We start from the raw sequence: 144,179 nt of genomic DNA on the forward strand, positions 1-144,179 counted from the left end.
TGACCCTGAGCAACCTGATCCGACTTTGAAGCATTTGGCTTTGAAGTTGGCTGTGCTCTGAGTGGGCGTGTGACCAGGTGACACTGAGAGGTCCCTGCCACTCTAAAACGTTCTGTGATTCTTTCTAAAGCTGTTGAAATTAGTTTCCTGTGCAGCCAGAGTGACACAAAGCAAGACAGTGATAATGCTTTAGCACAGAACCTGTAGCAGCAACAAGGGTAATATCTCTCTTTCCAAGGGTGAAGACAAGATGTGAGAGTTGCAAAAGTAATGATGATCTAACGACATAAACAAGGCAGTTGCTTGGAAGGTGAGATAGCATCTCTTTATTAAGCCAGCTGATAACGGTGGGAAAACAAAGATAAGGTTTGGGGAATGTAAGATTTATCAGGTCTGCTTTTTTTCATGTCAGGTCATCTTCAGTTGATCTTGTAAATAATCATAATTATTGTAGTGCTAAACCAAGGAGAGACGGTGACTCTATGCATATAATTACTTGAGAAAATGAAGAATGTGAGATTAGGCGTTAAAATGTGCATTAAGGAGATGTACAGACTGATGAAAAAAGAGATTTGAGCTTGTTTTGAAATAAAACATAATGTAAAGGGAAATTCTGCAAGTTGGATTTTTAATTTATTTTCAAAAGTGATTTTAATTTTCATTTCCTTGGGAGACTCCAGTTTGCATAGACTGCAAAACTACAGTTCAGTTCACTGGAAATGGTGGTGTCTGGTGAGGAGAATCTCTTGTCTGGGACAGCAGAGGACATTTCAGGTCAGAACTAAGAACTTTCCTAGCAGTGATGGCCTTCAAAGAGCTCCTGAGAGATGCACTTGCTTCATGTCAGCCCTGTGAGTCACTCTCTTACACAAATAATAAATGTATCCAGATTATATATACTTAATGCAAGAAGCCAGGCTTTATATATTGTTTTTTTAAAGGTGTCTGATTCCTCATCTGTTCGACCTGAAGACATCTGCCCAGTGCTATGTGGCAGCTGTGTGCATTCTGAATTCTCTGGGCTGTCTGACCCAGTCAGGGTGGGTTTGTAGTTCAGACAGATTCAAACCTCCCATAGTTTTGCCCTTAGATTACCCTCTAGATTATTTGTGAAAAAGTCCCTGCTGTTCAGCAGCAGAATAAATTACTTGTTTAGAGTTTGAGGAGAACCCCAAAGCTTCCTTCCCCCTCGTTCCATGCAGCTCAGCACCTCTCTTTTGCTGCCTCTCATTCTGTGTGGATCAGCTGAGGGTGAAGTTATCTCGACAGGCTCCTGGGGGGCCTCTTGGGCCTTGTTTCCAAGTGTTGATCTTTTTAAAGAATCCAAGGTTATACGAGGGGTGGGCTACACATGTCCAAAATAGGGCAGGCACTCTGAGAAAAGTGAAGATGTGCTGGTTGGAAAAGGCACAAAGGACCCACCTCCAAAGCCAGCGGATCCATGGGAGGATGTGCAACGCCCTGATCTGATGAAGCGCAATGAGATGCTCAGAAGCTGAACCCTTTGATACCTCAGCCCTGTAGCAAAGATTCCCTGGATGCCATGAAGGTGAATTGAGGTTAGCAGGGAGCAGATAAATACAGGAGGGTGCAGACTTCCATACACCTGATGAGGGAGCACAGTTTGCTTTCATCTAAGCGGGGCCCTGTGTTTTCTAAACACTTCAGATGCTGCGTTCTTGTTTTGATTTGGTTTTCATTATTAAAAACGCAGCAAATGAAACCCCCAGAGAAGAAGCTGGAGGGAGAGCTGCTCCCACATTTTCACCTCTAGGTGGATTGCTTGACCCTGCCCACAGTCCCACCTCGAGTGAGTAACAAAAACATAAATCCCTGTGGGACATGGGAAGATGCAGGTTTTACGTACCGGCAGAGTGTGCCTCGGGAAAAGGTATGAAATCATTGCCAAGGAATTTCAGCGTTTATGTGCACCTCCAAAGTAATCATCTTCTGTTTACTGCCTGGGTAAAACCCTTTATTTCTTGGGTGCTGCATATTTGAGTTCCTACCTATCACAGACAAAACAGGCATTTTGTTCTTGCAGCTGCACTCTGTGCACTCAGAAGTGCCCTGTGCTCCCTCACATTTTCCCTTATTTTCTCTTTATTGGCATAATTTCCTTCACTGAAGAACTATAGCAACACATTTTTTGCACAGGAAACAATGACATATACCAGGGCTACCATGAACATCCTGTTATCTGTGCTCCCTGTGCTTGTTTTTCACCAAGAATACTTCCAAATTTTCAGACCAGAATGGCTTGAAAACTCATTAGTTTACACAAATCTGTCCAGGCTTATCAGGCCTGATATTTCTCTGAGTATAAGCCTATGAAATTTATTTTCAGTGAATTATGTCTGCAGGCTATCAAAGGCCCTGTAGGGAGGGATGAAAGTTCCCTGTAACTCTCAGCTCATGATTTAGGCAGTGACACCGGTGCCAGGTGCTCTGCCTGAGGAGAGCAGAGTCAGCAGCACAAACCACCCTGTTCCCTGTGTACAGCTTCAGCACGTTTTCTGCAATGAAACAGCTGATGGAGAACACCTTTTTGACCCCTCCACAGACTCCAAATCTTTAGGAATATGGTGTCTTCAGAATGGGATGAGAAGCAGCATCTCAACTGATACATGATTTGTGCCTAGCTTGTGGCTATTGGTCCTTGGGTGCCAAGGCAAGGAACACTCAGGCTAGGAAGACTGTTCATGTCCTAGACACAGACCCCCTCAATCCTGGCAATGGCAAGCTAAAAAAGTTGAGGGCATTACAGACAGAGAATCTCTTCCTGGGTGCCAAAGCTGTCTTGAATGAGGCTCAACATAAAACACCATCAACTGGAGATATTTACTTGAGCAACAAACCCTGGCATTTCTTATCAGAAGCAAGCTGTGTCCCAGACAGTGCTTAAAAAATTCAGATCCATCTGTGTGTCCAGTGTCTCCTGCTCAGCCATGGTATAGCCCATCCCCACATGGGCTTGTGCCCACCATTGGCACGACTCAAGCTGTCCAAAAAGTTTGCTGATTGATCTCATCATGCCAGCTAATGAGACACCACTGGTTGGGTTCAGGTGGTGGATGCATTTGCTCAGACCACAGCACTCAGGATGACTTGGATCACCCAATGTGCTATGATGAAAACCCTGTAAAACACTTTGGCAAATACAAGTGTGCACTGTGTGAATGTTACAGCCACCAAATTTGTTGTGGGTCCCTGTGATTAAGCAGAGCTCTAAGATTTTAATAGGTATTTAATTTTGTAGTATCTCCCAGGGGCACGTGGGAAAGGCATCCTTCCTATAATTCCTTAGACTTTGGGGGGAACTGAGACCTGTGTAAGTATTAATCCCAGGTAGTTATTATATAGAATTTTGATAAAAAAAAGGGACAGAGATTTCATACTTGAGCACTCTAGAGGTAAGGAGAGCTGACCTAAATGTCCAATCTTCCACAGACCCTGACTCACTGGTTCTAAGATGTGCTGGGGTCTGCGGAATGGCATCATCTCTTCTCTGGTTATACCCCAGGAGTCTGGCAGAAATGACATGGCATCCCCCTGTCCCCCTGCCCTTCCCCTCATCCTTCTCCTCCATCCTCCACCTTCCCAGCCCAGTGCTTGCTGCCTGCAGCTGGCAGTCCCTGGAGCTGGGGCACAGCTTCCATGCTTTGTGGCTGCACTCCTGGACATGCTCCTGGTTTTAGGGGGCTGCAAAACGCTGCCATACTGAATTAATGTCTCTTGCAGTCTCACTCTCCAGCTGTGCCGCTTCCAAATCACAAAGAAAGGTTTGTTAACACAGCACCAGCTACTATGATTTTAAAAAATCACACCTTTTGCCTTTGCTGGGAAATCTGTGGGCGTTGGGGCAAGGTATATATACACATACACTCAGAGTGTGTGCATGCACATTATAGAGGTTCTGCATATCTACATATATATGGATCTGTATCAGCTTACACATATGTATGTATACATGCACAGGTTAAGCCTTATCTGTAGAACAGGCTAATATGCCCCCTTTTCTTTTTGAAAAATAAACATTTATTGCTGACTTGTCAGGCATTCCTTTTTGTTGTTTTTTTTTTTTTTTTTTTAACTTGGCCAGTTCTTAGAGTACAATAGTACATTGGCCATCTGTGCAGAGGAGAAGAGGGGTTTAATGAATAGACAAAGCAGGGAATGATTGACTGATTGGGACTGTTTCCCAGTCTCATTCATACCAGCCATACAATGGAATCACTCCCCATTTACACCGCCAGAAGTGAAAGGAGAATCACGTCTGTTTTGAGTTCATTCCTCAGAAGCTCAGATCATCCTCCTGGGCAAAAGACTTTAAAGCACGTGCTGCTGAAGCCAGGCTATCTGGTTTATTCAGAACATGCCCCAGCCTTTTATATGTGCTAGTAAAATTAGCTTCTCCTCAGCCCCTCTGATGGTGTCATGCAGCAGACGTGGCCTTTGTATAGGGCTAGGACAGTTTGTGTCCGGACAAACTTGTTTATGCAACCCAGTATGCCCCTTCCTTTTTTTGTCCCCATGTATAATGACAAAGTTCTAGGCATGTGGGCAGATCACTTACTTTCCCCTTTTGTCAGAGTACAAATTTACAACAGCCTGTTTGCATACCGTGCGCTGGATTTTAATCAAGTTCACTGTAAGGAGAGATAATAAAAATGAGAACCATGATTACTTCACAGTTGATTTCATTTGAATAAAGAACTGCTCAATGACAGATGGTTTCTAGAGCTGCTCTATATGTGAGCTGCCATGATGTTGAATAGTAAGGAGAACAAGAAAGTATGCTGCTGTGGTCTTTGGGTCCTTACTTTGTCTTATCTATATTCATGTTTTATTCAGAGAGGAAATTAGACTCCACACCATTTTTTATTCAGAAGAGAAGGTTGGAAAGGAATAATACACAGTATGCAAACCTGCCAGCTTCTCTCGGATCAGGTCCACATCCCTCTACTCTGCCAATACAGCTTTAACAGTATTCTCCACCAGCAAAATGCCTTATTGTGAATGTAGCTCATATCAGGGAAACTGCGCTTTTGGCAGTGTGACTTGTTTCACCTCCACCCGCAGCCCAGGGGCAAATGTGTTATCCCAGAACAGTAAAGCAAGGGGCTTTGTTTGTAAAGACCTGTGTGAGGAAGGGGTGTCTCTATTCTCTGCCTGATGTGGCTACACCAGGGGCACTGCAGCACCGACAAGCTGAGAGTCTGTTTCCGCTGGCTTTGAATTTGGCTACTTCTATGGGTTACTTTTGCCATATCTAGCACAGTATTACACAAAACTGCTGAAGACTTTGTTCTCAGAGTTTTACTCTGTGTCAGAAATGCTCCTCTGGCACATATTGAAGGAGTATATGTAACCTGTACAAACCAAAGATGCTTGGTGACATATCCTTGTATGAATGAGTCGTCTTTTATCAGCAACTTAGAGCAATTTTAATCTCTCCCTCACTGCATTTTTACCTGATCTCACCTGCATTATTCTGAGCTGCAATGGAAAATCATTGACTTGATGAATTAAAATGCTAAAGTTGCTTTGCATTTGGAAAAAGTTTTCCAGAAAAGGCAAAAAATCTACACCTTTCCAATGAATAGTGAGAAATGCCGAAATGGGTCAGGACTAGGAATAGCTTTTCTTAGACCACCTACTGTGCTTGGAAGGAGTAGACAAGTTTTTAAGGACACTACCGAATTTCAGAAAGTTCCAATCTTCAAAAACAGGCAGAGGTTGAAAAGTGTTGCTTTGAAATCTGTTAATACAGCGGGAAGAGATATCGCTTGAGATGAAAGGTAGCTGGTGCCTGTGGCTTGTTGGTGTCAGAAGGGACTGCTACTAAAAGTGGAGTCCCAAAGGGCATTAGCCTGTGTGGTTCAGAGGGAAAGAGACAAGTAATTTATCACCTCAGGAACACAGAGGTATTTGCTGAGAATAGTTACTGAGGGATTAGAACATGCCATAAAACCACTGTCTTTATTGCATCCACAAATTTTGCATCCAATAATGATTAAAGCCAAGAGGTAAATATTTCAGCTCCTCAGGCCTCATTAATGGGAGTCTTTCCAGTGCCTTTTAAATGCTTTGTATTGTGCTCACATAGAGCACATTCATCTTGTGAGCTTTTGGACTAAACTTTTTTGGCTGTTGAGTCATGGATTCAGCTAGTGACCACCTGTGACTCTTGAGATCACTGTGATTATTAGCTTAGGCAAATGCACTTGTCTTCCATTCCTCCTTCCTGTTTCCATTTATCCTACCGGGGTATTCACCTGTTGTGTACTGTCTAAATCCTTGATTAGGAGGTCTCTGGGTCAGAGTTTGTCTTTGTTTCCTTTGTTAGATCTCTTCTATATTAATCCCTTTCACATTGGCAGTATATGAAAGGTGGATTCCTCTCAAATTCTTATTAAGTACCCAATTAATAAGAGCAAGAGCATGTTAAGAGCGCAGCACAGAGACAATGCTCCATTCAGATGCTGCATGAAGTCTTGATGCTGATACTGTCACTTGAGTGAAATCTGTCTAGGGCTGGGAAGAATCCCATGATAAGCACTAGGAAAATATTATTAACAGAGCTGGACACATTTTATTTATTTAGTTGGAATTTGGTGTGTGTGTGTATAATAAATTAAAAATAACAACTGTTTTCTTTGTTTTTCACTATGCACCGTTTATATAGACTTTAGAAATTCAGACACAAATTGATCCTGGGTAAAAAAAAAGAAAAATTGGCCTAAGCATTAGCCCCTGAACCTGAGCATGATCTTCATTCTGCTTTACAACTTCTCTGGAAACACAGAACACACAACAGAGAATTTTATGGTCATTTGGAGAAATATTGGAGAGAAACAAGCATCCTCTCCTGGGATGTTTCTAGGGGACTCATCAGTTCCCATGTGCCTAAGGATTAGTGAAGCTCAGACATCAGACCCAAAACCCGAATAGAACAGAATATTTAAGAGCATCAGTGATCTAGTGAATAGCAACCTAGTAAACAACATTCCTGCCCATGGCAGTGGCGTTAGGACTAGATGATCCTCCAACTCAAACCATTCCATGACTCTGTGACCAGAGTGAACATTGTGGCAGATGATAGGCACTAAATAAGAGAGGGTTGTATTGGTCTAAGAGATGAGCTGGGAGCAAGATTGCACTTTGGGGCAGTGACAACAGGGAATTGGCAAGGGTGAGACTTGCTCAACTGACTGTGAGAGCAAGCAACATGAAGAAGGGAATCCTTCATCTGGTATTCCTGTTGAGAGAAAACTCTGGGTTTTACCTGAAACGCCAAAAGAAATAACTTGCCAAGCTACAAGATTTGCTTTCATAATAGATGGCTACAAATTTCCAGAAGGAGGCTCACATCTGAGGTGGGTCCAGTGAGAGGGCTGAGAAACCCAGCCCTGCTTCCAGGATCCTTCCCCCTGCAGGCCTCCAGGCTTCCTTCTTCCCTCTCTCCACATCTCCACACACACAGAGGTCAGAAAGCACAGCCACACATGGAGTGCCTTGAGCTGCTGACTCTGCCGTGGCAGTGCCTCCAGCAAACATTCCCACGGTGCACCTCCGGCTGTGGATGGGAGGTGATGAAGGCATGTCTCTGTGCGCTCCCAAAAGGGCTCCCAAAGACACTGGGTGCTCCTTTTGCCCTATTCATTGCCCTATAGAGCAGCCTTTAGGCCGCTCTGAATGGTAACAGGTGCTTCTGGCCCCATTGTGCCGTCCCAGCTGTCAGGGATTTCTGGGGACCAGTGAGTGAGATTGTGTAGGAGTTGCTTTAGTGGCTCTTTGCCATTCAGGAATTCTTTTGCGCCAAGGGAATCCTCCAACAGCTGTTTGGGCTGGCTTGGTGACAGCTTTGTGCTGCCGGAGCTGGGCAAAGCGGCCCCAGCTGGGCCAAGTATCTGGCTCCTTGCGTGTAACTTGCTTATTTAGGCCTGTGGCCCTGTTCTGTAGGTAATCACTGCTACTGGTGGTGAATGCAGCAAGCTGCTGAAGCCCGTAGCCTCTGCCAAGGAGCAAAACACCGACTGATGTAATTGGAATGTGAGATCTGCAACGCTTGAAAATTCTGCCAGAAAGTAGTTAAATGGAGATGGCATCTCATTAAAGGGAAGAATGGGGTCTCTGTGCGTGTGTTCTGTCCTTAGACTGGGCAATGGATCCCCAGCAAGTTTCCTCTGCAAAAGATAAGCATTTGAAAGAGGGGATGGGGAAGAGCTGGATCTGTGGGTGCAGTGGGTAGGTGCAGAGCTACTATAGTCAAGAATGTGACATCCAGGTGCAGCAAATGAAGGCCTGGCTGAAGGCTTACGAACAAAGATAAGCTTTGCCACGCCATGGTTTTGGTTGTGCATGTGACCTGAATGTCTGCCCTCATCCCTTTGTGCTGCTGCCTATTGAGGAGCCACGAGGAGCAAATCATAAGGCCAGCTAGCGACTGTCTCCATATCTACTGAGTCACGATTGGCAACGCATGCCCCGGGGATCAGCTGTTTGATTATCCAGAGAGCATGTGGCTTTACTCAGCTGCTCCAGGCAAAAAAAGCCAAGGAGGACAACTGACTGATTGTCAGGAAGTGTGGACAACGAGGCAGGAGCGGGAATCCATGTGACTGGTTTCTGAGTGCAGTCCTTCAGCGCCCAGTCAAAACAGAATGGGCCTGGGCTGGCTGATGACCTGCATATGTAAAAATATTTGTCTTTATTCAAAAGGGAGTGGGACAACATATACTGTGAATGGAACAATGCATGCAAGCATTTGGAAATCCAAGATGTGCCTTGCAGCTAAATCATATGAAACGACATTATCTCCCCCAGTGTACTGTTGGTTGGGTAATCAGGTTCCAACAAAGCTGCAAAGAAAATAAAAGTGGCACAAAACAAACTCTTGCTAATGAGCAAGCCCATTATTTGTCTGCTGCTAAATATGCAAATACTGTAGCAGTTTAAGCAACAGTAGTTTAAAGATAGGTATTTTTCTGTTCATTTATCTGTATTTTGTACCCTAATGGATTAAAGTGTAAAGCTGACAGGCTGCTTTAAAGAGATGTTCCTTGGGGGACATTAAAAAGTCTTTATGCATGACACTAGACAAAACACCCACAGCACTGTCTTTGCTCTGAGTGAAAAAGCGGTGCTTTTTTTGTCTGCTTTTTATAACCAGCTACTAAAGAATACTCTTTATTTTGGTAACTAGACAAAGGAAGGATGTGCAACAGAGTCAGACATCATCTAGAAATTACACGATTTTTTCCAGAATTTGAAATACCTTTCCCTCAGGACTGTTCACTTCCCTCACCTCTGCTGCAAACACAGTTACAGAATTATTTGACCTGGGTTCATCCAAAATAATGCCTCGAGGAGATCTTCCCAAGGGAGGTGCAGTAAATGTGATCCCACATTACTCAGCTATTTCCTTCTGGACCTTAGTGAAGACACTGTCTGCAGTTGGTTCTCCTGAGGGATGTCAGGCTGGATGGGCCAAGTGGGTCTGTCCCCAGACAGCCTTCCAAAGCTTACCTAGAAAAGGCTGGAGCCCCAGCACAGCTCCATGTCTGGTGGGGAGCAGAAGGGGACATGTGGTGTCCAGCCCATGTGGACTGTTCTGTCCAGCTTCCCACGGGATGGAAGAGAGGCTGGCTGGGTTTGGAGCCAGGGCTTGCAGCTATTCCAACACAAGGATAAACTTCATTTGCACCCAGAGCCAGCATGTGGGGGGGTTGGAAGAAGGGAGGATGGATTCTCCCTGAGGTGATATCCTCCCTGCAAGGGACTCTCCAGGGTTTTTAAGCGTAGGCTGCAGAAATACTTTTGATTCGTAGATACATGTTGCTCTTCCCTAAAAGAAAACAATTGCCTTTTTTTGTTTTACCCTCCCTCCCTGGGCTACTTTAAAATTTTCTTCGCTCATGAAGACTTTATCCAAAGATAAAAGATTCCTCATTTTATTAAAAAGAGCCCTTCTGGGTATAAGCCATTGCACCAAATTAAAAATAAACCTGGAAAATATTGGCAATAATAATAATAATAATAATATGGTGTGAGAAAACGCTCTGTAAGCAGATTAAAATAGGAAAGCAAGAGAGAGCTTTCCTGAAGTGGATCCACAAGAATTTCTTAGGGCAAAACCTGAGCATTGCTGGCCCAGCTCCTGCCCCTCCACTCCTACTCCCATGCTGTAGAGTCCTCCCACTTCTCCTGGCTCTTCCCCATCACTCAGGGACTCCTTTGCCACATGAACTGCTGTGCCAGATCCATCCCATTGCCCCCACACTAGGAAATGTGGTGGTTCTTTGTATAAATCTTGGTGCGGATTTACCCTGCTCCAAAGTTAGAGCATAGCACAGATTAGGAAGAACAGCTCCATACTCCTCTGAAAGTCTGTGTCATCACAAGCTGCTACTGAAGGGAGAGGGCCAGCTATTTAGTAACTTCTTTTGCAGTGCTTTTTGTCAGCTTGAGCATGAGTAATGTAAGATCACTGATATTTTTCATGCTTTAATAAAATGCATCCAACACTTTTGAAACAGTCTGCATCTACATTTTTTTCCTTCAGTCTCAGCCACCCTAAAAAGCAGCAGTACCAAATGCTAGGCAGTTACCATGACCGACCTACAGTCACTGGAGATGATGGACCAGATAGGAGAGAGAGAATACTGTTTTCTCAGCACCACTTTTATCTCACACTTTAAACCCCCATCAAAGAATTTCATACATATTTCTCTACGTATTGCAACTTGTTGTAGGGGCTGGACTTGGATTGCCTTTTTAGTTAATTGCTACTTCACTTTATATTTTATTTAAAACACTCCAGTTCTAAGAAGTTCTGCTAGGAGGTCATTGTCTCAGGCTCTGCATAGATGTCAGCTATGTTTTCATTTGCTCCTTTATTTCTATTTCTTTTTTTTTTTTTTTTTTTTTTTTTTTTTTTTGGTAGTATTTTTCTCCAGGCCATGCCTTCTTCAGGTTCAGAGTCCTCAAGCCTCTGTTCCAGCTTCTTTACTTTCCAGCTCGGCATCCTACTCTCATTCATGGTGTAGTTTGCAGATGCACACATTCCTTACAGCTGAGATACGAATCACTGGGGTTTTCTTTGAGGAGCTGGTCTACTTTTGGCCTCACATGAAAATGTTGCCCTTCATAGGAAATAAATTTGCACCACTTTGATTCACAAATTCATCTCTCCTGTCTTTGTGCACCTAATCCTGTAATTGGATCCCGACACAGAAGCTACATGTACACTGGTAAATTAAACATGGGCAGCAGCACTCCTAGGCACTGCAGCCAGTTGGAAAAGGCAGTGCCTGTGCTAGTGAACTGCCTGGTTAAAGCTGTTCACATGGCAACCACTTACTGCAAATGGACCCTGGACTGGTTTAAGTGCTGTGCCTGAGAACAGAGTTAGAACGGGCAAATGCCCTGAGAAGTTGTGGATGCTTCATCTCTGGCAATACTCAAAACCAGACTGGATGGAGTTTTGAGCAACCTGGTCTGGTGGAAGGTGTTCCTGCTCATGGCAAGGGGGTTGGAATGAGATGATCTTTGATCTTTAAGGTCCTTTTCAACCCAAACCACTCTAGGGTTCTAGGATTCTATGAAATTCATGTTGGGATGTTCTAAAAGTCTGCTAGTACAGGCACAGCCCAGCACCTGGGGATGCTACTGCCATACCTGAATTTACAAGTGCTGCTGCCTGAGTCTCTTGCTACAAAACCCATCCTGTGGGAGCAGCCCATGAGGAACAGCTCACTACTTTATCTGATGAGTGGTAGTACTGTGGTACAAACCACGTCTGCTGAGTGTTACAGCACACCACGGGGGTCTCAACTGCATGTGAAGGTGCATTTGTCTTAGGCTTTGTAAGATACACCATGAAGCTTTAGCCATTGGTAAGTGACACATATTATCTGGGTCCGTAGGCAGGCAGGTAGGTAGGTTTGTAGACAGCTAGATAGACTGATAGATTAGGATTCCTCATCCTCTGGCTTTTCCCCAAAGTCCAATTAGAGAAGATGATGTGGAAGGGACCTCAAAGGGATCTTGGTCCTCACTGCAGAGAATTGACATAAAACCCTTACACATGGCCAGCCATGGGTCCAGGCACCCCAGGACCTTCTCTCTGACAGTGACCTACAGCAGGTTTGTGGAGTCCAAAGCAGGGCACAATGCAGTAATCCTGTGGGCATGGCTTCCTCACAGCTTCTGGCAATCAACAACTCCCTCAACTTCTGCATTAGTAGACTCTAAAGGAATTTTTCATCATGAATGTTCCTGTTCTTTTCTGAAACCAGTTATATTCTTGGCCTCCGTAACACCCTGGGCAAGGAGTTCCACCAACCCATTAGATGTGGTATGAAGCAATATTTCTCCTTATTTGAATTTGCTGCTTGATCATTTCTTTGCATGTGTCTCAGTTATTCTATTGTAAGAACAGCTGTCTTTATTTACCTTTTCTGTGCCATTTGGGATGGAAAACGTTTTTTCTCAGATGTTGCCTTTCATCATCACTTTTTTTCCCCATAAGGTAGATTCCTTTCTACTTGTTCAGTCTGTGCATAGAAGTTATTTCTCCATAAATATCACACCATATTATGTCACAGTTACAGATGTAACATAGTTCTGCTCTGTGCTTTTCAGATGGGAGGACCAGAATGTACTTTGATTGGAGTTACGGCTTAATAATATCTTTTTTTTTTTTTTTTTCCCTGTGTTCTCTTTCCTGTAATTACCAACAACCTATTTGCCTTTCTGATTGCTACTGAGCATTCCCTGGTACTGTGATAATCTTGTAGTACTGTCTCCAGTGACTCAAGTTTCCCTTTCCTGATTGGTAATTGGTATATTAGAAGCCCTCATTACCTAGGTAATATTCAGATTGTTTTTCTCTGCAGTGCATTACTTTGCATTTTTCAACACTAAATTCCATTTCTGTTTTATCATCTGGCCACTCAGTAATGCCAACCCCTTCTGCAATTCTTTGCTGCCAGCAGTAATTTTGACAGGCAGGACCTACCATATTTGGTGGAAACAACCAAAGCTGACTCTTGACACCTTTAATTCCTCTCTTAAAAAAAAAAAAAATAAATAAAATCAATTCGCAGAGGAGATCATCCATTTCTTTGCATACTCTCTCCAACCTACACACTATTGCTGTTGTCCAAACAGAAATCTTGATGTGGACTTGCCATTCTTATTCAGTTGAGGTTGAACTAATTAATTAAATCTCTTAGTAAGTTTCTGGGAATGGGACTGGACTTCTCCTACTCCATAAATGATACACTGTGCTCCATTGGCTCCCTGCAGCAGTTTTCATCTCCAAACATCAAAGTATTTGCAAAGATGGGGGAGTATCAATGTCTCCAGGTGACAGCCAGGGAAACTGATACCCCTTTTAGCAGTAACAGTATGCAGTGTTCTAGAGTGGCCTCAATGCTATTTGTTGAATAAATTAGTTAATGAGTAACAGCAATAGTTGCTAATTAACATACTCAATGAATATTTATGCTGGCATCTTGCCAGTTGCACATCTTATACAATGTGTCTTTGACTCTCACTTTCCCCTTATTTATTTCATACCGTGTGCTCCCATCGGAAACGACCTATCCTGGCTCTGCCTCCCCAGCATCTGTCACAAGGAAAGCCAACTTCTTCTTCCCACCCTGCAACAGCCAATTATGATCAAATGTAAGCCTCAAAAATCATCTCCAGCCTCCCTCTTTCCCTGCTTCCCAAGGCAGCAGTCGATCAGTGGCTCTTCCAGAGCTTCCCTAGGATTTACAGAGTCAAACTGTACAGAAGAAAGAAGACCCCAGCTCATGGATTGGACAGAACCAGCAAGTGACCTGAGGGATTCAAGCCACACATTTTTTGCCACTGTCATAGACCAGATTCAGAAGAATTGTGCCTTCAAAATGTAAGCATCCTGGGATATTTAAATCTCCATAAAGACAATCAATAATTTAATTTCAAAGTGGAATCCAATCCACAGCCTGCATAGCTCCAGGCCCATTGCTGTACCCCACAGCATGGATTAACTCCAGTGCCTGGAATAGCCCCAAAGCATCTGCATTACACCCAGCTCACTAATCAGGCATTTCAACTCTCTGCTCCCTTGAGCAGGATGAAGCAAGAATTCATGTCTGTAATTCAAGAAATGAGCTGTTGGTTACATCTCTACTTCTGAGATGTCCAACACACCTTTGGTCCTGTGAAGAGCATCCTATGGGCAAAAATCCCAAAGCTTGGTGGTTTTTACCTTGTATTTCCCTAAGGATGAGACCCTAGGTATTACCCCTGCATTAATCTTGCCCATTTGCTAAAAAGTGAAGGCTGACTCTGAACACCCAAACAGCTGATGCTGGTTGTGAAGAGTCACAGAAAATCCCACTCAACCAGTGACTGCAATCTGACATTAGCAAAAGATGAAATGGCAAATAAAAGTTTCATGATAACAAATGCAAACTGACTCTTACAGAGCAAAAACACTCCCTAATAATGTCTATACAGTAATGGACATTACATTAGTTACTTCCTCTCAGGAAGGACACTGCCATCTCTGTGGATAGTGCTTGTAAGTACATAATTCAGGGTCTAGCAGCACTCAGAAAGCAAAACTGAGCATCAGAAACTAGGAAAGAAACAGAGAAAGAAAAAAGACACCTGTTCTCATCCCTGTGTTGCTGTGTACATTGATAGTGTGTACCCCTGCAGGCAGGGCTGCTATCTGTGCCCAGGAAAAACAGAGCAGTGGCAGAAATGTTCACAGGAGATCAACAGGGATGATCAAAGCTATGGAAAGGCTTCAAAATAAAGAAGCATCATATGGGCTGAGGCTGTTCAGCTGGAGAAGAGACCACTGGGACAGTAGATGAGAGAGGTGTGTGAAATCAGGAATGGCCTAGAGAATGTGATAAAAATATGTCTTCCATAGTGTGAAAACTGGGGAGACTTTACATGATTAAGTGCCAAGTTTAAAGCAAAGACAAGCGATGAATAAGCATTTTGTGACATCCATTGCCACAGGATGTCATGGAGGCCAAAGGTATAAATGGGTTCCAAATTAGAACAATTAGAAAATTCTTGAAAGAAAAGTTCATCAAAGGCCCCTAGACTTCAGAGATGAAGATACAGCTCTGGATCAGGAAGTCCCTAAACTCCAGACTGCCAGAAGCTGGAAGGATGAAGTAGAGGAAATATCTCTGTACTTGTCCTGCTCCTGTGCTTTCTTGCTGAGCCTTTGCTGCAGACTGGTCAGAGACAGGATGCAGTGGAGGTGACCCTCAGCCTGACTCAGCACTGCCCTTCCTGGCTCCTTTCCAGCTGGGCTAATTCACATGATGGCTGCTCAGAGCCTGTATTTCTTTGTGTCCTGCTGTCTTGTGTAATTTGGGTTATCCAGAACACAGGATTTTCTCTGCCAGCTGAGACAGACCCTCACTGGGATCAAGGCAAAGTGACACAAGTTTTCACACACAATGATCAGAGCTGAGAAACTTGGTACTATGAGGTCCTGATGGAGATGCAAAAGAAAAGCGATGACAAAGAGCAAAAGTGGGCCTGCTACAACCTGACCAGTACTCTGGGAGGACTCATCAGGGCGTAGGAAACTGTGCTCAGACTCATTTCTTCTGAGACAGTCCCCATCACAAACCAGTGCCATATGGAGTGGGAATATGGACATGTAAGGAATTTTGGATCCATGCCATGCCCAGCACTTAAACAGTTTCTGCCGACTTCACGTTCTACCAGGGTATAACAGCTCTGGGTTTTGCACTGGGGTTCTTCACTAAACAAAAGAGGAGGAGAGCATGGCTCCAGGCTCACACCAGGCTCTCTGAGACTACCCAGCCTTCCCATGGCAGATGCACAGAGCTGCAGGAGGTTCAGATAAGGCCTCACTCCAAAATTAAAAAAAAAAGGCCAAAAAACCAAAACACAAAAACCCACCAAAAACCCAAACCACTTGAGCACCCAGGTAATGAGCAGCACCTGTGCACCTCAAGGCACACAGTGCTTCCCAGCTGAGCCCACAGAGCTGCTCCACGTGCTGGAGATGATGTCTGCACTTCAGCATTTTGTAGTACTGGGGTGTAAAATGGTGCAGGAAATCCATCCTTTGCCTCACTTAGCAAAGCTACAGCATTTGCGAACACCGTGCTGCAGATAAGTAATTTAAGTGCATTGTAGCAGGGCGGCTGCTTTTGAATTACTAAAAATCCCAGTACAGAAGCTTTGTCTGTGATAAGCCTAATCTTCTCTTCTCATCATTATCAGGCTAGAAATCACGCTGGAGGCCTCTATAATCTGACTTCATTTTGCATTAACCATAATTGTGAGAACTCGCTTTCTGCATGCGTGTTTAGGCAAAGATTGTTTGCCAATGACTATACAATTATTTTACTCCCAGAAGTATGCAAGAATTAATTTTTTTCCTTGACTTTAAAAGTAAGAGAAAGAAAAAGAAAAAAAAAAGGAATGATCACAGAAGAAAAAAGAAAATGAGAAGAAAGTCCTTGTTTTACAGCACAACTCTGAAGTGTACAGCAGTGGCACAAACTTCTGACTTAGAGATACTGAATAACCAGGGTTCACCAGTCAGTTGGATGTGCACTGCTTCAGTGCACATTTCTGTGACAGGTGAGATCCCCACACACCAGCTCTCAGTGAGGGACACACGCAATGACTTCACCTTTATCATTCTCTTATTAATACAGGTACAATGTTGGGTTTGGACAGCTTTTTCATTTTCTTCCACTTCTACCAAAATCCACACTGTCTGTTCACTCGCAACTTTTTCCTCTACAGACTGTCAGGAGTTTGCCTTACCTCTAGGGACTGATCCTGTTCCTTTCAAACCAGCACAAGACCTTGCAGGAGGGATGGGCCAGGGCCAGGGCCTGGGCTGGGAGCTGCAGGAGAAGCTCTATAGAGTCACTCAGAAGCTACAGGGATCAAAGAGCAGAGCCAGTATCTGCAGCTGCAAAGCAGACCTGATGCTGATCCCAACCCTTTTAGATCCCAGTCTGATACAAGAAGAGAAATTTTCATAGTCTTTCCATTAAACACCTTATCAGCAATGTTAAAGCATGTGGAGTGACGGGTGCTGAGGGGGAGAGACTCGTCAGGGGGGGTCATAAAGAGGAACACCTAAGGACATGAAACCAAACGTAATATTATGGCTAATGAAACAAAGGCATTTGATTAATTACTGACATCGCAGAAGTACATTTTTAAAAGTGATTACTATAACTAGAGATGTTGAACATGATAAGATGCACTAAACAACATACAATAGGGCAGGAGGAGATTTATGAGATTCCCCTGCACCTTGGATGCAACAAAGTTCATCAAATCCCAGGAGTTCACAGGAAGAGACCTGAAGAGCTGTGAGTCTTCTGCAAGCTCCTGGAGAGCCACATGAACTAACCAGGACTGTCAGTGATCCAGATAAAACACTGGGAGTCTGCTAGGAGGGGTAGAAGGCAGCAATGCTGCTGGGCTGGTGGGCTGTTCCCAGTGCAGGGGTGTGGTAGTTTGACCATCAATGTCCAGAGAATTGTCTAACAAGTGGCACATGAAGAAATCGTGGTGCTCAGGCTTTGATGAGTGCTCAGGCCACTTCTTCCTGGCGGCCCTTATGGAGCAGTTTGGAGGTGGGAGGGTGTTCTGCCATGGACGGGTAAAACTGAATTTTCCTGAAGGGATTCACCATGAGGAGAATTTCAGCAGACACAAACTTAGTTGTCTGTTGGTGCTTACAACCATTCTGGCCATGCTGGAGTCATAAAGCTTCCCTCTCCTTTTACTTTGCCTTACAGCCCTGGGCAGTTTCCTCAGGGAACACAACTATTCTTGAGCCTCTTCCTCTGCAGGGGAGGGAATACATCCCACCTCCATTGACCACTGCAACCCCAAGGAGATGGAGACAGACTGGCCCAGGGAGGGGAAGCCCTCTGAAGATGAACTCTTGTAGCCTCCTACTTCTAGATCAGGGTGGTTCCAAGAGCTGGAGCTACTTGCATTATAGAAACAGGGGATGGGAAATGGGTAATTTTTCATCAACACCTTGTACATTACCAGTTGCAGCATCTGGGTCAGATTAGTCACTAGTGGCTGGCAGAGCAGGCTGGGGACTATTTGCTCTGTGCTGCCCTGCTGTTATCCTCTTCCTCAGACACTGGCCCCTGGCTGCTCTCTGAGAGCACCAGCACACAGCCAAAACTCAGGTTACACATTGCATGTTAATTTGTAAGCTAATTTTGCTCTCTTGGCTCTGCTCGTGCTCTGGCTCTGAGCTGGTGCTCACAGTCAGGACTAGCCCTGCATATTTAGACAGTGACGGTGAGGAGGGCAGAGCTCAGGACAGGCAGGCAGCCGGGACTTGAACATTTCCACCTGCATTGAGCTGAGAATATTACCTAGAATATTACTGCTCCTCTCTGCACTCTGCACGGAAATATGACTTTATTGCACACAGGGGTGGAAACATAGTGTGCCTGAAGTGGCAAAAAAATGGTGATCACAGAACGAAAAACAACTTGCATTAAAAAAAAAAAAAAAAGTCAGCTATAAGAAGACAAGTTGCAACACTGAACACTGGGAACTTGTCCAAGGGCCAGGAACTAACCCAGTGTTCATAGGTGCTCTTGGACAACTGTAATGTAAAGATTTGGAGCCAGATTCTCTCTCAGAGTAAGAAAGCAATGAAATAAATAGCACTAATGTGATTTACAGCAACAGAGACTCTGCCACTAAAAGCACAGATCCCTCCAGAAGAGCAAGGGGCATCGTTGATGAGTTGCTGCATGACAGCAACTCCTTACGCACTGGAAAAATATCTCAGTGATTTCACCGGCAGACACATGCCCAAAGGGAAGTTTCAAAAGGTGAAAAAAATAACAATATCCTTAAGCTACCTATAACAATTGCTAATTTCCAGCTACTTTCTCTTTTAATCATCGAGACTGGCGTATGTTGACACTCCTCTATCGTTGCTGTTAATCAGATTTCACTATCTCTGTTTAACTACCACCTTCATATGCCCCATGGCATTCTTTTGCCTTTGTATGACAGCTCCATTACCTTACCCTGCACTGACACGGAGGGAAATTGAACACCTCCAGATGAAGGTGCTAATAAAAACCCCGTTTGCAGAGGCAGAGTGGGAGGGAGGGAAGGAGGGAGATCCCGGGTCCTGCCCTGGCCAGCAGAGGTCACTGCAGAATGGGAGTGTGAACATTCACCCACTTCAAGCTAAATAGCTAAAAACGAGTTTCCCTGTTCTCAGGCATGCACATGATAACCCACACGCATTAGGTATTTTTTTAAAAATAAAATATAGTCTTGTGGGGATCTGAATGCAAACAGTGCCAAAGCCTCCAGGTAGGACAGTGGATTTCCCCAAGCTCAAGTGACCAGATGCATTTTTCCAACACTCCCTTCTCCTAGTTGGCCAGATCACACTGGTTTTAAGTGAGGGCACCCACTATAGCCAAAAATGGTACATTTTCTAACATAGCAATACATTTTAATATCACTGCTAGCAGATTGGCTACTGTTGATAGCAGATCTATTGTGTGAAAGAAAAAGGGGCCATTTTTTTTACTTGTTCTTTATCTCAGTTTTGGAGACGCTGATGTTGAATGCTGTAATCTCAGGGAGATTTAATCCTGATTACCCAGTATGGAAACACTTCTCCCATTCATCTCTCTGGGGTATATAAACACATTGTGACTATGGACCATATGGATTTCCCAGTGCCCTCAGGGTCACACAAAGGTTGTCAGAGTAAGGACTAAAGGCACTTGGCATGGAAGATCAACTCTGCTGTACATTCAGTTTTGCCATGGGAGCTTTCATGATGGTCATCTGAACTGCAGTACAACCATTATACGAAATCATCTACCACGACCTCTTCCCCATCTTCAGATATTGCAGAAGACATTTCAGGAAGTCATCCACTCTAGATTTAAAAGAAAAACTGAGAATCCAACTTTACTCTAGTAAGTAGTGGCTAATTACCTTCAATTTTTTTTCTTGCCTTCTTTTTTGGATGTATCTAGCATCAACAACCAACCACTAGATTTTATTATGGGTTTATTTTCTGCTTGGAACATCTGTTGTATTTTCCCCATGCTCATACTTGTAGACCACAAGCAAGTCACCCCTCAGCCTTCCTTCAAACAGAAGAATTCCACTGAGTTCTCAGTCTCCTACCATAACGTTTTTCTGGATCTCAGGTTGCTCATGTACCTTTCCGCGATGCCTTTCCAACCTGTCAACATCTCTTTTGAAGTATGGACTTGAAAATGGGACAGAGCGTTCCCATGGTTGCCCCGTGCTGTTGTGTACAGAAATAAATCCAGGTCGTGGCTCCCCCTGTGCATGTTCAGGACATTCTGCACAGCAGCATCACACAAGGAGATGACATTCACCTGGTTGCTCACTGTCACCCCTACCTCCTTCCAGCTCCCCTGTGGGGAAAGGGATGGAGTCCATTCCCAAGGGATCTTTGACCTCCCAGCACTGTAATAAATGGCCAGCCCTGAGCTCGGGGAAGAAAATGGCTCCCCTGATCCTTGGACCATTTGGCTTAGGACCAACCCAGGTTTATGTTAGAGCCTCAAGGGAGACTCCCCAGCTGCAGCAGCACAAAAAGGATGGAGCTGGGAGCAAGGGTGGAGCCTGCATTCCTCAATCTAAAAGGAGACTTTTAGTCTATTCCTCACCTCCCTTTCTTTGAAATGTCTCTCTAGAGATGGTTAGAGAACAAAGGCGAGGAATGAATAAAACACACATTATCAGTACTTTGTATGAGTCCTGCAGGGAAAGGTGGCAAGCTCCCTCCTCTTCTCCTCCCTTTCTTGTTCCTCCCTTGCCACAGTGACTCTCCCAGCTCTGGCTTGGAGTGACTCTCTGGCTTGGCATCCTCCTTGCCATTCTTTGCAGATCTCTCCTTGGAGACACTGGAGATGCTGGCTCCCTCCTCAGAGGGGCCTCACTGCTTTGCTGCTGCTTATTGACATCCCACTTAAAATTGCCTCCACTGGAATGACACAAATGGCAGTAGCATAGGAAAACACACAAGAATGGGGACAAAATGCTGCACAATGATAAATGAAAAGCCATAACTTATGGGGTGGTGCACACCATTGACTCACTGGGGAGCAAAGCAGAGCCCTATCACTCACTGCCATCAGGAAAACCTGGAAGAATTAATGTTATACTTTTGAACAATGATATTTTTTAAATGAATATATTCTTTTTTTTTTTTTTTTTCTGTCTCTTGCAGCATGTTTTTGAGAACTACATTGTCCAGTGCTGGACCACAGTCCTTTTTTTTCTTCATGGGATTTTAATGGAAATTACTTCCTTTCCAACCCATAGAGCTTTATACACAGTTTCTCCAAGTATTACACCATTACTGCCATGCAATGGAAAACCAAGCCCTACAGATTGTACAAATTCTTCAATTATTTGTATAGGCCAGAAAAATCTTTTGAATGCTTTCTTTTATTAGCTATTAGGGGGGTTGTGCCTTTTCCAAGAAAGTTCTGCAGAAGATGAGCATTTGCAAGTCTGCAATACATCAGCACATCTTCATGGATGATGTGAAACCAAATCTGAATAATGCCACTGGTGTTAATGTGTGTGGCTGCTTAACATCATCACAGAGAAGCTGGGTAGGGATGGACTGTCAGTTGTTTTTTGCTGTGCATGAACTAGGTTCCAAACAAGAAGTGGTAGTTTTGCACGCAATAGATAGCAGATCTATGGAATTGCTTGCCAAAGGATGTTGCGGATGATACAAGTTTTTAAGGGTTCAACCAGTGACTGGAAAAGTTCACAGTAGAGAAATGCACTGAGGTTACTAAACAGGCAAACCATACCTTGCTCAGGGAGCCCCTGACCTTGGTACAATGGTACAAGGCACATTGGTACAATGCAGCTCCCTATTTGAAAACAGCTGATGCTGGAAGGTGAATGTATCTTACAGGTTTTCCACTTCCTTCCTCTTCCCAAGACATCTGTTTATGATTTCAGTCCAAAGCTGGATGCCAGTCAAGATGGACCTTGATGTGACCTGGTATAGCTGCTCTCCTGGTTTTATGTTTGTGGTACAGACACTGGTGATAAGGAAGCTGTAGCTCATGGAATCAGAGAATGGTCTTGGCTTGGAAAGGACTTTAAGGATCATCTCATTCCAACCACCCTGCATTGGCAGGGACATCTCCACTAGACCACTCAAACCCATTTACTGAAGTGTTTAGTTTTTAAGGGAAAAATTACTTGGATATTTATATTTTCTTCTACCATTACAGTATGCTTTTAGTTTATGCATGGCTTTCAAGAAGTAATGTTGGTTAATGGCAATGTTTCTTATATTTTCTGTGGATAAGTTTTATCTTTTTTATTCACATTCTCACAAGAAAATCAGGGGAGAAAAAAAAGAAAAATTAAAAACAAAGAAATTGAGTACACGTGTTATTTTGACCCAAAACAAGTCCATGACAGCTTAGTACACACAGACATTTCAACAGGCATGTTGGCTTTATAATCCCTTTTTTTTGGCGTCAGCAAAAGTGATGAAAGGTAGCCATGTGTCCAGATAACTCCATATGAGTGATTAGAAAACCTGGTCATTTTTTCCCATGGCACAGGCTCCTACCTGCCTTTTTAAAGACAGCTTTCATCCCAGATGCTTGATGAATGCCAGCTTGTTTCAGTATTAGCAGTAATGTCATATACCTGTGAATGTGCAGTCCAGCCCTGCAAGAAGCAAGTGCCAGGGAAGAGGATGAAAAGCAGACCCTAAAAGCCTGAATACTCCAGATGGGCAGGCTGTCCCCAGGGAATAGCTCTCCCCTTGTTTCTATCATCAAGCAGAGGGAAACAGTTAAAAGAAACAGGCCTTGTTTGCATTAATATTTAGAGTGTTTTGCCCAAAATGTAGCTAAATAATGAATTTGAAGGTACTAAACACTGTTGTGTGAAGCTGGAGCTCACACGAAACAGAGGAAGAGAGGTGTCAGGAAGGCAACTGGAGGAAGCAGAGACTTTGCTTGGCTCTGTATGCCATCAAGATATTTCTGGAGGATTTCACAGAGACCAGACTGTGAGACCATGACAAAACCTGACAGCAACCCCAGGTGGAAACACTGATGCCAAATTAATAGCCACTGGAGAACTTCAAGTGAAGCAGATAAGGGCTGCAGCTCAGCTGACAAAATCTAGCAAGGACTTGTCTATCCAGCAAGCCAGAATCATGTGCTGAACCAACCACTGAAAGCAGGAAAAGCATCACTTCCCTGAGGGACGGACATCACCTGGACTTCCCTAACGCTGGTCGACAGAACAGTGGAAGAACGAGCTCTAAATTAACACCCCTGTATGGGATGTTCAAACTGCAGGTGGAGAACTGAGCTCCAGAACTACTGACAAGATGCTTCTGGGGGTGGGAAGCAGCAAATCTCACTTAGCAGCCACAGATTAGATCTAGATGCCGACACAGATATTGTTGGTTTATTAATACGCCTGCTCTCGAACTGGGTGGCAAGTCCCCCGAGGGGCTGGAGTGCAGAGGGTTGAATAGTTTATCTCTGAGAGGGAGAAAGCAAGTCTGAAGCAAATCCCCCACAGTGCTTCCCTCTGTGTTACTGCTTGGATCAACCAGAGTGGCTCTTCCAGGGTGCCAAGCCCCACAGGCCACATCCCATGTCCACCTGGAGCCCCTGGTCCTGCACTGCCTGTCCTTCCCCAGCCAGGAATGTGCCCAGCTGCTCCCACCATGGCCCTGGCATTGGCCTGGCTACATTCCCACCTCTGCACCAAACAATCTACAGATACTCTTCCTGCTCTCCCAAATTAGGATATTTTCCCTGAGGATTGCTGTCTGACTGTCAGTTTTTCCAAGCTGAGGCTATGCCAGCTTTGCATTTCCTCTTCTTTCCTCATACGCTAACTCAAGCTTTGTGGGAAGCTTTCTCTCCTAAAAGCACCTGGTGAATATCCTTGTTTTCCTAGGCTTCTGGGCTAGGGCTCAGGTTGCTGGTATTCATTATACCTGATGAAATCACTGGGCATGCCAGTGTCAGCCAACAGGTTGCAATATCAGAGTATGCAACAGCAATTTATAACAATGAATAATGTATAAAGACTGACCAAAGTTTGAGATTCCATGCCTGATGCAGAGGTGTTCCCACTGCAGAGAAAAGGGGTCTACACTGATCTGCAATCCTGATTCTCCCAATTCTCTCTCACCTGTTTTATTTCTATTCATGCAAATATTTTGTTCATGCAGCCTCTGGTGAAAGAACTTGGTCCTGGGTGTTGTACAGGTGCAGCCATAGCAGTGTCCTTGTCTGTGCCCAGGGCAGAGGCAGAGAGCCATTCTTTCCCACCTGGACAGTTCTGGAGGAGGAGCCACCACATTTGTCAGTGGTGTCCCAATCCTCCTTCAGTTTCTGGATCATCTGGAAGAGCATCAATGCAGAAGAGGTATGAGAGTGGGTCAGAATACAGGGGATTTTTTTTGTTTTCAGTGACTGGATGCTGGCTGAGATCCTGCCAGAGCCCATGCGTCTTCTATCACAGCCAAATGGTTGGGCAGGAGGTGCCATTGGGATTATATGATGGGAAACTGAGGCTGGAGGTGGGTTTAGAGACCAATGAACAGACCAGGGGCACAGCACTGGAAGTGCATAACTGTTATAATAAGATCACCTAGTGATTGGGGAAAAGGAGGAAAATATTCTGCCTTAGCCTCTCCTGAACATCACCACAAGTTGAAGTCCTGAGTGTAGGTTGGAAGAAGGCTCTTAATTTTGCAATGAGGAATGCAGAGACTGGATTTGATGCTGGAGAACTCACCACTGCAGAGCTGGTGACTTTCCATAAACAACCCCAATCAGCCGAGCCTGACGCCACTTCACAAAGAACTGAATTTCATTCTAGGCAGATATATTTGTTTTGGAAAGGTGTCTGTAAAGCTGAATGTGGTGCAAGTATGCTGCTGGCGGTGAATTTTCTGGCACAGTCCCTCTTGGCATGCAGCACAGTTACCAGTCCAGCCCCACCATTCATGCTGGGCCTGAATCACCAGCGTGTTGCTGCAGCTTTGTGCTGGTACCATTCCAGAAAAACGAGTAAGAGGCTCCAGAGAGTTCCTGAGCAATGCCATGTCCTGCCTGCATGGCAAAGTCCATGGCAAAGCTATCTGCCAGCGGCTGGCTCTTTGCAGGAATGCTGCTCCAGCCGTGTCAGCATCCTCTCAGTGTCATTCGCCATCTGCCTGCCTGTGCCTTGTTTTCTCTCCTGGTCCAACACCAGGCTGAGTGGGCAGGGAGTAGACAGTGAAAGGGATTAGTGGCTGCTGTGCCTCCTCTAAAAAGCAAGAACTGTGTCCTAGATGTGCTGCAGAGGGGTGATGACAGGGAGGCCACAGTGGAAACTGAGGAGAGGCACAGAACCCTGGTAAGGCTGGCATCTGTCCTGTGCTCAAGGTTAGCAGACCCCTGTCTTGCTGGAGGAAAGAGTCAAGTGGCTTCAAGTCAAAGGTGTGCGTTGTACATGCAGGCAAAAAATCATTTTGAAGCTAAAATCCTCAACAAAAGCTTGTATTAATGGGATTTAGCTCTCACCACTGTCACAACTCCCATGTGTCACCCAACATTGTTAATTCTCTGTGTTTCAGTTCCTTCCCCATGGAATAGGGAAATTTTCTGTCTCCAGCCCTTTGCTGCTCCTGCCTATTTAAACTGCAAGTTGTTCAGGCCAAGCAGAATTTCTCAAAAGGTGTACACACAACAACATATTCCAGTGCATATTCCTTACATCTAGGAATAAACACAAAGACTTAGGATTCCTGGGAAACTGACAAGTCTGGATAAGGGACATGCTCACCCTGCAGGCTGTGTCTACCAAGTGGCTGCATATGTGGCCAGTGCTTTGAAAGACATTAATGTGATGTTTCCTTATGCCCTCAGTCTCTTGGACTCTGTGTGCTGCCAGACATCCATGGCTACAGCGAGCCTCCCTAATCACTGGCTGCTGGCAAATACACAATCAGTCACCAGCCACTTTTGAAGTGTGCCAGACACATCGTGGAATATGTGCTCCTCTCAACCCATCTGCACAACAGGCTACAGATGCCAGCTGCTTTTCTTGGAGTGGCATGGATGGGAGAGAAAGAAGGGAAAAGGAGAAAACAGAGTAACTGAAAACCATGTTCTCCACACTTCTTTTAACCCATTTCCCTCTTGCCTGCATACTGCTTACAAATTGTTGCCCTAATTTTTTTCTTCCTTTCATTTTTCCATTGACTAATTAGACTGTCGTTAAGTCAATGAGATTTTAATCATATGACAATGAAATAGGAGATGTTCTTAAACTTGCACTGCCGTTTTCTTTGGGAATACTCCCAATTTAAAAAAGGATAAGATAGATAAGAGCACTGGGGATAATAAACTTTACCTTCTTGTCCCTTATACCTCCCCAACACTGCTCTGTCTTCACTGACCATGATGACAGTATTATTGTGTTGCAACACTGTTAACAGGGTGATGATTTCACCAGGATCCTTGTGCAGGATCACACATCTTTTGTGCCAAAATTTTAGGAAGGAAATGTACTGAAAAATTGTTATCACTCTGGTGCAAATCTACATGCAAATCCTCTTAAAAGAAACATAGCTGGGTATGAAGTCACATGAACATGGCCGAATCACCTGAATGAATCCCATTTCAATGGGATTGAACTAAAAACACCACACAAAGTGCATTGCAACACTTGGATATAGGTAAAAAGAGGAAAAAGATCTCACTGTGTGCAACTTTTCTTTTTGAGAACAAAATTAATGAAAGCAAGCAAAGGTTAATTATTCCCTGTGCCTTCAGATTAAAGGTGCTTGATGAGTACAATAAGCCATCCTGGGAATTCTGTATTTTTTAGAGCACAACTTTTAGTGGAATTCTCAACGAACTCTCATCCCCCACATCAAGCTACCCAGCTTATCTGGGGGCCCTGCAGACCTTCCCCTCATGTGTAATGAATAAATCAGGATTGAGAACAGCAGAAGCCACATTTCTTCTGAGTAAGGTCTGTCTGCACAGACACACCATATGAATGGAACCATTTTCAATTCACAACTCTTAATAATTTGGTGACAGAGGGGCAGAACACAAGTCTGCTGGGTACAATGAGCTAATTGGATAAAAGGCATGTGAAAACACCATACCTATAATGTACCTTGTTAGCATATGCAAATGACATAATTATACAGGCTGATAGCAGTTAGGCATAGTAATACATCATCCATGTGAACTGTCCACAAATACTTTTGAGATCAAGAAATAAAAGTAAATTCTTTAAACATCCTAATTGGTTGCCAAAAGGAAATTCATTCCAACTAGAACTTAATTCAGTGTAAAGTAACGTAGCTCATTTGATCTCAATGAAGATCAAAAAAAACACAACCATACCCAGACAATCTTGGATTACAACACATTGTTTGTATATGTTTACTACATAAAGTTATTATGCAAAAAACAATCTTAGTGAGATGAAGGTTCTGTGAAATCACTCAGTGCTATTTCTTATGTGTTATTTGTGAGTCAAACACAGTCCTGTTCGTGCAAGAAGACACCAGGTCTTACTGTAGTCTGGGTTTGCATGCAGGATTTCTGCAGGCCAAATGGAGAGTCAGATGTTTCTCATTCCCTCAATTGCACTCAGTGATTTTGCACTTCAAATTTAGGCCAGCCTCTCACCTCTCAAACTATTAAGGTACCTCAGAGACATTTTCTACGGAATTATTCAGGTAGACAACATTTTTTCTACTTGATTTGCTATGAAATGACAAGCACTGTTAAACCAAAGGTTAATCATTGATTGAGTTTAATGACACTAAAAGAAACAGGTCATGTGAGAAAGCAATTGCACTTTCATTTTTGCTGTCACAGGTCATTTATAGCTTTTGATTCAAATTCCACCCCACGCAACGAGTTGCTAACAACATCCTACTTCAAATTCTAATGTACTACAACTGCAGAGCAAGCATGTGAGCTGGCAGTAATCAGGTAATTTGTAAAGCATACACAGATTCTTTCATTCATCCTGGCCATTAAACTGTTTGAAAAGATTATTTTATTGTTCTGCATTAAGAGGCAGTGCTTTTGACAGCTTGTTTTACAGAGAAGTGCCCCTTTTTATTTGTGTTCAAGGCTGTTCTGCCATTTTCATCCATTTAAGAAACTTACAATTACCTGCAGTTCTTCCCAGTTTGGTATGGACACAAAACAAAACAAAGCAACAACAAAAAACAAAGCAACAACAAAAAACAAAGCAACAACAAAATAGGAAAATAGCTTGGAAACAGATAATTTATTTCCCTGTGACGAATAGCTCTTGTGCTCCAGAATACACGAGGACTTGAAAAGTCAACTGTAAGAGTTTATTATTCTTTCAAGGATGGCTACATCAGCAGGGAGCTGCCCAGACAGTAATAGAAACTCCTTCTGATCTCATCCTCCTTTGTACCCTTCCATATCCATTTGGTTCCAGGTCATGACTCTTCCTTTACACCACCACCAAGCAGATCAGAATCAAAACTTCCACCTGCTGAGGGAGAGTTAGTGCTCATTGTTAATCCAATATTCATCTATGCTTTGGCTCACTAGACAAAATAATTAGCCCTCTAATGAAGAAAGGACCCTTTAAAAACTTAGATATAGGCATAAAATAAGCAATAGAAGTAGATCATGAGGCTTTATAAATCCTCTGTCACCTTTCTTTTCTTTCTTTTCATCCGTATAATAAGACAAAGAAGGGCCTAGTCCTCGAAACTTTTGGGTGCTTACATCAGAACCCACATAACGGATGCACATACGTACAAGAATTTTCAAAACTGACCTTGTTTGAAAGAAGAAAACCATAAAGACAGTGATATAAGCTTGACTTAAAAAGTCAGGATTTTTGTTACAAATAGAACTTACAGGCAAAGAACTGTACTTTCAAAAAACTAATGGTAGGACAAAAGACATGAGATTGCCTTTATTTGTACATGAATCCAGGGGTGAGTCTGGCTCTTTGGAATTAGCCTGTTGCCAGGTGCAAAGCTGCAGGGAACAGTTTGTCTCTGAGGCAAGCACTGATCCTTCCTGCAATGGGCAAACGACTCCAGGTGTGACTTGATGAAAATGGGCTGTTGGTAGAGACCAACTCCAGAGTATCACCAGAGCTCATATCAAAAAAATGGCTTTAAAATGGTAGTAGAAGTGATACAACAAAAGGAATGCCTTGAAGCATTGTAGTATTTCTCTTTCCAAAGAATGCAGTGAGGATTGTTCAAATCTATAACACACGAGGAGAGTGCTTGTTCTGCAATAGTGACAAGATTTTTTTCTCTTTAAATCTGATTCAGGAATGACCATAAAAAGTCTGCATTAAACTTCTCATTTTCAGTGGGACAGATCTGGACCATTGCCATGGATTTTTTGAAGAGTCACTTCACATCCACCTCTATTTTCACCCTTTCAACCCAATTCTACATTGTTACTGCTGAGTGGTGGAGCTGCCTTTGAAAACATACAAAGCAGGTGATTTTCAATTGTGTAAAGCCATGTTTGACTTCAGGCATTTGAATTCATGGGAACAGCCTTTCAAAGTGCCTAGTCCAAACCATAGTGAAGTCAGTGGAAAATCTTCAGGTGACTTAACTGGACCTTGGATCTGGTCCAAACTGTGGAGCCTCAAAGTCTGGAAGTCTCAACTGGGCTTGAAGTTAACCCTGATTGTTCAAAAAAGGAATGAGAATTTTGCTAGGTCAACCTCCTGCACACATGCTGTGTCCTATTTTGCAATGGCTGGAGAGTCTTCTTGATGGCTGCAGGCATCCAGCACCTTACAAAATGATCCCCCATCCTAGGATGAACCTTCTCACATAAGCCACTGCAGAAGATATGCAGTAGTTTCATTACACCGTCTCGATCCATCTCTGCCAAAATTCATCCAGCTGAGCAGTTTAGTCACCTTTAGCCACAAGTTGTGGTTGCAACTCATTGCTAAATTTAGCAAGCTGCATGGAAATTCACTTCTAGGAGTGTATTCCTTCCAGGCATTGGCTACAAAAACTAAAGGAATAAACACAGAAATACAAAAATTTAAGTTAAAAATGTGATCTGGCTTCTGAAACAATTCTTTATCCATAAAGTTCCCACTCAAGGAACCAGTTACATGTTTCAAGGGACTATATTGTTTGAAGAAACTGTAAATGCCATGCAGTTAAAAGAGAGAGATGCAGCTAGATTTAGTTAAACAATTGACTAATAACTCAGTCAACATTATTCTTACCCTAGGTAGTAGTTATCAGCTTAGACAGCTGTTACAGTCTTTCACTGTAATACTTAAAAGGCAAACCACCAAATTCAATACCATATTGTTTGTGTAGTAGTGTTTGTTTAAAGGTAAATCACTCATAAAAGTGTAATTTCCTGCTGATACATAATGGTGGATAGTGGCAGGAAGTCGGTCAGAGCAGACAGACCCTGAGATATGCAGTGCTAAATTGCCAGCAGTAGCTACCCCAGCTTTGAAATGATTGTTTTTACACCCAGTCACACCTAAATCAGCATCAGCCTATTAGGCCTTCTTGCAGACGCCTCTTTTCTCTTTGCGCAACAGCACATGATAAGAAAAAGTGCTATAATTGACATAATAGAGTCATGTTGCTCCAAATAAAGATTCCCTTCCTGCTGGGGAGACCCTGCTGGGCAAAATTCCCTCCCTAGTCTGTTTTTATTACTGATTTTCAACAGAATCATGCTTATATTTTGGGAATCCTTCTGCTTGCCTTCGGCTGATGAACTACCTCACAGGATTCCATCATTTTTGGAACTGCTGATTGAAGCTCCCAAATTCACAACATTTTGGCTTCTGAGTGTCAGTGGCACAGACAGAGAGCAGCTGCTGCTGGCTTTGGGAGAGCTGCTCTAGATTCATGCCAGTATAACCAAATCCTCAATTAACTTGCCAGCATGTGCTGATCCTTCACCCACTGGCCCCTCAGCCTGTATAGGGCCTGGCAGTATGAAAGCCCTGGGGAAGCTCCCAGGGATTAAGCCTGAGACACCGACACAATTATCAATAATGGGATGAAACATGCCCTGAGAGAAGTAACTTTTTGTTTCCAGCTTGGTCCTTGGAGCTGAATGCTTTTTGTTCAAGTTCATCTGCCTAAATCTTAGGTTGCTGAGTCCAAGCCAGCTCACTACATGATTAAATTATAATCAATGAAAAGAGAAGCAGAAGGTAATTCATGCTGGGCATTCCATCTAACTTTTTTTTTTTTTTTTGGCAGAATGAATCAGCATCCATCTCTCAGATAGTCCCTAGTGCCCAGGGTGGGTGGATATGTATTTTACTTTCTTGCATTTCTCTAAAGAGATTTCCTGGGATGCCATCAGTATGTCTTGATGGCCTGCTGCCAGAGCACTCCCCAAGTGCCATAAGAATGCACTGGATAAAATCACACAGCCTGCAGCTCAAGCCCACGCAGAGTGGGGAGGAAAGGACTCTCACTGCATCTCTCACCCTTTCTCTGCCAAAGCCTAATTGCTCAGAGAGATTAAGAGAATACAAACAATGTGTGTCCTCTGCTTGCTCTTACCCATCTATACCTGAGAAGCTGGACCCAGACAAACCTGGATCTAAGCCACAGCATTCAGAGGAAGTTTTGACAGAATGAGGATGTTGAGCCTCATACGGTAGGAAGGGCAGTATTTGTACCGAGACTCTCTTGTTCCTCCTTTGGACAGGAGAGACTTCTGATATGTGTATATACAGATATTTTTACAGAATTCATTTTAGCAGTCCATAGAAAGGAAATAGGAGTTCTGCAAAGATTACAGAAGAGTGAATTATTATGCTAAATTTAAATTCATAAAACATTAATAGAAGAATAAATTGGAAATCAGTTCCATCTTCCTCCATCTGCCAAGCTCTACTTTCTCAGTAGCAAAGCACGTAGCTCAGGGAAATTCTCCCATCTCCCTCCATTAGGGTTTGATGTTATCAGCATTTTCCTGTCATATACAAAAAATTATCTTTAATTAGCTAGCTTACAGCTACACTACCGAGATTGGAAACTTGTTTTGGGATATGAGGAACTAGTTGTCTTCTCAAGTGTCTTATGAATCATTATCATCAGCAACAAATACATCAAAGTCCTGCAGCTCAGGAGTGTTGTCTGGCATAACCGAGGCCAATGCTTATCCACGGAGATGGGGCTCCAGTGCCCATGCCATGCCCACAGTTCTTCATCAAGTCTAGTTCAGCCATCATTTCCCACAGGCTATCAGCACTGAGAGGAACAAGAATCAAAAGTTACCTTCTGTTTGAGAGCCAGCAAGTTATCCCAAACTTGAAGAATTTTATTGCCTAAAAATGCTGCTTTTTTCACCAAATTTCAGTTTGGATTTTTCTTTGTTTTAATTTAAAATTCAAAATGCATTTAGGAACATGAATTTCCAATTTAGCATGAGCTGCTCACATTCCCTGAAGTTCAAGTCATTGGAAATGAAGGGAGAATCATTTCTGGGTAAGTTGGACAAAATCCTTTTGCAGGTTGCATTAGTTCACAACTAAATAAAGCACTTGTCAGTGCCTTCCTCATCCGGAGGAAGAGAAGGTTGTCTATTGGTTTCTTTTTCATTAAACAGAGGCTAAAATAAAAGGTCTTTGTTTAATTGAATGCTTCTGCAGACCTACTCAGGCTCAACTCCTGTTTCTTCAAATAAAAAGATAACAAAGGAAACATGGATCTGCCATATAACCTCATCATTTGCTTGGAGGGGAAGAAGAGCTACATGCCAGTCACTCAGTGCTTCAAGGACAGAAGGAGCAGCTGCCAGTCTGGGGGCAGCAGGATGGAGGAGGTTCACATACTCTATAAAAGCAGAATAGCATTTGGAGAGAAACTGCAATCAACAGGGGAATGGTTTGGAAAAGGCTGTGAGGGACACAATTTTGTCATGGCAATTCTCTTATCTTGGGCCATCAGGCTTCTGCTGTGATAGGTGGTTCATCACCCAAAAAGTAATCTTGAAGCTCAGAGAGAATTTACAATGATCCTGGTGTTTGTGAAGACACCATAATTTGGCTTGTGCAAAATGTAGGTATTTGGTATAAGGATTCAGCTACTGAACCGAGTCAAGGACTGGGTAAATATCTGTCCTTTCAAAAATAAATATTATGTTTGTACTGCAATCCTGAGTGAAAACAAAACCTCTTCACACTTACAGAGGCAGACCCTGCCCCTCAAAACTTGCATTTGAAATCAGTGAGTGGATGTTGTATGGCAAAGATAACAGAAATGAGAAGGGAAGGATTAAGCTATCATAAGTCACACAAGAGGACAGTGTCTGTGCCTGAATGCTGATTTTAGGATGCTAATGATAGAAGGTAGGAGTATGGGGAAATAGTTACAGAAGTCCCCCAGGTGTTCAGAGTTAGTGATGAAATTCTGGGTTTCTGAATAACACTCTCTAATTCATAATAACAGAATTCAGAATTACACATGAACAGTAATATACATAGAGCCACAGTTTTGCAGTCTGTACTCCAAAAAGCATAGGGATCTCAGACTTTCACTTTTCTTAATTGATCATGAATTTGTTCTCCTTTCAGTTACATTTGGGTTTACTTTGTGGGAAGCCACTGAGTTATACCAGAATGGAACTCAGAAGAGAACGGACCAACAGCAAGTCCTCTGCCATGCAGTGGCAGTGACACTCTGCCTGCTTTGCTGCCCTAAGACATTTGCCAGCCTGTAAATTATGGGAGCCTGAATCTCCTCATCCCTTTCTCCCCACCTTGAATAGGACAGCACAGGCAAAGCCCACGCTGATCTCAGGCTGTGGCAGTTCATGCACTCACAGCTCATGATCTCATGATCATTCAGTCTGACCTTTGGAGTAATTCAAGGTGAAGAAAGTCATGCAGAAGCTCCTGCTCAACCCTGTGGTCTCAATTTGTGGTTGCTGGTGGTTTAGAAAAATATGGCTTGCTCCAGTCTCCTGATGATGGAGAATCACCACATCTCTGGTCAGGTATTGCTGTGGTTTGCTACACGCAGTGAGTCAATTTAACACAAAACCCTTCAAGGCTCACGGGCCTCCTATCCACTTGCAAATCTGGAAATCAAGACAATTTGCAGATTCTGTTCCAGTACAATACAAATTAAAATCTCATGTTTGGTCTACAATTCTGCCTAAAGCATCCACCAGAATATGTGGATATTCTCTAAAGAGTGTCACTGAACGCAGGAAAACCTATTTTCTACCTCCATCGCAAACTTAGAAGTTGATGTATTGGCGAACTCAGACATTGTTTAAGCCAGTCTTGGCCTCAGAGAGACAGTCTAACTTTGCTAAGAGGCTCTTAAGGACATTGAAACTGAATTTCTTTTCCTATTTGAAAACATCTCTCACTGAAACACTCTTTGAGGGAAATCACAAACACAGGAAACAGCAACTACAGCGCTGCATGTTTGTCCGTATAGAAGGAATGTGATGATATCATTTTGGAATGTGCTTTCTTTCTCAGGTTTTTGTTTTGGTGGTAGGAATGTCACTTTCTTAAAAAGTAAAGCACATTCTTGGCTGTTGTCTCCCTCCCCCTCCCTCCAAATTTTGCCTACAAATCAATATTCCCATCTCCTGCCATGTGTTTTTCCCAACCTGTCAGATACCGTTCTCATGTTAGTAGTACAACCATCTGATCTCAGGCATCCCAACAGGCAATTAAAAATAGTCATTTGCTATTAGTTTGGAAGGTTTATTTCCACAGATATAAGCTTCAAGACGTTCTTTGCTGTTTTAACTTGAAAGTGTTATTTATTTGCATTTTGCATAGAGAATGTGATTGTTTAAAATATGTCCATTTCCACCATGCTGTAGTAGAACCCTGAGACAAACCTTTGTTGTCTGAAATGATCTGTAAACACCTCATTCTTTCAATTTTCAGAGGAGCCCGAAGGCACATGATGTGTGTAAGTCTGACTGGGTACTTCTCTTTGACAGCTCTGCCTGAGAGAGCCCATTGGATATTTCCTTATAGTCATATATAGTCATATATATATTATCCACTGGATAATTCCCAGTGGATATTTCCTTATAGTCAGTCAGTGCAGATGAAGCTGGCCAAACAAGGAGATCTGCTTTGCTATGATTTTCTGTGGAACTTTCTTTTTTTTCCCCATTTATACCTTATCCATATGCTATGTACTGCTACTCTATCCCCTAGTACATCATGATCTTAAAATTCTACTTCCAATTACTGTTAAGACAGACTAACTTAAGGATAAGCAAGATCCTAAACCAGTTTGTCAATGCCCCCAAGGGACTGAGATGCTGGAGAACACACCTGCACTTCCAAGAGGCAAACCCTGCATCATCATGCCAGGTTGTTGTCCTTCCATCCCATGGAGCAATGAAAATGCAAAATTAACCAGGAAACAAGCCTTCAGACAGAAAAATATGAGAATATAACACTATTTTTCTCACCTGAATAGACCTCACACTGAGGATTTCAGTGTGCTTTGCAGATGATCAGGAAAGGAATGATCCGTTCAGCAAACACCACACAGGAAAATGTACATGGTTGGAAGGTTCCCTTGTCCACACAGGCATGATGAGAATGGCTTTCTGAAGACAACTCTTGCGCCTCAGGAATTTGTCCTGCAGGAGCCCAGGACCTCTTCAAGTGGCAACTGGTTCCTTGGTGGTTGGAAGAACAAAATGAACCTCTTGTCCACCCCAGCAGCTGGACACACAGTATTTAAACTTTCACATTGAGAAGGGCAATGCATATCAAACCAGTGAGTTGCAGGAATCCTACTGATCCAAAAATCAATATGTTTTCTGAAGTGTGTGCTTCAGCAATGAACATCTGGTAAAGAATACAGTAGAAGAACAGCAGGGCATTGCCAACATGGCAAGCAATTCAAAAGCAAAAATGCTGCATCCTGTGTAAATGAAGCTGATTCCAGAAAGCTGTCTAGGCATCTTCTTGTCCTAGCATATCTCATGTCTCAGAGATGACATGGTGTGATTTCTGGGTCTTTATTCTCAGGGAACAGTAACATTAACCTCAGTCACACTGCAATTTCTGATCAGGATCTTCATGTTAATAGGAATGAAGCCGTTTTAGTGAAACCCAGCTCACTGATCTAACATTCTGTCTGATCTCCAGGGTCATTTCCAATGAGCATTAGTGTGGTTTTTTTATCACAGAAGTCCTTTTATTGAAGAATGTTTGACAAAATGCTAAGGGTCTGTAATTTGCCAGAGAATCAAAATTATCTATATTATCAAGGACACTGCAAGATCAAGTATTGACTTTGCATAAGCAAAGCTGTTGCTACAAAAGAATTAAGAAGCCTGGCTGGGCAGATGTAATCATGCAAGCATCAGCCAATACATTTTTGTGAGTCTCTGTACAGGCTACAAAATGCTTATGCAAAACCAGAGGCTTCCTACTGACTTAAATCAGGATTGTGTGTGGGTGTAAGGGTGTGCCTTTGCTGGAGCAGTTTAGATGTCAGAGGCTGAAAACCCAACTCTGTATTCTTTAACAATTAGATAAACCAGTAATAAGTTCATAATTGTAATTCCACAAGGTAATTTCATGTGCCTGGGAGATGACAATATGCATACAATTAAAAGAAGAAAGCTTTTCATCCCTGCAAACTGCATTACTGAATTCTGCAATCTTTTCTATTTGCAGCATGCAGGAGAAGGGAGGGCAGGGGTCACCCTGCACAGGGTGGAGGTACCAGGAGAGGAAGAGGGAATCCCTAAGGCTGTAAATTCACTGAGTTCAGTTCAACAGAAAATATGGAAATGTAGGTCTCTCCTATGCTACCTCTTTTAGCAATTTTCATCTTTTTGGTCATATGCAAGAGGAAATGTCCTGGGATAAGGTTCTTAGATCTAGTATAACAAATAGAGTATGAAAAATCCCCTTTACTCTGACCATCTTTGAAATAACAAAGCAGCTCAATTTCTGAATTATTATATTTAAGCTGTCTTTCAACTTTCCTTTTTCCCCCAACAGTTTTAAATCTCTCTGTGGGTGGAGGTCTAATGTCAGCACATGCAATTCTATACTTTAATAATTTTTTAACTACAAGATCAAAGGAAGTAGGTTTTTATTACTCCAGTGTCCGATACTTCAACTTAACTACTGAATATCAGGCAACAGCTCTTCTCAATGCACCACATTAAAATAAATCTTTCCAGCTACACTTCCACCAAAAATGTATTAAACAACAAAAAAATTACCTTATTAATCATGTGAAAATAACTAACTTGTTTCTACATTTACTCTGGGGGTGTGCAAGCAGCACACTGCCTAAGAAGAAATCCCATGGCAAGCATCATTAATATTCTCATCTTATTTTCATTTCTAACACTTTTCTTCACTTTTCCTGCTTCCACACAGGAACCCAGAGAAATTAATACCTGGCCCGTGGCCAGACTGTCTGGGAGAGCAGTCCCCTGGGCTATTATTCCTCTGGCCATGGCAGTGCAGAGCCAACTGCATGAGAAGAATGAAGGAATCTTTCACCCCCCGGTGTCAACCCCTCCCTAACTGTGTCCAAATCCCATCTATGGTCTCTCTCCACTACCCTGTCTGTGGGAATTCTTCCCATCCATTTGCTGCTGTCTCACTCACATGGCTGGGTTTCACAGGAATAGTTTTCTGAACTGGCTGCACTATTGTTTGTCCTTTCGTTGACACCGCCAGTTTTGCATTTGGGACAGTAACTTCAAGACAGGGCAGAAGGTTGATAATTCATTTGGCATTCAAGATAGGGCAGAAGGTTGATAATTCCTTCATACTTCTGGAGAAAAGGTGTCACTTACAGTTACACACGACATGTTAAAGTATTCCCTACTGCTCACAGGGGAGCCACATACTCCTGCTTAGCCCAGATGAATCTTAACAGTGTCCTAGTGTGATTACAGCATAAGCTCTGAGCCAACTCTCCTGCCCATGAACACCACTTTGGGCACGTGGGCAGTCCCACTGACCCTCACCATCCGTCTGCTCTGCATGGACAAGGATGTGCTGGGCAGTGTTTCCATCACAGCCATGGACACACAAAGTCTGCACTTTGTTATCCTCCCAAATACTTCTGTCACAAGCTGTTCTAATTAAGAAGGCATGCAATAATATCCTTAATTACGTTTTACTTTGATGAGAGATCTAGGCTTTTTTTTTTTTTTTTTTTTTGGAAAATGCATGTTGTAGAGGGTTAGGAGAATCTTCATTTCAATTCTTTGCATATTTTGGCACGAGCTGTGTCTCCGCCCTCGACGGGCTCCAGGCCCTGCAGGGCACGTGCATCCCTTCTGCTCCTGCAGCCCAGGCTCTGGAGGTCAGACACCAGCAGAGCAACATGGGGCTGGTTTTTGCTGACTAACCCCAATACTACATCTGTGAGCTCTGACAGCTCCAACACAAGAATCAAAGAAGACCCTGAGCAGTCTAGGGTCTAGATGGAAGGGTCCTGCTGTAAAATGCTCCCTCCGAGCTGTCAGGCTCAAGCAGGCACTTGGAAGGAGATTTATATTTTGTTGATTACAATGGTAATAAGCCACAAACACAAATTCAAAGAGTAAGACTGAACCAAACCCATGTTCCTTTTGAGTGAGATAACATCTCTACCTTTTACACGCCTATCTATTGATGTGTTCCTGGATAAAATGTGTAATTTTAATTAACTTAAAGCACCTGCCTTTTATATTGGACTTATTTGGTGCTAAAAAGAAAGAAAATCACACAGCAAAAATGCCATGCTGGCTGAGTGCATTTTTCTTTCATGCTGAGGAATTGATGTGTGCACTGTTTGCCTCTCAATCAATGCACATTAGTGTGTGATTGGTGACTATAAAAATATTCCCCCTCGAGGTGTTCAGTGTCAATTAGCATCACTTTGGTAATTCTCTTGCCAAACAGGCATGAGAATTTATATGTTAAGCTTCTCTGATGAAGGCTCCATAAGTAATTTTTTTTTCTATTAGTGAAGCAGCTACAGGGACTGTAATTATCCCCAAAATGAGGAAGGAAAAGAAGAAAACTTAAAAACAAATGTGCCAATACAGAACTAAAGTTAAGCACAAGGAAATGAGATTCTTTACGGTATATTGTTTTATACTATTCTAGTATGAAATATTTCTCTCTATTAATTCAACTATTATGTCAAAACCATGTCCATTTAAAACACATATTTTTAAGTATGGATGGAGATATGTATTATATTTATCTGTATATACTTCAAGAGTGCTGTGTTTTTGTTGGATCTCAGAAGTATTTGGTCAGCTCAGATTCCTTGATCATACTAAGGAAGAATGTTAGGTCAAGAATTTATATTTACAGTGAACCAAGTATCTGAGCAAATGGGTGTTTCATTAGAGCTAACTTTTAATCTCCATCCAGGCCCAAGTTTCAAACACTCCTTCCTGGATATCCTCTCTCTGCCCAAGGGTTTTGCCATCTCACTCTCTCTTTCAACACCACCCTGTTGTTTGGCTAGCAAGACACGTTGTTTCTCTATCTTGACCAAGGATTTTGCCAAGTCCTGTTGCTTCCACTTCTGTAGCATATTTAGAATTCCTCCAGCCCTCTCTATCTCAAAATTCTTGGCCCTGCACAACTGTTTTATTTTGGCTGCTAGAAGCCCAAACTAACCTCACCAGATTTTGGCTGGCAACACAGATCTTTTTAACCATGTCTGTTTTTCCCTGGGCACATCCTTGTTTACTGAGTCTGCTGGTGGTGGAACCAGTACAGTAAAACTCAGCACACAAAGATACCGAGGAAAATCCATGCTGAATCTTTAAAACAAATAGAAGTGCCACAAAACAGAGATGAGGACATGGCTTAGCCTAAGTCTCAAATTTTCTTTGTTGGGGTTTTTATTTTTGAGGATAGGCATGTATTTCTACTGACTACAGCTTCTTTTTAATGTTTCCAAAATGCAAGCATACAATGCACAGTTTTCATTTTTTCTGCCCAGTTTGCACACAGGTGAATGCCCAGAAGCAATTTTCCCTGGATAAGGGCAAACATGATGCAGAGGCTCTGTGATTCTCTCACTACATCTGACTGAACTGGGCTATTACAGCTAATAATGTCTGTTAATGTATTAATGGACTGCTGGTTAATGTACGCTGAGAGATAAATGCACGTGTTGGTATTGGTGATGGCAGTGATAAAATATAAGAGTACAAACATAGTCTTCTGCTGCAAATCACTTTTTCCTTTATTACCTTTCCCAAGTAAAAATCATCTTTGATTCTAGTAGCGAACTTTTAAGCAAAGCTCAGATAACACTTATCCCAGACCATTTTTATCACTATTATCTTCCTTCTCTGGTAGGTTAGATAGAGCACCAACTTCAACAGTTTTCCTGCATACGAGGTGTACAAGGTTGCCTTCATTGAAGAGCTGCTTCAGTGACTTACTAAAAGACAGAGTTCATTTTTTTATTATTATTTTTTAGAACTTTTTATAAAACCCATTTTCACTGCACTTGGAAAATGTGACTGTACAATGGGAAAGTGCAGACCCTCCTTTTTTTTTTTTTTTTTCTTGTCTGAACACAATGACAGGATAAGGGAGGCACCGCTCATTATAAGGAATACACTTTAATCAAGTTGCCCAGCACCAAGTGTTTGTCTTCCACCACTTTAGATGCCAATGTTTGTTTTCTCTCTGGAAGAAGAAACAGACAACATTTTTAATTTTAATAAAAATCTTTCAGAATTAAGCAAACAGATGACCTAATTTGGAGGATCCACTTCTTTGCTTGAGTTGCAAATAAAGGCAAAGATGACTGGCAGGCTCCCATACCGCATTGCTGGAGGAGATTTAACACTTTCCTGCTCAGTTTGTTGGCTGGGAAGTGTGAGATGGATTGCCATACTGTTTGATTCCACTTTCTCTGCTCCAGCAACAGTGTCCTTACTATCACATACTGCTTGGCTTGAGTGGGAACCGCAAAATACGCTGCTGTGACTAAAGCACCAGTTGAAAAGGTGGAAATCTGATTTTATTAAACACATGTGGACACTTGTTAAAATTACTTCTGCAGCTAAAGCCAAGACTTCATCTTCAGTTTCATAAGTCTCATTCTCTGGTATGAATCCATTGTTTCCAGGCTTAAGGATATCAAAGCAAATCTTCTGATATGTTTCTTTAACCTACAGTACTGGGTGTCTAAGTAGACAAAGAAAGAAATCATAATCATGAGAAAGAGCCATTTTTCACCTAAATAATTCATTTCAAGCCTCCATGTTTGTGAAGAAAAACTCAAAATTATTAAAGACTACTAGTGCAGGGAAATTGAAATGTTTATTTATTGTGAATCCTCATGGCCAATTCCCAGGATTTGGAACTTGAGTGCTACATTTTTTATGCTGTTGGCTGACCACAGATAACATTTGAGGGCTTAAAGCATCTTGTCCTGTCCAGATGTAGCATCCAGCAACAGCAGAAACTTACTCTCTGTGACCAGGTAGAAATAACTGTAGCCTGAAGACTCCTGTTGTGTTCTAGGATTCATCTCCTTCAAAGTCAGGTCTCCTGCCCTTTTCTTCCAGCAGCACAGAACTCCCAAATTCAAGGGAGGGAAGGACAAAAGGAAGGGTGAAGACGCAGAAACATGAAACCTAAGTCCTCTTTCACCTACATCACCTTGAATACCAAGGGAGCAGCCCTGCTGTCAGTGAGCTGCAGTTTGTCTTCCTGAGGGTCCCTGCTGTGAACACAGGAGGGACACCAGAGGGGACAGGAGGCGGTGGAGGACTGGAAGCAGTACATTTTCTGCCATGCACTTCTCCCCAGACAAATACCTACTTGCCTTGCTCACAGTCTGTAACAGATGAAACTTGATGTAATCTATCAATTTGTCTATAAATTACCAAAAAATACCATACTAATTATCAGCCATGAAGTGGTTTCTCTTGGAACTTCTGCTCCCCTGGTGAGTGATGCCCACTGTTGGAAACACACTTCTTAATTTTCAATTAAACTTGCCTTACCTGCAGCTTCTTACTGCAACTTCTGGCTATTGCAATGCTACAGAGCATCTCCCTGCAAGGGTGAATTGGGCAAAACCAAGGCAGTCCATGATATTGGTTTTTTTGTTTATTTAATTTTGTGAACAGATTCTGGGACCTGCTTTACTGCCTGCCTGCACTAGATCATACAGCAGGCATTACTGACAGTAAAGAGCCTTTTTGGAGCCCCAGAGTACTGTGCAATGCAGCAAATATACAAAAATAAATGGTCTATTGCACCGATCTTGCAGTGATACCTGGCTAAACAATGAACACCTTGAGGGGGGCACTGACTGATGACGAGCACGGGATTCAATCTTTGTCCCAGATCCATCCATGAATGGATGAGTCCTCATTTTCATAAAATCATCGTTTCTTCTACTGGCCCACTAATTGCTACGATTAAAGCAAATGGTGCCATGTATGGTCTTGCAAAGTATCAACAACCTTGAGCTGCTCAGCACTTAGGTGTGCAGCAAGGTGCTGCACACAAACACCTCCACCCAGAGGATGGGCATTTCTTTGATTTGATTCTCTGCTTTACCTTTGATTCTTTGATTCTCTGCTTTACCTTTGCCATCTCTTAGGGCAGTTCCCCCCACGGGCACTATCCATAGACACCAGCTGCCTTCCTGTTTTAGCCAGCAGCTGCTACCAGCTCTGCGCTGTTCATTTGGCAGAGCTCTCACTCCTTGAGCAGGTTGTTATGGTTTATGGGTATTTTCCTGTGTTGGAAGAACCAATGGAATGAAGGTGCCTTCATGTGGTTTTGGCCCATATCACCTCTGTGTCACATGGAATATCCAGCTCTCTGAAACCACATCCCCTGTTTGCTGCTGACATTGGGGAATCATTTGGATTCCAGGGGACAAGATGTGATTTGCTATGTACTTTTTCTCCCAGACACTGTAAATCACCTTGGGAATTATTTTATCATTTATCTTAGTATTACCAGGGGGATGTTGGATTAATATTTTCCTCTACCAAAACCAGTAACACTGTCAACAGAGAGTTTGTGCCATAAACTGGATGGGAGCTGGACAAGCAGGACTCCTGCATGAACAGTGGATTGTTCTGGAGAATAATCTGTAGAAATTCTGCTGTATCTCACCCACAGAGAGGTGTCAAAGATCCCAAGTTGGGGCTAAATAATAACTCCTGGCATCCAGGATAGATTCCTGAAGACTTCACTACACACAAAGCAGCCACTAGGGTAATCAACTCCAGCATAAGGGTTTCATATAGATAAAACAGTTCGCAACAAACACCTCACCATTCATCAGTTATGCTCTTTTGTCTTTTTTTCTTTTCTTGTTGTGAGAAAATGGGCAGAAAACAAGTGGAGAAATATAAATTTATTATCTATAGACTGGAAATTTTTTTTTTTTTTCTGGTCAGCTCCATTCCTGAGTCAGCTATCTGTGTACACTGCTAAAGGAAGTAATGGAAGTTGTCCATACAAAAGAAAGGGAGCACAAATCAACAGGAGAGAAAATTGGGTTTATCTTGAGCCACTGGCAAAAACAAAGCCATCAACCATGTGAAACAAGACAGGGCTCACTGCAGAATTGCAGAGCCTCTGTAGTGTATTGATGATATCTAAGTTGTGTGACTGCTTTGCAGCTCTTTTGCCTTTAATCCAAATAGTGTCAGCCTTCAGATTGCTTCTCAGCCTATGTGTCTGCCTGCAGACACTACTGCATTACTGCATTGATTTCCATCTGGTGCGTGTTTTAAAACTTTTCCTCACAACCTTAAGGACTAACTGCCTTTTTTTTTTTTTTTTTTTTTTTTTTTTTCACAGAACTTCAGATTCTGAAGCATGCTGAGGAAAACAATCACAGCAAAGAAGCACCAAATCTCCTGCAAACTCTCCCCTGATCAGTGGGCATACAAAGATCTACCAGCAGCTGTTAATGTCGTGTTATGGATGATTAGCAGGACTTCCTGTATCTAATGAACATGGCTCTTTCAGTGAGGAGACACAGTACAATGCTGTCCCAGGAACATAAAAACGATGGAACATTCAGTCAGGAATGCATTTACTACATGGCCTGGAATGGTGAATTGATCTCATGCTTCTCTAACAAAAATCTCATCTGTAGTCCCCATGCACTGCTGGCATTGGCATGGCTTCAGAACGAGCCCAACCATCCTGCTCCCAAAAGGAACTGATTAGGAGAGGTTTTGATAGAGGAGCTATTTGATACAGGCAGCACAACCCAGAGTGCCATTTATGGTGCAAAAAATAAAAGAATACAGCAATCTTCAAGTATTTTTATGTCTAAGTAGGCCAATGGCATCTTCTAACTGACAGTGAAAATAAGCATTAAACACCCCTATAACCATGGTGTTCCTGGATTTGAAGCAGGTAGAGTGGATGGACAGATGTTTTGGTGTGAGCATGGCACAAAAGAGAAAAAAGTTCAGTTTGGTTTTTGCTGCTTTCCTCTTGATTTTAACTGGAAATATAAAGGTAGGTCCATTTAAAATCCCTCTGCTCCTATCTCTACATCTCGTTTCACACACCAGGGATCCAGGATATCCAGGGATATGTAAAATAAAACATAAAGTTGTGAGATGATCTATATGGTGAAGGGAACAAGAATGATGTAAATAACACAGGCACCATGTAAGAAAGCTTTCAGAATCTTTTGCCAAATATCCAACTTGTGGCAACAGTGCAAGCAAGGGGGGGTGAAAATGTACTTGGAGTTTTGTTTCGTCAATACTATAAAATAAACCCAAGTTAAAATGGGTGCTGCCCAATCCAATTGTCAAACATCACTGCTGCAATACAAAGACAAATGTTTATTGGCTTAACTTTGAAACTGCAATAAATGCTCTTCTATTCAATTAGATAAACAAATACAGGACAGAGTATATAATAGGGTCCTTTCAAGTAAATTATGCTTTCTAAGTCACGTGTAAAAGAAAAATTACTTTAATGTTTATATTCCTGTAAAGTAAAAAACCATCAAGGCTCTCCTTCTGCTATATTCTAAATGTAAAAAAATAAAGAATGTTTAAATGATGTCCATTTTATGACAAAGTCAGAAAAGTAAAGAAGCATAGCCAGGCTGACAATCCAGCTTTTCTTCTCACTACTACAAGAGAAGGAAAAAAAATTCTTTATTCTGTTCTCATTTACAGTAGCACAAATCCCCAGGAACTGCACTGACTTCAGTATGTTATTTTGGATTTACAGCACACTCAAAGAGATTAGAATTCGGTCACACATGAATGAAGAACAGAACATCCACATCCATTCTAAACATATTTTCCTATCTTGTGTACACAGAGCAGCAGTGCTGTCCTTAGCAATGACAGATTATTTGCTGTGGGTTTACCTGCTTGCCTAGAGGTGTTTATACAGGTACCAGTCAGGATGCCTCAGTGATGGAAACACTTTGTTACCCTCTCCAGCAAATGCATCCCCCATTTATGTTCAGAGAGAACTGCCTCCTCTGCAGCATCAGGGCGTCAGGCAAGGGGCTAAAACATGCTCACAAGCATTATGCATCCAGTGATGAAAACCACCTGTTTGTGAGCCTGTTTTATTGTCTCTGCCAAAGACTGGCTCTAAGTCCTGACAAGTTCTCATGCAGATATATTAGCATACATGGACTGCATATCTTTAAAATATGAGCAGAAAACTGTAGTAGTTGCTGGAGAGCACTGTGGTTAAAACAATGTATAATTCCTGATCTTGATGGAGAAGGGCATTTTCTTCCTACAGGTTGCTTAGTTATGAGAATCTCAAATATAGCCTCAGCAAAAAGGCAACACAGTAAATAGATCCCCACTAGTTTAAAAGTCATGTTTAAATTAGTCTAGTTTAAAAAATGATAACCCCCGCACAGCACAAGCCAACTTCATACCCTGACACCCCATTGCCTTGTCCATTGTGTTCAGCTGAGGTACAAACTCACAGGAGCAGGGAACCAAACAAACAGAGCCTTTCTTTTGGTCTTGACACCTGTCAACATTAAACACATCCGCCTCCCCTGCTCTGAAGGCTTTCTAATGAAGTGGCTGCAGGCAAGGAACAGGCATTAAGAGAGGGAACACTGCAAAAGTAAAACGAAAATAGGCTGCTCCAGGAGATAGACAGAGATTAGGGCTGGATATTCCTGGGCTCAGTTTTACTGTGAGCATACTAACACTCACACCTCCAATTGAAATGCTCTGGAAACCTTCTCTGCAGCCTCCAAGAACACAGTGCAAAATAATAATTCCAGTAAGATAGATCACAAATAGGAAAGAGGAGGAAGGATTGATCTTTGTGGTTATTTTTTTTTCTGAGCTATAACTAAAGAATTGAAAAGTATGCAGGACATTTATTAAAAAAAAAATTGTCAAGGTTTCAAAGTCAAGCACTTTCCTAAGTTAGGAAAGGTCAGTGCCAACAGTTTTGAGAGTCCAGTATAAAATGCCTAGGATTTTGTTTTTCAAAACTTTCAGATCCAATCTCTTCCAGACCCAATCTTTTAAAGACCCAAATTCTAACTTTCCAGCTAGCCCTCAAAAACTAATCAGCTCAACTATCTGCAGGTTACTTGCTAAATCATTTCAACTGACTCAGTCCAACCCTTATATTGTTTCCTGACTTCAAGTCTCTGATAATGAAATCCTGCTGCTCCATTTCTCCAGCCCATGTCCTACGCTGCCACAGCACTCCCAGAATCACTGTCTGTGCTGCCATTCAAACACGTTTTTTGAAGAACAGTTACAACTCCTTGAACTAAGTTGTGGGGCGCTTACCTCGTCCTTCCTCTGAGCAGTTCTCCAACTCACTTCCAACCACAAGAATCTCACTAGAGCATTTAGGCTGTTTTGTGCTGTGATTCGATACTGATGAGGACAATAAAGCTCTGGGTTCCTAAGAACTGCGCAACAGAAATAAACAGGAAAATAATATAATATGCCAAATGAAGAGGTGGCAGGAAAATGGCCAGCTGTGTCTCTCTACCTTTCTATCACGTAAAGTACATATATTTATATTTAAATATGTTTAAATAGAAACCATGTACCTGCTCCCTACATCTGGTGGAAAAAAATATCTCTGACTATATTTTTATTTTGGAATGTCTCAATTTACCAAACAGAAACATTTAATCCAGACAAGTATTCAATTAAACTCTTTTGAAAAACAGGCAAGCTTCCACTGGAGCTATGCCAGTCCCAGCTTCTGAGCAGCCCAGCTGGTAGTCTCCTGAGGGCCAGGGCTTCCAGCTCCCACAGTTTCAACAACTCTTGCTAGACAAATTGCCTGAATATTAAGGACCCTTGGGCTTATAATTCCCCCAGTTCAGGACAAAGTACCAGGCACAGCACAGTGTTGTGGTGACTGGAGAGCTCACAGATACCAGGGTGATGGCTACAGCCACAGCCAGCACTCCAGTATCCAACAGCTCTGGCTCCAGTCCTTTTTTACAGGCAATTTCAAACTGTTGGAACATCAAGGTTCCCTGAGAAATCAAAATACTTTTCTCCTTCCAGCTCTATTGCATACATATGTGGCAAACAAAAGAAGATTCTTCATGATCTTTTGCTCTCCTTCAGCTGTTCCTTATTACTGTACATTCATCTTGTTTGTTCTTTTGTACAAATTATTTTTGCTGCTTTTTTGTGAAAGATGCCATCTTTCTACCTGCATTTGAACAGTTCATAGCATAATGAGATCCAGATATTGGTTGTACATGGTTCTGTAATACAAAAACCACGGTGTTATCATTTTTTCCCCTCCTTAGAGAGAAGTTTATTGAAAAATCAAAGCCTTCCCTCTAATCATTTTCACTCTGTTAGCTGTAGGCAACATTTGTTGTGGAGTAATTAATATAATATAAAAGTATCTAAATTTTGCATGCATATTGTTTCTTATTTTTTCACAGGCTGTGTGTTTGTTCTTCCCCCAGCTGAAAAGCTAAAAATGAGAATTTACTTCCCATGTTCTCACCTCCCCTCCTCTACTTTATACCATATTGCAAGTTGTCATATTGTATTGTGAATAACTTAAGAACTATTTGACATATTAGTTACACATTTATGTTGCAGAGCTTTTTTCCTTCACTATTTTTAGACAGACCAATTTTACATGTCATCATATCCATATCTATATTTATACTGAATATGTTTAATTTTTTTTCTTACCATATTTAGTTCAAGACTTTTACTGATGATAGGCAGGAAAAAAAAAAGAGCTATTTATCAGACTTTCATTTCACAAGGTAGATGGATAAATTTCAGCTCTTCTGGGAAATCACACTGTTTTAACCAGACACAGGTGAGTCTCCTGCTACAGCCATGAGACAGTTTTTGACTTTGCAAAGTAAAGGCACAGATAGTAGTTCTCATTAATAGAGATACACTTTTTTTGCAAACAAGGCAGAGCTCATCAAAACATCTAAGGGAAACAAACTGACATATTCCTCTAACTCACTGTGGTGCACATCAGCAATACCACACACCATGCCTGTTTTGATCATGCTGTCAGTCCTTACAAACCAAATACAGGAATAATTGCTCCAAGTTCTTCAGGCTGAGGCTATTCATGGATTAAAGCAGCCCTGAACCAATTGATGGTGAATAAAATTGTTGGAACATAACGTTATGTACTGCAGTGTGGATTTCTAATTTTATATTTTGCAATTGAAATGTAAATAATTTATTTAAAAAAAAAGTCGTCTCTCAGAAAAGTTACTACTAAAATCAAAACAAAATTCTCTAGGGCTCTATTTACAATGCCAAAAGAATTGCATAAGCACGATTCCTGACTTTCATGAATGTAACCAGGGTGGTTATGCCCTAGAACTGAAAAATAATTAAAAGTCAGATATTGGCAGCTTCAGGCTTGCTTTTCCCCAGGAGCCTAAGGGGTAAGCTTTAGAAGGCAAACTTCACAACAGCCACTTCATTACAGAAAGAACATACATCTGATCCCCAGAAAGGCACTCAAAACTAACGTCTCTGTGGCGATGCAAGGATGGCCCACATGAAGAGGATATGATTTCATGCTGTCAACCATAAGGATTCCTAACATGAGTTTACAAAATAGATTTAATTTCGGACACTTTCATCCATCTTTCTCACTCACCCTGTACAGTAAAGGTGTTCAACTCTCCTAATACCCCTATGTGAACCTTAACAAAAACTGCATGTGGCCCAGGGAGCTGAGGAGGAGGAGAAAGTTCTGGAAGCAGTTTCAAGGCAGAATTCAATGGCTTTGATGGCATCCCAGCTGGTTGGGGCTGATGTGGGCACACAGCCGGATCCAGTGCCTCTTGGCTTCAGCAGCCTCTGCTGGCATTCTTCTGCCCAGAGCTGGGGATTCAGGTTATCTGTCACCACCACAGCAAAGCCTTTCTACCAAACATGAGGCATCACCTTGGCTTAATAGCTCATGAACCATTAAGTTTTCCATCATTTACATTCCCATCATTTACATTTTCCGTATTTTTTCCCTGCAACCATGAGGGTTAGAAATATCTTTTTAAAATGAAATTTGAGAACTGCAAGTCAGCATGCCTCTAGTTGTTGAGGCTTTCATACTTGTAGTGTCTTAGTAACTACTGTACTCACAGGTATCAAAAGTAATGATACTCTGCAATATATTAAGGAGTCCTCTGGAGATGAAAGGCTCAGGACCTGGTAACTTTTTGTTCATGAGCCATGGGATGTCAAAGAACAAAGTGAGCCTGGCAGGGATTGACAGAGATTAAAAGTACACGCAGACAAGTACACACACAAAAATCATTATGGAAAATGTGCTGCCTAACTGCAATGACTGAACCCTACAGCTCAGGCACCTCGCTAAGCTCCAGTGGGAAGAGGGAAGTACTGGAAATGACTTTCCTGGGTGTCCACTCAGTGTAAACCCGGGCGGAGGTGAGAGGGTGTGCTTGGCTCCCGAGCCACGACGAGCAGAAGGGCGGCAGCACCGAGCTTGCGACGGAAACATTCCCGGTTGTGTCCCAAAGCAAACAGCAATAAAACAAACTGCTAATGAGGATGCAACCTGACCCTCTGCAGAGTGCACGCCCAAGGACCGCGGGACTGTGAAGGGAAGAGAAGGACTATGGCAGCAGAAACTCCAAGAAACTCCAAGCTCAAGAGGATTTTTTAAAACGGAAAAAAAAAAAAAAAAAAAATTTGGGTACTTTGCTGGTAATAAAAGTTACTCGCGAAGTAACACAGAGTAAACACTGCTAAGGAGAGAGAAATGTGCTAAACAAAGAACTTTACTCTGCAGAAAGAATTTCTTTTTAACACTAATGTTAACATTTTATTTTTTTAGTAAGACATACCAGTGAATCTTCCCTTAAGACTCCACTCTAGACAGGACACTTCTCTTTTTTTCCCTCTCTGCCTGCTGATGTACTCTCCTTTCCAGGAAAGCAATGAATTTTTATTCACACTTTCTGCTCTTCTTCATTAGGCTGTTTATCACATTGTTACACAAACACATTATCAGAGCTATTACAGCCTAGGGACAAACACCTAGATTTTACTGTTTTACAGCAGGAGACCAGCAGCTCCAGGAGACTGAAGAACCCATGAGCAAACCACCCATAACAGCATTCACAACCTTCTATCAGTCCTTTTAATTTTTTTTTTAATAATAAGAAAAAAAAATCCAGAAGCCACTGCTAAGGGAGATAAAGGAACATGTTTAATGTATTGAAAGGCAATCTGTCCTTCTGACACATTCTTGGTTTTCTGGAAGCCAAGTTAACAATCATACTTGGCAAGGAAGATGTGATACAATAAGGCACTTGGCTGGTGGAAGGACATCAGAGCTATTTCAATTAGAAGTGCAGTGATAAACCTGGATAGCGCCCTACAAAGAAACTGTGATAGCCAAGAGTAATCCAGGATCTAAGAGGTTTTGGAACTGATGAACTAGAGACAGGATCATAGAAATGTAAATGATACTGGAATAATGCTAATCAAACCCAAAAGATTCTGCAAGCAGTTAAACATGAATTTAAAGATAAGTATTGGAAATGTCTCATTGAAGGTAATAGGCATGAACACAGTTCTTTAACACTTTGGAATTATGGACGTGTGTTTTCCCAAGTTTCTGGACACATACCACTGATAGTATTCCTGCTTTAAAAAGTAGAAAATGCATAGAGATGCCAAGGAACACACAATAGAGTAACTGGGGCAATTCATTGCGCAAACATGCCACGTCCTTTGGAACCCAGGTGGGAACAGAGCTCTGCTGACCCCTGAGCTGAGGGGCTGAGCAGCATCTCTGCATTGTGTCATCTCCTAATCCGTGCTGTGAATTCAGTGCACTTAGAGCCAGGATGGTGTCACTGTGCCAGTCAGCCACAAAAGCAGTGAAAGAGAATAGGAAAGCAGGAGTGTGTCTCACCCACACAAAAGTAAGTTGCTCCCCTTTGTTATTGTTCCTTTGAATAACTGGTAGCTGAGAGAAATTTCCTTCTTGGGATTGTTCCTGGACTAGCAAATGCAAAGCCACTTGCTGCAGAGGGTATCTAAGCCTTAATAAAGAACTAACAAAATTCAGGTCCAGGTGCTGAATGATAGTCCCACTATGCAGAACATATTTTTCCCATTTATTTTCTTGCTCAGATTTCACCTGTAAAACAGGAACACTAAGGCAGCCCCTCAATCTCAGCCTGTTAAATCCTCATTTCAGCTGGCACACTCACAACGATTTTCCAACAAAGGAATTGCAATTACAACAGCAGAGCATTCTGAAATGCATTTTCCTGTGTCACTGTGCTCAACTGTTCCAGGTACATTAACGAGATCAGGTCTGTGACACATCACAACCCCAAAAGCTTCCCACCTAAGCCTAGGAATGGAATAAGCAATCCATCATACAGTGTGACATGTTCCCCAAAACACACACACACTCAAAACCTGAAAGTGGTGTCAGAATGTTTATTGAAGAGGGCAATCTGACTGGCTGAACCGACCTGGGTAGCCGGTAACTTTTAACATAAGCAAACAGAGATACTGTAAACCTGCTGTGCATGGAAACTGTGTTTATACTTAAATTGGACTTGGAAGACTGAAATAACTTATTAGAAAAATATAGCTTAAGTTCCCAGGAGCTCTGAATGACCTTGAGATCATTCTGAAAAAACCAGAAATATGTAGACATATACAGTGATGCAAACAGAGTTACACAAATATTTTTGAAGTCAGCTAATAAAATACATTTCCTTGCCTATTTTTTATGATAGCTTTGCAAACATACTTTTAAAACCACACTTTTCAGCCCCACCAAGCATTTTTTTGCCACTTGCGTTATCAGAACTAATGGTAAGCATTCTGCAATGTAAGTGCTGCCTCATTTACTTCTTAGTGAGTTTTGTAATTGCTGGATCTGTTCCTTTTAGATAGGCTGCTGAAATTCTTACTACCACAGCACAAGACAATAAACTTTCTTAGTGATGCAGTAGAAGCACAGAGGAAGACAAAAAAGAAAAAAGATACAAGAAACTTCAGATTTTTCTCAGTACGGCCAATACATTGACAAAATATTTTGATTTATATGACCTAAACTGCTTTACACAGGCAGATCTGAATGGAAAGTGATCACAAATCAGAGACAACCACCACCACAAACTGTGAGCTCTGTTGCTCATGAACCTAGAAAATAATTATTAGGTGTATTAAAGCACCCACAGTAATGTAACTGTTGCATAACTGTGATCAAACTTGTGCAAAAACCAGGGAATTGCTGACTCTAACAGTATCTTGCTTAAAAAATAATGACATAAAAGGAGAAGGGATAACTATTTTATAACTTGAAAACAGTCAGGGGAGTCTAACCAAGCTGCATTTATTCTTCTGCCATGGGCTGGGTGCATGGCCAGCACTGGAAGCTGACTGTGAGAAGGAAAGCTGGAGATGCATCGAGCCATGGATTGTAGGTTACCCATGAATCTGTATCTGTACCTGCACTTTCCACACCACTCATAAGATTTCCACTTAGCATGAATGCACCAGGCATGCAAGCAGGCAGAAGGGACTGTGCTTTTCACAGCAAAGTGCTCATCCTCCAAAGCCTGATAAAGTCCAGGAATGGGATAATCTTGGGAGCATGTAGATCGCACCAAGGCTTTTGAGGAGGGGAGTGGGATTCAGTTCAGTGCCGGCAATACCCCATAAACTTCGGTGTAAAGTGTGGGAACAACTGACCCTCTGAGAACATCCGCCAAGCTCCTGAGAAAACAGGAGATCGCAAATAGTGCAGTAGGTGTTTCTGGAGAATACTCCAGAATCTACTCCATCACGGGAGGTTGTGGTGAGGTGGGTGGGGGCCGGTCTCTTCTTCGTGCCTGCAGTGAGAGAAGATGAAAAAACATGGCCTTAAACTAAGAGAGGAGAGATTAAGAATAGATACTTAGAAACATTTTTTCACTGTTTTGATGGTCAGACATTTCAACAGGCTGCCCAGGGAGACGGTGGAGTCGCCAGTTCCAGAGGTGTCTGTCTCTGGCGATGTGATTTAGTGCTTTAAGGGTTACAGGGGTAGCGTTAGGTGGATGCTTGAATCGAATGATCTTAAAGCTCTCTTCCAGCCTTGGTGATTCCGTAAATAACGGCGACGAGGCGGCTGTGTGCCGGTGTCGGGGGTGGAAGGCAGCAAGCCGTGATTCCGGCTCCCTCTGAGGGCAGAGGCCGCAGAGCGCCGCCGCCGCGTCCCGTCAGCTCCCGGCCCGTCCGCCGGCGGCTGCGCGCGCCTCTGCCCTTCCTCCTCCTCCTCCTCCTCCTCGTCCTGCCGCGGCCGCTGCCCCCCGGCAGACATGGAGGCCATCGAGGAGCTGGCGGTCCAGCCCTGCACCTCCTCCCTCTACCTGCGGCCCTTCCGCCTCTCTTACCGGCAGGTGAGTGGCGCCGCCGGCCCGCCCGCCGTGCCCCGTCCGTGTGGGGCCCGCCAGCCCCGCCTGCGCCATTTTGGAGCAGCGCCGGTGTCACCGCATGGAGCCGGTGTCGCCTCATGGAGCCGGTGTCACCTCCTGCAGCCGGTGTCGCCTCCTGCAGCCGGCACCCCCCCGCCCGCCCTGAGGGGGGCCCGAGCAGGGCAGTGCCGGTGGCCCGACAGAGCGCGGGGTCGCTGCCGTGCGGTGCCACCGCTTCCTGTGTCCCCGTGGGTGTCCCCTGTGCCCGCCGCCCACGCCGGGCTGGGGCCGGCACTTTCACCCCGTGCTGGTGCTCGGGTTCACCTCTCCATTTGGGCGTTGCCTTGGGATTGTTCACGTCTCGAGCCCTTTGCTGGCCAGACCTTAGCAGGCCATCAATTTCATCCACGAGTGTTTACGGGTCTGGGGCGTCTCTCTGGTGAGGACAGACAGTGGGAGCTGGCCTGTTCAGTCTAGGGAAGAGGAGACTGAGAGGAGATCTCATTAATGTATATTAATGTACATAAATGTCTCAAAGGTGGGTGCCAAGAGGATGATGCCAGACTCTCTTCAGTGATGCCCAGTGACAGGATGAGGAGCGGTGGCCATAAACTAAAGCACGAGTTCAACATAAGGAAGAATTTTACAATTGAGGAGCAGGCTGCCCAGGGAGGTCATGGAGTTTCCATGTCTGGAGACATTCCAAACCCAAGGGGGCTTATTCCTGTGTTACCTGCTCCAGGTGACCCTGCTGTGAGAGGGGGCTTGGACTGGCTGATCTCCAGAGGTCCCTTCCCACTCTGTCTATTCTCTGATTGTGTGGATAGCCTCAATGCCTGCAGGTGGGAAGCAGGGAAGGAAATCCTGTCCTTTACCATGTTTATATCAACATGAGTCACCTTTCACAGGCTCACTGAGAACTGGTACCTCCAACAGTGGCAAGAATGCGAGCTTTGAAAGGAAAGTCCCTTCTCACAGTGCAAAGCGTTGCATGTTCCTTGGATGCTTTCCTTGGGCCTGGTTGTTGGCTGGTCCAGGGTGAGCTTCTACCCAGGCAGAGTGATGAAAGGTGGAAGGAAAAAAGGGGAAGGAGAGTTTGGACAGCCCTAGAAATGGATGGTGGAAAACACATCTCATTCCTTCTTTGCTTTGCTCCTAAACACATCAGTTGGAAAGGCAGAACAGGAATGTATTGAGCCCAACAGTGAGATAAAGTACAGAAAATAAATAGCAAAAAATAAATAGGTTTCATAAAAGCAGATGAGCTGATTTTTAACATTTAAAAAAATACATTTTGTACATGATTTTCCTCGAGAAAGCTCTCATTGGTTGGGATAAATAAACCATTTTGATTAATGAACAGCTGAGAGCTTTACACTGAATTATGTCTTTTTAGGTATCAGAAGTAAACTTGAAAAACATTCTTTCACATTCTGAATTTTTGTTGGCTTAGTTTGCAAGTGATGGGTCTTACTACTTAATTTCATTTTCATTTCTGAGTCATGCTCTATTTACATGAAAAAGGGGATTTAATTAAAATGTTTGAAACAGTATTGCAAAATTACATTTAATTGAATAGATGTGCCTTAGATGTGATGAGTATTCTAAAGAAGAAATAAGGGTATGTTTGGTCATGTGCTGTGGATTGACAGAGACCAGCATTGGCACTAAGTGAAATAGACTTGCCCATCTTGCTGCTTCCTCTCCTTGCACAAGTGTCTGTGCAGCAACTGAGTGAGCTGGACCCAGGTCAAACCTAATCTAGCCAGAAAAAGAAGTCAATTTTAAGCTAAACAAGATCAGTGATTCAGTTCATTATGCTGGCAGAGGAGAGGTGGTAATGTGGTAGTTAGAGATGAGTGTTTGGGGCCTGGTGAGGGCAGAGATTGTTTCTCTTGGCTGCAGCACTGTCTTGAAATGAACTTTAAAATGTAGTTTCTATGGCATCTGTACAGAGGCTGGCTTGGGTCCAGCCTGCTGAGAGCATTAGCTGAATGTGAGCACAGCTCTCTGTACCTGACCTGAGAAACAGGCCCTATGTTTATTGAAACCCATTTTGCATTTTAAAACTGAGTTACTAACCAGAGGAAATACTAAATATTTTCACTCATTTGACTAATCGTTTCAAAAGCATTTAGGTCTGCTGAAAACCCCATTAAACAGTCAAGTGTCTAAAATCCAAGAGTTAGATGCCTGCTCTGCTTAAGAATTTTTGAAAATTCTACCACTCCTCTAAAACTGACAGTTGTTTCCAAAATCTAGCCCTTGATCTTAACACTTTTATGCTGAGTAGGTCTTCCCTTGTCCAACTATTTTAATTCACTTGCTGGAAAAAGAAAAGAAACTTTTGTTCTTCCCAGTTCCTAATTGATGTATTTTACAGTAACATTAATTTCCCCCTTCCATGAATTCCCTGCACTTGCTTGCTGAACTTGACCCAATCTAATAAAAAAATTTTTCTGAGTAACAGAGTAATCTAATGGGGAAATCTTGAGTAATGACATTTGTTGCACTGTGAAAACTAAAACTAGTTTGGATACTTAAATTATGCAGTATGTGGCATTATGCTGTAATTGGAAGGCTTGGGGTGGTCTTATAGGTACATTTTGTGAAGCTATGACACATCCCCTATAATTCATTGTAATCCAAAGGAGATTAATTGATGCATTTTTTCGTGTTTATATAATATTAATGAAGGATAATTTGGGCCTTGAAGACTGACAATTTGAAATCTATTTTCAAAGAGAGATATTCCTAAAATAGGCATTGATGTTTAACATATATCTTCTGTCCAAGGACATACAGAGAGTGAGAGGTTTTTTTATTCATTTGTTTTCTTTCACAACTACTGGTTTTCTGTACAAATAGGAAATGAAAGGAATTTTTACATACAGTGTAGAATTTTGATATTATTTCTAGGCATTAATAAATGCTTAAGTAACAGCATTATTTTCTGGACATTTCATATCAAAATTATGCCACTTATGTGGAGATAATTTAAACCCTACTACTATATCTAATACAGCAAGGCCTTCAGCATAAGCATAAATTTTATTATTTTAAAGATAAATCTAGATAGGTGATTTACATTTCAGTGTACCCTGCTAGTCTGATTTTATCCATTCAACCTGCACCCCACTGAGCTGTAAACCACTCTTGTTCTAGCAGCGTTACAGACCACTCAAAATATGTAAGACATGAAGAGATGATCCATTTGGGGCCTGAAATCTAAACGAAATGCTGAGTAAATTAGCTCACTTGGTCCAAGCATGGTGCTAATAAAATCAAGGTCACAGGCTCAGTCGCTGTATGGGCCATTCACTCAAGAGCTGGATCAATGATCCTCGTGGGTCCCTTTCAGCTCAGAATATTCTGTGGTTCTGGAAATATGTTTGTAAACCCACACAGGTTACACATCTGAAGGAGGCTGTGGTCACACCTGATGAAGAGTGGAGCCACAGACTCAGATCATTGTCTGCCTGCTCTCAGAGGCATTTTACACATTTACAGTTGAAGCACAAGGATTGTATTAATGTTTTGGCCAGCTGAGTATTTTCCTTGGGCATACCGAAGCTCAGCCAGGGAGCTGTGGACAAACACGAGAACAGAGCTGTGTGTACTAGAACCCAGGCAATTACTGTCATCTTAGAGAGAACTGCAGCAGTGTCCAGGTTTGTACTTAAGTCCCAGGTTTCCCTGTGCTGTAAGAGCTTGAGTCATCCTTTAGACTGTATTTGGTTACATACAGAAACACTCTTCCAAAAGACCGTGGGAAAAATGTCGATTTCTGGCTCTTTCACTGAAGTGAGGATTGTAAGAAACCATGGCAGTTCCTGAAGTTACAGCAATTTATGCCCATGGCGGATTCTGTTCTTCCCATGGAGGGTCATGAGAGCTTTTCATATGAAGTGTTTCATCATCCTCTCCTTCTGCCCATCTGTATTTTAAATGAATGCAATGAGCTCTGAATTTTTCCTGTAGAGCATAGAAGTAGGTGTATACCCTTCTGAAAGACTTCCAGGTTTCAAACCTTGCAGATTGAGGCACCCTGTCACCCCAAGCTAGCTTGCTTTTCATTGTTTGCACTTTATTCTCACGCAGCTTCAAGAAAACCGTGTATATTTTTAAAACTTACCTATTTTGTTTACGTATTTCTCTTCAGGGAGGAGAAAGATGATTAATGGTGATGTTCACCAACAGAGTCAAAGAGGTGGCTACCTGTGTAGCCAATCTTCTGCCTTCTGATCAAAGTGTATATAAGATGAAGTCAGAAAAATAAAGAACAGAACTTTCCTGCTGCCTGCTCGTTCTTTTGTGTCCATAACAGCGACAGCACCCTGCAGCTTTGTGTTGGGCATCCAAGCTATGGAGAATAGCCTGGCTTGCTAGACAAATCACTGTACCAGTCACTCACTGGTACACCAAATGATTAGTTCTGTCTTAGTGTAGTGCAAAGGTAGAAATGGAAGTGCAGCCAAGGAATTGTGGAATTCAGCAAGCTGCAGTCAGGTTTTGGTGAGGGCCAATATGGAGGAGTAAAATACAGATTAAAATTGATTATATTCTTCAAAATAGGTGTCTGACAGAACTTCAAAAGGGACCTCAGCTTCTGTATGGGATTTTCAGCTGTCAGCTCTGCTCCAGGTGGGCTTCTTAGTCAAATCAACCATGTTTGAAGTGAGGTAGCCTGAGGTTGAGAGCTGGACAAGGTACCTCACTTAGTTTGAGAAATATTCTCTTCATTTTGTCAGTAGGAAACCTATGTTCCTATATATTTTGGTTCTGCTTGGTACCGAGAGAAGAAAATTCAATTTTCTCACATAGAGGATAGCATCTGTCTAGTTTGATGTATACTTGCCCCCAAAGTGCAAATGGATTTGTTATCTAAATTGGCTTTTTTTAAACATACATCACCTCCTGAAGAATTGGCTTATTTACCAGGAACTCCATGGTAAATCTCTTTTCACTTTTTCCTATTGAAGTTTTTTCTGCTTTTCATAAATAATTTATTCAAGAGACCAGAGGGATGGCTAATGAGAGATTAACTCAATGCCCAAGGGCTAGGGCATTTCCCTGGGATGTGGTAGAGTCAGGCTGCAAGATCTCACTTCAATTAATATTGCTTCCCACATCACAGGAGAGTGTGCTCACTGCTGGGAAACACATTTGTGTGTAAATCTTCAGCTCTCTTTTGTGTATGGTAGCCAGGCACTAGCCTATATATTAGAAAAAAAAAAAAAAAGGCAAAACAACAACAACAACAACAACAACAACAAAAAGTGCAAGAGCTCTGCTGAGAATCCATGTCATGGAAGTGGACTCTGAGTAGCAACAGTTAAGGAGAGTCTTTTAGATACTGAGCATCATAAAGTATCCAAATGGGATTTGGATGCAATGAAGTCTTCTTAATCAGTACCTGAGCAGGGAGGGGTTTCAGAGGTTCTGCATGTTGGATTTGGATCCTTACACATGGTTTTGACAGAGCTATGGTGGATCTTGCTGTAGCAATTTAAGAAGTTACTGCGTGCAGGTTTTTCCCTGTGCTAATGGTTCTTACCCCTGGGAATCAGCAGAAGGTGGCTTTGCTCCAGCTCTTGCTCTGTTGTTCCAATTCAAACCCACTGCCATCAGTCCTTTAAGCCAAATCACTGAGCTTTACACAGAACTAAGTGAATTGCCTTTGCATATTCTTTTTTTGTGACCTCTGTGCTAGGGACGGCACCCCTCAAAGGGGGAGGCAGAGCATCCATCAGCTGGGGGGAAGCATCTAGCTGGGAGAATAATACCTTGGGCCGTTACAGAAACTTTTGTCCAGGGCTCACATATCAAAGCCTTTGTGGCCCAGACTCCTGTACCTTTGTTTTTGAAAGTTGTTCTGGCAGGGCAGCTCTTGCCACTGTTTCCTTGCATTGTATAAACATATATGTGCATTCTGCCCAGGAACTTTTAGAAGTTTGCCACCAGACTAGAACCAACTGTCAGTAATTTTCCCAGTGCGTTTGTATGTGAGTTTGTGTTTTGAGTCTGTGGAATGGTTAATGGGCATCTGTTTCAATGATGCCTGTGGGATAAAACCCCAAAACTTCGTGCATATCGACTGAATCATGCAGTCAGTAGTGGTAAATTGGAACTATTTGCTCTTTTCTGAACTTCGCATTCCTTCCACACTTCAGAGTAGGTCAATGCCTTAGCATCATATTTCCTCTATTGATTTAATGCTTAGAATAATTTATTTTAAAGTTAAACATGAAAAATTCTCCCTTCAAGTTCTTTTTAATGCATGATGTTTTTCATTCACTGTTAAGGGAACTAAATTATTATATCTTTGAGTTTTGCAGTCATTCTAAAGCAATTTTCAAGGCTGCTGTAAATTTTTACACCTCATGAACTTTTTAATAGGTAGAAAATGTGCTTCATGAGCAGGGTACAGTTCATCAGTGAAGAAAGAACTTCCGATCTGAGTTTGCTACTGCTTTCTTTTTTGACCATCCACTGTGTCTTAAAATTTTAACTGTCTTGGAGATGTCATCAAGATTAAAATATGTGTATACATGGAGAAAGAAGTGAGGCCTGTATCATTAATGCCATGAAAACTTTGAAGATGAAAAAGCAAAGCAGGGCAGTGTAGCAATAATATTAACAATCTTACTTTGCATTTAGGAATTTTTGTATATGGTAATAGCAACATGAATGTGCCCAGCTGCCTGAAATATTCTCTGGAACTTCCGTCTGCTTTTTTATAAACATAAAACATTCTTTTCTGTTTTGACAGTTAAAAATTATGCTGTTGAGGGAGTAAACAGATTTTTAAGTTACCTGTTCAAACAAGTAAGTCTTCTGTTGAATCTTCAAAAGGTTCCAGTAGTAGGAAATATGTTACTAAGTAACACATTTATTTGCAGTTCATTTTTTAAAAGCAGTAGTACAGTGAAAGGAGATGCCATTTTTTCCGTGTGAAGTTTGTCTCATTTTCTTCAGCTTGTCAAGTCTGTTATGTCAGTGTTGAGTATTAATCCTAAATGGAAACATACTGCTTCCAGCTCAGGGAGTCCCTGAGCTGCAAATTGCAGGAGTCTGAGAGTGTTTTAACAATATATTCTTCCTTGGGCTTCTTGCCTTCTGTCAGAGGTAGATCCTGGATGAGACTGATTTTTGATCTGACTGCTGCTATGTTAACAGTGAATGCTATTGAGGTGCAGTATAATTCTTTCATATGAGTGAAAGAAAAGAAAGGAAAGTTTTTGCATAGACAGCATTAGGGAGTTAAGTACTGAGGGAACATAATTTCCTTTGAGAGAAATGGTGTTCTCTGCAATTAGAACACAGTTTTAAGAAAAGGAACTAAGGAATCTAGGCATATCTGCTTCTGGCTCTGCCATATGCTTTGAATTCAACTCTGAAAATTTGTACAAGTTATTTTTGTATAAGACATGTATGAATTACTGAAGGGGGAAATGAGAAGCCTTAGTTAATAAGAGCACTATTAAAAGTGAAAAGAACACTAATACTTGTTTTTGTTTCAGTGAAATTATGTCATGTTAGTCTTAATTTCTTTATCCAGCAAGCTTTGACAAGTGAATGTAAGCTTTGAAGTAAATGCACAAGAAGTAGTTGACAGTGACAAAACTTCGTTTAGGTCAGTCATACTACGATTTAACACAATTGTGACAGCAAATGTCACATAATGGAAGGAATAAGGCCTTGCTGAGCACCTTTTGTAGCTGAAATGTGTCTGCACTTCCATAAACGATCAGTACAATCTCATTTAATACCATCAGAGTACTTGGGTTACTGCACAGTAACTGTGAAGTTACGACTGAGTGTAGGAGGAGGTACGTAAGTTGTAGTGAGCTTAAACCATACTTCTCAAGTTCTGATATGCAGCTCACTGAGGGCCATTGGAATACTTGTAAGTCATCCGTATGAGGCAACTAAGAAAAGCAGATCAATTATCAGCAGGCTTAATGTGCTACCAAGGCCTGCAGCTTCCCTGGAAGGTGTTTCCAGGTCTGCAGATGAAGAAGTTGAAAACCATCAGCTCTGGCAATACCACTCCAGTAGCCTCATCGGCAAGGACTTGTCTGCACAGGACTTTCCTGATTAACTCCAAGTCTCATTCTACAACAAAGAGTCTGGTTCTGTTTACGTTAAACCATTTTCAAAGTACAATTGCACTTTGAATTCATACCCTACCTTAATCCGTGCTAACTTTCCAGTGTGTGCCCTAAGGGAGCAGTAAACTAAACTGGATGACTGTGTCCGCACAGGGGTTTAATGGAGTTTAAGTAGCAGAATTCAAGTTCATCAAGGTACTTATTTCAGACTCATTTTCTTGATGTCCTGGTATAGACAAGCCCTAAGAATAAAAGTGGTTTAGTTCTAAATGAATGAACCATGTTAAAAAATCCATCACTGAAGTTCTATTATACGGTTGTGGGTGAAATACAACTACTGTAGGGTATAAAGTAGGCTTTTTTTGTCTTGTTTGGTACCATCTCTTTTGTAGTAATTGCAGTTAGATCTGAGAAATAATATAGTGCTCATGTTCTTCCAACAACTAAGTGCTGTATTTGTTTTTCAGTTTGGATCAAAATTCACATGTTTACTTAAATAGCAGAAACTTTTTCTCATACAAAAAATGTGTCATCTGAATCACAATCTCAGCTATGACATTATGTGTATTTGATACATTTTAAAGCAGATGAACACTGTAAAATTTTAAGTATTTGTAGCAAATCTGAATATCATGGAAATTAGACATTTTCTGTAAATGGCGGTGTTCTTTTAAATGTCAGAGTTTGATGTTCTAGAGAGGATGAAACTATCCTACTCTATTCCTGAAACTAAGTGTATTTTAAATCATTTTATCTCAACTGCTGCCATATTTAAAATACATTTGTATTTTCAGCTGTAACTCATAAAAGGTCAGCTCCCATGCTTTGAAAACTCTAAAAGTTGATACTGCATAAATGAGCATGTTTTACACAGCAGGCATATAATGTTATCTGCCCCTTTGACTTGCACTCAGATTAATTATTCTTCATAATTTTTAACTAAAGTTAAAGAACTTAGCTTTTTGGCACTGTCCTTCAGACATTGATTTAAATCTTGTTAATACAGTAACACTAAAGTTTACTGAAGTTTAAACAAAGTGAGCTCATTTTTTTTTAGTGGTCAGCTCATGTCACACTAAAGCACTGATCACTGATCAAAACAACATTAATTATTTGTTTCACGTTGAGGTTGCTGTGTCAAAATCCTTTAAATACCTCCTGGAGCAGAGAGGGAATCTTACGGCCTGTGACAGAGCAGCTGGTGTGGACATGGGCTGATGCCCCAGTTGACAGGTTGTTGGATTAGAAAGAATATCAAAGGCAGTGAGTAAGATTAGGGATAAGTGAACATCTGACAGCAGTTTGCAGCAGGGGAGAACAGATGATAAACAATGGGAGCGGGGTGCGTGGGGGGGTGAGAGGTGAGAAGGCCATGGGAAAAGTGTGGCGGCAATCACTAAAGCTCCAGGTTGCTGAGCCTCATGAATAGAACAGGAAATGGGATTTGCTGGGACAGATGTGCTGAGTGGTGATGAATACATTATAGGGAAATGAGGCTAAACTCCTGAAGGTGAGAGATGTTCTTTCTCTGAAAATAGAAAATATGGGAAAAGAAAAGTTTACCCCTCTTGAAAAGTAATATAGAAAGAATAATGCTAATGCTAATTTTAATTAAATTATTATTCCGCAGGAGCGTTCTTGATAAACTCTAAGTCATGTACTTCCAGCATAACAATCTTAAAGTGCAATTGCAGATATAGGATTGAAAGTGTTTATTTTAGTCATAAGACTGCACAAATGGTGGAATGGTTTGAATGATGGAACAGCCTGCAATGGAGGCTCTGACTGGATAATGCTTAGAAGCATATTCTGTATCTGGCATGTATTACATAGCACTCACATAACATATGTTTGATCCTGCCACTGTTAAGGGACTTGTACTGAGTGATCTTGTGAGGTCCTTCCAGCATTAACATTTCTTCAATTCTGTAAAGTAATTGAATGCTCATAGAAAATCATGCGTAACTCTTCCTGTTCCTTAGGGTATTGTTTCTTTACTTCTTGGACTTCCTTAGTTTATATTCTTGATGGATCCTTTTCCAATATTTATGATATAGTTATGTTAGAAGAAAGCCAACAGAAACTTTGTGCATGTTTGCTTACAGGGCTGTATCTCAGTTTTCTGACTTAGAATTTCTTATGAGATTTTTTTTTTCAAATTTCTGTAACGAAAAACTCATTAGAAAACATCTCACACTAACATTTTAATAATGTATTACTTTAGCTAAAGAGAGGATAAGCAGAAAGCATAATTGGTGTTCTGAAAAAGTACCAATAAGATTTATTCACAAGACATCTAGAAATTTATTCCACAATGTATTCTCACAGTTTGAGTTACAAATACAAGCTTGGTAAAATAATGTAGAAACACAAACTGTGAGTCACCAACTGGAAAACATAAAGCTCAATGTTGTAAGGACAAGAGGTGACTTAGCTGTAATGGGAATGCCCACCATCTGTCCTTCCTGACCTCAAATCCCTCATATGTGCTGCCCCTGTCCTCAAGTTGACGAGACATGAGGCTGGCCTCCTTCAGTCCCTCTTTACTCCTAGCCGTGTGTACTGGAACTGTAGCTCTCGTTTGTAAAAGAACAAGGAATTGTAAACAGAATCTTGGATTAATGTGTCCCATAGCCCAGCTTTGTGGAATTGGCTGTTCACGTTTGAGAAATTCTGTGTTCAGTATCTTGACCACACTGACATCACTTGAACACAGAAGCTGAAGAGTCGGTACAGCTTTGGAGTTACAAATGTTCCACAAAATTAGCAATCAATTAAATTTGTCCTTCGGTCAACCATAATCAAAGAAATAAAATTATGGTGAGCAGAGCAAAACAGAGACAAAAAAAAAAATCTGCTCTACTATTTTAATTACCGTAAGAATAATTAGATAGGTGTGTTTTCCATGAAACTGTGATCTCTGCATTTGTGTGAAACTATAACCAAAGAATTTACCGTTTGTTGTAGGCAATTTCCAGTTTTAAACATCATTTACAATCGGGTTGCATAGCTCTTTACTTTATATCCCAGTATTGAAAAAAGTTACAGCGTCATTGTTATGCAAGTTTCAGAAATACTGCAATAACTGTATATAAGTCACTAATCAATTAATCACCAATTCATTAAATTTACTGAATGCCAGTAGTATACGGTATTTAAGTAACAGGTTCCTGTCTCACTAGCAGTGCCCTCTATTAGAATGGATGACAGATTAGAAAGTGTTCACAGGTTACTTGAATCTTTCTGTGTATTATTTTTTCCCAATGGGAAGATGGTAAGAGGACTGCCTCTGTGGGGATCAGATTTCAGTTGAGTAGCAAAATTGAGAGGTAAAAGTGAAGTTAAGAAAAGAGTAGAATCTGGAGCTAGTTGCATCTGTCACTTTGAACTGATTTTTGGGAGGGGGTGGGGAGAAAGGACAGGATGAAAAGCCCTGAGGATCTTTGTGAGGAGGGTCTGTGAGAAAGTCTTAGGAGAAAAATCTAAAGATTGTTCCTAAGCCTTGGCTTCTGTTAGCCCCCTGCTGCTGTTCTTCATCAAGTTGTTTTAATGGCTTTCAAAGCAAGTGAGTGGAAAATGGTTTCTCTGCAACTTTAAGGAGCCTGAACTGAAAACTGTCATTGCTTTATAAGTAAAACACATCAAAGATTGATGGAAGAATTGCTTGTTAAACACATTGTAGATTTAATTAAAAAAAATGGCTGATATCATAAAAGAGATATCAGATCATCATAACTGCCTAAAGGTGAAAGTTTAATGGCTTGTCATCTGCTCAGGAACCTGTGTTAAGTATCTCTTTCATAGCTTTTTTGACCCTCTATATGTCTGCAAGATGGGTTTTTTCCACAAGTGTTGCGGTTTTTTTCATAGTATGTAGATGGAAAAGTACCAAAGCATAAAAATATGTAGGTGGTCATTATTGTGCTTTTTCATTTTCTGTGTCTTTAAGGATGCCTTTTTCTGGCATTTTTAATTAACTAGTGCTTCAAATTCTTATCTATTTCTGAAAAAGTTGTTTTCCTTTGTGTTGCAGTGCATAATACTTGTTCTGTGTGTTCAGTGTGTGCAAAGTGCATTTGTGTATCATCTAGTAATTGCATGTTTCTTCTGGAACCTGCCCTCTCATTTTCCTCTCCTCTCCCCACTGTCAATTCCCTCACATTCCTCCCAGTCAGAACACAGCGTGTTTTTTAGTGTTGTGTTGTTGAGCTCATGCAAAAAAAAAGTGAAGCAAAAAGGTGTGCATTGAAAACAGTGTTTTCACTGAAACTACGAGCCTCATTTTTTTAAACCAGATGTTTTTTCTGATCTCATGCTGCATGTGATCAAGGTGCACATTTAGTAAGGAAATACAAATAATTCTTTTTATAGAGTAAAAGAATTCCTCAGTAAGCTGATAAAGCACAATATCCATCTTCAGATTTCAAAAATATTCAGTGTTGTATAATTTTAATTCACAAGTTCTTTCTGGAGTAAAACAGCTACACCTATGCAGGATCCGGACTCTAGATCTGATTCTGTGAAATGTAGGCTCCCAAAAGCCTAATATGTGATGACTGCAATTACTGGATTTTCTGCAGATGATGAGGCTTAGAAATGGTTTGTTTCATCAAAAAGCATGACATTATTTGAGTGAAATCTCTAAGTTTTTCATGATGTACGAGATCATTTAAATAGGGAGTAAGAGTATTGACTATCCCATCAACTACATAGAAATTGGTCACTTGATGTTATTGTTTTAAGAATTATTTTCAATGATATTTGTCATTTTAGATGATGTTTTAATTAGCTGTAATGGTTATTTGTGAACTTAAAACAGATGCAGCATTTTGGTTTGCTGCATAAAAAGATTCTAGACAATAAGTGGGTCTGGGCTGATACTAAGTTCCTTGGCATGAATTTTGGTAACTTTGTGAAATTCCAGCCTTGCTGGATAAAATGATATTTCAGTTTTTCTCATTGATGAGGCCAGGTCCCTTACATTGTTTCTATTCAGTCCTAGTTTGAGCAAATTCAAAAGCAGTTTGAGTAACTTTATTTCTTTTTTTTTTTTTTTTTTTTCTTTCTTTTTTTTTTTTAAATTTAGTAGGTAAGCTGATTGGAGTAGCAGCAGCTCAGTGGTTCTTAACCAGAAATTATATATTGTGACACACTGAGCTGGAAGTCAAGATGGGATAAAAATTGGGGAAAACAGTAAATTCGTGTGTTGACTATAACATAGAGTAACTAAAAAAATAGTAAGGCCGTGATGCTAGCTTTTGTATATATCCAGAACAGCTGAAATAAACTATCAGTGTTGACTTTGTTTAGTTTCATTTTGGCTTCAAGACCTACCTTTGTTATCATTATGCCACTTAAACTTGTTGAGCTTTTGAAGCAGCAGGATTAGAAGAAAAAAATTTGCTTTCAAAAATCAAACTTTTTGCAAATCTGCCTTAGAATTTCATCTGTGTGTCTGCACTTAGCACTCTGCTTTCAGCGTTGTAACATTTCTGACACTTCAAAATACAGGGCACAGGCAATTTCTGCCTTAATTTGCAAAGCTGTGTTGCTCTTCAGATTGACATTTCCACAGCACTGCAGTTTGTACAGCCTAAAATTTTATCTGTAACTCATCTGATTAGTACTGTTCAGATAAATTAAAAAACAGTATGAGATTATTTCATGTAGTGTTAGGACAAGGGAGAATGACCTTTAATGGAAAGAAGATAGATTTAGATTAGCTAAGAAGATAGATTTAGGTTAGCTATTAGAAGGAAACTCTTGGCTGTGAGACTGGTGAGGCACTGGCACAGGTTGTCCAGGGAAGTTGTGGGTGGATGCCCCATCCCTGGAATTTTTCGAGGCCATACTGGATGGTGGTTTGAGCAACCTGACCTGGTGGAAGGAGTCCCAGCCCTTGGAAGAGGGTCCGGAAATTACTGATCTTGATGGGCTCTTCCAGCCCAAATCCTTCTTAGTATTGGCTTCCTATTCAGTGAAACCAATCACTAATCATTAGTACAGAAATTACTGCTATAGTATTTTAAGGATAGCTCCACCAAATCTGAAGCACTAATGTCTTGTGATTGTTTCTGTAACCCACCCTTATTTCTTATCAAGGAGAGGTGGTTGACCTTCAGTCTGGAAAACTCTGTTTCTTTTTATCTCATTATTTTCTCTTTGATCTGTCTAGGAGTTCAGACCTCTTGACAGAAATCTGACAGGACTCATGGGAACATATGAGCCTCCCTAGAGCAATATGGGACACTCCACAGAGAAAGATTCATTTGTTAAAGTAATAATATAAACATCAAGATTCTAGTGTAAGAATTACATTGGATGGTGGAAGAACAGAGATTTTTTATCACACCTAGGGGCTGAAAAAAGTCAGGGGAACTATTTCACTAAAAGGAAAAATTGTCAGGGTATTTGCTTTTGAAGTATTTTGAAAAAAACTAGATGAATGCCAGTTGGCATTGTGTTTTCCCTCCTCTCTGTACAGTCTTCTACAGCCCATAGGATAGAGCAGTGTCAGGCCTTCCTGTCCTGCACTAAGTGGGATGATAAACCACACCCAATAGTTGTGCCTTGGGGAGAGGATGAAAGGGAGAAGAAACAACTTTCTGCACTATATGTTATATGTTATATGTTATGTTATATGTTATATGTTATATATACATTTTAGTGAGAAAAGTGTGTCTTGCTCCTGCAAGGGAAGGTGTGTAATTGCCTGTAGTAGTTGTGAATGTTGAATCTTCATTCTCAGACCAGCCCTGCTGACCCACTGTGGGGTGAACTTGGGACCTTCATTCTTTGTCTAAGATTTTGGCTCTTCCGTATATGCTGGGTTCCTGCTGTTGCATGCTCAGAATGAAGTCGCAGAGCTTAAAGTGTCTTGGTATTCTACTGAAGGAGCCAACAGAAGCAGCCAAGGAATAGTTTTAACATACTCACAGGATTCAGTATGGCTGAGAAGATATGCTCAAAATCCTGGGACCCTGTCTGTGAACATACTTGGGGAAAGTGGTAGCCTTGAGTTCCTGTGGGATATTTGGTATATAGGACGTGTCCTCCCCTGCTCTTACTTCACCATGGAGGCACACCAGAGCTGCACCTGGCTTTGTTCCCAACTTTTTTGAGTCTCAGGATGTCCCAAGTGCTGCCTACCAACCTTAGTCAAGCTTATTAATGCTGGATCTTTGTTGGCAGGTAACAGCCTGGTGTGTGAGGCAGGGTGTGTAGTTCATTGAGCTGTATTTGCTGCATTGATTTGAATGCTGCATCAGAAGTATTTTGTCCTTTGGGAGTTATATATATAAATGAATAAATTTGTTAACTATTTTAAAATCATACTCACGTGATCTGTGATATTTCTTATCAGGTGCATTAGGAAAACCAAGTAATTTGGCAGTTGTGCATGACGGATTGTTTTCTGTGTTGTTTGGGGTTTTTTTTAAATCAAATTTTAATGATACAACAGTCTATGGACAAGGTTTTTCCTTATCAGCATTGTGCTTCAGGTGACACAGTCAGTAGTTGGGATTTTTTTTTAAATTAGAGCAGTATTCATCAGCTGCATAGTTTTTGAATGCAGATTTAATATCTGTTTGAATGTGGAGTGGCCCAGTATTGTGGTAGAAGCGGGATAGTTTTATTTTCCCGCTGGCTCTTTGTCAGCCAGAAAAGATTTTAATCAGATCCCATATAAGTTGCAGTGGATTGTTAGAATGACTAAAGAGGTAATGAGAAATATTAGACAATTGATGGTGGTGATTAGCTTTTGGCTGAAGTACCAGTGGCAACTTAAACTGTGGTTTTATGATGTTGTCAGTGTTGTTTTCCTGAATGACATAGCAAAACTAATGATGAAAGGACAGTTTCTTTCCTTCCTCTCTTGGATGAGGGTCATGACCTAGGGTAGCAAAGAAGAAAAAATTATGGTTGTAGGCGTAGTGGTTGCCTTGGGACTGATGATTTTAAGATTCATTTACTCCTTCTACCTACTATACTTGTGTTTGCTTCTCTCCCTGCTGTGCCTGCAGAGATGAGGTGAAAGCCCTAAATCCCAGCAACGTCAGGGGCGTGAATCTCTCTCTGAGTCAGAGATCCCACATGAGGCTGTGCTGTACCAGTAACTAGCCATGAGTCGTGGGAATGTGATGTGGACCAAAGCAGTGTTTGTCCTGTGTGTAGCATTTGGACAATTCTCTTCCTAAGGGTTGAAAGGTTTTTTGGACTGATGCATGCACAGGATGAGTGCAGGAAGGAGCTCAAGAATGTTCAGTGAGAATTCTCATCAACTGTGGGGTCTCGAACTTGCAATGGGTACTTTATATTGAATTTCACTCTGTTTTGAAACAGCTACTACAGACAGACATGATTGATATAGGTATGCTATGATGAGTGCAGAATTATTGCCCCTGCCTGTCATTAAATATCACTAGTCTGAAATTTCAGTCAGGCCCTTTATCTTGGTAACTCGTCAAAAGCAGCAGCTGCCAGTGGACAAGAGAAGAAGGAAACAAGTTTTCTGGAAATGTTCTTAATTCTTCTGGTCTCTCTAAAAAGAAAAATTAAAAAAACACATTCACACAGTTATGTGTGTCTCAGTAAAATTTAGAAGTTTGAAAAATGTTGTCTTTTGTAACTTAGAAATTTAAGTGCCATTTTCCAAAGGAATTTTCAGGAATCAGTCTCAATTTCACTAACACTTCCTCAGGTGGTAGAGCAGAAATAATTCTGTAATTCAAGAAAAATACTGCAGGTAAGGTCCCACCACAGAAATTACATTATTCAATAAAGATGTTTAGATGCAACTGGGGGGTTCTGGCATTTGGCTGAAATTGCAGTGGTCCAGAGTAAAGTCTAAAATCAATTCTTCCATCTTTCTAGTGAAGGTCTTAAAGATGAAGGTTATTGAATGCTAAAAAGTGCTTTCATAAATCTCATATTTTGAAGATATTAATGAAATATTATAAATTTGGAGTAGGGCTGTGAACCCATGTCTGTGTTCCCCAAGTTAATTTATTACTGAACTACAGAGGCCATGCTTGTTTGTTTGTTTGTTTCCAACTGCAACAATGTGCAACCATTTATACAAATAAGGAAAACTACAGGAAAAGTACTGAAGCACAGAACACCTCAGCAGCCTTTGGTTGAGGTATTTTCTTGGCTTTTATTCTCTGAGCTGGAGGCAGCAGATCTGCCTCCTGAACCTATGTTTCTCACTCAGCCTCCTGTTACAGTTACTGCAAATTATGTGAGATTTTTTCTTAAACAATAACAGAAAAATATTGGTAAAAGATTAGAGAAAAGGCCTTTGTTGGCAAGGTGTTCAGCAACTGTGGGTACAAGTGTGAGATGTGCAATACATCTATTTGAAAGCACAGCACTTATTTACAATAAAGTATTTTGCCGTCACATCCTTTCCAAATGATATTATCTCTGTTAAAACTTATTTTGTTATAAGGAATGTATTTCTTACCTACATCCAGTAGTAAGTTTCAAGTTTTATGTATTCCTATAGTGTTCTGGAAAAAATAGTGTAAGTAATTTTGTAAATATGGAAGGTGTATGTTCCTTTTATCCCTGAAACATAAGAAAGTGTGTTACAAACTTCAAAGGGAAAACACAGTTTAGTGAACATGGCAAAATACATGAAGCAAAATTTAATAACATAACAGGAATTTATGTATAAGAACAGTTGAATATTCACTTTAAATTTTATCATTTGTATCCAGTGACAGAGGAGTCTGAAGACTTTACCTGTTAGCAGTTGGTTCCTTTGTACAGAATTGGATTTAACTTCATACTAGGAAATCCCCATCCGGATTTCAATTTACAACCTTAAATTATATGCTGATTTAGCAGTAAAATGATGTGAGAAAAGTCTTAAATTTGACCTTCGTGCATCTTGTGTTTCTCAATGTCCTTATTCTTTGTCGTATAGATTTCAGTGCACTGCTGTGGATTTGCCTTGGAATAAGGCTTGTTTGATCTGTACATGCAATTGTTCCTCATAAGTATGTGTATTAAAAACAGAAAAACAAGGTGAGAAAGGAGATTTGATTTAATTTACTGTACTTATAGATGCTTAATTCTCCTGTTTTTTTAAATTTCATTCAAATGAAAGCGATCTTAATGATAGCTGAATGCCAAGGTAAACTGCAACAACTCCATTGTTGAAAAGTACACACAAGAAAACAAACTGTGACCTGAAAAGTAAACTTCCAGAGGATTATAGGAGAAAGTTTACTTACACATCAGGTATCTTAGTTGTAATTGTTCTGGCAGTTGATGTACATAAAATGAACAAAGTGGCTTGGCCCAGTATTGTATTAACAGTTGAATAAATTAATGCATTCTCCTTTGTTTATTTTACCTCCCAAAGTGTGAAAAAATTGCACCTTTGAACAGTACTCTATTGCTGTAACCATCTGTTTGCAGTTTCATTACACACTCCTACCAGAATAACCTTCTCTTTGAAGAGAAAATTGATATGGGTTGTAAAAATTACGGTCTCTGACCTTAGGTTTTATGTCCCTTTAGGTATCCCTGGTGTGGTCTGCACTGGTACATATTAAGGTTTCTTAAAGAAGTACCTTTATATCTTCCAGTTAATTTCAGATAAGAAGCCTGTGCATCAAAGAGTTGGCTGTCACACACAGGTGAGCACCCCAGTCTCTTATTCAAGCCTTAAAATGAGCTGAGGGAGACCCCAGCAACTTGTTCCTGCCCTGCCCAGAACTGCTGTGTCAGCTGGGGCTGGCATGATGTCCTTTAGTGTAAATGATGTTTTGTCTCCATGGACTTCACTAGCTCAGTCTTGCTTCTGTTATTGTTAATATTGTCAATTAAAGCCAAATAGCAGCACAAGTATTTTGCTTCAGGTAGAACGTTCACTTTTAATTCTGTTAAAATGTCATCAGTTTGTGTATTTTTGGGTGCATACTCCACAAAGGCGCTAAACTCAGTCGTTTCCAACCGAAAAACTTGAATAGGGAAGTTAAAAACTGAAAAATGCCATTATTTATAATCATGATGCTTTTCAAATAAACACTCTAGATAGTTTAGTAATGAAATATTACAAGCTTTGTTTAAAAAGCAAACATTCCCCCCCTTCCTCTTGAGCTTAAACAGTGGCTTGTTTAAAAAACCCAGTAAAATTCCATAACACTTAAACTCTTTTGAAGTAGTTTTTCGACATCAGCAAGTAATTCTGCAAATTGCTTTTGAAGATGAGGCTTCATTTACTCCAGCGTGTGCAGTCTGATGGAGTGGATTAGTGGGTGTGGACTGAAATGGTAATTTAGGCTTTTTTGTGTGCATGTGTCTCTCTGTAAAACGCTCCCTATTATCAGACACATCTCTGTCCTCCTGGAGTACTTGTGAGTGGACCAAGGCTGTTCTATTTAATAGTCACTGCTGAAGACTTGCAATCCGTATGGTGGCATTGCGTTCACGTTGACTAACAATTTTTCATTACTAATTTTTCACTTTCATTCTACTGAGTAATTTTTTTCAGCAGGGTTTTTTGTGTGTGTGTGTGTTGGTTTTCTTGGCGGGTTTGTTTTTTTTTTTTTTTGGGGGGGGTGATTTTTTTGGGGTTTTTTTTTGGTTGGTTAGTTTGGGTTTTTTTGGTTTTTTTTTCCTAGAGAAAAGAAAAATTAATTAGGCGAGTTCCCAGAACCAGCCCACACAAATATCAGTAGTGGAGTAAGAGTAGTGTAAAGATATGCAGGTGGAGTAGGAAAATGGGCAGCCTGGTTTTTGTTTGTCATACACTATTTTGGGACTCCACCCCAGGACAGAGTGGATTCTACTTTGTATTTGAATTAGTAGTTATGTAATAAGATAGCCCAGCATAAGACTGTTCCCTAACGCTGAAATGGAGATTCAAAAGGGAAAAAAAAGTTACTCTACTAATGCGAATTGAAATAATTTTATTGATTTTAATATTTTTTAACTGAGTTGCATGGTTTTATGCTAGCTGAAAGTGCTTCCTTTCATTTTGAAAGATAATGTAGAACTTTATATGAAGTCTGTAATTATATAAAAAGAAGACAGCATTCTCCCTGCTTGCTACAAATCAAACCTTTCAAGTAGACAAAAAAAATTATGATAAGTCATTATTTCAAAGAGATTTCAAAGGAGTCTATTCAAGACAGGGTTTTTCTTTTAGATGAAAAAGTTGAAAATTAAATGTCCTTGAATTTCTGACTGTTCATTTGCACTTTTTTTTTTTTTTTTTTTTTTTTTTTTTTTTTTTTTTTTTTTTTTTTTTTTTTTTTTTTTTTGTGAATGAAGATTTTTAGATACAGCATGGCAGGTCTTTAGCTTCTGTAAACAAAAATCCACCCCACTGACTCATTAACCCAATAAAAATATTCAACAGGAAGCAATGAAGCTTTTAAAATGTATTGAATTGGTATTGAATAGGTATTTTATTGTCATTTGGAGAACTTCAGGAGTCCAAACTTGCTTTAGCTGTCTATCTCAGTTTGATTTCTGTTCTTTAAAAAATTCCAAACTTTGTATTTTGAGGGTGATTTTATTATTATTATTATTATTCATTTAATCGTTGTATGTGGCATATGCTGAAAATACTATGAAAAATGTTCACACAATTCAAGGTCATCTGGTGACTAATTGTCTTTGATAGTGAAGGGAAAATATTAAAGTCCTGAGTTTGTCCTGGAAGTGCAGTTTCTGTGGACACATCGTTGTGGGCACCGAAAACATTTTGTATTGATTCTCTAGAACAGAGAATTCCAGCATTAATAATTCAGCTGACAAGAAATGGTTTACATTAGGTTATCAATGCTCATATGTTGCCACTGAAAACTGCTATAGATGTGACAGCAGGTTCCATTAGGCTGAAAAAAGAAACGTAACAAGGAAACCTCAACTGATAGCAGCACTTCTTCAGTAGTGAGTGGAGAAAGGAAGGGAAAGGTTCATTTACAGAGGGATGAGGACATCACTTTTATGGCTTTGCTGTAGGAGAAGTCCACTCTTTTTTACCCAGAATCTGGGACTTGAGAAACAGCAGCTAACACACCTTTCCTGTTGTAGAACCATATATTTTATAAACCAAAAAGTTCTGAATTACTGAGTTGTTTTTATTTCAGATTTATCTCTTGGCAGCTGTTACTGGTCATAAAAAGGTGAATATGGCTGAAAACATTAAGCTGAGACCACTTAAGAAAATAAAGGTGGCAGGAGGCAGCTGGAGCTGGCTGTGTTGGTGCAGAGTTTTGTCTTCATGAGTCAGTTACCTCAGTCCCCAGGCACACTGCTCGTGTGGATTAACCTAAAAAACCCCATCTAATAAAATGACAAGTTCGGTGTTCTCTTGCTATGGAGGTCTGGGCAGCAAGTAGACACCTCCACAGGAGAATGCATGATGAATTTCCAGATAGAGGCATTGCTCTGCACATTGATACTCAACTGTGTGAATACATTTGTAGAAGGTTGGTTGAACATGAAAGTAAGTGCAATAGAAAAACGAGTTTTACGCTTTTTGAAAGAAAAGCATAACCCTCAAACCTTTAAAAAATTTTTGAGAGCAGTAAAAAAGCAAAAAAATTGATTATTCCTCTAGGGACTTTTACTGCTTTGGTCCATGTAAATCATTAAACAGGGACCTCACTCTTGCTTGACTTTGCTGAATCTAGTTTAGGACCGTTATTTGCCAATTAATTATCTGTTTTTCTGTACCTATAGTATAGTTATTTTATTACATGAAGAATGCTCATTATATGCTCCTTTGCATTAAGGACATTAACTGCTTTTGAGTCTTAGAAGTGTGGAAACAGAGTAAATGGAGCAATGAGGACCGAGTTATTTTTATGTTTTAATCCTTCAACTTCTCCAGTTGGATTTTTTCACAGATCTGGAACATTTTCTTCTTGAGTGACTGCTTTAAACCCAATCCAAATGGTAGAGACTGGGGGATCATGGCTGTTGTTAGTCATTTTAACCCTCATAACTAGTGCATGTAGCTTATCTAAATCATAGTGTATTTGTCATTTTTCTTAACTGCCTCTATTTGTTTACATCAACAAATGTCTGGGCTCTAACTGAACTGTAAGATCATTGAACAGGAACTGTTCCCACTATATGTGTTTCATGCCTTTCACAATGGGTCGCCAAACCTCATGTTGTCTCTTCTGTAATGTAAACAGAAAGAAGTTAATCATTGTCACGGACAGATTTCTTTTCTTTCTCTTTTAGTGGTATATGTGATGTTAATTTGCTTATTTTGGACATATGTCTCCTGCATTATAAGTGATCTGCCTGCATGGCCTATTACCTTGCTCTTCAAAAATACGTAATACAAGGTACAAACTGTTCTACTGAGGTGGTTTTGGTGTAACTTTACACTTCTTGACCACTTAGACTTTCTCTGCCCAAGCAGAAGTTTTCTGTGGATAAACATGGGAGATGACATAAGGCATTGCCTTTAATTTGCTCACTTTTTAGATTATTAAATACTTGTTTGAGGCAAATAATATAGGAGAAGCTTTAAGTAGATTTTGGGTAAAGATAATTTCTCTTTCATTTGCATGTTGTCTGTCCAGAGCTCTTTTCAAGGAGTCATCAAATAAGTGACAATTCAATGTAAATTTTTTGTTGTTGAATAAATCGCCCAACAGAGTAACTACAGGAAATCTGTTACTGTAAACCTGTGTGTGGATGATTTATTTTATGCACCCATGTGTGATACTGTGAAAAAAATTATTACACAAAGTTAAGGGAAGCATTTAGAGTGGCTTTGTGGGTGTTCTTTCACTTGTTACACCAACATGTTTCCGGTTTAATCTTTAGAATAAAACTCTTAATAAAATCTAAGAAGAATAAGCCTTTTATTGCACATGTTTAAAACATAAATGTAATGTGGTTTGTCTGTAACTGTTTCAGAAACTGTCAGTTAATTCTTTTATACATAAGCAAGGCAAACCTCTCTGTGCAGCTGCAGGACTTGAGCGCTGGTTCGATGTGATCAGAGGCAGATCAGTGCCCAGAGAAAGCTCAGCCTTTTTCCCAGGTAGCCAGCTATGACATAGTGCTTCTATATTATGAGAAATAGTGAATATTTTTTCCCATTTACCATCTCAGTGTGATTCATGGTTTTACAGACTTCTGCTGTGTCAGCCCTTAGTGTGACGCTGTACCAAGGTTGCCATAAGCTCCATGTCATGGACTACAGTATCCCTGTCCTTTCTCTTCCTCAACTTGAAACTCAGTAGCATCTTATAACTGGACTACCACAGCTCTAATTCAATTAAATAATTTATAAAAAGGATCACATTCTTTGGGAAGATTCTTGGAATGATCCTTGAGGAAGGGCCTATACCTCTCCCTCTGAAATTGTGCTTTAGGACTTACTCCTTCCATTTGAAAAAGCTGCATCTGCAGAGAAATTGTGAGTCCCAGGAGGGCTGTACAGCATAGCCAGACTGAGGGGGTTGGTTTGTTTGGGTTGGGGTTTTTTTGAATGCCCAGGATGGTATCAGTCTAACAGTGATGAGTACTGGTACCTGTGCAGACACATTACCTCATGTAAGAGCTGGTTCAAGAGCTTCTTAGGTGGGAGACTTGAGAGGACTGGCATGGGCACTGTTCTCAAGGAAAAGGAGGAAGGCTCTGAAGCTGTCCTGAGTGAAGAGTGGAAACTCCCAGTGGCTTGTGTCAGAGCATGTCCAGGGTCTGACATGTGGAGCATACCCAGTATCCCCCCACAGTCAGTGCCAAAGAATGTTTCTTTCTACATCATTAGCACAGCAAGTCCTTTTTCTCTTCTTTATTGGCCTGCCTGGGCTGTCTTAGGCGAGTTCCTCTAGCAAGGAAGAGTTAGCCTTTAGGCATTCTGGCAGTGATTTGACCTTGTTTTTCGGATATTTTATTGCCCCAGGTAGTGGACGAAAGCGAAGGACAGCAATATCCCTGGCACAGTGATTCTTAAGGCATTTTAGCCAGAGGGCATGTGGCAAAATGAATGCTATTTTGATAGGCTGCAGACAAGTCTAACTTATCCATTACACACAGTGTAATTATGGCACTGAGTTGGTGCAGGAAGAGTCTTAGGAAAATTATGTCATGGGTGGTAGAAGCAGCTCTGTGCAGGTAGGAGTCACGTCTGCTGAACTTGCAGCCACTGTCAACACCTGTCTAGCAGAGAGCACTTGGCAGTGCCTGGTTGTCCTGGAATTACTTGAACCAAAAGGCATTGAGTCTCCTTGTGCAGACTGTTGAGCTGGGAGCGAGCTGCTGTTAATTCTCATTAAGTTATCAGTGCCATCACCAAGTCAGTCTTACAGACAATATGGTCTTGTGACACACTTTGCACATTCAGGTAGTACAGAAATAGCTATCTGCACTTGGCTTTTAGAGTTGAGGGAGAGGACTGGATTTAGGGTGCCTTTTGAGGCACTGTCTTTTGCCACCCTTCAGTGCCTTTTGCCAGACTTGGAAGAGTGCTCTGGGGAAGCATTGCTGTGTGCTTTCTCTGTTCTTAAATTTTAGAGACAGGTTGCCAGGCAAGATGGACATCTCGTCTGACCTGGTATGGCTTTCTTATGCAATTAGTACTTATGTAAGTGATCTGTCTTCTGTGTAATGTGAAACAAAGTTGTCTCGCATGCTGCCTCTCCTGGAATACAGCTTTATTAATTTACACATACTATATGCACTAGTTGAGTGTTGCAACATCACAGAAGCTGATCACTGAGCACAGAACTAGAGTGTGATTACTTTGTGATTAAAGATTTACCAAATCGATTTTGTCTTACCCAAGGTTGTTGCGGTATCAGAACTGCTATTCTGAACTGATTAAAACTAGTGTAAAATACTTCTGATGTACTTATCTTTATAAACATCCCAAGACACCTTTCCTTTTTAAAGAATAATTTTTAAATCTTTCTCAAATGTCATAAAATAATCCTTTCTCCTTCCTGTCTTAAGTGTTTAGATCTCCCAGCAATCATTGATACTCAGTTCTCATAGCATTGAGAGATACTGTGAGAGATACTGTGATTGTTCCTTATTTGACATTGGAGAATGGACTACTTGTAATAATGCAATTACATATGCTTGTTAAAATGAAAAATGTAAGGATTTGAGAGAGCCTTTGTGTTTCACAAAGATACTTCTCTTTTTCAGGAATGATGTTGACCACTGATACCTTTAATATTGCAGCTATCTATAACTGTGGTGATAGCAGAGCAGAGCTTTGTCAAAGACCAGGATATATAGAGTGGAACAATTTAACAAGTAATCAGAGCCACTTGGCTTTTAAAATCATGAATCTTGATCAGTTCAGCAAGAAATACTTTTGTCTCAAAGATAAGATAGAGATACTACATGTAGCTTGATATAGTTGGTTAGAAGCTGGCTGGAATTAATGTTCTGTAAAGTATGTAAACCAGCATAAGAACCATTGGTAACTGTTTACATGCTATTAATAATTAGCAACCTTCCTACCAGTCTGTTAGGAAAGAACCATGCATTGGGTACAATAGAAACTCAACTCCATTCGGTTGGGTTCAAATTACATTAGACTTCGACAATGGGGCATGAATGGGGCTCATTTGAGTTTCTGCCACTGTAAACAAAGAGATGTTGGAATGTTTCATTTGTTTATTGATTTATTTATTTGGACAGGTGCAACTTGATCATATGAAATAATTTTTTAATTGAAATATAGGCCAAAAATATCTTAGTAAGCATTGTCCAGTCAGGGTATATGATACTAACCAATGTCTTGACTCAAATTAATTTAGCCTGTGCTTGGTTTTAAATTTGAGTCTTAGACTAATCAAATCATGTTCTAGACAAAGTGCTTTACCTGAGCTTAGAAAATAGAAAATACAGATTTTATTTTCTGATTAATTTCTTTTTAGGTACTAAGTTCCCTCTTTTACTTTCTGCTAAAAATTATGTACACATCTGTGAGGTAGGCTCTGTTAGTGGTAATAGAACTCATCCTTGGGAAGAGGTCATTTAGCTCTGATGGATCCCATCTGTATGAGGATGATTCTCTAGGGTGTAATTTTCCTCAGCTATTTGAAACCCTCTCATAAGTGCTCCAAAGCAATCAGGTTCTATAATTTGCAGGATGATGGCAAGAGGAAAGAGCCAGGAAGACTGTTGGTGGGATTGCATGTTAGAATGCAGTATCACAGGACTAACAGCCTAAATTAATGCAAGGAGAGACTTGATTCAGGCTTTTATTTTTTGGCATCTCCAGCAGCTGGACATCCACACTTCTCCAAAGTGGATACTACAAAGGGAGAATGGATGATGCACCAAATTGTGATATGATGCAGGGGAGGGTTGAGACTAGAGAAACAATATGAAGTTACATGCAGAAGACATTACCCTTGGTACAATGTTTTCCTATTCTTTTGTGTTAAATGGAAAATTGTTCAGCAATCTGCTAACAAATCCCACAAATACTGTGCTTACAGGTAGAAATAAACCTACAGAAAGATTGAGCTGACCTTGCACATTTAATACTTGCCATTATCTTAGCATGGAACACAGGCCATGCTGCAGCTCTGTGTTGTATCGGAGTCCTATCAAAGTTGTTCCTCTGTCTCTCACCTGGTGGAATGAATTGGATATACACTCAGGTTTGGAAGCAATGTCTTTAATATTTCAGTTTACACTGAGGATTTGCTGGTTTTATTTCCCTTTCTCTACAACTTTATATTGCATTTAAATAAAGACAGGGGCTTCTCCTGTAATGCACACGTTTGATTCCTGTCAGTGCTAACAGAAGGTATGTGCAGACACCAATGGAAGTACGGATTAATGTTTCTCTTGAGGTGAACAACTGTTTATAATTAGAGTTGTGGGAATGAAGAAAAACCCAGCTAGCAACCAAACAGTCCCTCTTCCAAAAAGCTTGATAAACTCATAAAGCTCAGGGGCTTAATCTCTGAACCAGAGTGCTTGTTATCTAATCCCCACCAGCTGTTGTGTACTTGGTAGCCATGACATCTGTAATAGAGCTGAAGGGCCCATCTATATTGGTTGGCACCTTTACCCACCAACTGAACTTGATTCTTCTCTCATTGCTCACATTTACCTGCTTTAAATCATTAACCAGTTGCTCAGGGTTTGATCATCCATTTAACCATACTTTATAATAGAAGTCAAGTGCTGCTTTTCACATTGAGCATATTTTAGGTATGTAGGTCTTCAACAGGTCTCGTTTTTGTATTGCTAATAAGAAAAAGGTATCAACCACAAGAATTTCCTCTGGTTTCATACTGGTTCCTAATGTAGACTTAAAATTGACCTGGGAGTGAAATCTTTTGAGTTGTATTTGAGCTGAAAAACACCACCACACTTCCAGTAAACAGAGTAAAGAATTACATGCCTCTCCATTAACTGACGTGTATGAATTGCTACAGATAGCTATAGAAGGTATAATATAAATGTAAGCAAGGTGCATGAATTCATTATAACTGTGAAAGAACACTTGTTTTCAGAGATCACTATCAGCTGTGCTGTAGTGGATATTGTATTTGAAGCTGGCAGAGGAGAGGAAAAGGCCCATCTTGAGAAAATCAGCCATTTTATGTCTCCCAGTTCTTGAGTGAGTGCTGTGGTTTCAATTCTGCTGTGAGCCAGTGCCCTCAGCACCACCAGCAGTGCAGAGGAATACCTGCTGTGTGGAGTGGAGTGTGACTCCTTCATGTCAGGTGTGGATAAAACTCCTAATTTGGTCCTTTCTAGGGGTTAGAGGGAAGGTGTCTTGTTCTTGGATCCCATGTTGGTTTAGTTAGGGGGTAAATTCTGAGCTGTTCCCAAGGTAAGAACATTTCTGGAACTGGAAGAACATACGTGTGGGTTATTTTTCTGGTTAAAACAGATGCTTATAGCTTCCTGGTACCATGAATGGTTAGATTGGGCAGCTGAAGGCAAAAATTGGGCCTGAAGGCTGCAATAAACATATGCTAGCTGTCATCAAAATATTGTGGGTCTGAGGTTTTGAATTGTCCTAAGACAGTTTTCAGTGTCTGTAATACTAACTGTCAAAATCTAGAATACTGGCCTCATAAATAAAACCGACTATACTGAGTTTTCAAAGAAGTGCCTCTTAAGTTTTGTTAAATTTCATTATAGTAATTTTTCACTTGGAGTTAATTTGACTGATTTTTAATTTTTTTTTTCCCAGAATGGCACTAAGAAGTACTGGGATTTTATGAGGACACATGACAGGTAACAATGGCATCACATTATTTCCCACTGCCTTCATGTAGTATTTCATACTGTATTCTGTTTCATTGGCCAAGTGTTGTTGATGTTCTCTTGCCTCAAATTTCCTCTTCAATTCTCATTTCTTGTGTAATAGATGTGCAGATGGTTCTCTACTGTTTAAGACAGAATTAGCAGAAATTTTAAAATCTCCCTGGGGTTTATTATGTTTTCAGTAAGTTTTGTCTGTGCTTGGCTATTCCAATATTAGAGTTTTAGCACACAATTTATTGTACATTTTAATGATTGCATCGAAGATGGAACTGTAAGTTTGGATTGTATGAAGTCTTCTTTTATGAGTGGCAATTTATTACTTGAAGGAAGGATTTTTTTCTGTCTTTCCAAATGTATTTCTCTGATCAGAGAAGAAAAGCAATTAACTCCTGACTTCAAAGATCAGCTCATACAAGATTATAACAAATAAGGTGTATATAAAACAGGCCAAGTCTCAGTGTTATTAAAAACTAAAATATTTATGTGTCTTTCAAAAAGTATTAATATTTAATCTGTTTACTAAAAATTCAGGTACTAGAAGATAAAAATAAAAAGCAAGGGTAACAACTTTTTCCAAGAAAAAGCTTTTTTAAACCTATTAAATGTCAAAAATGTAGCAAGAGACTAAAATAAATTGTGACGTAACCAGAACCACATCAAGAGATGTGTTTTTCATGTGCATTAAAAAACTAAAACCGGTTACATTTTGTTGGAACCTTATACATCTTTACATGAGTCTTTTTGTGACATGAGTCTTTACATGTGTGTGGGTGCCAGGGAGGGATGTAAAATTCTAGCAACATTTTTTATCTACATAAAGATAATGAAGGTAAAATTTTCAGGAAGACTAGGAAAGTATTAGCTAGATTAAAAATGCCTGTACTACTTGAGAATGAGGACAGAAAGGGTAGTGATATTTCAATACTGAACTTCACACTTGCTTTTGGAATTTGCCTGGAAGACAGTTCTGTCTTTGCACTTTGTCTGTCCATATGGGCATGTGCCTGAATTTATGATGGCAGATACAAAGGCTGAAATGATAATTGATTGCTGGAAATTTAATATATGCCCATTTGAGCAAGTGAATCCAGCCTCAAGTCACAGTGCTGAGAACATGACTTCTAGATGAATTTGTATGACTATTTTTGTTTAAACTTTAGTTTATCACTGTGTGATAATGTGTGAATATATGCAACTAACTGAGTGGGGTAAGAATTAAAGGATCAGTTTTCCATGAACTTCTTGGGAACAGTATTTCTGAAGGACTTTTGTGGACATTTTTAAAATAGTTGAGAACATAACTTTATAAAAAGGCTATGGCCACATGTCATGCCAGTCATCTCTGGTCACATAACATTTGTTAGCTTCAGATGTACAACAGCTGCCACCCGAACTTATTAGTGACTACTGTTGAGCTGCAGAATGTCTAACACTCTTTCACAGGGAAATTCATTGCAGCTTCTGACAGCAAAGGTAGTAATGTGAACTTTCTGCATAGGAAATTCATGGGCTTACTTAGTTTTGTTTTGTTTTTTGGTTTTTTTTTTGTTTGTTTGTTTGGTTGGTTGGTTTTTGTTTGTTTTGTTTGTTTGTTTGTTTTTGGGGTTTTTTGTGAATAGGAAGACAATTATTATCCAACACATCAGTCAGATTCGAAATCCCTTATAATACATTAAAGCCCTACATTTTGCTGTATTTTAATAGCTGTGATGCTTGTTATATGGAAAAGTCATGTTAACTAGTTCCTGAAGATTATAAAGAACTTCATACTGAGATACTGAGAGAGCTCTTACAGGTTCATTACTGTTAATGAAGGATAAATATTGAAGAAGAGGAGAAGTTTCTGAGACACATGTTCTGTTGGTCAGGATTTCTTGTGTGTTTGTCTGCTAAACAAGATTGTAGATGTTTTCCAGAATTAAGATCCCTTTTCCATAATACTTTTCTATAAGTATTCATAGCTTACTACTTAGAGAAGTGCTGTAAGACTTATGTGCTCCAAGTGTCTGTAATAGGGCTGTTTACCTGAACTGAGCATGTTGGAATGCCATATTTCTAAAAAGCACATGTATATATTATATATTTACATAGAATTGATATGTATTATGAATTTAGTGATGATGAATTAAAAAACCAACTGTGTAATCATATAAAACCAGACACTGTGCCTAACCCACATCTTTGTTTGTCATCCTCTCTCAGCAGCACAAGTAAACATGCTTAAGACTGACTTCTTTGCTGTATGGAAGTGAACTGAGAGCTTGTCTATAGGGTTCCTATCGGACCCCAGTGTTGTCTCTCATTTCAAATTAGGTCAATATTAGCCAATATTTAATACATCTGTATCAGAAGATACAGGAAAATATTTACCAAGAGAGATGAAGTTATTGTTGTATAAATGTATCCTTTCCAACTGTTCAGATGAACAGCTGATTAAATTATCCAAAGACTAAAACACAAGGACTGCAGCAGTCACTTCATTTGCCTTAGATGTGAGTCATCTTTTAAGATCTCACTATATGTTGCAGTAGGGCAAAATCATTTAACCATGTGCAGTCTGGTGGTGTAACTCTAGCACAAGGTAAAATAGCAGAATTGGTATCACTTTTCCTATTTTTCCTTTTATTTCTTTTCTTTCCTTTAGTTAGTGCAGACCTGGGCATGAGTCTACAGTATGTGGTTCATGAGCTTTCTTAAGATCAGGATCATTCAGAACTAGACGTCAATCCTGAAGTCACTGCTGTACTTTATGCTGAGCAAATAATTGCTTATTCCCAATCCCTCCCTGCCAGTTAAAGATAAAAATAGCCATGTGCAATTTATTACTGGTCACACAACAAACTGTGTTAAGGCAAGCCCTTCAGAACCTCTGCTGTCAGAAGTCACCTGTGTGTCAGCATAGACAAAAGAAGCAGCATTTCTTACCATATTTAGGTTTAAATTCTAGCAGAAGGAAGATCCATGACACAAGGACATAACCATGGACAATAGTTTGGTCCTGTAATGCTTTGCTCAGAGAGACTGAGAGACTCCATCCTTAGAGAAATCCAAACCTTGACTGGACAAGGCTCTGAGAAATCAGGACTAACTCAGAAGTTAGCGTGACTTTTAACAGGAGATTGGCTCAGATGATTTCCAAAAGTCACTTACATCCTGAAGGTTTCTATGATTTTACAAGCATATTAAATACTTAATAAGTGTTACAGTTCCCATCTGAAAACTGTCAAAAAATTGCAAACTTGTCAAGAAACCTGTCAATTTCTAAGCCATTTTTCTATTGGAAAATAAGCTTACTATTGTTCTTGTCGTGTGGAGTTAGATTTAAGTTTATCTTTCTTTGAAACATGCAAATGAACATTATCAGAGCTCACTGGAAGGTTTTATTGTGTCATTAGAAACAACAGTAACCTTTAGTAAAAGTGAATGAAGTAAAAATCCTTGATTACCACTGTAATTATTGAGCTTGTAATTATTGAACAAGTTTATAGAGGTGTTGCTCCTAAGGATTACATAATTTTGGCATGTTGTGTTAGGCACACAGCAAAAGATGCTTGCTTGCAGTTATGCACTGCTTACTTTTCTAATTAACTGTAATTTTCCTTTTAGTACTCAAGATGATGTGTTTGGTCATTATTAAATATATCCTGATGAAAATCAAGTGGAGTGCAAGCAATGAAAATTTAGATGCAAGGTGTATTTCAAGTTTCTTTTTAGACTTGGGTCTGTCAGAACTGGTTTGCAATTTGTGGGGGTGTGATTTGCGGGCTGAAGAGCTGTTAATTTTTTTAAAGACTCAGCTTTTAAAAATAAAGGTCTTTATCAGGAGAATATTTTCCTTCTGCAAATTTGTGGTGATTTTCTGTTAGAAATAGAAACATACTAAATTTTACAGAGTAACCATCGATACCTGTAAAAAAAAATATTCTCTAAAGCCAGACTCAGGTTACAGTTATATTCTCCGTCATCCTAATTTTGCTATATTTAGTACAGTAAGAGCCTGAAATGTAATACTTAAGTTCTACATTCATCTACTTTATAAAGCAATAGACCACATCCGTTTCAGGTTTCAGCAGCTCCCCTTAAACAGATTCAAGGCTTTTAGAAGGCATAATTTGGGAACAGATGAAGGTCAGTGTACAGTCATGTGCTCCCTTCTGTGCTTTGAGTAATAACGCTTGAGAACAGGGACACAACTATACCTTTTCCTAGTTGACAAAACAAAATTATGTCTACCTCTCTATTTGAAAGTATGAAAAATTCACTGTAAAGCTCACTGCATTTCAAAGAGAGCAAACTTGAGGAGACTGAATTGTGTGCAAGATAGTTATGTGAGTTCCTCTCAAATATGTGATGAATAAAAAGTATTTGGACTAAAAAACTTGCAACTCTACATGTGCGTTGTACCCCATTCATGCTGCATTTTTACCTTCAAAATCATGTCACAGTGAGTCAGCAGTTGTTCCTGACTTAAAAAATTCTTATGAAATAGCCTGAAAGTTTATTCTTATATTCCTGTTTTGTAAGATTTGCCTTTTTTTTTTTTTTTTTTTTTTTAAGTAAAGAGATTAATTTGAAACAAAATAATTCCTAATCTCATTTGCTTCCTCGGAGGAAACGACTTTACCCTTTATCTGTTACAAAGACAACAGAAAAGTATAGTTTTTCATCAGGAGTGAGTTTGCAGGGTGAAGGAAACCAAAGCAATCTCCGCCTCGGCTTGTTCTCTCCTGCAGGTGCCATTCCTGGGGGCGAACAGGAGGAGATCCTCAGAAGGAGGAGATGGAGGTGTCCAGGCTCTGTGCTGTGCAGTTACCTGGCCCAGGGCAGAGATGAGGAGGTGGCTGCCCAGGGCAGTGAGGAATGCAGCCCAGCAGCTGCCCCAGGAGGCGGCAGCATCCCGGCTCTGGCCACGGGAGCCGGCCGGGAATGGGTCACCAGAGCCGGGCCAGTGGCCTGCAGGAGCCACGGTTGCTATTCTGGCTCAGTGGCTGTAGCAGGCAGCTATGGAGACAGGGTGGAAGTCATGTGCCCTGACCACATTATAGGAGTGGATTAAATTCCTTCTCCTATTTCATATGCCAGATCATTTGGGCTTTATGGAAACTTAATCCTATATGTATTTTTCTGGTTTATGTCCTAGTGTATTATAAGACACCATGAAATTTAACTCAGATGCTTCCTTTGTGCAAGAATTATCACAGTAGCTTTAACAAACAGCTTTTTAACATCCTAACAGGTAAAGGAAAAAAAAAAAAAAAACTTTTCTTGGGTGGCATATACTTTTACTTTCAATGATGTGCTGTTGTTCTGTAAACCTTGTCTGTCTTTGTAATGTCTCCTCCAGGGTGTCAATGATGTGGAATTTTCTTGATTATCTTCAAAGATAGTGTGGAAGATAATGCACTGTTTAAAATCAACTGGAGGTAGTTCAACAAACAAAAATGATGAAAAGTTTAGGTAAATAATAGCTGAGAGAAGGTAATGAGGGCTGGGCATGTTCATGCAAAGGATAGCACAACTGAGGTGAGAAATTATCACTTATCACAAAATGTAAAGGAACATTTCAGAGCAGGCCAGGCTCATTTAATTTCATCAGTAATCAATGACAGAAGGAGAAATGATGTGTGGTGGGGAAAGTATTTTTTAAATTAAACACTAAGAAACTGTTTTTACCAATAAGCAATAAGATAATCCAGGAAGGCATGTTTTGTAATCACTGTCATTGAAAATGCTCAGGTCTAGGCTTGATATCTGTCTATCAAGGATGTTATCAGGATAATCATAATTTTCCTGGTACTAGAAGGAAAAAATGTAGTAGCCTATTAGTTTCCTTCAACCCAAGTAATTACACGATTTGTTTGCATATGATATTTGCAAATAAAATGCACTTAATGCTGTGTTTTTTGTTGTTCATTTTTGGGGTTTTCTACAGTGAAGACTTGACAGATCCTCTGCTTTTGTGCCAGGAATTCTGCAGGCATATTTACTGTCTTTTAAAATGAGTTACAATGTTGTTACCTTAGGATCTAATCTAAATAAAAGCATAGGAATGAGAGAAACATGAGATGAGATGCTGTAAAGTTACCAGAGAGAAACATGAAATCATAAATTTTCAGAATCTCATTTCATCCTTTTAAGCATGTGATATGAAAGCACCCGATAGCATGCAATCTTTTCTCAGCTCTATCACAGAAACAGGGTAAAAGAGCAGTAAAATTTTTGTTGAGGGCATTGATTCATTGGGAAGTTAAATATTTGCCTAATTTTAAGAATAGAATCCATGAAAATTCTTATAATTAAGCAGGTACACAGACTTTTGATTGGTTAGTCATAAAGTTCTGAATACAGGTTTCTGCTATCCAGATTAGAAGCATCTTGGGTATTTTACAAGTTTAGGGATTTCATTTTCTAGTGTTTCCAATAATATGCAAAATAAATGAATGTGTTTATTCTCTTGAAATCACTGAAATCAGAAAGAGTCTTCCCTCTGCTTTCAGGTGATTTTGAAATAAACCTGTTCTGTGTGAAGGGTGCCAAGAGTTTCATGTGCCCTAGAGACAGTAGCATGATTATGGCCTGCATTTGGGATTGGTAAAAAAAATCTTTGGAAAGCTTGGAAATATTTTGTAATTGGAATGCCTGTATTTTAGAATTTTAGCTGAAAATATCTCTTGGAAAAGAGGAAATAATTTAAACCTTAACCTAGAAATGGGAAAATTGAGGAAAATGTGAACAACTCCCAGTTTCTCACTGATGGTACTGAGACTATACAGTTACACCTGGCAAAAGGTTGTGTTATGCACATCATACTTGGATTTTGGTAGGTAATAAACAAAGTTGCTGGTTTCCCTTACCTTAGTGCAGAACACTTGAACTTTTTTGTTTTGTGAGCTGTCCTTGAAAGCTGATGGTGTTTTAAATCTTTTGACTTTTGCCATTTCAGAATGGAATAGCGTCATACTTAGGCTTTTTAGGTGGATTATTTATTTGCCTTACTATGTGATAGCATTTATAAATGGCAGTTTCACAAATAATTAGGAATTGGAACAAAAGCCCATCAGGCTCTGACATCTGTTGCACGTAATTCCCATAAAGCTGTATTTAATTAAATAAGTTAGCATAAAACCTGAATTTGTTTATTAAAATATTTTGTTGAAAGAATCCCATTGAGATGCAATGTGTCATTTCTTAGGGTATCCTGGGATACTGGCCAAGATATGACACTTAAGGAATGTTATTGAGAGCAGCGTGCTTTGATGTCTCATTTATTTTGCACTTGAATTTTCTTTTTATTTTTTCTTTGTTGTATGAAAATAAGTTGCTGAGAGAATTGTTTATTCCAAAGAAGTTGTCCTGATCATATTTGCTGGTTGGCAATACAAATTGCTACTTTACAAGTAGATATAAATTGTGTTTTAAAATTACATGCATATGGGTTTGTTACCACTTCTTAGTTCATTTTTATGCTGGTCTGATGATTAACCAAAGATATCCTTCCTGCTCTATGGTGTCATGAACAACTTCCTGCTGCAGTTCAGTTTACTGAAACCAATCTTCCGTTTGATTTTCTCCAAAGTAACATTTATTTTCTTGGGCATACGTGGCTCAACGCTTTTTTTCTGGGTTTATTTAGTATTAAATATTTATGTTGTGTGGGAGAAAGATTTAAATTTCATCAGAATACAGAAGTCTTTTAGATGTCTCTAATTATCTATTGCCAAATCCACTTTATCTGTGATTAGTATGAAAGGGTGAATGTTTTTGTCAGGAGCTTATGGCTTTGCTTTTGTAATAGGCTGCATTTTAAGCAGCCAATTGGATTGGTCTTGGCCTTTGAAAGATGCAAAATGCTTTGAAGGAAGACTTAAATGAACCAGTAAAGATTGTGCAAGCACACACATTTAATCTCAGGACTATCTGCATTATAGTTAAAGCTCTGGGAAACTAAAGGAATTGCACTGAAGAATAATCGAAGGGTACAGCTTTATTACATCTCTGTTCTGAAAATGAAGGGGCTGTTTTCTCTGGCTTAGGGTACTGGGTGCTGTGTTGATAAAAGGAAGAAGACAGTGCTTTAGACACCACATCAGAAGTTTTCAGGATGTGTCCAGCTGTGAAATGGATGGTTAATTTGAATACAGAAGTATTCAGGGGCTACATACAATTTTTTCCTATGGACATCAAAAATAATTTTGAAATAAGATGAAGTAGGCCCTCCTGAAGGTTGACTCCTCCCAAAGAATTGCTTTTGAGTGTTGGCTCTCAAACAAGTTTAGATGGTTTTTGATTATCACTTTCAAATTGAAAGCACAGTCATTTTGGATTCGAACAAGGAGAGGACACGTTCACAAACATGAACGTGGCTGTGTAGAAACCTCACAGCACCTGGCAAGATCTGAAGGGGGCCCACAGAGAAGCCAGAGAGAGACTCTCCATCAGGAACTGTAGTGGCAGGAGAAGGAGTAATAGGTGCAGATTCAAAGAGGAAAAATTTAGGTTCAATATTAGGATCAAATATTTTACTGTGAGGGTGGCGAGGCACTTGAACAGGGTGCCCAGGGAGGTTGTGAATGCCCCAACACCCTGAAAGTGTTTAAAGCCAGGTTGGATAACACCTTGAACAACCTGGTCTGTTGGGAGGTGTCCCTGCCCATGGCAGAGGGGGTTGGGAATAGAGGATCTTTAAGGTCCATTTAAACCCCTTAGCATTTTATGAACATACTTTATTTGTGACCTGGGGTGTTTCTAAACCACAATATTTTAAAAAGACTAGATGGAATTATAGGCTTGATATGCAAAACTATGAATAATCAATTTGTCATCCCTCTATGAACAAAGAAAACCAAATTCAAGAAGAAAAACAAATTTATACTTTAAAGCTAATTTATTTATTTATTTCTTACTAACTTTTCATCTAGTATGATTTGTAAATCTTGACATTTTCTCCTTTATGAGCTATGTGGGCAAAAATATGAAATGTATGTTTTATATTCACATGGTCTCCAGCAGAGATGAATGCATCTCTAAATACTTCTGTGGTTGCACATTACATTTGATTATTTTCTTCTGATTGTATCAAAGGGATTTTTAAAACCAAATATCTGTTGAGAGTCAAGGGGGCTGATTAAATCACTTACTTGCTTTTATTCCTTCATGCCGTTTTTGTGTCTCTTTTTGAATCTGCAATTCCTTTTTCTTTGTCTTCTTTGAGAATGGCAACTGAAATACTGCAGGCGGTATTAGTAGTATTGGAGGGATTTTGGTAGTTTGGTTTGGTTGGTTTGTTGTGGTTTTTTAGAAATCATACATCATTAGTTTCTAAAGTCTCCCCCATGGAGCTGAGATTATTGTTTGTAGGCAGCACTTACCAGTATTATAGGCTTTAAACTAATTTTGAGATACTTTTTAGCCTTTAAAAGTAGGTGAAAGTGGCTGAGGTTAATAGCTGAGAAGTCCTGGCTTTCATTGTTAATGTCAGTCTGTTTTTAGGTGCTTTATCTTCCACTATTCATTCCTCATCACAGTCAAGGATTTAGGAAAGGCCAATTTCTTTGCCTGTGTTACCTCATCATTTACCTAATGTATTAGTATTTTAGTTAGAAGTACAAGATTGCCATCAAAAGTCCTTATCTCCAGCCTTGAGAGTCCTAGCTCACTGACAGAAGTACAGGAGTCTTGTCCTTGTCTTTGCTATTGCTATACTGTGGAGATTGTCTAAAATTAATTTTTAGTTTACAAATTCACTTTTGTAAAGTCAGCGTTAAGGCCACATCTAAGAATAAAGACAGACTGAATCAATCAATATTTATTAAAGGATTTTGAAAGTTTGTCTCATGAAAAGCAATTAGTAAGTGTCAGCAGTTGCATGTGGATTAACTACAGCCCTAGAAGTACACATTTAAGAAGCTGTGGTAAAGTTCATTTGCTGATCTCAATTACTGGGATGTATTTCAAAAGAATTAACTTTGCATGGTCCATATGTGTGTGTGCACATTTTAACAGGATGTCAGTTTTCATCTGTCCCCTGCCTCAGAGCTGCTGTGGTCAAATGCTGCATGTCTTGTGTTGCTCCATGGAACAGCACCTTCCTTTCTCAGGCTTGAGAGTGTGAAGCTGTAGTATTTCTAGCTAAATGTCTGCTGAGCTGGAATATCACAAAACACTGGTCACTGTGATTTCAATAAATACAGTTGGGGGATCCAACTATAGTTGGATCATTGGACTATGTTGGGAGAAGGAAAAATGTGGAAGTAGTTTTCTATGGCACACAATGGAGTCATTTTCTAAACTATTCTCAGAGGTGTTTTCAGCTGTAAAGGTTTTCTCAGAGACGTTTTCAGCTTTATTCAGGTGGGTATTTTCTTTTTTCATAAGAGTCTTAAAGGTGGAGGAGGAGTTAAGGTTCTGCACTCTTATGTTGCAATGTCCTTGGGTCAGGTGTCTGATTTCTGCACACTGACTTAGTTTAGGGAAGTCAAATATCCATCAGAGAATCCTAATAGGTATTTCACTCAGGGCTTTTTTGAAGTTTAAATGGTTAAATGCTACATGAGAGCCTCGGCTGAATAGTTAGAATCTCTTTCAGAAAACACTGTATTAGGTGCCAAGACCAGACACACTTCAACTGCAAACTTGAGTACAGTAACAGTTAAAGTACAGGTTAAATGCTCTTCGTATGTGACATTTTGGGTACATATCTTTCTTAAAATGTTTTAAAGTGACTGTGTTCCTATATTTATAGAAAGAACAGTATTCTACATCATTGCACAGTGAACTGTTTATATGCATACTTTCTTTGGGGAACACTACTGTAGTTAGTGTAGTGGTTAATTTTAAAATATAAAGTGAGTGGGAGCTACTGCAGTGGAAAGTTGAGGACGAGGTTGGGCTGGGACCTCAGTAGGTCTGTGGTCTTCACCAGCCCTGGAAGACACTGTACACACCCTGTCATCTGTGAAGACACTGTACACACCCTGTCATCTCTCAGTAAGTTCTTTTTCTGTTTGTTTGTAGTCCCTAATGCAGCCACCGACAGACGAGGTGTGGAGAAGCTGAGTCTCCATCACTGGTCAGTGGTATTTGCATTCCTGACCTCTCCTTTTACACCTCTGATTTCCCTCAGAGTCAGATGCTGAAGGAATAGCCAGCAAAGATCCACACCCCTGGAATATGGTAAAAGTAATCTGCCCCACAAAGCGTAAAGATTAGCAGGTTTGAGACAGTGTTTCCTTAGTGCAGAGGTGTTACAGCTTGTTTTAAGGCATGGATGGAAGCTTGGGATTTATTATGATCCTTTTATATCTGGGTATTGTTTTCCTTTGTAAAATATAATAAAAAAGTGGTCTTGTGCTCCTGTTTGAGACATGAAGCCTGTTGCTACATTAGGACCTTTGATATTCGTTTTAGATTCAATTCTTGTATAGTATTTCTTTTAGGGAATGTGGCTGGGCCTTTTGTTTGTTTGTTTTCCTAGTGCTTTTGTGTGTTTTTCCCAAATGTACAACTTTGCCTTCATTTCTTTTCTGTATCTTTTACCTGTGGAGATCAAAAAGTCTTTGTGGATGTTTTCATTTTTTTATGTTTACTCCTCATTTAAAGACTGTGCATATAATACCCTAAAATATGTCTGGTTGTAATATTTTGAAGGCAATCGTTTTGAAATATCAGATACCTCTGTAATACCTCATGGCATGGTACCACTGAAAGATGGTAGTAGTTGGATTTGTAGTAGTTCTTTTTGGTAGCCTGTATCATCTGTAAAAATAGCAATCTCAAGCTAATTTTGTAGTGAATTCTTTGTATGATGGCTTAAAACTCCAGAAGATAAATATATTCCTTATAGGCCAGACCAATCATCTGAACCCACATTTTGGGTTGTTATAAGGAAACCCATTGAAAGTGGGAGTGAGGTTCCTCCACTTTGCTCACTTGAACTGGCTTGCTCTCACTTTTTGTAATTCTCTAATACCTGTCATGAATGCAGCCTTCAGTGGATTTTCAGAAGTTACAGACCTGGTGACCTGTGGAAATATTTCATGTTATGGTGTTTCCTGTGAACAAAGAAACAGTAAATGGCATTCCCAATGTTACCCTCCTCCTAAGAAGGTATAATTGTGAACTTTCTCTTCCATGACTCTCCGACTCTGACAGGAAACATTAAAACTTGTGTGTTGTGGTTTGTTAAAAAATGTAAATTTCTGTTCAAAATTGTTTGTCAGTCTCTCAGAAAATTAGAAGTAATTAAATAGAAAGTTCTACAGATTTGTGCCATTTCTGTACCCTCTCATCTCAAGATGGTGTGAGAAGCAGACAATTGTAATAACTTGCTGCTACTCCTTTCCAGCTAATTTGATCTTGTTCCTTAATTCTGACAGATTGTTTTTAATTTTCCCATCTGTTCCATAAAAATCTCAAGTGATTGACTCCTAGTAAAAAAATAATGTCTAATAGCTGAGCCATTTCTAATGAGTTGGTATGAGTTATTTAATGAGACATGCTGAAGAAGGCAAGCCAAAGGAAAGATTGGGCCTGGGGTGGTGGATGTAAAGAAAGGTAAAGGGCAACCATCTGCTTCAGGAGGCTTCCACTCTTCATCAGCAGCTTTAGGCTGCTGCTCTCTCCAGTTTCAGGCAGTGCCTGTGGACAAAACAACAAAAGTTCAGTAGCAGTAATTCCTCTTCCCCTTTTATTTAGAGCAATGTCTGCCCTCAGAGGAGAGGAACAGTCATAAAAAGGAAAAAAAGAATCAAAAAATAAAATAATAATATTTAAGTAACCTTAAAAATATTATGGTCTGTGGTTTAACTTCATTTCTTCCAGCAACCTACACAAACTCCCAGATATTCCAGGAAGAGCTCCAGTGCCAGTAAAGAGTGAATGTTCCCTTCCAGCCTCTCTGAAGGCTAAAACCTTTGCTTTAAAATTGCCTGCAAATGGCATTTCCCAGGGCAGGAAGCCATCAATATGCAGTACCGATCTTTGAGAATAGCAAGCATGAATATAAATACTAACATCTGGACTTCTCCCTTCTGTTTTGGTTTTCATATATTATTATAATAAACATTAACATTATTTTTAATAATCATCAGATAGCATTTTCTTTGGCAGCTCGAGACTTCATTATTAAATCAAATAGTGAAAATAAATATGCAGCTCTTTTACAAGGAAGGTTGAAAATTTGACTCAACCCTGCAAATATGCCATTGTTGAGTCTAATCTATTGTAGAGTTCATAGAATAATGAATTAACGTCTCGATTGCATACAGTGAGGCAGAACAAATGAGAGAATGCTGCCATGGTAATGAGCAAAATATACACTTGTTTTTTCAGGTGGCAGTGGGCTACCAACTAAGGAGAAAAACTTTCGTCTACATTTTCTTAAACTACTGAAAGGGAATGTGTTAGGCAAGCAGAGAACATCAGACACATCCAGAGCATGTCCAGATAATCAGCCCACCAGGTGTCCCCATGACACGTATTGCAACCAACCAAAGAGCAACTGAATGGAGCAGTTGAAGCTACTCGTTTAAATTTGTACAAAATTGGACTTGGATGGTATCTGCTCTGAAACCTGAGCTCAGCAAGTAGCTACAGATAGGAGATGCTCTGTGCTTATACGGAAGTCACTGGCTCTGAATAAGACTAGACTGTGCCTGAGGTTTTGACTATCCTAATTTGAGACCGATATAAGGGGAAGATTTTTATTTTTGCTTTCTAGTACCAGTGTTCCTAGACTGGAAGAGAGGGGTGGTGGTGTTCCTGTTGGGAAGAAGGAATTGATTGGTGATTATTTTGCATGCCAGGAGACAAAAGGGACTTAATTTTGAGCAAAATTGTCATGAGCTTTGGGACCATGACCCATCATCTATCCCTCTAGATGGATTTTGTACAAGGACCTTGTGTTGTAGCTTTAGTAATAAATTTTACATGTATTTATGTAGTTGAAATTAAATTCACAAGATGTAAGTTTAATAGTTCTGCATTAATTCTTCATAAAGCATTGATCTTTTGGTGTTTTTTTTTTCTTCCTCCTCAGTGTGTCAATCCTGATCTTTAATACTTCTCGGCAGTGCTTTGTTGTGGTGAAGCAGTTCCGCCCAGGTAATCCTCTTTTTTAGATTTACTTTTGCTTCTAGTGAAGCAAGCTTTTAAGGGTTTAGCAGTTAAAAGTTGGTGCATCTGTGGTGATAAAATCTTTGTTCTATATTCTGTTTCTTTGTATGGTAGCCCATCCTTTTCAGTCAGTCAGAATTTCTAGCCAGGGAAATTTCCATTACAGATGAAATGAATGATCAGGGTAGTCGTACATTCTGCTTTTGGGCTGGTTATTGTCCTCTTTTGGATGAAATTACAAGCAGCTCTACAATGATCTTGCAAGAATTTGCTTTAATTTGGAGTTCCTTCTTGATCTACTTGTACAGAAGAACAGTATTTTCCTTTTGTTTTGTCTTAAATATTCTTTTTTATTTCTACTGTCTTACTGTCCATTGTATACTTGGGAACTTAAAATGAGGGAGATTCAGGACTGTATGCTTTTTCATCAGCATGTGGACAGCTTCATTTTACCAGTTATGAATTTAGGTTAATATCCATTTTTTTTTTCTGAGCTTTTGTATCAATTACTTTAACTGAAAGCAATGTTTACTTTCTGGAATGTAAAAATGAAATGTGTATTTGCTGCATGTTAACTAAAAGAAATGACAAGGTATTTCACTGACTGTTGCTAAGAGACCATTTCAAGACTGCTCATAGTAGACTTCATAGAAAACTTTCTAGGGTAGTGTCACACTGACCTTTCTTCCTGACAGTGATTACAGCCTCTCCAGTGCTGTGCAGCAGTGTTACACTGACAGTGCATCCTTCTCATCAAGTGCTAATTGACTTGTATAAAGTGTTTGGTTATTTGTTCATCACTAATCCACTGTCTTTTATTTGCCAGTGAATAAATGGCTCCCACAGCTCTTGCTCTCTTTGAGGCAATACTGAGGAGAAGCCTTCATATGTGTGCATGCATATATATATATATATATATATATATAAATATACACACACACACACACATATATATATGTATGTACTGAGCAGCAACACATTCATTGCATTATCTGTATGAAAGTGTCAAATCAGCCTCAAAAGACTGGAGCTAAACCATTCCAGGGGCTGGAGCTGCTCAGACACTGGCCTCAGGCACAGTTGCCAGTCAGACACCCCACAGCAGTTCTGTGATCACAACCATGCTCTGCCATTACTCACGTCCCCATATTTATAATTATATCTCCATTTCAGGGTTATTGTCTGCCCTGGTGCCTGTTCCCACAAAGCAAAGACAAAGGCTGAGGCTTTTCTCATTGCCAGATCCTACCAGGGTCCCACCAGGAAGCTGATCACTCGTTGCTGTGAGTGAACAGCTGCTGCTCTCTCTCCAGGCTCATCCCCTGCACGTGTGCTGGTGCCATGTGTGCTCACCTTTCCCTAGGCTGTGCTGGCAGGAGCAGCTTTTCCCACTGATGTTTGTGCTGCTTGTAAATGCACTCATCCCTCCCTGCCCATATATTCCCACCCCATTCTGTTTTGGCAGCAGGAGTCCTTCTGAAGCCACAGCCACAGACAGGAGGACTTGAGGATCAGGGAGCTGAAGGAGCTTTTGCTGACTTGAGGGTGGCAGAAGCACACAGCCAGTGAGGCAAACAGTGTGCTCTGGGCTTAGATCATCTTGAATGATGGTGAAATCACGCATTTGGGAGGAGCAGAGAGAAGAAAGATAAACATGTATCTCTGCATATGTTCCTCACCCATTACTAATTTGCAAAGGTATTGGTCAGTACTTGCTTTGGTAGGCAATTAACCACACATTTTCAAATATAATAAAATGATATGTTGCTAGGGTTGAGACCTATGAACATGGTTTATTCACTGTAAGTATAATGACCTTTCAATGGATTGTGATGTTTGTTTTTCCACTGACTTAAAATAAACAGTATCAAAGATTTGAATCGTAAGCTGTGTTCCGTTTCAGGAGATAGGAAACACCAGCACAGTCAGAAGTTTAGAGAGGAGCCAGCACCTTCCCAGGCAGTAAAACCCCACTGGTTCCTTAGTCCCCACTGTTGTTTTCTTCTGTTTAGGGATAGCAAACAGGTCCCTGTATGTGTCACCTGCAAGGGCTGCTTTTAATAACAACAGGGATCTTATTTGCTCCATTTGGTTTAACAATTTATCCTTTGTCCCACATTACAGAATGGAAAGTGAGAACATCAATTCTACTGGAGTTTCCACTCTGAGTGGAAACTTTCTTACACCTGAGTGTCTCCATGGTAATTTGTCCAGATGTGGATTCCTTGGGAAGCCTTTTCCAAAGCTTGACAACCCTTTCTGTTTTCATGCTTCCTGATTTGCCAGCAGAAGCTCCCTGGCACAGGTTGATTCCTCACTGTGCTGCCGCTCATGGCTGTGTCCATCTGGAGATGGAGGAGACTGCCCAGCAGTGATGTAATGGCAGTTCCTGGCCAAGGAAGCATCTGAACACAAGAGAACAATGGACATGGGACAAGTGAGGGGGTGACTGTGCTGGAGCTTCTGGATTCTGCTTTCCAAACTCTTTGTGGATTTGCAATAAGATGACAACCTGTGGTGAGGAAGAGGAGGGTCACAGGTTTCCTTCTGAAGACTGTGCCTTAGCCAGTAGGTCACACACTGCTTTTCCATCCACTTCGTTATCACCCAGTGCATCACTTATGCAGTCAGTTTTGCACCTTCAAGAGGGTTATGGGAGATTCTCTGTTCCCTGATATTAGCAGGCAGCTTGGCTTTCTGGGCTTTGCTTATCTGTGAGGAATAAATTGAGTTGGAACCTTTGCAAGGCAGGTGATATTAAATTCATAATCAGACTCCTTCATGAATGCTCTAATATTTGGACTGTTACAGAAGTGGCTGGTACTGCTTTTTTTCTTCCTTATCTACAGAGAAAAACTGTTCCTGGGCTTGAAGTATGGGCATATCACAGGACTTTACTCCGAAGAGGGCTGCTGGATTAGGTCCTTCTGGGAATGTAGGTTTTGATCTATGTGGAGCCCAGTTGTGCTGAGGGAGAAGGAGAATGGCAGGTGCCTGATGGAATGACAGGAAGGGTTTCAGGGATACAGAATACTTTTAACACTCTTAAGTCACAGTTTCATATTTCTGTACCCCACACTCTTACCTGCATCCTGTTTTAGAGCCCAAAGCCTTTACTGGGATGCATGTGTTGTTCCTTTTTGAATTATCTGATATGGGTATGTTAGTACTAAAAAAGAAATAAAACTTTCAGAGGATTTGGCTCGTCTCAGAGAAATCTTAGATGTGGTTGTCATTTATGATAATTTTCCTAGCTTTTTGAAGTTTTTGGAATAATGACAATAGACACCCTTCAAGGAGCTGTCCCTTAGAGCTGGCAGGGAATTTTTTTTTTTTTGGCTTCATGCTGCACTTGAAAAAGAAAACTGAGCTCTAAGTCATGTCTCTCAAATAAGAAATGGAAACTCCTATCCATACCTGTTTGAATCTCAAAGAGCTGGATATGCCTAAGACTAGGAGCTTTGAAAGTTTTAACTTCTGGAGAAAGATTAGATTTTTGATATTGGACTGATCCAGACATCTCCCTTTGAAGTGCAGATCTTGCTATTCCACACTTCCGAGGTGTCAAAACGAGCACTGCAGAAAGAACCCAGGCACAGATTTCTGGGGTGTAGGCTCTGCCTCAGAGACCAAGTGCTTAAGAAGTCACTGTGGTACTTCACTGTTATGCAATAACATTTCTCCAGAGACTTTTTTTTTTTAAAGAAATACCAAGCTACAATACCTGAAAAGCCAAAAAGTTGCCTATTAAACATCAGTTCTTATATATTAATTCTGCAAGATTTAGAATGGGAAATAAAAGAGAAACTGATTTGAAAACCATGTTATGTGTATGTGAAATATGCATGTAAAATATTTTAATGGAATAAAAATAGGTTCAAAGTTTAAAATAGTTTTATTCAGAGTGGTTTACTCTCTTGGAAACCTTTAATGAAAAGCAAGGGGATAGACATAAAGACATTTCAAGGAATAAACAAGTGGAATTATACCTGTATATTAAAGTGACAATGATCTGGAGTTGTCTGTCAGTAGGGATTCTTTGTGTCTTGTCATCCAGTCCTGCAGTTCTCACTCAGGCAAATTTTCTGTTGACATCAGTGAGAGGTTTTGCTTAAATAAGAACTAAAATCTGACATTTGCACTTTCTTTAGGAGTGCATTACAGTGGCAGCTGTTTGTAGATTAGTTCAAGAAGTCTTTTTCAGACTCCACACAGGAATCTGTGCAAGGAATTGTACGTTCAAAAGAGGATTTTTTTTCCAAACAAACATACATGCTTTTCATACCCTTTCTAAATAACAGCTGACTTGACAGGCTGAAAGACTCATCATTGTGCACATGGTGTTTTATGTGCAACCCAACTTTCCTGCAAGATAACTGCATAGTTTAAATTAAATCCCAATATCCGCATTGCCCAACAAATGGAATCTGTATGGTGATTCTGGCACTTCGATTTCTTGGATGAACTAGCTTAGTTTTTCAATTTTATTTATTTTAAGGTGTGAATGAATTAATTTCAGATGATGTAAGTACAAATAACAGTTTAAAGAATAATTTTATGGACATGGCAAGTGAACCTTTGTTCTTTAAAATTCCACTTTGTGTGTCATGACTTTAACAGATAGATTACACAGCTGAACTCCTTGTTACTCTCAAGTACTCTCATGGTTGTTAATTTCCAGGCAAAATTTGTCTACCATCCTTTTTTTATATTTAATATGAAGAGATTAATACCCTGTCCCTTGTTTCTTTTGTCCTTTGGGTTTTTTTTAAGCTGTTTACATGTGTGAAGTAGAAAGGCATCATCCTCAAGTCTTTCAGAATCAGGACAAGGGGAGCTTCCTTTCCCTGGAGAATCCCTTACCTGCTGCGGTTGGAGTGACCTATGAGCTCTGTGCTGGCATTGTGGACAAGCCAGGCCTTTCTTTAGAAGAAATTGCTTGTGAGGAAGTCTTGGAAGAGTGTGGCTATCGTGTTTCCATTGCAAACCTGAGGAGGATCACTTCTTACAGGTAAATAGCAGCAAGTTCCAGCTCTGCATTTCGTTGTTTCACAGATTGCTGAAGTGGCCTGAACGTTCCCTCTTGCCTTGTTTAAGCAATGTGTTGGAGGAACATGGGAATCTGAAGGTACAAGAAAGGTGTAATTTTTAGCAAGTGAGAGGAGTATTTACAGAAATGTAAGGAATTAGAAATATATAATCAATATGATAATTATGGGATTGAATTCCCAGGAAGAATCATACTATTGTGACTTATTCCAAAGACTATTAGAACAAGTAAAAATTGAATTAGTCTCTTCAGAGCAGTTTGTCACAGCATTATAAAACAGCCCATCTTTACTATACTGGGTATTTTCCATCTCTGAGTCTTATTATTCAGATTAACCATACAAACTTCCCAAGATGCTCTCTGATTAACCTTTAACATGATTTTGCAGAAGCATGAGAACCTGTGGCAGTAGATCTCATCATAATATTTGGTCTATAATTAAAGCATCTTTGAATTGGACAATAATTATTGTTATATATGAAGATCTTGCTGATTTGACTGTGGAAATTATTACTTTGTATTTTTGCAGAATTTCAAATAGTTACTGAAACAGTTTTTATCATGTTTTAAAACATTTATTAGGAGTAAATGGAAAAATTAATATGTAAGTGGAAAAATACAAAATATGAGTTGTTGGTGAAAAAAAAAACCTCAAGAGAAACTTTGCACACAGCTTTAATCCTGTTATATATAATTCTTAGCTTTTAGTATTGTTATCCAAAATGTATGTGTGTTTGTATTTTACAGAGAAAGCAGCAGATTTTTTATTTTCTTTATTTTACTTGACATCTCCATTGAACTAGGCACTGTCATTGGTTTTTAATTTGGAAATTGAATACAAATCCACAGCTGTCAATCCTGGCAAATGTTATTTCCTGCTGGATTAACAAGCAGTGCTTCTGTTGAGGGGAGGGGTTGAATCACAGGAGCTGTCTTTTACAACTCATTGAAACCAGATTAAGGGTTTGTTCTACTGAAAGAAAAAGTGTCTTCCAGATTTATGAGCAAAAGCTGTCTATAGAATTTCATAGGTTGGGTGACACTGACAGGCTGCTGCATGCAGCTTTATACATATGTATATGTACGTATGTATGTGCATACAAATGCAAACGAGGAAAAGTAGAATACAATTCCTGTAGAAGATTATAGATTTAGTGTGGAAGTTTGACTCAGTATTAATGATTTATATCTGCCTAAAACTCTCTGTGTTTTGGAGTTGATAAATATCTTTGTATGTTATGGTATGTATGTGGTTGTTTGTTCAATTGCTTCCTTTTTTTTTTTTTTTTTTTTTTTTAAATTGAACTGACTTGTGAAGAGTGTATACAACTGGGGTTTTCTTTGTCGAGACCCTTGCAAAGAGCTCGTAATCCTCCATTGTCCATGTGGACACAGCTTTCTGCCCATGCTGAAGTCAGAAGGGCCTGTATAATTTCTACACTTTTAAAACAATATATAAGGTTGAAGCCTCAAAGATGGTATTTTACAGTTTTTGTAAGTATTGGCATATCCTTCTGATCCTTGAGGATTTGATGCAAAGACAGAAAGTAATAATTTAATTTATGGTCTCCTAAGGACATTTTTTTCTGCAATGGCTATACTACATATAAGAATTCCTGGGCTTTTTCCAAGTGTAGAGGTTTTTCCAAGTGGTTTATGCTGCTGTTTCATGCTGTGACTGTCAATACAAAGCACAGGCATAAAGCGTTGCATTAATGCATATGCATGCCATTACAGTTGCAATGCATCCTGCACTTCTACTCTCATCTCCCATCCCAGCAATCTGTGTAATAGTTGCTCTGCATTATTTATTGATTCAGTGCCTCAGGTAAAAGTTTTGGGGGGCTCTCTCTAGATGGCTCCTCTTCCAAAGATCAGCCTCAGCTGGACTGGCACCAGTTGTGACAAATGTGCATCTGTGCTTTCTCTCAAATCTCATCATTCTGTGGCCTCTCTTGGAGGGTTTTGGCATTCTGTCTGAAGTGTCTGATTTGTCTGTACCACAAGCAACTTTGCCCTCATGTCTAGCCTGAATTCCCCTTTCTGTACTTCAAGACTGACACTTACTACTCTGTCCCCAGTGGACATGAAGTATTTCTGCACCTTCCACCTATTTGTTAAAACATGTTCCCTTTATTTTATTTTTGCCTGTGCAAAACTATTTTAATTGGTTTAGTCTTTCTCTTCAGATCATGTTTTCTAGATATCTGATCATTCCTTCTCCTGTCCTCTGCCTTCTGTCCATCTGGTCTGCATATTTCTTAAAAATTTGTTGCCCAAAGTGAAGCACAATACTTTTGTGGGGGCTTTCCTGGATAGAGTGGAAGCATTATCTCCCCTGGTCTTACTGATCATTCTCTGTACACTGGAGTTTGTTTGCCTTTTTTGCAGAGGTATCACATTACTGATACAATTTATCTCCCACAATGCCTCTCCTATCTCAAAACTAGGAGTTGAACCTGATGATCCTTGTGGGTCCTTTCCAGCTCAGAATATTCCGTGATTCTGCATTGTCATTCACCTCCTGTCCATATTCTGCATGATCACAGCCTTTAATCTGAAAGCAGGGAGTTGTATTCCTAATGACACCCTTTTCTGGAATCATGGTCATGAGAAGAAATTGCCTGCCAGGAGTTGAGCTAGGCCTGACAGAAGGACATGAAAAGCCAAAGACACATCAAATCTAAAAGAAGAAATGGTTTTGGCTAAGGAGGTCAATAAAGTTCTGTGCCTAATGGATTAAGAAAGATGGAGCATGGACAATCCGTAGGGAGAACTTAGACTATGGGGGAAAATTGAATATGAAAACCTTGAGTGGAAGAAGGGCTGAAGGAACAATGCAGAGAAAAATCATAGGCTGAGAACTAAATGGACCTTGGGAAAGTACATTCATTGTGGTGGAGAAGAATTCTCTGCAAGGAAATGAGGAAAGTACTTAGACTGTATTCAACTTCGCTCTGTTCTCAAGCTGGGGGAATTGTATAGGGTAGAGGTAATCTGAAGATAGCAGGGATTGTCCTCATTTATTATCAGGGCCTGTAGCAGTGGCTTTAGGGGATTTTTTTTTTAATGGTTCTCAGCTTACCTGGAAAGTGTGACCCAGTACTGCTACAGGTAATTCATACACATGCAGGTAACCCACTGGACCCCCTTATTAAGCTGTGTCAAAGCTCCAGTGACTTAATACTCATCATATACAAGTCAGACGCTGAATTAAACAGATCTCAGATTTAATTACCTTGAATGATCCACAGAGGAGGTGCGGACTCAATGAGGAATCAGGAAAGAAGCCAGGAGTTGGGGAGTTTACACCATTTGAGTAAGAGTCTTTGGAACAAATTGTTCCAGCAGCAGGAGGACAGTATGGTGTGGGTGAGGGAAGGAGGCTTGGTTGGGGGCAGATAATAAGAAACACAAACATATTTAGAGGAACTTGACTGGAGGAGGACAGAGGAATCACACTTCAAAATCAGAAATATCTGTTCCTATTATAGAAAAATGCCAGACAGGACATGAATTGAAATGCAGATGGTTTGTGTTGCTGTGTAGACAGAGGAGGGATCACTCTGAGAAGAATCTGTATTGTTTGCAGCCTGTGTGGTGAGTTTAGTGTCATTGCTGCACAAATTTTTACTTTTGTGCTTGGCATTCAGTAACTTCATTTTGGTATTGCAAAAAGATTGGTTTAAGTTATGGCAGCAGCTAATTCACTTTTGGAGACTTCCAGTAAGTTTTGGTGGCTGCTGGTGTCTTAAGTTCTTGTCAGTTGTATGTATGGCATCAGTCATAGCATATGTGGTTGATGTGAGAGGTGTAAAGGAAATTACCTGGTTCAATAATAAAATAACAAAATGAAGCTAACCCTATGATAGTATAATTATAAACTGAGGGTTCATGAAGGTTGAAAGTTGCAGTTAAATTCAACATTTTTAAAAGCTCTAAAAGAAATCTGTGAGCTTCCCTTTATGCTCAGGGCTTTTTTCACAAATGAAAAAATTTTTAAGTGGAGCATCTTACCTTGGACTTACACATATACCAGATATAACAATTTTTCTATCTGTCATGGTACCCCAGTAGTTTTCTGACTGAATCCCATGTGCTGAAATTCAGCTGTGAGTTAGTTTCTTATGGTGAAGTACATCAAGCTATCTGATCTGCCTTGAGAATTGTTTCTTTACAAGACAGGGGCAGGGAAATAAGTTGTCACTGTTGTTGTCATTGGCCTTATTGTTGCTATTGCAAAGTATTTTCTTTTAGTTCTGGAACATGTTGGTTGTCTTGAAGAATATTTATAAAATTAATTGGTTTCAATAACATCTCAGAACATCAGGGTAGAGTTCAACCAGAGCTTCTGGTTCAATTTCCTCTTCCCTTCATTAGTTCTTTATTTTCTCCGAGAGGCTGTAAAAAACCCTTGGCTCTGACTTGGATACAATAGGAGCTGTAGGTTCTCAGCCCCATTGCAAAGAAATCAGATGGATTAAAGGACTGACTATATTAAAATAGGTACTACTTTAATCTTCCCACATTTAATTTTTTCCCAAAGTGTACAAGAAGAGCATTCAGAGAATTAATACTGGATGTTCCGATTACTGTGCCATGGCTTTTAGCCTCTGTGCAGTGAGGTAAAAATGGTTTGTATTCACAGGTTTTTATGTAGAAGGAATAATAGCCCTGAAAATGTTGGAGTGCATTATAATTAGAAAGATCACCTGCTAGTACACCTGTTGGGTGATGGCATAATGTAATATAATTTTATGTTAATTACTTCTGTGCTTTTTTCCCTGCACCTGCTGCTTACAATGTCAGAACTGTACAAAGGTCCTGAGAAGTGACAATAGAAGCTGCGTGTCACTGATCATCAGTTTACATGTTGCATGCCTAACTGGATCTTGATTTAAGCATAAATAACAGAGATTTGTGTCACATTTATTTGTAAACATGAATTATACATTCACTCTATATCCAAATTTTGCATCCAGATGGTTTATGTGTTATAAAAGGATATATTGCTTTCAGGAATTTTCACATTAATTATGTAAGATTAAAACAAAAAAGAAGATATATTTCTGTGTTGATAAGAATGTTGATTGTTTATAGATTTTGTATGTTTTTAATATTAACACATTACAAGAAATTAAGCTCTTAATTGCTGTCTATCAGAAATCTGAACTAAAGTAATAAGTCTTCACAAGGATAAGTCAATTTATTTGTCCCCCGTGTTGCAGCAGAGGAGTAGAGTATAAAATACTGTTTTTCTTCTCATGCATGCGTGTTTCTTCAAGTTAAAAATACAATATTTACAAACACAATACTTATGAATGAGATAATTGGTTGGCATAGGCGAGCACCCAGACACGAGAAAAAAGCAAGGCTAATCTGAAACAGAAACTTTGAATTTTGGCCCTGATTACCAACGTGTTAATGTGTGGAGATGCACAGGTGTGTACACGCTCAGTGTGAAGAAAAAGCCCGCTGACTGTTGGCAAACCCAGTCTCACTTGTGGCTTCAGACACTACTAAACCTTTTTTTAAGCCATAAAATAGTGTTTCGCACTTCTGATTAAAAAATGTATGTACTGTATCTTTATGCTCATGAACTTGGGACAAATGAAAAGTCCCAATTTGTGTGCTCGGTTTCATGCGCTGTTTCCTCATGCATTTGACAAAAGGGAAGAGTTAAACAAAGGCTTTTGGTAGCTGCTATTGCCGTGTTTCAAAACCATATTGGAGTGACAGTCTGCCCCCTCTGTTTCCCCTGGTCTGAGGGGGAAGAAGATGGAAATGCTGTAATTTACAGCCTCGTGCTGCCAGCCAGTCCCACCCTTGAGCGGGAGGTGAGAAACACTTCTGCAGAAGCTCCTTCTCTGGTGTGGCGTTGCCTAAAAGTGTGTTGCTCAGGGCTTTAAAAGCCATAGCATGATTTAATCTCACTGTTTGAGTGTTTTATTCAAAATGAAATATGGGAAGGCAGCATACAATCTTGTTTTGAAGTGTTAAACTTATATGTAAGTTACTATTGTGATGAAAACCATACGACTTTGGTATCCTTACTTTGACATGCTTACATTCCTAGACTTGCTGTTGTCAAAGGTAATGGAGGTTTCTAACTGTCTGAAGCAATGCAGAAAGTTTAATGCTAATAGAATTTTGGGGTTTAAAATCTCTCTGTTGAAATTACAGGGCTTGTGAGCTGAGGCCCTAATGACTTGACAAGGAGTATTTGTCAGCCATGTAGCTGTTAACTGGAACGACCATAAACTCCTCAAGGAAACTGATCCTCGTGATAAAGAGGCCGAGGAAAACCAGGCTGTGTTTTTTGTGGATGATTTGCCTTTGTCCCACAGTGGCAAATAAGTCAAGCACCGTGCAGACACAGCAGAATACAGCTGGAACAGTCAGCTAGGTCAAGCCAGGCTTAGTAGGTCTGGGTCAGTGTGAGCCATGACGTGCTGGGTTTGGGCAGCACGGTGCTAAACCCTGGACTTCCACCAAAGCCTGAAGTCTCACCACGGGCTGGTGCTGAGTTCAGATCTGCTCACCCTCCCCCCAGCCAAGCCTCTCTTGTCCCAGGAAGGCACCTTTATCAGGAAGGTGGTTTTCCCAGGCTGAAACTCATCACTTGCAGTTCGGGTGTGCTGACCCCTGTGATTTCTACAGATGCAAAGCTAATGAATAGAGCTGTAATCTGTTAATAGGTGACTCATTTCAAACCATGGCAAAAGTGTTTTATTTGTAGTGGGAAATACTGGGGTAAGGAAAAGCATATGTCGCAGATGTGGGATAGAAGAAGACAGTAGCAGAAAGAGGAATCTAAATATGATTAAAAGCACATCAAAATTCCTTAAACAGCATACTCAGAAAGTGTGAGTAATTATGCAAAAGCAGAGGAAATTCCTAGTGACAGATAAATCTGAAAGCACACTGCAAACATAATATTTCCTGTAGCCTGTTCACCAGTCAGACCCACCTTCTCCCTCTCTGCTCTCTTCTCCTCTGCCCCAGTGTCCCAAATCACTGAAATCTAGAATGTTTTGGAAAAATACTTTATTACTTCAACCAGAAAAGCTTCAAAGCAACAAACCTAACTTCTGATTTCTATAAAACCCAAAGGTACTAAGACAGACAAAATGTGAATAGCATTGATTTTTTGTGCAATTTTTTAAGGACAGGGAGGAAACATTAGCAATCTGGAAATGTCGTGAAAGACAGCAATAAGCAATACTGGAGAATATTTCATTTAGTAAAGGGCAGTCCACGTGGATCTATGCAAAAATGATCAACTGGCAGTGTAAGCCAGAGCATTTAGAGAATTAAATATCAAGTGAAAAAAAAGGTAAGATGTTTGCCTCTTTTAAGAATTAATATATTTCTATATTTTTCAACTCCTTTCTGAAACCATTGAAATGGTCTTTTAGAATCAGAGACTCATGGAATACACTGAGTTAGAGGGGACCCACAAAGGTCACGCAGTACAACTCTTGACCATGCACAGGACACTCCGAGGGTCACACCCTGTGCCTGAGAGTGTTGTCCAAATGCTTCTTGAGTTCTGTCAGGCTTGGGCCTGTGACCACTGTCCTGGAGAGCTGTTCCAGTACCCAACCACCCTCTGGGTGAAGAACCTTTCTTCCTATTATCCATGTAAACCTCTCCTGACTCAGCTTCATGCTGTTTCCTCGGGTCTGTCCCTCTGCTGCACCTCGTGAGGATGCTGAAGACAGAACCCAGCACTTGCCCTTGTTAAACTCCATATAGTTGGTGATTGTCCATCTCTTGACTCGTTGATGTCTCTCTGGCCTTGAAGTCAATAGATCCTCCCAGGTTAGTATCATCAAATTAAGAGGAAATGTCAACTTCCTTGAGGGAGATTAGAGAACCAATTAATGCAGTGAATGTGTTTATAGATAACATCCTGCAACAGTCTGCAAAGTCACCATTTAACAGTGAAGGGATTCTAGGTAGACTTAGAAATGTTAGATTTGCTGGTTTGGGGAGGAAAGAGTAGAATAGAATGCAAGGACTATTGATTATTCATACCAGCATTCTTTAATTTAATTTATAGCTCATTTGGAAGGTTTTATTACTTTTTAACTAATATCTTGTGGCAAAGTTGCACCAGAGACTACTAAGTTATGTAATCAGGTAAGAGAGAATGATCACATGGGTATGTCCTCCTTTGAATATATATTGTTACAATTTTCATTCTTTTCTCTGGGTAATTATGTGCCAATAGATGTGAAGAAATACCATAACTTTGGGTATCATAACAAAGGAAAGACCTTGATGTCCAGGACTTTGATCTTTTAAAGTATATTAAGTGTAGTAGCTACTCGATATATTTAGTTCATAACAAGAGAGTATAATATAAGTACAAAGAAATTACACCATATGGAAATCACCCCCTGCTATTTGAGCTGTGGTGGCAAGAACCTGAGTCTTACAGTGTAGCACCTTGGAAACTGGTATTCCTTTACTTTAGAGAAAATGTGTGTGGAAAGTGAACTGATTTCCACAGCTGTAGCTATTTCATAAGGAAATGGTCACAGGTGCTATAGAAGGAGATTATGCTGCAAATAATCAAGCCAGAATATTCTTATAGAAGGACTTCTTATATAAATTGGCTGGTTTTGTATATAACCTTTATATAATATCAAGTGGGCATGGAAATACTCAGGTTAGGATCATTTTCATTCTCCAGGTGGGGCATCCCAGAGGAAGGTTTCAGGCTTGACACTCATCATAAATATCAGGACATTTAATACATTAAACACAGTCCTGTATTTTTCATGGAACCTGTGCCAACCAGCAAACTGCATTCTTTGTCTTGCAAATTTTACAGCTGGTTAAATTGTGGATCAAAAACCCCAGTCCTAACACTGGAATAAAGAGAATGAAAGAGGTCCAATATCAATCTTCAGAGTTTCTGAAAATGCCAAAGGTGGTTAAGTTTCTTTTCATAGATGTACAGGAATGATCCTGGAGGGGGTCCAAAGTCACAGAAGAATTCACTGGTCTGCTCCCTATTCAGTATTTTTAAAAAGTATATCTTGATGTAAGAAACCAATTTCAATAGTCACTATTAGAAACCAACATCAGTAGTCACTATTAATTCCCCAAACAAAATAATTGCCAGTGTTCTTAGAAAACTGAGAGACAAATGATTAATTCCTGCTCTGGGGTGTGATGTGTGCTGGATTAACTGAAAGATTTAGTTGCCTAATGGTTGGGTAAATCTGGATATACACTCTAAGATCGTAACACTGCTGCAAATCTGAGAATCCTCTGTATGTGTAATAATATGGAAGCTAATTTTTCATCTTGCCTTAATGCCTCATTCATAGTTTCAGTGAACTTTGGATCCAGATTTAATGTGAAAAGTCGCTTGTAATCATGTGAAATGAAGAAATTGCAATTACAATGTGAATATTTTCTTGGAAGGACTAAATGAGTGGATTATGTACTTATCCCTTATTTAATAATACCTAAATTAAATAGTCCTAAGGAAATAGGGGATTAACAAATAAGAAGTATAATACACAGCAAGCAGTCTAGCTGAAGAAAGACTACATAATCTAAAATATCCTCATCTAAATCCACTGAAGCAAATTTAGCAGGGAGACTGAATTACTTTGGACATGTGCGTGCTTACAGTGGTCCATTTGGGTCAAGGCTAAAGTTCAGGAAGGATAGAGAGAGCATGTCTCAGACTGCCTTTCCCTTCTTTACCTATCCAGTCCATGAGTGGAGGACTCCAGCTGTGAATGGACATAATCCTCTTAAGAGTAGAATATCTAAATATTTGTGTAAAAACAAGCAAACAAATGTAGCACGACAGCACACAGATACATTGGGGAGCTTCTTCCTGTTGTCTGTGCATCTCTGAGTCACCCTGCAGTTCTGCTCTCCCTGAGGTCAGCTGAAAGAACTTCTGTTGACTTCAGTGTGCGTTCACCAATACAATATCTTTTTTGTTTTTTTTTTTAATTTTCTCCCAAATTCACATTTTTCCAAAGAATGTTTTAGAAGGTGGGTCTATTTTATATGGAACTCTATTCACAGCTGTTGGTATTTCTGCGTGAAAGTTGCAATGAATTTCTGTCTCAATGATTCTGTCTCAGTCAATTTCTGTCTCACAAGTTAAGGACCCAGTTTTCCATTCCTTGCTCCTTGCTGCCTTCTTTCTGTCTAAAACAGAGTTTCCTCTCTGCTTTTTTCCAGGTCTGGAGTTGGTGTGACGGGTTCTAGGCAGACATTGTTTTATGCAGAAGTAAACGACCAGATGAGAACCAGTGGAGGAGGTGGCCAGCCTGAAGAAGGAGAGCTGATTGAAGTTGTGGAAATACCTTTAGGAGAATCCATGAAGTTTGCTTATGATGAGACTTTCCCAAAGACAATGGGTGTCATCTTCAGCTTCATGTGGTTCCACAACAACATAGCACCTAAACTACCCAAAAAGTAAAGCACCCTGATTTTAAGGAAAGCTTTTCTGCTGGTACTCTGCATGCAGAAAGCTGCAAATCTGCCTTCCTCAATCAACTCAACTTCCTACAAGACAAATCTTTCTTTAAATAAATTTTGAAGTAAAATCTGAATTAAAATATTCACACAATTTCCATTATTAGCAAAATACTTACTGGCATCGCTGGGGGCAGGATTTTACTTGGAGAGGCAAATGTTGATTTTCTTGCAAAGGTTAAGTGAATGTGTCCAGTTCTTCTTTTTCACAGCACTTTTTTGAAGAGCCCAAGCCCTCAGTGCAGCTGCCTCAGGAGCCTCTCACCATGTCTCTACTTACTGGCAATTGTGTATTCATTGTCGGGTTTGATATTTTTTTGAAGAAAGCAGCAAACCTTAATAGTCCCAGGTACCTTAACAATGTTCCTGAGTTCAGCACAGCTTTCAGGGAACAGCTTTCTCTGTGGTGTGTGGCTCCTGTGCAGAGGAGGCGTTTGCATTTCTGAACATGCAAACCTTTATTTCGTAAGCAAACAGGTCTGTAAATCCTTCTGCTAACGTGTCACTTTGACAATGGAGCAGCTGTAAGATTATGTGCTCCTGTTTGTTCCCATCACAATGCTGAGCAGCAGTGATGGTGATGGAGGGGTGAAGGATGGGGGCTTCTGCTGGAACACATGCTTCTTTGTTTGCTTTATGGGCAACGCTTGATAAATTAGATCAAACTTTGTCCTCTAGAGCGGGACCAGAGAGGACGAATTCTTTTAATTTGACTCTGAGGTGACTAATACAAGTGACTTCTATGAGGCTTTCTGTGGTCTCAGTTTCTTTACCACCCAAATGGGAGGAATGGGACTTACCCCTCAGATAACACTTCCTGGAATCTAATGATTGGAAGTGTTTTATTGTGATTTTATCATGATTTATGCAGTTTACATGGAAGCCTGTGCAACCTGCACAGACGTACTGAGGAACACAATTTGATTTAATGAAGTGGTCTAATTAGAACATATAGTACTTGTTCTGTCATTGTAGTTTGGATGTGGACTGTTTGTCATGTGAAACTGTTAAGAGCATGAATGAAACAGGATCAAGTCTGACAATTTAATTATGCACTGGGTTATATTATTCACTGACTTAATCATCATGCCCACATTATATGTGCCTCCAGGAGTACTGAGGTGCTAAGTGTGTTTAAAAGAGGACTGCAAATATGCAAACTTGAACTTAACAGCTGAAATAAATGCAGCAGAGGTGTCTGATGGTGTCCAGTGGCTGGTTTTAAATCACTGCATATCTCAATGGGGGTATAAATTAAAAAGGTTTTTTTAAAAAAAAGCTTTTAGAATTGCTGCTTGCTGGTTCTCCTCCTGATAGGAAGGAAAGGTCCTTGGAAAGCCTCTGAAGAAGGAGCAGCCTCTGTCTGTGGAGTTAGACTGTTTGTGAAAGTTCAGACACAGCTGTGTTGAGCTGGGCCTGGTCCATGGTGAGTCAAGGGCTGAGTTATTGTGAGAAGCAAATAAATTGTCTGTCTGATGTATTTACATTGGAAGGTGTTTTAAGGTGGGGTCTCCACTGCTCTGTCTAGCACAGTGTGTCCTGATTGCTGCTGAGGCCTTTATGAAGTACTGCAGTCCATAGAATAAATAATGCCTTTTATTCCAGGCTATAGTTACGAAGTTTCTATTTGATTCCATCAAAATTACTGGTCACACAGCAGCTTATATGCATACATGTCAAAATACTTTTTTCTGTATAATGCAGAAATTGGGAAGAATAAAATATTTTGCCCCCTCTAAGGCGCTGTGACTGTGCCTCTTAACATCCCAAACCTCCCCAGGGGCAGTGCCAGGATTGCCAAAATCTGGTGCCAGCTCCTGGTGCTGGTCAGCAGGAAGCTGTTTCCCAGCAGGAAGCTGTTTCCCATCACTCAGCAGCCTGGAGGGGCTTGCAGGAGGTGTCTGCTGGGGCCATGCTGGGTGACACCGAGGAGCCACCACCACCAGAGCATCAGCAGAGGCCTCCCAGGGATGGGGTCACAGCGTGGGATAGAGGGGGACATGTGACAGCATGGAGGGACTGTAGGGAGGGAAGCCACAGGGCTGGCAGAGTGATCAGGGCTCTGCTTGCTCTGAGGTGGCCTCACCAACACAACCTACAGGCTCCTGGGTGTTCTTAGGCAGTTGGTACTCGAGGATAATGGTGATGGAGGGCAGTGGCGTGATCTGGGCATTCTCTCAACACTTCTCCATGATTGTAGGCAGCCAGACAAGAAGTATGGCCCACATCCCAGTCTGCTCCTGCCCAGGGGGCTGCTGGACACGCACCTACAAACTCCTGGGGGACTGAAGTGGCTCTGAAGCCTTTACACCCCAAGGGATGCTGGACTCCATCCCTGTGCTCTGCCTCACCATCCCCACAATGTGCAAACACACAAACCAGTCACTTTAATTACAGGATTACTTTAATTTTCTTCCACAGTTCGGGAATTTTCCACAGAAACAGCAGTATATTGAAAGCTGTGCACAAAGCAATGGGGGATCTGGAGTCTGAATCTGCAATATTAAATAAAAACTTGTCTTTAACCTCTTACTCTTTCCATGTTAATTTTGGTGAGAAATTTTACAAGCAATTATGAAGGTTTGAAAATGTGGGGCAAAGGGCTTGACCTTGTTGGCTTTTTTTCTTAACAGAGAAGATGATTCATATTTATAAAAATAAAACCAGAACCATTCAGATGTCACTTCACTCATCAGGGCTCATTTCAAAGATCCTAATTAAAGCAAATCCAATATACATTGGGCAAGCTAGGCAGGGAAAAAGTTTTTCTAATGGAATCTTGCAATCACATCTGCATTTTAGATGCATCCTTTGGACATGCCACCACACATACATCCGTGGAGGGTGGACAGTAAGCATAAAGCAGGGTCCCCATTTGCTGCTAATGAATACTGGCTCCAGCCTGCAGAACTCTGATCTGATCTCATCCCACCCATCCCCATGAGATCAGCATCTTTTATTGAGTACAATTGAGCGGTCCACATTTATAACACAAGTCTTAGAATCTCTGCTGTCTTTACGATGTGACTTTGAGATGTAGAAACAATCTAATGAACCTGCAGTTATGACTCAGACCTCCAATGAAGCTGGAATGATAAAGTCTTCGGTGCAGTGTCGCTGTCGGGCTCACTATTGGGTGGCAGAAGAGAAGGCAGCAGCACCTTGCAAGACCATGCACCTCGTGTGTTACCGCTCTTTGTGACCCTATTTGTGAAGTGTCTGCGGGCCCTGAGCTACTCCCAGCTCTCACGAGCAGAGATGTGATATTAAAACGCCTCCTCTAAGAGGCTGTCACTGTAAAGAAGCGAGCTGAGCTGTCCCGTGGGCTCGGCGGGGTGCGGGATTCCCGGGGCGCGGGGATGCTCCCCGGCCGGCCCCGCTCGCCTTCCCCCTCCCTCGGGACATCCCTCGCCGCCAGCCGGAAAAGCGGCGCTCCCGACTCCCCGCAGGTCCAGGGCCAGGCCAAGGGCAACCGAGATAATTGCTCCTGAAATACACGTGCCGACCGCGCAGGGCGAGCCGCTGGACAAATAGGATTTTTGCTAAATTAGGACAATTGCCGAGCGCGCTCCATCCCCTCGCCGGGGCTCTATACATAGATGAAAGGCACACCCAGTTGTGCAATCTGTTGCAATGGCACACCTGGTGCTGTCTGCAAGTCTATTCACAACCGTCAGCAGGTGCGACGTGGCCTTTGTGGCCATAAAAGTCTGTCTGGGCCGCCCCTGCCGCGCTCCCCGCGCTCTGCCGGGGGAGGCTGTCACACATTAATGCGGCTGTTTGGAGCTGCTGGGAGCCACCGCCTGAAGCTTGTAGAGGCTGCGGGGGGATCAGAGCGAGGCCTGTGCACGCAGGATGGATTTGCAGCTTCTGACTTGGTGGCTGCCCCGAGGTGGAGGTAACAGGCAGGGCGGTGCTGCTGCCTGAGCAGGGTCAGGGGATGAGAGCAACCTGGTCTCAGATGGGAGGTGTCCCTGCCCATGGCAAGGGGGCTGGAATCAGATGATCTCTAAGGTCTCTTTCAGCACAGTGATTCTATGATACAGCAGGTTCCTGCTTCTGCAGCCCCAGGGATGCTGCCCGGTGGCTCTGGCATCAGGTACCAATGATTTGCAATGAGCCCTATTTGGGGTCAGCCTCTCCCAAAAGAGTTTTGCTTGCTTTGCTTTGGGATGCTACATCTCACACAGCACAGCATTAAGGTGGAGCTCAGAGACCTCAGCCCCAATCCAGACTTGACTTTCATTTAAGGAAGGATGCCATGGACTTTGACGTAGGTTTTCAGCAGGAGTTTTCATTCCGACTGGGTCGTGCAGGATTTTGCTTGATACAAACGAAAAAAAGGGATGCTCAAATCCCACCCCACTGCAAAAGGTACTTCTCAATTTGTGTAATCCTTCAGAGCCACTCTCAGATTTTAATTGGCAATGCATTTTTACAGGGACTTAAATGCTCTCGAGATGAATCATGAGGGAAGAGAGGAAGAATTCATAGCAGCTAAATGGCCCAGATTTGTAGCGCTTGGAGCTCTCTGGCCTGCCTCACGACTGGCTTCGGTGCATTTCTCGTAATTGGAAATACAATCAGATACATATTAAACCCTGCCAACCACGCTCTGTATTGCTCTGCTGCTGAAGTGCTCAATATCCTGTACTGGCTTCAGTCTCTAATAAAACATTCAAGAGCAGTGACGCTCAGTGAAACTCCTTTTGGACCCTTGGTTATGAGGAAAATGGGCTGGGAATGGGAAATATGGGAATGTCTGTCAACCACCATCATTAACAGTGGCCCTCGTGCCCCAGCCTCGTTAACAGAAAAATCCCTGGGCTCCTCCTGTGCCCACCTGTGCACAGTTCTCAGGGTAGAGGTTGATGGGTAGAGCATTCAACAGTAAGAAAAGTATGATTTGATGCTTTTATGACAGCGAAACGTGACTGTGTGTGGGAAGCCCCTGGGGTTGAAGCCACAGGTGTGAGAGACTGACCCCTCCCAACGATGCCATCCGAGTGCATGTCCATCACACTGTGAACACAGCCTGGTTTTAACCCTGTGCCCTGGGGCTTGTGGAGAGGGGCTTGGGGAAAAAAAAAAAAAAAAATCAGTTTGTTAAATCCTTGACAATAAGCCCAGAAGGACATCTCACCTGGCCCTAGGTGCCATGGAAACACGTCTGATGAGCCTTGCCCCAGTGCTTTGGGGTGTCTGGCACAGCAGTGGGCCCATCCCCAGCCCTTTCCAAAGCCCTCGGCAGGTGATGTGGGCGCAGATGGAGCCGTGCTCTGCCTGTGGCACAGCCCAGTCACCTCCGGAGCCTCCCGGGGTTGCGGGCAGGGCCGGGGCCGAGAATCGCTGTGCTGCAGCCTGCTGGTCCCCTCCGGAGCTGCTGCTGCTCCTGCGGGCCTGGGGATGGGGACAGGCTTTGGGACCAGAGTTACTGATGGAGTTTCCGACGTGTCTGGCCGGACTGGCGATTCAAAGGCGCCTCCATCTCCTGCCCAGCGTGCGGGTCCCTCCAGAGCCCTGCCCCGTTTTGTGGGGAGGGGGTGTTGGGGTAACACTTGCTCGTGCAGCAATCGCTAAAGTAACTGTTCAAGGCACAGTCACGCTCTTGAGAGTGCTAGAAACAATTTAAGAAATGTTCTCGGTTCGAGCTGTGCAAACAGCTCCCCGCGGTTTGTGCGAGGGGCCCCGGCCGCCGGCCCGCCCGGCCCCGCAGGAATGCGCTCGCTCCGATAACCCACACGCTCCTTTTGTAACCTCCTGCCTTGGTCCTTCAGGCCCCCCCTCTCGCACCCTGGCATCTGGAGGTCCTCCTTTTGCAATAAAATCAGGAAAACAAAACAAGAGTTATCACAGGTCCGTGCCACGCTTTCTCCAGCACCTCTTTTCTAGTCACTATTAAAGCAAGGGACTTTGGGAGGACTTCAGCCCTCCCCACGGCTCTCCCCAGAGGCACAACCTGGGTTTTGCTGCTCCACAGATTGCCAGTTTCAGCAGGCTCTCAGTGGAAGCTCGGAGGTCTGGCTGGGTTTGTGCCACAGCCCGGGTGCTGCTGGCCCGGAGCTGGCGCTGCAGCAGGGATGTGAAGGCTTGAGTTACAGCAATCCATCAGCTGCTCGTCCACTCGCCAGCCCCACTGCTCTCCTGCTATCAATCATAGCCCCAGGGCGGGTTTGCAGCCTGGTTGCTCCTGCTGTGTCAGTTTAGGTGTCAGCAGCACAGAGGAGCCCTGAGCCTGCGGGGCCTGAATGCAGCCACAGGGCTGGGACCTTCCAAGTCCACAACAAATCTCCTTGGTTTTTGGGACTGGCATCATGATCTGCCCTGTCTTTTCCTATCATGGTTAGTGTGTTAGGGTAGTTGGTGGGGCAGCATCAGGGCACAGCAGCCAGAATCACATTCAAGATTCGTGCTTAGTCATGGAAGTGCTTCCGAAAATCCCATTTGCTGGAGTGAGCAACCTTTTGTCTGATATTTTTGCAGTATCTGTAAAGAGGGAGGAGAGGGGCTTGCAACAAGCTGCCAGAGAAAAAAAGGAGCAGGCTTAGGGTGGGGCAGGGTGTGTATGAAAATTGCACAGCCTCAGGCTGTCCTCCAAAGCAGCCACAACCCTTTACATCCTCGACCATCTGATTTTGTAAGGGTGGAAGTCTGTCCTTTCTGCAGCTGCAGCATCATGCTGACCACCTTTTGGGCTGCCCAGAGGTGGAGCAGGACATGGCCAAGCCAGGTACCAGCTTTGTACCAAATGTTCTTGCCTGCTGCATCGTCCCAGTCATGCTGCCAGCTTCATTTTTCCAAATGGCTTTGTTTTACCTCTGATGTCTTTGATCAGGGTCATTTTTTGACTACTATTTTTTCTTTTCATTTTAATGCTCTTCCACACAACCTGATCCCAGCCTCTCAGATGAGCACAGTCAAAATCACACCAATACATCACCATAATCAGATCTGATTGCAGGGGCTCTCTGGGAGCCAAGGCAGTGAGCAAAGGCTAACAGGCTTATTGATCACAGCAGAGCAACAGCTCTCTCTAGCACAGGATTTAGCTCTTAGGTGGACTCTAATATGTACATTTTTTTTTTCTCATTGGCAAAAGCAATGAGTAAATATTCTGCTGTTAATGACACGGGTCTGTTTCTGATTGAATGGGGAAACAAAAAGATCGAAGTGAATGTCTTGCCTTCTAAAGCCTCATGACTGATCCTAATGCCCTGTCCTTTTTCTATCAATCAAGGCTGATTGGCAAAGCTTTTTAATTCAAGTCTCTAAGCAGGATGATCAGCATTTACTTAGCTAGTGTTGATTTCCACTTGACCAGGCTGCTTTGGAGAAAGATATCACCTTATAGTGCAAACCTTCTTAGAAGGGATAGAGAAACTGAGAGCACCTCCATCCTCCTCTTTAACGATCCTCCTGAGCAGCTCTTGGTGTGGGTCAGGGAGCAGGGGTCCCACAGGAGCTGGGCAGGCTACTAGTGAGGACTGTGGCTCTGAGGGCAGAGCACAGGGCACCTCCTATGGCCCCAGCCCAGCTGTGGTGCTGGCTCATGGCAGCCCAGCCCTGGCCCTCCCTTTCCCCAGCCCTGTTCCAGGCACAGTGCATGGCCTGGGACTGAGTCCCAAAGCTGCTGCAATATAAAACAAACCTGGCAGCAGGAGCCTGCAGCCTGTGGCTATTTTTAGCTGCCTTTCTAGAGAAACAAGGCTTATGCAACCTGCCTGCAAGTGCAGGGGCTCTGGCTACTGCTCATCACGGAACCCCCGCCTCTTGGATGGGATAGTTGCTCCAGGCTGAGTTTACCAACGCTGCTGGAGAGGGCAAGCCCATGGGGTTCCAACACAAGCATCCCACAGAGCTGAGCCATGAGCTCTGCCACTTGCAGAATGATGAATTTCTCCCAGTGTTTCTTCTGCCCCCTGTACCTGAGCTCCCACCCTAGGCTGCCTGGCAAGGAGGGAGGGGAGATGGAAACATGAAATGCAACTAGGCTAACATTGAACAAATTGATTCATTTTTGTGGAGTGAAGTTGTTTGCTTACAAAACATCTTGTTCTGTAAGGTTCTGTTTCTGGACAATATGGGAGAGGGTTGGAGCTGAGAGTGGTGGTTTGGCATTGCAGAGCTGGTGCTCCCTGGGCTGGTTTTCCCTCACTGGCTTCATAAAGCGCATCCAGAACATGCACAGAGCACTGCAGAATTTACATAGAGCATTTACATTTGATACAAAGAAGAGGAACTCTTTTTCCTCTGGTACTATATTTAGATCTTTTCTGTGGAATAAGAGTTTGGGTTGTCTCTTCAAGGAAAGTAGAGACTACTGAAGCCCTGGGAGCAGGGGAGTCTGGAGCTAAGCAGGACCACTCTAAATGTTTCAGGAGGCTCAGGACCCATCTCCAGCCAAGACTTCCATGGCATGAGGAAGCCTTCAGTGCTTGGGAAAAGCCCACGAGGCTGTTGAGGCTGTAGCCTTTTGACATACCCTACTGCTACCGCCATGCTCCAGCTACAAATATCCATCCTATTTGTAGTTCAAAACAAAAGCTCTTGTCTGCAGGACAGCAATCAAAGGCAGGTGGGGTCATTTCAGAGCCCCTCTTGTTTTGCCAGCGAACTGCACACACTGCAGTGAAAACTCCAGACTGAGCCATAGAGGTGCCACAGGGGAGTTAATGGGAGCCATCTGTGCAGGTTAGGGGCTGTTTCCTCCCCTTTAACCAGTTTTGGGCCAGCTGGGTCGTTCTGAGGTACAAGGAAGAGTGCCTGTCTCTTTGTGCCACCTGGAGATGTCAGATCCAGTGCAGCAGCATCCAGTACTGAGCAGCTCACCTGTATTCCAGGTCATAATGCAGTGCTTAGCCCTCTCACCAGCTATTTGTACACAGATCATGGTGCTCTAGATCAAATAAATTCTTCTAACATTTTGGAAAAGTGAATGCCAAACAATAAAAATATTAGACAATTGTTCTAAGCCTATGTGTACACTGATATTTCTGATAGGATACAAAGCCCATTATTAAGCACAGAAAGAGTATTGGACTAATGCTATAAAAGCTATAAAACCAGCCTGAGTTTGAGTACTCAGAAAGCTGCTTATCTGCTCCTTTGGACTAAGAAGACTCAATGCCTTTCAGTTATTAAAAGGGCTGAATTATGTCTCAGTCTAAACTTGGAAGCCAGAGAAGCCACAGACCTCTCCAAGACCTCTGAAGGCAGTAAAACCCTTTAAACTCCAGCTCTGTTTTTCAGAAAGAGCATTTGACTCCAGGAGGATCCCTCGTTTGTTTGTTTGCTTATTTGTCTCCAACCAAGCTTATTCTCAAGTGAGTTGCATTGACACCCTTTATGGGCTTGGGCTTTTCCAGAGCTTCAAGGAAGGTCCCATTCCAAAGGTGCCATTCCAGGTGAGAGCAGATGGATGTGCAGGGAGGAACGCAGCACCAACCCCATGCTTGTACCTGTTTGACTCCCTCCCATCATCCAGCCACTAAACAGCCTTTTACAAAGGACGTTGTTTTCATCAGAAAATCTGGAGACTTGGAAGGTCAGTCTCTAACCTAATGACCAACCTAATGCGGCCCTGTAATCTTAGAGGTGCCTGCATCAAAGGCAATCCTTCCACTGGAAAGCTGTGAAGGCTTTGTAAATCAAGTGTGTGTTTGTGGAAGACCAGCCCTGGGTAACAGCCAAGGTCCTGAAGGTTAAGGGATGATATGGAAATACAGCAGACCTCAAGGATACTGGATATATTTTCTAGTTTCAGATTTATGTGCCTGTCCAGGCACGTGTTTTTTGTCATGCATACAGCATGAGCCCTGTATTTGACACTTTGAATCGAGGAACAAAGGACCGTAACTGTAGAGGGGGCTAAATTAAATTGAATTAATTTGTTTATCCTGCAAATCAACATCTGCTCAGACCTATTTCTTTCAACTCTGAAGTTGTCATAACGAAATATTTTGCCTTCTGCTCAGTCTAATTATAGATGCATGAGCCAAAAGCTCTTAATTTTGCTCAACAGCCATCAGTGGGAGTTTTTCTGCCACACAGCTGAACGAAGGCTCTTTCTAAGGAAGGTGTTTTCCCCAGTGAGTTGTGTCTTGGTATCCGTCTAAGGGGATGTTTTTGCACTGAATTAATTGAAAAGCTTCTTTTTAGCACTGATGAAAACCATTACAGAAGAAGACACAGCATCCCAAGGGGTCAGGTCTGCTCAAGCAGGGATGGAAGTTCTCAGAGACACACAGCTCTGTCATTGTCACTCTGCAGGGCCCAGGAGATGGGCTTGTGCCACAGCACAAACAGAGCACCCCCCACCCCTGAGGGCCCCAGAAAGGATCATAACTCCATAAGTATCCAGCACAAAAACCTTTCCTCCAGCCTCACATTATTATAGAATCCTAGAATGGTTTGTGTTGCAAGGCATCTTCATGATCAATCATTTCCAACCCCTCTGCCATGGACAGGGATATCTTCTACTAGATCAGGTTGCTCCCAGCCCTGTCCAGCCTGGCCTTGAACACTTACAGGGACGTGGCATCCACAGATTTCTTGGCAACCTGTGCCAATGCCTCTCCACTCTCAGAGTGAAGTATATGCCAGGGTGGCTCCTGCAAGATGGTGGTGCTCAGGCTGGGGCAACCATGGGGCTGGTGGATCCCCCAAGCCCAGCACAGACATAGCCACAGGTTCAGTGGCATCAGGTGCAGACTTGTCCCCACACCTTTGATGCAGCAAGACTGTGACCTTACCAACCACAGTCACATTTCTGATCACCTCAAACTTTTTTTACAAATATGAAAAACAAATATAGAACCTTTTTCTGCCACCTCCTAAAGAAGTCCAGGTGTCCCACAATGTAATGATAGAGAACTGCGGTTTAATCTTTCGGGTTTCATCAATTTTCTAAGAAACATGAGGCATCCCCACTTCAAAAGGTCTCTGAAAGCAGAGGGGAATTTTCAGCTGCTCGTTGATGGAAATTACATGGTTTTATTTGCCAAATCAGGGCCAAACCAGGTTGGATGCAAATAAATACAGCCCTGTTGTTTCCAGAGAAGGGTCTCTGTTGACTTACCCTGCGTAAAATGATAGAATGACTATTCTTTGCCTTGATTGTTTTGGCACAGCTCCGGGTGCAACAGCTTACTAAGAACTATCAACACCAAAATCCAGATCTGCTACTGAGTAAAATGAGCACTTGCTGCATTTCCAGGCCTTCTGACCACAGACCCTACCAGAAAAAGGGCATAGGGATAGAAATGTGAAGAGAAACCACTCTCCCCTCCCTCCCTCCAGAGCCATACATGCCTCTGAGGTCCCTACAGGACTTTTCCTGGTTAGGAAAAGGTCTCCAGCATCTGTCTGTGGCTGCTCCCAGGGCAGGCCTGCCCTGAGGCTACTCAAGATGTTGTCTGCCTGCCTACTGCTGCTCCTGCTTATCAGCAGCCCTGGCTTGAGGCTACCCCAGCAGTGAATGGCCATTATTTCCTCTGTAGAGTTGCAGAGTTGGGTGAAACAAGAAGCTTTTTCCAGTGTTTGATATTCGAAGCTGGGAATTGCAAAGTAATTAGCTCCCCTATCTGAAGTCATCTACAGCACATCAACTGGGGCTTCTTTAAGTAAGGCTCATTCAAAAAGGGCATCATTACCAGCACTGGGCCTCACACCGTTTAGAGTTTTTTTCAGAGAAGCTTCAAGGAGGTGAAGTGTTTTTGCCCTTAAGTCACATATTTGAGTGCTTTTCTCTCCTTTAGAAATATGGCCTGGAAAACACAGCTGCCGAAAGCAGTTCCAGTGCAGGGTCTGTACTGGGTTACACGGAGGAAGGGTCAGAATGGATGTTTAACTTCTCTCCATGTGCCTACAGCCCTTTCCTCTACCTGCTGTCTCTGGATTCTCTGCCAGAGTGGTTGCTTCAGGAGTTTCATCCTTGGATATGATACATTAGACCAGAACTTATGGCACAAGTTTGATACTACTACTTAAATATAAAGATAATATTTAAAAAAAATAATTAAAAAGTGCCCTGAAAACGAGCCCATCCATTCATACCAGGTAATTCACTTGCAGGTTGATCCTCCAGAATCCTTGGAAAGGCACAAGACCCTAAGAGAGAGCAAATGCAGGAGTGGTCCAGATCCTGTAAAACGTGGAATAAGCAGCTGGAGGGCAGTTAGTGCTGTAGTTAACAGTACAACAAATTCTGCCTGGTAAAAGGGCACAAGAGACCCAGGACAAAGGGACATGGCAAACCTCCTTGCTCCTCCAGACACTGGAGAATGCATTTCTGTGGCCAGTGCCTGGGTGGTCTGATCACTTGGATTTTAAGTTCTAATGAACAAGGATAAAAGGTATGAAGTTGAGCAGGAATGTGTCTGGTGAAACCCCGGCCTGTGCCAGAAAATCCACGTTTTTGTAGGGCCAGGATTTGACATTCTTCCAGCTGGCCTCTGTCTGTACTCCTGTGTTAGGAGAGTGGCAGTGGCTGTGCCCTCAATATCTGCAGGACCTTCTCTACAAGTGGCAGAGGCTTATTCCAAGATGAAAGGCTGGGGAAACAAAAAGTAGCCTTGAATCAGTATCCTCTCCCAGAGACTAAGCAGGAATTTGGAGCACTTCAATAGTCCATCCCCAGTGAATTTTTTCCAGGTCTGACTGTTATCCTGGTGCATGCTGAGACAGGACTATGTGAACTTGTAATCAGTGCTGTAGACATGATTTAAGGCCCTGTAATATGTATCTCATTATCACATCACAATGCTTTGAATTGAGAAGCTCCAAGTATTGTGTTTTCATGCATGTAGCCTGCATCTCAGATAACTCACACCACTGTAAAAGAACTGTCCTTTCAAACAAGGCCTTAGCTAATCTGCATCCTCAGATAACCCAGGGGTCACCCCAGAATATCAGTTATGTGTGTGGAACCATGGGGACAGGGTGGAAAGTATCCAGTCCTCTCCTTCCTCAAACCTCCACTACCCCTTTCTGCTCCTACCTCCTTCCCATAAAATGCCAGGTTTTCTGCAGTCCCCACCTCCCTTCCCGTGTGCAGCAGATGTGAGATGGGACAACAGAGCCAAGAGCATCTCAAGCTGCTCACAGCTACCTTCTGGTCCAGTTGGGTTTCTACGTGTAACTGGTGCTGGGCATGGACCATTCCAGGGGCTCCAAGGGACAGCCAGTGTGGTGGCAGTCTGCAACTGCCAGCAGCTCATATAGGGAGGGTGGAAAGATGGGGAAAATCACAAGCTGGGCCCTAAAACTGTGCTGAAAACCAAAATAATTCTTTCTCTATTGCTTGTGTTGCCCTCTCAGAGGTAGCTCTGTCCAGATGTTCTCCCTGAGCATTTTTTTCTTATTTCCATTCAGAGTGCAGACAGTAAAGTCTTCCTGATGCAAATTTCCACTCCAGCCTACAGAAGCTTGGCAGAGAAACTGAGCATTTACAGGGATGCTTGCTGCAGCCAGGAGCCTAAAATTAGACTTTTAATGGCACTGCCAGCACCTGAGAGGTGACCTGGTTTTCAGGAGTGGGGGGAAATGTCAAAGCCTGGTCCATGTATGGCTCAATGCTCCATGACAGCAGCTGAGTCTGCAGCTGCTCCAGATCAGCTGCTTAAAGCCTAATCTGTAGCAGACAGGTCTGCAGCACAGAAAACCCAACTGCCCTCTCCTTAGGGGACCTACCTGCAGAGCTGTGTCATCTTTGGCAAATTTATTCCCCCACTTTGCCTCCTCCAACCCCGTCTCCCTCACAAAAATGTCTGATCATCCCTTTTAAGTTCTGCTGTTGAACAATATGGCACATAGGTTTATTCTGCTGACGAGGTAATGGCATCGTGTATTTGCAAACATCAGCTCCTGGGCATTTCCCAGGCTATGGGGTCTATTTAAAACCATAAAATGCATTTCAGGACTTCCAAATGAGCCAACAAAATAGCTCCCTGCCCAGCAGCAGTGATGCTGCTGGGTGCACACAAGGCCAGCCAGCTTTGGCAAGACAGTGACACATAAAACCTCTTTTATAACAAAACCTGTGAGTGTATCAACCCCCTTGCACATGCTGCACCTTGGGCCCTGTGTTTGTTTTTGACCAAGGTCATCACAGGAATTATATCCTCATTGCAGGATTTGTTAGAAAGGTCTTTGAAAGCAGATGGGATTGTGAAACACTCCTTTACTACACCTAATGCATTGCAAATAGCAGTGAAAAAACTGACAGCAGACTGGAATGCTGAGAAAATTGCTTTGCTAAACTAAAGTGTTTAAAATAAACTTTAATGTTATTGATTTTAACCCATGCCGGGAAGCTGAGGCAAGAAACGTTCTTTCTAGTGTAAATGAGTTCAGCTTCAAGTCTCTGTAAAATTGAAAAAAGCCACAACACAGGGAGTAAGAATTAATCTGTGAAAAACTGGAGATGTGTGAGCACGTCAGGATAAAATAAACACAGGCTGGGTATCCCTTAACACTTGCTCTGATTTTATTATTTTCTTTCACCAAGAAATATGAGCATCATCACTAATGCTATGTGCTTCAGCTGGATGAGGGATGCAGGCAGCCAAAGCCCACTATCCACTGTCCTTTAGGCAGGGTGAGCTTGTGTAAAGCTTGTTCCAGGCAGAACCAAAGGGCCATTGCCTGTCCTGGAACTGAGCCAGAACTCTTCCAGAAAACATGTTTTAGGACACATCTCGTTTGGTTTCCATTACAAAGCCACCTCCACATCTTTAGAAGCTTCCGTAGGTGCCACAGGGAGGTGGTGTCCCATGGCTCAGTCACTGAACCTGACCTGGCACGAGCGTGTTCATCACTGGGGACGGAGGGATGGCTGAGATCACCTGAAATTCTCTATTCACGCTGTGGAACGAGAAATCAGCACTTTCTGGGGCGATGCCTGCAGACTGCTGCTAAGCCTCTCCTCCCATCTCATCCCCATCTCCTTGGGCGTGTGGGAGTTGTCTCTGCACCACTGCAGAGAGGGAGGACCAGCAGGGACAGCCTCGGGCGGTGGCGGAGGGCAGGGTCACACCGAGCTGTAGGGGCGGGTCTCCAGCCCGGGGACAGCCCGGGGACAGCCCCGGGCCCGGCAGGACCCGCAGCGAACCCGGCGACGAGGGGCAGTGCCGGGAGCCCCCGAGGGACGCTCAAACGGCCCCGGGAGCAGCGAACGGGCAAAGGGGCAAAAATAGACAAAAACTGGGCAAGCATCTAACGGGGAAATGGACAAGTAATGCATTAATGGGCAAAGAGGCAAGAAATGCACTAATGGGCAAACAGGCGTGGCACGTGGCTCAGCAGTTCGCCTCACTGTTGGTCCAGCAAGTTTTTTGGCACAGTTTGCAGGGCAGATTGCAGGACAACTTGTAGAGCATTTTGCAGGACAGTTCACCTGGCAGTTCGAGAAGGGCTTCTCTCTGATCCTCCCAGAGCAGCGAAGAGAGGCAGCAAACAGGCTCCTGGTGTGGGAGGATGAGCATGGAGAGCTCCTTTCAGCCCATCCCATTGGCATTGCCAGTGTAAGCTAGCACAGGTAGCTGCCCCAGGGATGCATGGCTGAGCCACACTGGCATGAGAAATGCAGCTGCTGGGTCAGGCCCACTGAGCACCAGTCCTGCCGAGCAGAGTGCAGGGGCAGCCAGACCCATCCCTGTGCACTGGGATACCCCCTGTGTCCTCTCTGTGTCCTCTGGATCATCCCTCCTGCCCCAGAGGCTGCCACTGATGGAAGCCGCCAGGGCTTCTCCAGCCGTGGCTGTTTCTTATATAAGCAGCTAGTCACTTTGCCTTCAGGGCTGAGAGTGGAACATATCACTCTTCCAGGAGCTTTTCTACTTTCCAACCTTCCTCTGATCCCATACCCCCTTTCTGGCTGGGCAAGTTCCATTTCTGCTCAGGCCTTATGTTGTGCCCAGCCACCTCCATTCAATGGTGACCCAAGCTAAACACACAGTGTTTAAAGAGCCAAATAAACTCTATCAAAATGAGAACTGGGAAATGCAGCCTCCTGCCCAGACCATGTCACAGAGCTGGGCTGGGAGTGAGGTCTTTGAACTGACCTCACATTTGAGGCTTTAATGCCCCATCCTGCCTCATGTCCCAGTCTCCTTGCAGGATGAACTGAGAAGAGGGTCAGATTTGAAAAGGCTGTTTGCTTGCTTCTTTTTCCTGGAAATTTCCCAGCCAGCTGCTGCTGCGGCCTTGTCTTGTTTGGCTCACAAGGTCTGATAGGATCAGAGTCTGAGATAGTACCCTGATAGGCAAAAATGGCTGGTGTCACCTGCTCCTTGCTTGTGGGAACAAGCTCTCTAAGACCTGATGGTGACAGTAAGATCCCTCTTTGGGGTCCCTCTGGCTCCAACACCCTTCTCTGCAGAGAGGATGTTTTCAACACATCTTCTAGATCCCTCCTTTCAAAAGAGCAGAGAATAACCCTGCATTTATCTCCAGGCTTTAATAGACATTGTAATGCAAAGCAGCTGCTCAGCCCCGGAGGGATCTTTGCTCTCCTTTTGGCTCAGTCTTAGGATGTGAAAACAAGATAAAACCAAAATCCCCTGATGAAACATCCCTGCTGGACTGAGGAACTGGGGACCCATAATGGGAGTGCAGGACACCCAGCCTCATCTTGGGTTGGACAGCACAGTGGTGTCTTTTTGTGACTTGATATCTCTCTGCCATAACTCCACTCCACCTTCCTGCAGCAGCTGAAGCTTTGGTGCTTTGATTTTTGCACATACCAATACAATCATGCTGGGTATTAGATCCTGCCTCAGGTCTGAGTTTTTAAAAATACATATCAGTGCACATCATTTCTGAGAGCCTGTTTTCATCAGCAAAGCCCCTCATGTTGGATTACAGGGAGATTTGAGGTATAAATAATAGTAATAATAATAATAATAACAATAATAATAGTATCCAATAAACTTGTTTAGGATAATGACTAGTCTGTGGGTGGTCACTGCAGTCAGGGCCTCACATGACAACACCCTCCCATCCTGTCCCACCCCAGAATGCACTTGTGGCTGTGGGACTACCTCCATTTGGAAGTGCCAATTGTGGGCCAAAAATGGCAGAGCACAGCATAAAAAAGAGGGTGCGATTTGGCCCTGGAGATCTATTTTTAGGCTTTCTATTTTGGACTACTCATCTCTAGCATAACATCTGTTGGATCATTTTATAGCTGTGATTGTTTACTGGTGACCGGCTGCCACTGACACTGCAGGGATTTGATAATAGTAGTTTTTCTGTGTATCTGTGGATATGTGTTACTGGAAGGCAGTGGGGATGGGTGAAGGAGCTGTATTTAAACACCACAGCAAAGAGAATTAATTTTTAAATCAGTCGTTTTCTTGCTACCTGTAGGATTGTCTTGTCTGCAAAAGACAAAAGAAGGGATCTCTACACTCATGTTTGCTGTTCAGAGATTACCTTGACTTTGACCCTTCTGCTCAGTTTACTTTGTTGAAGCTGCTGAAATTGTCATCTCCTAATGCCACAGAAGTAATCAATTAATCCCAGCTTCACAGTTGCAACTCTGGCCAGGGACTCCATGGTTTCTGCACTGTCGGTTCCTGTGAAAGCCTTATCTGCAGGGCACATCAGAGAAAGGAGAGTGAGAGGGTTTTGAATTATAAAATTGTGGTTTATTACAACAAAAAGAAGAGATAGAGAGGGAGAAAGGAAGAGAGGACGGGCAGTTTCCATGAGAGGAGAATCAATCTGGGCAGAATTTCCAGCAAGGCACATTTAGAGGCAGTGTGTAATTGAGATTACATTGATTTTCCTCCATTTACTGTAAGGTAACTGCGAGTGAAACTGTAACAGGAAACTTAGAAATGCTCTTCACAGAAGCTATATTTAGGCAGACACACTGACATGATACCACTGAGTAAAATAAACATGCAGGAGACAACCAGTCCTGAGAGACTTTCAGCTCCATCCGCCTGACATGAGCAAGGGGAATGCATTATTCCCCAGCCATCTATGTGACCTTTACAGTAGGAACCTATAGAAGCCAGCAGGCTGCTGGGCACCTTGGGTAAACTGGGAGGCATCTCCTTTAAACACAAGGGCTTTGCCTTACCCTGCCTAAACAAAATGCCTGCTAGCTGGTTTGAGCACATCTCCTCTGGCTGCTGTTCCCTTTTATAAGGGGGTAATTTATGGCTTGTTGTCAACAGAAAGGGCAACAATTTGTTTGCTGCACAGGCTGGAAGAGATGAGTTTTCTTAGAAGTGTGGGTGATTTTTGGAATTAGGGGGCAGCTGCTTCTTTAAAGTCTCTGGCATGGTCTCCTGTGTGAAATTAAGCCGTGCATGAGGTACAGCCTCCTGTCTCACTGATGCTATCATAGTGCACACAAGGGCCTGATTTTTTTGATGGGGCAACCAAAGCTTTACCCAACTGCCTATGCCAAATCCCATATTGCTCCTTTACCCCTGGCAAGGGACACCATTTTCCAAAAGCATGGCTCCCAAAGTCCCAGGGAAAGAGAGCAACCCTGTGCCCCAGCTCTGGGTGGAAATTTCTGATGGAAATCAGGTCCTGTTAGGGCCCAGATCAAGCATGGAAAAATCACTTAACTCCCCTGTAAGTGTGAGGGATGATGCTTTCCCTCCTCCCAATATTTACACATGACACACACTATGTAAATATTTAGTATTTGAGCGTACTAACGCTTACTGGAGCAACACAAGTGAATATCAGAACTGCAAACATTAAATCCAGGAATGCAACTAAGAACACTGTTTATTTTTATCAGCTAAGTGCACACCTTCTCCCTTTGGCTGCAAAGACTGCTTGTGATGGGAAGTGAACACATAAAATATCTGAAAAAATTTCAAGTTATTTCTCCATGCACAGTGTCCACACTGAAGTCACCTTCCACAGGCTTCTCAGCTAAATCAACTCTGAATCAATAGTTTGCTTCTGCATCTGAAGGAAAGGTGCAGCATCAAACCCTACTGCTGCTACAGCAGCCCAGTCTCTGTATCCACATGCCCACTTAGGTGGCACCAGACCCCTGGCAAGGCTATAGGATGACTGATGCAATAAAGGTAGAGAAATTCAGCAGAAATTAAACCCTCAAGAGTTGCAGCTCATCATGTGAGATAAGATGGGCAGGGTGCGACTAGGCTGAATTTCTGATTAGAACCAATTCAGCACAATAGGGCTGGTGGACTACAATAAGAACTTGCACAATCCAGATTCTAGATCTATGTTTTAATAAGAAAACAGGAGAGCAGGGATAAATACACTAACTCTCCCTACTGAGCCTATCTCCACTAACTACATAGTAACTGCTTCTCAGTTGGTGGGGGATAAGTGCACTATCTGCATATTAACTACTTAAACATGAACTGCTCCTAATATATACCAAGTCCATCATCAGGTGTGAGCCTCCACAAGCTCAGCTCTATGTGTGTTGGGACTCATCTTCAGGACTTTCTTTGCCACAGCATTGTTTCCTTTATCATTTGCGGTCTCATCCACACTTCTACTGGAGTACTTTTCCTGGCCACTGTTCTCTGGCTCATAGCTCCTTTTCTGGAGGAGAAAGCAAGAACCAAGAGCAGGACCTAGACTGCAGCAGCAGCCCAGAATGTCCATTGCTGCAAGGCAGCCCAGAACATGACTCCCCAGGAGCTCCTGGGTTGCCTGCTCCAGCTCCCACAGCAGCTGAATCCTCTGCTGTTCATGGCACTTGGCACACACTTCCATGCACAGACAAAAAACGTGTCTCCTTCTCCAGCCCATCCCCAACCACCTGTGGGTGCTGGATAAGGCTGTGCACAAGCCAGACCGAGAAGATGATGGCTGCCATGGCCTACAGGACACAGGACACAACTGATAAAGAAGGCTCTGAGGGATAAAGGAGGAGCAGAAGTGGGGATAGGATCCTTAGGGAAGTGAGGGCAGAAAGGAGAGGGAGCCAGGCAGGTGTCAGGCACCAAAGCCCAGCTGCTGCCACAGCAGCAGCAGCAGCAGCCATCCTGTGCTGTGCCTAAGAAGGCTCCTGAGGGGGACTGGGCACTGGGTGCAGGAGGGGAGGTACTCTCTTGGGTGCCCGAATTTGTGCTCTGGCTCTTGTCCAGCACAGCCTCCAGCCTGTGTGTGCAATTCAACATTTGCCCAGGCTAGTCTGGGGCAGCATGGCCTGTTACTGCTATTTATTAGGTGCCTCTCATTTTGGTGTCCCTTGTGATGGCAATGGTACAAGGGACATCATAGGCAGGCTAGCCCCACCCTTTGTCCCACCTCAGCTCAGCTCCTCACATGGGCCTGGAGCAACCGCAGCCCTGACACCCACAAAATGCAGACCTGCCACTCCAGCCACCCACGGCTTTCCTTTCAAAACAGGATGAAGCCCCCATGAAACCTGGTCAAATATAAAACTGCATCATGTGACCCAGGGATGCTTTGCTCCTTGCCATCCCCTGCGAGGAGATGGGATTGTTTCCCTTGGTGCCGACACCTGTGTTTGTGAGAGTGAGTTTGGGCCTTTGATACAAGGCCTCAAGTTTGAGACAAGGGCCTCGAGTTTTATAGAAGGGCCCAAGTTTGATACAAGGGCCCCACATTTGACACAAAGCCCCAGGTTTCATACAAGCTTCAGGAGGCCACTGGCAAAAGCAGAGACATCTTTGTGACCTCTCTGGGGAAGCAGTGCTGTCTGCGCAGCACCAGAAGTTTGATGCAAGTGGAGCCCACTGATGGGGAGCTCACAGGCACTGGTGGCACCTGGTATTTTAAACAGGAGAAAGGGCGTGCTCCAGTGGTGGCACCGCCAAGAGATGGTGTGATGGGGCACGATGCTGCGGGAGGGAATCGGAGCCTGCAGAAGGAGTTGCGGACACCACACAGGCCATCGAGTGCCATCTGCTGCTGTCTGGAGATGATGTGAGCTCTGCGAAGGGCACAACACTTAGGGGTCTACCTAATATGGAAGAAAAAGCAGGAATGAGCTCAGTGGTGCTGCATCTGCTCTCCCAAGCGAAGGACAAGGGAGGAAGGGGTCTGGCAATTGTATAGATCCACCAGCTGGCTCAGCACAGTCTCAGCGCAGACATCAGCCCTGCCACAGCTCTGCACAGGAACATCTTTCCCAGTGATGTTTGTCTTGCCACCAGACCTTAATGATGTTTTGTGAGGATTTTTGGAGACAGGTGTCTGCTGCCCTTTCTCCCCTCACTGCAGAGCTGTGTGGGGACATTTCTTGCTGCTGCCTGCCTGGATGGTTGTCTTGGCCCTCCCTGACATCCTGCAGGGCCTTTCGCAGTGCAGAGAGCAGAGCATGGCTGGCAAACGGCTTGCAGGGGCAAAGGGGGACCTAGCTCCCAAAATAAGTGGATTGTGCCATTTTGGTCCCCATGGACCAAACCCAGATCCATACAGAGTGATTCTGAAGCTGTTTCAGTAGCATTCACTGCTTGCACAATCCTTCTTTACCTCCTCTGGATGGTTGGAGCTGCTGCACCTGGATGTGACCTGTGGGCCACCAAGGGAACCTCAATGGAAAAAGAGTGTTGGACACACGGGTGCCTTCTTTCCTCCAGAAGCCCACAGCTCCCCAGATTATTCCTTGAATCATGGCAGGGTTTTTCCAGAAGACAGAGGAGACCTTCACTATCAGCCACACAGTGAAAATCCTCTCACCCATGCCTGACTCAAGGAAATGCAACTCCTTACCTTGGCTTCCTTCCTGCTTGACCTTCCCATAAATGCAAAGTGAGGTCCAGCTCTGGTGTCCATGCCTTGACTAGAGGCATGGTGAGCTCTACTGACAGGGCTGAGGGTGCTGGATTACTTTACTCTCAGGCAATGCTTGAGCTGCAATTTTAGAACAAGTGCTCTGGTGATTTTTTCACTACAGCATTGTGTGAGTTGGCCCCTCCTGTCATTACCTCAAGAAAGACTGACTCAGGAGGAGAGCAGGTTCATTTGTCAGTGGTGTAACAGCTGCAGTTAAACACAGTTCTCATTCCCACTGTGCAGCTGACCAGCTTGTTCACAGGCCTGCCCTGATCACCCAGCCACAATGCCATTGCCCAGTCCGTGTAGTACTTAGCACTGAAAACAGTGATTTATGAAATGTGGATGCATCACAGAAATTATGGGGGAGTTTTTGGATGGAAAATGCTTTGATTTCTTATGCCAGAACCCACCTTGTGCACTAGAAACCCTTTTCTTCCTCATTGAGAGGGAAAGCAAACAGGAAAATTGCTTTTTTTCCCCCACCTAGATGGGTCTTTGGATGTTGTGAACTACATCACGGTGTAATTTCCCTGACCCTACCAGCAGCAGGACAGGTCTGGGCAGAATCCATCGCCAGTACTGGGGATGGAGGATACCAGAGGAGCAGAGCTGGGGCTTGGCATGGGGGCAGGGGTGGAGGGACTGGCACGTGCCAGCAGCACCTGCTCACGTGTGAGTCAACGGCGGGGTGGGAGGCTCTTGAGAGAGCATAAGAAGGAAAGCAGATATTTAAGAAATTAGTCACAAACATAATGACTTAATCAAGAGTCTGTTGGAGGCATTTGGGCTCCATTTCACCAGAGGCTGTTCCAGGCACCTCGGCCAAGATGTGGGGATGAGGGGTCTTGGTCAACAGTATGGCTGGTTCTTGACATTCCTGCATCTCTCCACACCTCATCCTGCGCCAGCACCAGGGAAAATCCCTCCTGACACATACCTGCCCATGGAGCGTGTCTGTGAGCCAGCCTAGGAAACTGATCCAGCTGGAAAATAACAAAGGGAAGGAGAAAAACCCTCAGATTTCCCCCACAACCAACTCTGATCTCTGACATTGTCCTCACCAGACCCCAGTTTCCTTCCAGAAGCATGGCCACAAGGATGGAGCAAGTTGCTGGGAGGGAGGAGTGGGAAAGGATTTTTTGGCTGAAACTCTGCATGGCCAGAGCTAATGAGCTCAGAGAGGCAGGTTGTCCCACCACCCTGTACCAAGCTGATACCTGGGTCACCATGCTCATCCATGTGGCATCACCTTGAGGCCTCCAAAGGCTCCAAAAGAGACAATACAGGGGTGGCCTCCCCTCCCTTGCACTGCCCGATGCTCCTTTAGCTACTGCTGTTTTAGATTTTTATTTTATATTTATATTTATAAATGACAACCTCGGTGCCTTGACAAACCAAGGCAGCAGAGGGATGAGATGCTGAAAAGCATTTGATGTTGGTACTGTTCACATTTGGCAACTTCAGCACAAAATGAACATTGAAGGTAAACCAAGTGAAGGTTCTGAACAAGGAAGGAAGGAAGGATTATTGCATGAACAAAGAAAATTCAGAGGGGATGATATGAACATGAGAATTTAGAAGTTGAAAGGAGTTGTATTAATAGCTGTCTACTTCATTTCAAGTTCTGTCTGGAATATATTCTAGTAATAGGAGCAGAGGCACACTGCTATTAGTAAAATTAGTCGAAACATTTCTGCTGAGACATTTTTGCTGTAAGAAACTGGAAATTTTACTATACAGAATTGTTTCTATATTCTATAAGAGAAACTAGGTTTTCCTGAGGAAAGCCAAAATGCTTCACTGCAGCTAAAATTTCATTTTGTCAAAAAAATCTCAGTGGGAAAAGGGCAAGAAAGATAAGGAGAGGATTTTCTTAGTCTGCTCTAGCCATTAACCACTTTGTGACTTGATATCTTGATTTCTTGACCTCTAATAAAAAGTTAAGCTACAGGACGAGTCCCTGCATGATGAAATTATTTTTTCTCTCTCTACAAAATGCTTCAGATGATGTTTGGCACAATCCAAGAAGTTCTGATAAGAGATATTGTCAATAAATCCCCAGCTGCATTAAGATATAAACATAAAAGACAAGTATTAAAAAAAAAAAATTATGTTAAGAGCATTCAGAATAAAAAAAGTAGTTGGTGTAAACAAAGCTAGATGTTTGAGTTAGGTCTCTGGTTTTGTTAGTCCAGCTACTTCAATCTGGCTCAGGAACTGAAGGCAGAATCTGGCCTTTTCAGCGTACACCTACCATTTGATAATCAGGTCTATGAAAATGTGCTATCAAACTCAAATTTTTACTTCTTATCTCTTGCCCGAATGCAAGCCCTTTGCACAAAGAAGTAAGACTATGTGGCTACATTTTCCTTACAGTAAAACAAATGGGAGCAAGGAGGGGATAAAAGCCACCAGCAAAACCCACTCCTTCTGTTTAAAATTATAGATGTAAGCAAAGAGCCCAGGGAGCAGCCCATATTAGGCAAAGTGCACTCTTTTCTTGTAAAAAGTTTGAAGAATTGGAGGTCTGCTCTCCCCACTTATGACCATCAGCGCGCTTGTGTACTGGGAATGAAAACAAGAGGAGATGTGAGGATACAGGAGCGAAAGGAGGGGCTGACTGCAGGGACTGAGGGGAGGATGGGGTGATGAGACCTGCACAGCTGGAAATGATGGGGCCACCTGGGCTCCAGCGTGGTCCCCATGGCTGAGCTGGGATCAGTATCACTGCTGCACCTGCTCTGCAGCCAAGGGGAACCTTCTGGCCAGGGCAGCTGCGGGGACAGCCCCATGCCAGGGGCTTGTCCAGGTTTTCCACCTCTATGCTGCTGGTGTCAGTGATGGGCCATGCTCAGCCCCATGCCTGATGCTGCTTTGCTTGGCAGCACCACCAGACAGACCCAAGGCAGAGCACTCTGCCTGTGATGACACAATCAAAGCTTGTTTTAGCCCTGAGAGCCTCGCTGTACAGCACAGCACTGTGTAACCAAGTGGGGGCATGGTGAGTAATCCAACCCACTGAAGCACCAGCACCATGTAATGCTACACCTGGGTCAGGATCCCAGGTATGGTTTCTGCCAGCTCTGCAGCTGAAAATCTGCTTTCTGGTATCTGGTCTCTATCAAGCTTCAGAGATCAGATTGGTTTATGAACCTGCTTATATTAAGAGCAAACAATTTATCACTGTGGATTTTCTGTGGAGTTGCCTCTCTGTTCCTCTGGTTCCACAGCCACCTGCCCCCTGGAGCTCAAACCTCAACCCATGGCTTCTGGAAGCTGTGCAGCATGTGGTGACTCTGTGGCTGCCTCTCCCTCCTTCTGCCCTCAAGGCACAACTCAGATCTGGCATTTAAAAACTTTCTTTTTAATTTTTCTCTCACGCAAGATGCTTTTGATCACAAACATCACATAAAGGGTTCCAGTGTATAATATATAAGTGAGAATGGGGCAGTGTCTGTGCTATACACAATTTCTTTCTTTGCCTGCCATGGCTTTTGGGTTGGGTATGCCATGATCAATACGGTGTGGTTTTTTTCCAGATAGACTCCACATACCATACCGTATGTTTAAAATTGCTGCATCAACAAATCAAAGTAAACAACCTTCTCTCCCCTGTGAGATGATGAAAAACATAAATTATGTAGTCTTTAAACAAATGGTAAAGAGTTTCCTTATTAGGCTTCAGGGTCCTGTGTGTGTATATGCCCATTGTAAAATCCTTGTCATTCCTGGGTCTGTAGGTCTGTATAATGTTCTTCACAGGTTCAATTGAGTGGTCAGCATACCAGTCTTGGACTGAGAGATTTGACATTGACACACACACACATCTATGCATATATATATATATAAACTACAGTGGAAAAGTTAAAATCTCTGCTGTTTCTTTTGCAAAAAAAATTCTTGATGGTGAAAGCTTGCCTTGCTTTCAAGAGATTTTTTTCCCATTTCCCTTCTGTAGCATTTTCTCCATTTCTTGGCTTGCATAGAATTATCTCTTACATTCAACATTTTGCTTTGTGATGGAACACATCATCCCTGGCAGGGGACACAACATCTTTCCCACCCGTGTGAGATCTAGTCCACCTCCATGTCCTTCAGACAGTGGACCCAGCCACACCCTCACCCACTGCCCTTCCCAACTTGTCACCTTCTCCTGGCCACAGCCACCAAAGCACCTGGAAACCAGGAAGGACCTTGGCAGAAAACTGATAAAGGATGCTGAAAACACTGACTAAAATTGCATCAGCAGCTTTGCTCAGTCTTGCCATGGTCAGCTGGGCTGTGGCAGACATCTGGGTGAGCTTCCCTGGGACAGTGGGTGGGAAAAGCCCTGAGGCGCTGTGCTCACTGCCCCAGGCTGAACATGGCTGTGACCATCTCCTACCCGAGACCTGAGAGCACCTGCAAGTGTGAGAGTTACAGCACCAGCCATTCCCTTCATAAATAATTTTGCTTAAACAAATAGCACCAAGTTCATTGTACTTGCTATGGGAATTATCTTGATTAAGGCAAATACTGAGGTTATCAGAGAGATATGTCTTATCTAAGGCAAATGGCAATTTTTAGGAGGGTCATCACTGTTGACTGATTAAACATGTTCCTGATGGGATGTCTGGCATGTACTTATCCATAGAAATGCCTCACTTTTTCTGGGTAGCCTTTGAGAACCAAAGCATGTCCTGGTCTCTTGCCCAACTTCTATTTCCCATGAAATTACCTGTTATCTCAAAGCAAATGTGCCACAAAGGAGGAGAACCAACAAGAACTCTCCAAACTGAGCTGCTAGACCACAGCTGGGCCTCCAAGTATTACAGCAACACAAATAAGATCTGTGTGTAGCGAAATGGACTTGATATCTCACCATCCTGGCCACTCTCCTTGTCCTTTCTACAGAAGTTTCCAACCCACCATTCTGCCATGTCTCATCTGAGATGTAACTGACATTAGAGATAGAAAATATTTCAAGCTACTTTAACTGAGTCAATGAACAGCCATCCCAGGATCAAGCCATGAAATTGCAATCTGAGGATGATCTTTCTCTTTACCTTTTAATTCTCATGGACTGGTAAGGAACACTTTATATCTTTGAAAATATAATTAAGACTGGAAAACCAAGTACTGCATAGGTAAATCAGCAACATTAAGGGTGTCTTCTACTACATCAATACCTCAGTTTTTATGACTCCTTCAGACCAATTGCTCTTTGCAGCAGCTGAGCAGGTTGCCAGCATTGACAAGCCCACCTACATGACTCCCTGAGAGACCTGGTGACATTACCTCTTTTGGAAAGCTGAAGAAATCAGGACATTAAGGTCAAAATTTCTACTTTGCCAATTACTAAGAGTGCTCACCTTGAGATTTTTCTGAATGTTCCATGTTTCAAAGCTCCAAACAGACTTTGTGGTTTGAACAAAAGGACTTTGCACTGCCTGTGAGCACTCAGATGCCAGAACATCTGAAGTATTAATGTATTAATGCAGAGCTTGTGCCCTCACATCTCTGCTGCAGCACAGCCAAGTCAGTGGATATCTCCCACCTCTCCCCTCTCTTCCCACCTGAGGTGCACCTGTACACACCTGTTCACCTGGCCCATGAAGGGACTGGAGAGACACAAGAGCAAAAAGCAAATTATCATTTCTCTCCAGGGACTTCACTTTGGCTCTTCATGTGGGAGGCACTCAGGTGCTATAGAGTGTGGTGGCAATGTATCTCAGTAAAATAAATGAGTGTCTCATACTGTGCACAGAAAAAATGAGGAATACACCAAAAAAATGCATGTGAGTAGATTGCCACGTACTTTGTGCAGCTTGCATGAGGGAGGTGCAGGAAAGAGATGATTTCTCCAGGGTGTAGGAACACCCTCCTCAGACCATCTGTTCTCCCTCATCTAACCCACCACCTGCTTTCTTCAGCAGTCACTGAAAGAGCCCCCCAGAGCCCTGTGTGCTGCCATGAGCCTCCAGCCCCTCCTGGAGTGCAAAGACTGAGAGCAGGAGGGAAGCAGCACACAGCACATGAGGAGTGCTCCACCTTCTCTTACAGCTGGATTCACCTTGTGTCCAGGAGCAAACAGGAGGAAATCACCTCTGTCACTTGCTACAGAGCAGGGTTTGCCCCTTGCACTCTGTTTGGCTGCCCATCCCCAGGCTGTGGGAGAAACCAGGGGGTGCATAGTGCATGGATACCAAGTTGTTCACATGCCATAGGAATACTGGCCATGTGGGAGACATCCCAGCTGCTGAATACAGCCTTGGCCAGATGGAACAGGGGCCTGATGAAAACAAGTCTTTGAGTTTAGTTAAGGAGATTGTTTTCAAATAAATGTGAGTTTTCTAAGGTGATGAGTAATTTGAAGGTGATTTTTGCCTTTAATGTCTCAGCACATATTGGAGTTGAGTTCTTTAACTCCCTGCTCTTTAAGCACATCAAGGTAAGACTATCCACATTTTATTCCCTGATTATGGCACTATCAGTCTTTCCTGGTGCCACATTATTTTTATCTGATTACTCCTGTAATCAGGTGTCCCTACCCATGGCAGAGGGAATGGAATAGGATGAACTTAAAGGTCCCTCCAACCCAAACAGTTCTGTTATTCTATGATCTTCATTTTACCTATTGCCCTGGAGTATCAACGCTCACATCCTCACCCTTGGCTTTGAAGCAGAAAGGTTAATTATCTAGAAAAGTGAGAAAAACTATTTACTGTGAAAAACCAAACAAAGAAACTAAGCAGCTCATGCAAGGAAAGCTAGAGATAAGCATGTAAAAATCCTAAATATCTGACATTTTACCTGCGTTGAGGTTTTTCTGCCTCAATGCAGTTTAACATAACATTGGGGACCTGACTCCTGTTCCATTTATCTTACTGAAATAAAAAAAAAAAAGAATAAATCCATTCTATTCTGAGGAATGAAACCATTTTTAAAAGGGCTGGAGGTCACCAGTAGGCGTATCAAATCTAGGCAAATTTACATGGTGTAGGAGTCCCCAGCTTTTGAGCCACAGTGTAGCTATTAAGTGAAGGATCAGGGGTTCATTATATTAATCTGGCACTCGGTACAAGGTAGCAGGTGACTGGGGAACACGTTTCAAGCAATCACTGTGAGTCAGATTTAACTCACGCTTTCTTTGAGTGCCGCTCACCATTATCTCCCACAGAGACCTTTTCAGGCATCAGGGTCGGGGGAATATTCACCAACACACTTCCCTGCTCATTAGATGGAGGGATGGAGAGCAAGATGGAGCAGGAGGTTGATGCCTGCACACCCACATCCGGCAAGAACAGGCTGGGCTCTGTAGGGAGCAGCCCCTCCATGGACCAACAGAGCTTCAAAGCCCCATTTCAGCATCTCCTACCCAGGGTGGGAACTGCTGCCCGTCCCTCTCCTCCCAGGATAGCTCATGCTAGAACAGGACCAAGAAATAGATGCTGTTCACATCTCCACTTCCTCACTCTAAATCTCAGGAGGGTTATGAGGTATACCTGGCTTTCATGTGCTGTGTTCCTGAGGTGCATCCTACATTTCCTGCTTTTGTTTTTGCCTGTGCATGCACTGGCTGTGTGGATACTGCCTTAGCTTTATCCCAGCTAAGCTTTTTTATTTGGACTCTACTGTTTATTGCTTAATAGATTCCCAAGTAGTCATTTGGATGCTAAACACAACAAGCCTTGTAAAAGGAAGAAAAGAAGTGGAAGGGCACTTAGAGCAGATTTAAAGACCTATTATAGTAACCAGCAGTTTGTGCCAGATACTATATAGCCAAAGCACCAAAAAGGATTTCAAAACCTACCATAATTCAGATATTCCAGGCAGACTTTTTCTGTTATTTCTCTATTCACCATTATTAGCTTGATATAGTACTTTTCAGTGTATAGGCTTGTACCAGGGCTACTTTTGCATATGGGTTAAAAGAAAGACCCCGAGCACAAGTGCACAGGTCTCCAGTGGAGATGTGAATTTGCAGGTCTGTGCTTCCAAGCAGGTCCCTGGCAGTGCCGGTGGCTGGAGGAAATGCTCAGGGAGGAGGAGCAGCATCCATGACCCAGCAGTCTGCCACAGAGAAGAGCTGCTAATTGCATTTCTTATCTCTTGGCAAAAGCTGCTGCTGATTGTAATTTCCATTTCTACCCATTCCCACTTTCTTCTAAGCCATTTTGTCTCCTGCAGCAAAGCAGAATAACATGTTTGTGATGCTGAAACACAGTCACCTCAGTGGCCAGCAAAGCAAGCCTTGCAGTGCAACTTACTTAGAGAGTTATTACCATGATTTCAAGATGTTCTGGTATTTCTTTGCTTCTTCCTCACTCATCCTTCTTCATCCCTCTGTTTTTTGCCACGAGGACTGCTGTTATTTCTGTTTTCCACCACAGGCAGAGGCAGCTGTAAGTGACCAGCTCTATTCTGTGTGGCTCAGCCTGAGCCAACACCTGCACAGCTTTTGGAGCAGCAACCTGCTCCGTCAGGTCACAGTGCTTCCTCCACAGTCATGGGAGGACTTGGAAATGGTGTAATTATTGCTGTGTCCAGTATTCAGATCTGGGAACAAGACTTACAGTCCCAAATCAGGCACAGTACCTCTCCAAAGTGCTTTCTGAACCATCCCAACTTGCAGACCCTGCCTTCCCAGGAGGTCCCCAGAGGGAAGCCAAGCGTTTGCATTGTTTATGCTACAGATCCATGTCCATGTTGTTTGGTGGTTAAATCAGGTGTGCCAGCTCAATGCATGAATGGAATGGTGAGAGCATTAGGGAGAAGTCTTTGGGTGATGATGACTCTTTATGGTCACATTATTGTCACTTCTCCAGCACCAGGTGAGCCCCAGCTGTGAATCTCACCATGTGCCAACTTTTTCTTATCTCCCACAAGGTGTGTGCAAAAGACAGCTCTCCTGGTACAGCAGCACTGCTCCTTGCCATCTTTTCCTGGGACAGAAGGCTGGCAGATGGGGATTGGCTGCAGAGCCAGGCTTGGAGCCCCTCAGAGAGCCCTGGAGTTTAGATGTCTGTTCCTTCAGCCTGCAGTGAAGGCAGAGCCTGTTTGCAAATCTGGATTTCAGCAGGGCTCAAAAAGTCAAAAGTAAAAACATCATGTGGTTTAAATAGGGCATGTCTGACTCAAATGTTCTCTCAGAAAAGAGTTTAGCTTTTCATCCTTCCTCCACAAGCCAGAAGGCAAGGATCAGTCCCCTCTGAAAGATCATCAGACCCTCAGGGATGTTTAGATACACTAGTGACGGCCACATCTTGAACTCCTCACAAAAAATAATCTGCTATGACTTTTATAAGTTAGTTGGGGGTTTATTTTCTTTACAGCCCAAAGCCCCACCTCTTTGGGGCCTGCACTGGTTTGAATATGACTGGGAGGCCCAGTGTCAAACCTGGGTTTTGAATAGGATCCTACAAAGCATTTGCTTCATTCAGACCCCAAATATGATGGCGAGGGCCCAACAAGTGAGTCAGTGAGGTTCTGTGAATCTGTTTATCAGACAGCAACAATCATTTGTGGAAATGTCTTTGGTAGCAACAGAAGAGTCTATTTGATGGTAGCACTGACTAATGTAAATGAGGATTAATTAATGTTTTCCTGCAGTGATGTTGGCACTGATAGTGCCTTATTCATGTAATTTAATTTCTATTGACAGGCTGCTAATGGAAATGGGTAGCAATGGTTGTCTCTTCCATCAGGCATGCTCTGCCACAGAAATAATTCTCCAAACTGGCAGTTGGACTCATTCATTACTGAAAACGTGAGGCAGTGAAAGAAGATGAGTCAGAAATGCGAAACAAAGCAACTTATTGTCTATTTCACAGCAGTTGTCTCCCAGGTGTTTGAACCAGGATAAATTTGGGGGTTCAGGTCTGATTTGGGCTCAGCTGCCCCTGAAGCCAGCTTCAATTTAGCCCCAAAATATGGACATGCAACTTCACAGTGGGAAGGAACATATTCCAAGTGCCCACAGTCCCACAGCTCTCAGGGCACAGGAGGGGAGAGGCTCAGCTCCCGATGTCTGGCAGCACTGCCCAGGGGCCAGGCAGGAAGGGTCTAGCTGGGTTAATGTGTTAATGTGCACCAAGTCATATCATTCCCTCCCTCTGGAGAAATCCAAAGCTGTCCCAACTGTGAACAGGGCCTGAGGAAAGCCACAGGTGTTATTCTAAAGCAGTAACCAGGAACAACTGCTGGTGTTTGGGGATGGTTTGAATTCAGCAAAAGACACTCCTAGGGATTGAGAAAAAACAGCCTTCTGGTTACCTTCCGGAGTTCAATTCCATGATGTCTTCAATTGCTCCCCTCAATGCTTGGAAGTGAAGTTGAAAAATTGCTGCTCATGAGAAATTATAGAAGTTGGAAAGCAGAAAAA

The 144,179-nt window shown here is 41.9% G+C and overlaps 1 protein-coding gene across 1 annotated transcript; it reads left to right on the plus strand.

Moving 5' to 3' along the window:
• The first annotated feature begins 53,675 nt into the window (after positions 1-53,675).
• NUDT14 (nudix hydrolase 14) lies at positions 53,676-112,155 on the plus strand. Its single transcript, XM_066321648.1, is given in 7 exon segments — positions 53,676-53,729; positions 53,731-53,825; positions 53,827-54,004; positions 82,304-82,347; positions 96,413-96,477; positions 101,263-101,500; positions 111,761-112,155. Coding segments are annotated over 7 exon segments (915 nt in total). The 3' UTR covers positions 112,002-112,155.
• The last annotated feature ends 32,024 nt before the right edge of the window (positions 112,156-144,179 follow it).

The sequence above is a fragment of the Sylvia atricapilla genome, chromosome 6 (assembly GCF_009819655.1).
Source record: "Sylvia atricapilla isolate bSylAtr1 chromosome 6, bSylAtr1.pri, whole genome shotgun sequence".
Taxonomy (NCBI): domain Eukaryota; kingdom Metazoa; phylum Chordata; class Aves; order Passeriformes; family Sylviidae; genus Sylvia; species Sylvia atricapilla.